This window comes from Phodopus roborovskii, unplaced genomic scaffold, assembly GCF_943737965.1.
Source record: "Phodopus roborovskii unplaced genomic scaffold, PHOROB, whole genome shotgun sequence".
Classification (NCBI taxonomy): domain Eukaryota; kingdom Metazoa; phylum Chordata; class Mammalia; order Rodentia; family Cricetidae; genus Phodopus; species Phodopus roborovskii.
The window spans coordinates 348,273-492,451 of NW_026125545.1; the positions used below are offsets into that span (position 1 = coordinate 348,273).

General features: G+C 41.1%; 1 protein-coding gene across 9 annotated transcripts; it reads right to left on the reverse strand.

Moving 5' to 3' along the window:
* Nucleotides 1–6,032: 6,032 nt before the first annotated feature.
* On the reverse strand, nucleotides 6,033–75,945 carry Ddhd1 (DDHD domain containing 1). 9 transcript variants are annotated; one of them, XR_007834021.1, is made up of 16 exons: nucleotides 75,022–75,945; nucleotides 43,771–43,944; nucleotides 43,015–43,035; nucleotides 37,023–37,124; nucleotides 35,670–35,798; nucleotides 33,778–33,925; nucleotides 31,079–31,185; nucleotides 27,935–28,041; nucleotides 23,522–23,784; nucleotides 21,665–21,740; nucleotides 17,524–17,673; nucleotides 15,448–15,700; nucleotides 14,396–14,587; nucleotides 12,251–12,334; nucleotides 7,820–8,445; nucleotides 6,033–6,507 (listed from the first exon to the last, which is right to left on the reverse strand). XR_007834021.1 is itself a non-coding variant. In XM_051177062.1 (15 exons), the coding sequence occupies exons 1-15, from the start codon at nucleotides 75,815–75,817 to the stop codon at nucleotides 8,264–8,266; spliced, it is 2,784 nt and encodes a 927-aa protein (XP_051033019.1). In that variant the 5' UTR covers nucleotides 75,818–75,945; the 3' UTR covers nucleotides 6,033–8,263. The 9 variants fall into 9 exon arrangements, 7 of the variants coding, with proteins under 7 accessions (XP_051033019.1, XP_051033020.1, XP_051033022.1 ...); XR_007834020.1 differs by having other exon boundaries at nucleotides 7,171–8,445; XM_051177062.1 differs by having other exon boundaries at nucleotides 6,033–8,445.
* Between the last annotated feature and the right edge of the window lie 68,234 nt (nucleotides 75,946–144,179).

The following is a 144,179-nucleotide window of genomic DNA, read 5'->3' on the forward strand; positions in this document are numbered from 1 at the left end:
CTTTTTGAAAACATGACTGTGTCTTTGAGTCTTGGGACTTGCCCTCTGTATTCTTAAATACTATATTACAAACCCAGCAAACCTTAGATATATTGAAATCTAAGTGTATTGAGCTTCTCAGAGAAAAGTAAAACATGATTTAAATAAAAAGAATTTTGGTTCTCTTCTCTACAGTTTTAAACATGTATGTCTGTGTTTGCATGTGTCCGCACATGTGACATGGAAGTCAGAGGACAACTTGCAGGAGTCAGTTCTCACCTTCATGTGGGTTCTGGGCAACATAACTCAGACAGGTTGGCAGCAAGAGCCTTTACCCATAGAGTCATCAAGCCTGCCAAGGTTCCTCTTGACAATATCTAATTGAAAATTTGTAGTCCTTATAGAGACTTCTGAAGCCTAAAGTATTAGTAAAGTACACGCTTGCACACAGGCATGCCATTATAAGTAGAAAATGCTAAGAGAACTGAAGGATCGAAGTTCTGGAAAAATTTTTATACTGAACACAGCTTAGGCTGAGCTGTTAATTTACGTAATTCCATTCAGATGCTGTGCACAGTGACAGGATCACAGAAGATGGGGGAGGAAGCATGTACTTAGAATCCAAGCCAAGCCAATGCAATTGCTGAACACACTGTCAACGTGGCTTCAAAAGCAGGGTTTCACTTAACCCAGTTCAACCAGAAGACACAGGCTTCAAGAGATACATCCTCAGCGACAATTTCCAGTAGGGATGTGTAGGTTGTTTTTGATGAGAGCAATGCTAATTTTAATCCTTCTGGAGCAAAGAGACAGCCTCACTTAAAAACAGGTGTTAAGTTTTATTAACAGGTCTCCATTCACTTGAGAATTAGGGCTAACAACTGTCAACAGGGACCTCATTTAAAAAAATATTTGCAGAGCAAAATAATTAATGGAGTGAAGAGGAAGCCCACAGAGTGGGAATCTTTGCCAGCTATGTACCTGACAGAAGCCTAATAATTAAGAACTTACAAAGAACTTGAAAACCAAAGTCAAGAAAACAAAAGTCTAAATTGAAAAGTGGGCTATGGATCTGAACAGTGAGTTCTCAAAAGAAATAAAATGGCTTTGGGTCCCCAGGAGCTTGACCATGCAGGCATCACTTTTGCATGGCAGATGGACATGATCTATCTTTGAAGGACTCTGGGTGCCACTGGATTATGTTTATTTGCTACAGCAGGTTATCTGCATTTTGGGGTGGCCAAATACAATTTCACAAAAACCTCTGTGCATCTATTCTGGGTCATGTGCTGGTCTCATGGCTCATCAGCATGGTTCACAGGGTTGGAAATGAAGTGTGACATGAGACATGAACTCTTTCCGAGGCCCTGGCACAGGCCTTGTTGATTGTGGCTATGATTTATGTGGGGTCCACACAGAGGAAACAATTTTAACCGGAGGTTGGGGTATGGAAGCTCCCTATGTTGTCCAAGCTGACTCAGAACCCATGCTGCTCCCTTTACTGTCCCAGCTTCTGAAATCTTGGAATTACAGGCATGTGCCACCACCCTGACACTTTTTTGGCTCCTGACAGAACTAAGAGTGGGCAGGGTTAGTGTAGAGTGTTGTATGGGAAGGGACCAAAAAGAGGCAGAAGCAGGATGCCAGGTGGACAGGAACAGTAGCTACCATAACAGGAATGGTTGTTTGGTTTGCTATGACAGAAATAGGCTAGCAATGACAGTCAGTGGAGAATGAGGCAGTGGTGAGGTTGGCTTGTTGGAGTTCTAAGTAATCAATTCACTCTCAGGTACAAGGTTGCTGGGGTCTTTTGCTATTCTCCTGGATCTTACTTACCCCCCTCCATTTCAAATCCAAAACATGGTGTAACTTTTACCCATTATTGAAAATCTGACTGAAAATAAGCTATACTTAAACAGCACATTTTAGTCACAATGGCACCGACCAGAGGGCCAGTGAGTATGAACATGGCAGTAGTTGGTACCAGTCTGCACAGGTTTTGGGGTTCTCAAACTGGAGAACTATTATCTTTGAACCTGCAGTCTGTAAGATTAGAAGGTGTTATATATAGACTTTATCATCTTTTGTCAAAGAGCATGGTGGCCTCAGTATCTAGTAGACTAGGATGTGGCCACCATAGATTATAAGTGGACTGATTCCACTGTCCTTCAATTTTCATAAATGTACTAACTAAATTCCCGTTGAGAAAAGGTAGAATTGCATAACAGCATAAATATCTTAACATTTTTGCCATCCAAGCTGATCACCATAAACAAATCATGGATGATTCAACAAAACTGAAGAATCTAAGAAAATTTGCCCACCTTTAACAGTGAGGAAACAACAGAAGCCCTCTTCAGAGTCTCACCATAGAGAAGGTCTACAGTGACAAGCCAAGGACCAAAATAGTATGGTTAGACTTATCTTTCATGAAGTTTTGCCAGTTCGTATTTTTAGAGGCCCTGATGATGAAAGAGGGTGTGGTCATCTTCAAGGGAAGTTCCTTGATATTCATAGATATCTTCAAGGGGGTAGCACTAAAGGCTGAGGCTTTTTATTCCCCATTATTTCTCAAATACAGCTATTTGCAAAGTATGTGCCTTGTATTATATATTCCAGGTAAACTAGGAGATGCTCAGTGTAAACTCTCTGACATGCTATTCATGACACCTGAAACTCTTCAGCAGTTGGTGCCTGCAGATGACCCTGAAACCAGTTCTGGCTGAGGATTACATCTGTTTTATCTTACCCCAACAGAATTCTGATCAGGCATAATCTTCCTAAAGGATATCTCTTGACATATCCTGAGAACTTCAGGGTGGGGAGGAAGTAAGCTACACTCTGTTACATATAAGTGAAAAACCACAAGGTGAGAGACAATGCTCAGCAGACCCACCCTTGTTCGAACAAAAGCAGAGGAAGAGTTCATGCTGACCACCTACCATGAGACTATTTTGGGGAGCACAGGCACCATCAGCAAAAATGTTCCTCCTGCTTATAGTAACTTTTACCGGATGCTTTAGAAACAACCTAGCTGTTGTCAAATTAAACAAGATGGGAAAAACTGAGGGGCAAACACCAATCTTGTTGTACTCACTTTCTTCCTTATCATGTTGGCATGTGTCATCAGAAAGGAAAACTAATGAATGTTTTCCAGGGTTTTTGTGTCCCCTGTCTCCGGGTATTGTGAGTCTTTGACATGCAAGGCAATCTGTTCAGTTATGTTCAGACTCTCTCATGAGGCCTGAAGGAATAATAGATCAACTCCAGATAAAAGTCATGGATGGTTCAGCTTATATCTTGTTGTAAGCAACGCTTAAGAGGCATGTGCATCCATCCCACAAAAACGAAGCCACTTCTACCCTGAGAATTTCCTAATAGCTTTTGAAACAGGCAGGCTGGTACAAAATAGGACAGGAGGCTCTGTTCCTTGTTGAACATACAACTTGAGCAGGGTAGACGCTTGCTTTTTAAGATGAAAGTGAAACTGCAGGATGAAGGAATTACCTGTAATCAGTTATTTCCCTAGCTACAGGAGCAAGTCATGTTAGCTAAGCTTGTGTGCCTCCCCCTACCAGCAGAACATGGCAGATGTGAAATGCACTAACACAGCAGACTCCTGGCAAACTCCTATAAAGACTCTTGTTATTTTTTGAGGCAGGCTCTCAGTGTGTAGCCCTGGCTGGCCTGAACTCTATGTAGACCGGGTTGGCTTTGAACTCAGAGAAATCTACCTGTTTCTGCTTTCCTAGAGCTGCCACCACCCTGCCCTGAATTAAGAAACTTCAATCTGCCACTGTCATTATTTTCTGACATGATATACTGACACTGGCAGCCCATACTTTGGGAAACTGGTCTTTGTGGCGGCTCTGGTTTTATCACCCCACTCATCTTTCCTTGGAAACCCCACTGCTACCCTCAGTCACTGCACGGTCTCCTGTCAAGCCTGCAGCCTCTTCTTTTCATGACCTTTGCTGCCACGTGAAACTAACAGATGACTCTAAAATCTATCTAATCTGGGAGTGGGATGGGGCTGGAGAGTTGGCAAAGTCGTTAAGAGCACTAGCTGCTCTTGCAGAGGACCTGGGTTTAGGTTCTAGCACTTACACAGTAGCTCATGGCCATCTGTAACTCCAGTTCCAGGGGATCCAGCACCCTCTTCTGATCTCTGCTGGCACCAGGCACACATGTAGTGGTTTTACACTTGTAGACATAAACTGAAATTTGAGGGTTCCAAGAAGGATATACGCACTCAGGTCACCATCATCATAATACTAAGGTTATTTCAGGGGTTGTGTTCATATAGCAGATGCTAGCACCATAGGGGTGATGAGCAACTTGAGTTTCATGGTTCAAATTCAGTCTGAGCATCACCAATTCCTGACAGAAGCCAGGGGGTCAGGATGGCAATAAAGTAGGGACATGAGATATGAAATAAGAATAAACAGATCACAAGTATTCCACACTCAGTTTAGTAGTTTTTTCCAGACACTATTGGTACATTATCCTTCTTTAGCTCTGCCTTGACTATTAACATCTCATCATTCTTTGGCCTGTTTCCATAAACAGTCTAAGATTCAAAGACATGTTAAAGATCTTTTGGTCAGTTTCTCAAATTTCAAAATGTCTTATTCATTAGAATCCAAAAAATAGTAAATGGATGAGAAGGAGGGCCAACTACTTATCTGCAATAGGTGTGCCAGTAAAACTTATTTGGTCTACAGCCAGGCCATGGTGGCACACACCTTTAATCCCAGCACTAGGGAAGCAGAGGCAGGTGGATCTCTGTCAGTTCAAGGCCAGCCTGGTCTATAGATCAAGAGTTCTAGGACAGGCTCCAAAGCTACAGAGAAAAATAAAATAAAAACAAAACAAAAAACCTTTTTGGTCTGATATACTTCAAGGGATTCAGGTGTCATTGCTGTATTATAGTGTTGCAGTTGCTGACATGGCACTCATTTTAAATATTGAAAGTGTGTATGCATGTGTGAGAGCATGTACATACTGTGACAATAGTGTGTGGAGGGCAGAGGGCAACCTACAGGAGTCAGGTCTCTACCCCATGGGTTCTGGGAATTGAACTCAGGCCATTAGGCTTGGCAACAAGTACCTTTAACTACTGAGCTATTTCACTGGCTCATGATTTCTTTCCCATGTCACTGGTTTGTGTATTACAGTAGCCCAGGCTTGCTTCAAGCTCACTATATAGCAGAGGACAACTAAATCAGCTCTTTCTTGCCTCTACGACCCTAGAGTTGGGATTACAGGTGTGCTCTGGGTTTGTGTGCTGACAGGGATTAAATCCAATACTTCATGCATGCCTGACAAACACTCTATTAGCTGAGTTACAATACTGTCCCACTTTAACCTACCCTTAGCCCAGGGTAACTTCAAACTCATGGCAATCCTTCTGCCTCAGCTTCTCATGTGTGAAGATTACAGATGCACATTACTATGCCCCATTTGGCTATGGTATTAAATGCTTTACAGAAGGGTTGTTCTGCCAATGAGGACACAGAACAGTGAAAGAGTCTGTTGAGAGGTTCTGGGTCTGAGGTGAAGAAAGCACAAAAGCTAACTTCCTTTTTTAATTAAAAATTATTTAATTTTATATGCATTGGTGTTTGTTTTTTTTTTTTTTTTTTTTTTTGCATGTACATCTGTGTGATGGTGTTGGATCTCCTGGAACTAGAGTAACAGACAGCTGTGAGCTGCCATGTGGTTGCTGGGAATTGGACCCAGGAACTCTGGAAGAGCAGCCAGTACTCTTAACTGCTGAGCCATCTCTCCAGCTGAAAAGCTGACACAGAGTAAAGCCTAAGACTCAAGGCATGGAAAGCCAGCATTATGTTGTAGTGTCTTGAAATGCAGTTAATATTGGATTATAAAGAAAAGTGTAATTACTGCTGAAAATAAAGTTAGGAATAAAAAGCCTTAGAAAGACCAATTTTTAAAGGAAAAGTAGGATTTAATGCCAAACATTCTCCTTCTCCAGCCTAACTGGGTTAAAATTGGTATGAACAATACTCAAGAGACTCAACATGAACACAAAGTAGAGAATAGTGTTTTAATTAGTATCAAAATCAGGACTTTTGGGGGCCAATTTAGTACTTGCTGGAATAAAATTGCAAACTTTGTTACTTGGTAACTGACTTGGTTTCTAAATCAAGTCAGAATTACATATACTCTGTGTATTACTTTAGTATATGCCAGCACATCCCATGAATACATGCAGAGATGGAGAGATGAGCTATAGAACCAAAATCACCATCAGCACTGATGAAATTATGAACCGGAAACCGCTGTCCACAGGTGCAGATCATCTACTTTTCACTGAAGGAGTGGTTTGAATGGTGTTCTTTCCAAGAGTTGACATAAACTCATGCAGTGAAATTCGACTGCCTTGCAGTGTGAGGAAAAGCAAGCAGACATACTCCTTTGCTTACCGAAGCAACTTTTCCTTTCAGTTGATATTCAACATATGCTCAGCCACCTTTAACGCCAGCCGTACAACATGGGTTAATTTTCCTGAGAATTAAATGAGAGCCACTAAATAAATAGGCAATGAAAATGACCCGAGTTCACAGGAATCTCCAAACTCAAACGGTGATGTTCAGCTCTGCTAAGATTCATGAAAAGCTTTTACATCAAGCCACGCACTCAGTCACACAGCCTTGGCTTAAACACTACAAACAAGTGCTATGTGTTGAGCAAATTCAATGGCAGCAAGGAGCCGACAGCACTGAGGGCAAGCACTAACACTCACAAAAAGCCATGGGCTCTGCCACCTTGCAAAGAAAAGGGATGTAGGCTGACTGGCTCTGCTCCCAGCAGCTGTGAAACCCCTTACACATGAGAAAGAAAGCACCATGAGTGGAACCTAGGGAAAGTCACCGGGAAGCGAGTGTTGGCCATGGCAAGGATAGCTACCATTGCCCTAAGTGAACCCACTTCTGCAGGAGTCCAGAATGTATCTGCAGGTAACGCTGGGCTTTGAGGCCACTCTTTTCCAGCTTATTAACATCTGCAGACTATTCAGGTTCACACATCAACAAAGTCATCAAGTAGCAAAGAAAAGAGATGGTCTGGCTTCAATCCAAACTCTCCATTTGCAGTGTAATCTAATGCAAGGCACTGCAAATATTGGTGCCTCAGTACATACATGAGGCATGGTAACACGAGTTCACTTACCTCAAGAAGCTGCTACAAGATCGATGAATGCACACTTCAGATGAACAGCACTGTGGAAACAATTACAGCCCAGAACCCCCGAGCTCCCTGGCTGTTTCCTGTCCCCAGTTGCCATGCTTTCTTTAGAGCTTTAAATAGCATTTGTGGGCGGCATGTGTTATTTACTTGGCACACAGGTGTTTATGTATTTCCAGTCATCAAACTCTCTAGTCCAAAGAAAGGTGTTTTCTACCTTTCTGTTATAGCTAATGAATGCAGTATACCCAATGTGGAGTCCCTGTGTTGAAAACTCAGCTTGCTCTGAGGTACATGGGACATCATAAAAAAAAAAAAAAAAAAAAAAAAAAAAAAAAAAATTGGACTGGTGCTGTGTGAAACCATGTTTTTAATGAAAAACAAAACAAAAAAGGAAAACAAAAAACCTGACTATGCCACAGCATCACCTGGTCGTCTGAAGGTACAAAGATGGATTTTTGGGAAAAAGAAACCTCAACATGATACAAAATAAATGTGGCTCAACAGAAACATTAAAAATGTAATGTTTCATACACTGAAATATCTTATAATAAATTATAAGTATAGTTGAAATATTGCTTTTTAGCATTAGTTTTTTTTTTTTAAACAAGTGAAATTTAGAACATTTTTATACTTGTTATATTCTTCTTTCAAAGGAACTGTGGACACGGAAGCCTGCACAGAATCAAAAACCATGATGCCACCTTGCAGTCGCCACATAGAAAGCACTGGGCTCTGACCACCTGAGAGTTAGAGTATCTTTAGATTAATACATTATATTAGACTCCTGTGGAGAACTGGACCATGATGGCCAGTTCTCCTAAGCCTGCCGCACGTTCACGCACGCCTGGTGATTCTCAGCAGGCGCTTTGCTAGACTCATAATCAAAATTACAGAAACAGTAAATAACTTAAGAACTGAAAATGTGTTTTTGTTCTCTTTTAAAAATAAAATAAAGTGCTTAGAAATTAAAGTATTTCTTGCCCTAAACAAAACTGGAATCTTGAAATCTCCGTATCTTGACACATTTTAACAGGGAAAAAAAAAAAGTTTTGGGCCAGTCATGTCCTTCCAGAGTTCAGATTGGATCTAGGTTGGGCTTTGCGTCTTCGTCATGCTCATGTTTGTACATGAATGTTAAAAGAAAAAGAGCGACATCCAAGGATGACCAGTAGGCAGTGTGCGATGTGACGGCTGACCAGTAGCGGCTCTCCACAAGGCCTTCTCGGAGTTCAAAGTCAATCCTATGCTCCAGCTCCACTGAAAAGACAGTGTTAAATGGAGATTATGGTGAGTCTGATGCAGGCAAAGACAGCTGGGTGAAAAATCTATGGAATGGAAATGACTTTTAAACTGTCACCCCCTTCACTCTAAATTTATGGGACAGTTAAAAAAGCCAAGGCTGTCAGGGTTCTGCTGGTGAGCTCTATTCCTACTCAAGTCAGCAAGAACAATAAGGAAAGCAAACAACAAACAAAAAAGTCCACTTGCTATCCTGACATATTGTTGGAGTTAGAAGACTCCTTTCCTTGAAGAATTTCCTGCATTCTCAGGGAATTGGTGAGGTCACTGGATGCCTCCTGAGTTGGGAGGCCCCATACAACACGAGCTTCTGTGGGGGAAATGTTCAATAACCATTCCTAAAAAAATTTAATTAATTATTATTATCTCATAGTTTAACAGTGTTCTTCCTCATTTGGATGCATTCTTTAGAGGCCGCTGCCTCTAAAGATTGCATTGATTTAGCAGGGTTGAGCCTGCCACATTCAAGTACTTAAAAGACCTCACTGTGTGGTGGGAAGAGTTAAACTGGGGGAATACCCTGCAGTAGGGAGGATTTTAACTGTAATTTTCGTGAATACAATTAAGCCTTTCCAGAACCCACAAACAGTCTTGGTGATACTGGAGAGAAATGAACAGATCAAGGCTTTTGTCAAATCCTAATGAGCTAATGTAATAGACCCTCAGAGACAACACACTTGGAAAAATGACATCACGAGGGGCTGGAGTGATGGCATAAGACTGGTAACCTAAGTTTGATTCCTGGAATCCACGTAAAGGTTAGACTAGAGAACCAACTCCGAAAGGTGTCCTCTGACCCACATATATACAACACACACACACACACACACACACACACACTGACAATTCTGGGTCTCTTTTAAAATTGCCATGATCCATACAATATTTTGAAAGATCTATCTCACAAACAAAAGCACTCAGGTCACTACCACTTATTAACATCTCTGCGTAGTGTGAAGGATGTCAAAAGGAAAAAGTGGTAAAAATAAAGGCGCCTAGAGGAAAAAAACCCAAAACAGCTAGGTTTTGCTTTATATTGGGAATGTGGTAGTCACACATAAGAAATCATACCACTCTAGAAAATAATTTTAAATAAATGTTATTGTTATTTTGTTGTTGTTTTTTGGGGGGCAGGGTCTCTTTGTGTAGCCCTGGCTGTCCTGGAACTAGCTCTACAGACCAGGCTGGCCTCAAACTCAGAACTCAGAGATCTGGCTGCCTCTGCCTCCTGGGTGACTGGATTAAAGGTGTGAGCTACCACTGCCAGCTGCTAATGCTAAACAGGTCTTGTTTTGTGGTAACAGCAATGTGAAATACAAACATAATTACCTTTCTGTTATGCTTTTCTGATTTCAATATTTATATATCTGCATAGGGAAGAGTTATACTTAAGAGGTGGAATGCTAACTAGGCTAAAAAAAAAAACTTGTATAAGTGCCAATGAACTTAAAATATAAACTTAAACTTGTAACTCTAAATTTTTCACTTAATTAAAATAAAACTAATCCACAATAAGGCAGAAATTGCTGAGATCCGTGTGGATTTAGGTAGGAATGGCCCAGTCCTTTATTTCTGTACTCCATGGGCCCTCACATGAGATTTGTAGGTACAGTCACCCACACCAGACAGAATACAAAGACAAGAAAACTGAATTCTCAGTCATGATATGTGGAATCAGGATGAGTAGGTTACAAAGGGAGAGAAGAGGCAAGTGTGAGATCAGGGAGGGTGTCATCTTACATGCTGCCGCATGTTCCTGTTTAGTACAAAACTCTTCGTTAGTTTTTAAAATTATGCTTTTAAAAAAGGGACATTTTCTCGCTATAGGAATTATCTGGCTCCACTTTGATTTTAAGGTCCTGAAATTAATTTTTGTTGTTATTGTTTTGGAGACAGGGTTTCTCTTTGTAACATCTCTGGCTGTCCTAGCACTGGCTTTGTACACTAGGCTGGCCTGGAATTCAAGAGATCCACCTGCTTCTGCCTTCTGAGTGCTGGGATTAAAGGCATGCACCATCACCCAGCCTGATGTTAATTCTTGATGTGGTACCAATGTCCTAAAATGCTGCTTTCATAAAGTAGTTACTCTACTTTTATTATGGGCCCTTGTCATTCTTGTCACCTCTGGGGATATCAGTTATGCTGTTACCTAGACTGGCTACATCTGTGCTTTCCATTCTTATCACTGGGCTTGGGCTAGGCAGCCAGCTTTCCCCACAAACCTGTTCTGGCCCCTCAACTTCTGTTGAGTCTGCAGCAGTTACTGCACATCTTGCTGGCTTTGTGGGAAGACCAGGGGTGAAATGAAGTGGGTTTGTGTTTCCATTCTTCCTGTTAAGTGGCTCACAAAACCTCCAAGGGAGAGAGGTTCTACAAGGCAGTACCACTTTGCAAACAGGTTCAGATGCAGAGGGGCCTGCTGTTTCAGGATTATCTTACTGAGATTTGTTAGAACAGACAACACAGGTGATGGACTCTCCTAGCTGTCTGGAGTTATGGGGAAAGAAGAAAGTAAAATTACCTTTTCTTCTTTTTCTATGCTTCCAGTATCTAAATGTAAAATCTGTTAAACAGAAATGTGTTCCTGAGGTGAAGAGCAAAAACTGAGAAAACAGCTGTGGCTGTAAACAGGGCCGAGCGGGCATCCAAGGCCGAACGACAACCGGGGAGCCATTCCCTAAGTGCTGCCCTTTTGTATGTGGTTCCTCAGGCAGTATCCCTTATTGGCTTGGAGCCTGTTAACGAGGCCAGGCTGGCCGTCCAGAGAGGCATTCAGGGATTCAGCCATCTCCACCCCCTCAGAAATGGGGTCACAAGCATGTACCACCGTGCCCAGCTTGATTAAAGAGTGGGTTCTGAGGCCTGAACTCAGCTTCTCTTGCAAGGTTCTTTTTTTTTTTCCTGACTGAGCTATTTCTCTAAGCCAATTAAGGTTTTTTGTTTTGAAATGTTTGGTAATAAGTATGTAATTTCTTGAGGGGAATCCACTGAGTTAGGTTAATATAAATCCTTGCTCTGGAAGCAAAAAAGGACCCAGCTTGTTATACTCAAACACTGTTTGGGAACTATATCAAGCATATGGTTTTTGATAATTGAAAAGATGTAAAAAAAAGTTAAAGGTGGCCAGAACAACCAAAGAAAACCCCAAACACATTTTTTAACACCAAAGATTCACTATTAGTAAGAAAAAGATGAAGAGAGGGAAAGTACAGAAGAAGGAATGAGAAATCATCCAGTAGAGGAATTTTAAGTTGTTAAGATTAGTCTGTAGTGACAGATTCAGAGTGTGCTAGCAAGGAAGACTGAGAGCAACCCTGTATCAGTATCACTGTGTTAAGAGTCCACCCTGTGTTTGTGCTGGAAGGAGCTGTCAGCTGTGGCAGACCCACAACCCAAACGCTAACGTCAGACATCAGGAACAACTAAAAGTAGCGCAGTTCTCTGTACCAGGGAACCTTTTCATACTTAAGTATAGACATCAAAAGAACAGCAGAAATGTCTGAGGCCTTGAGGGCAATAAAGAAGACAGATGGGGTTCTAATGCCTTCCTCCTGTCTCTGAAGTCCTCCTTTGTAGGAGTGCTGTATTTTTTAGCATCTCCACTGGTCGTGAATCTACCATTGAAGAGAGAAAATACACATATAGTCTGAAGTGGTAGCATTGAGGCTGCGCTTCCAGAGGCTCTCCCAGTTCTCACTGAGCCAATCTCTAAGCAGACCGCTTGCAGTCAGAGTGCTGAGTGCCACCCTGACATATACCATACCGAGGCTATCATCTTTACTCTGCATTACATTTTCCGGAAAAAGAAGTTGTGGGAGATAAAAGAACGATTCTTGAAGTCTGAAATCTGTGAAAAAAAACAAACAAGACGCTGTAAAGGCAAGGCTGACAGATAAAAATGGCCTTCAGTGTTGCAATGGCCAAAAAACATTAGTGCAACCTTCCAAATAAGCTGATAAGCCTAGCACACAGAGACGCACACTCCTAGCTTTCTGTGAAGAGCTGCTTCATAGAAAATGTAAATACAATCAGTTCTCAAGTGTAATGTCAGAATCTGCTGAGAGCTCAGTTCTCCTCAAACTTAGTGCTAATTCAGGTTGTAACCTAGAGGGTAACCAAACAAAAACAGAGACAAACAACCCCCCCCCAAAAGAAACAGGTCCTTTCCTTTCGAAACATGTTGCAAACACAGGGACACAAGCAATGAAGCCGTAACATGCTTTAAAATAAGCTGGTCTTTCCAGGAGACGTTAAGGCTAGGTACATAAGACGTGTTAACTTGAAAAAATAAAGGTCAACTGACAACACTTACTCTTCAAAGAGAAAACTGGGTCACGAATTCAGCCTGTGTCCTCCTTACCCTCAGATAATGAGACTTAGACAGTGGCGTCAGAACAGAGGTTATCCTGAAGAGCTGAGGCAATCAATGTGAGGAGGAGGAGGGAGGAAGGAAGCTCAGTCCCCTGATCACAACAGCCACATTCCAGAAAGATTCAAGGAAGAGAAGTTTCAGGATTTCAAGACAGCAATTGTGGCATACAAGTCAGGATTACACAGAAGTGTACACTACTGAGGCAAGTCAAAGAATTACTAAGAGAATCATAGTCATAGGTCTGATTGCAATAGTCCTTTCTCTATTGAGAGATGACTATAGGAAACAAAGACTCATGATTATCTCAGATACAGTTGAGACTAAGGTTAGGATTTAACATGCAGACTGCTAAAGCATTTACATGTAAGCATGACGAACATGGCTGGGGTATAGCTCAGCGGAACTGTAGGCAGCATGCAGAGCACACGCTAGGGCCTAGGTCCGAGGAAAGACATGGGAGTCTGTCCAGCTGGGTAGGAAGAACTGTTTCTCTGCTGCCATTTGAGACATGTTTGGTGGTAAGTTCACAGAAAGAGAACAGGTTCTGCATGTGTTCACACTCTTTTCTGGGGGTCCTCACTGTCACTGTGAGCATCTGTTTCTGGGTAAAGCTGAGTGAACAACAGTTTTAAGAACTCAGAGGAAAATGAGTTCTATACAGACTCAAAGTCGAAAAAGAATAGTCTACACATGGTCCCAAGATTCACAAATATACATTTTAGCACTCAAAAGGAATGGAAAATGCTGTTGGCTTAATTAGGAACATTCAGCCCTACTGCTAACCCACCCTGGAAGGGACTGAGTGTGGAGGCACAATGCAGCCTCTGCGGTGCCACCTTGATGTGTTCTGGTTGCTGGTCACTTCAAAATTCAAGGTGGCAGACACAGCAAGAACACAATGCCACCAGTAACTGCAATGGCGTCTACTTCTTCGTGCTCACTTCTGAAAGGGAGCAGCTACTTTAGAACTTGTCTGACTTATCACTGATGGGACTAATGTTCACTGGTGGACTAGCACTTCGCAGCTTTGTAAAATAAAAAAACATTTGAAGTCCACTGTAAAAAAAAAAGAAGTTCCACCTTAATGCTACGTGTACTGTCACAGAAATCAATACTATACACTAGGTAACCAGGGCAGGAAGAGAGGACATACAGAGGGATACAGTAAAATGCCTTGGCTTTGGGGGTCATAAAGCTGGAGGCCAGTGTGCTTAGCTACAGGGCAGAGCACTGGTTCAGAACTCTCAAGGCCAGATACAGTGACATCTATAGTGACAATGTGAAATTTGAACCTTGGTGACTGTTGTGAAAATATGCTTTGTAAAAGCTAGGGGCACTTACTCCACAGAGATGGTCTAGTGTTGGATAATTTAGACCTTTTGCTAAAGAGCCCTGGCTAAAATTAAAATGATCTAGTAAGTTGTCACTGCAGACACTAAAACTGCCCTTACTCTTTTCAGACCTGAACAGGGACCCCCAGTACTTCTGCCCTCCCACCCTCCATAAGCACATAAGCTAAGAACCATAGGAACTAACATGCAGAGTCAAGGAAGCCAGAGCTGCTGTGCGGCAGGGTTTGCGTTGCCACGGTGGTGGTAGAAGGAGAAGGGACAGGCTTCTTCTCCTCTTCCATTGTGTCTTTAGATGTCTCAGATGGCTGTGATGCTGAAGAGCGTCCAAATCTTGAGAACAACATTCCTCCAAGCCCCTTTCCAATGCTAGCAGCCCCTGCGTGTCACAGAACAGGCGGTTACTCTGCTGACTCATCTCAAGGCACACTGTAGGGCACCACCCATAATTACAGCCAACTGGCAAAGGAGCCAAGTCATACTCACTCTTTTCCAGGGAGGGGACCTAAAAAAAAAAAGCATCTAATTCCTATGTAGATTCCTAAATAAGAATGATGTTTAAAAGAAGGGAAGTTGTATAAATTCTAGGAGTATAGATACATGAATATACAACCAAGACGGTTTTTATCCAAATGTTCATTGTTACAGAAGTATTTGGCAAAATGAAAACTTCTAACAAAAGACCCATGCTGTTGACACAGGACATATAGCTACTATTAATAGGTATATGTCTTACTAAATTTATGGTATAAAAAGCCGTTAATGACCTTTGAGTATGAAGTCAAACAGCGATTAAGTTTGGTAGGTAAGGCCTACTTACAGTGCCATCTGGTGGCATTTACATTAAGGACACTCAACCAGAAACAAATTCAAGTGGTGTACTAATGAAATGCCCAACTTCTGTGCTGGCACAAGAAGTCACTCAAACAGAGATGAAATATCCCCATTGCTCTAAGAAGCAAAAACACTAACTGATGTGGTGGGGAGATTCTCCCAGAACGCAGAAGAGGAAGTGGAGCAATAAAAACAACAGCATTCTTAGGGTCCTCCAGCAAATCACAGGCCAGACTACAATGAGCAGAGCGCTGTTTCTTGTTCAATGTACCTGGAGGACATCAGAGCTTCTGCTTTAGTCAGCAAGGACGCCAATTCCAGGAGATTAACAGTTGGAAGTTTTCTAAAGCGTATTTCCAACCAGCCCCCAACTTCCATTCACAAATAAGAAATGAGAGAAATTACCCAATATGCTTGCTTTGCCTATGTTAGTTATGGACTCTCCATAGTGGCGCCGTGATAAGACTGGGGAGGTCACGGGGCTCGGGATATTGGCAATGCTTTCACTCTCTGAAGCTGAGGTAGGTTCTTTTGCTGGGTTGAGAAAGTTTGGCTTCATATGCTCATAAGGTAGAGGATTTGAAGTGTTGTACCAGTGGATCTGGACTGGCGAAATGTTGCTATAGTGCTTCAGAATCAACGGTTCTAATCTGTAGGCCTAGATATTCAAAAATGCAAGGAAATACAATATTAATATACAATGTCTAGATTTTAGTAAAATATTTACTCCTAAAGCTCTGTTGAATAAGTAAATCTTATAGCAATAATTTAAAAAATGGCTTAAAAATGTACTTCTATATTTTTCACTGTTAATATATGTGGTCGTCCAGTTACATATCCCTAAGGATCAGATTATAAAAACTGGAGTTAGTTTTGACTAACAGTGTCTATTAAGTCATTTATAGAGAAAAAGACTAAGCTTTACCACACTCTGATATGGTCTAACAAGATTTAATGTCAGACTCAAACAGCAAAGTGGTGGGTGACAGCCCAAGACATAGTCAATAAGGACAATCTCTAATATACAGATCTTTTACTATTCTTGATTTCAAACATGTGACTCCAATAGGAGCCTAACTTGAAAGTCAACAAAAGGCTGCTGTCTATAGCAATGAGTCAATCATCAGTTGTATGCATGGCATCAGAATCCTGTAGCACAGATTCTCATCTCCACCACTAATTGTCATTAACTATTTGCTACTTGCTAGGTCAAAATCTCAGGGCTGTCTCATAGGAGGAAAAAAGAATGTCTGCAAAACCTACCTACCAAAGGTCCACAGGAAGCATTAAAGAAAGTATTAGGAGACACAATGCAGCTTGGTGCATGCTTAGGACATGTGAAGGCCTGGGTTCAAATCCCAGAACCAAACACATAAAAGGCAAATTTGAGACATGCAAAGACGACAGAATTGGTGTGTGAAGAAAAACATCCGAACATACAGAAACGCTGGTCTCAGGGTGACTGCCGTGACTGTACTCTGTATTCCTCTAACAGACTTAGGCTGTCATCCTGGTGGAAGCTTATTTTCAGCTCCTCAGTTTCAATTGTAGCTTTCTCTTATACATGGCAGTTGTTAAGACATGGGACTTTCCAAAATTCAAATAGTCCGTCAGTGTTTATTTGGTGTTAGTTAGTGATCTTTCAAAAGACTTACATAGTTATACTAAAAACTAATTTCAGATAATGTGTGTGTGTTGTACTATTATCCCTAACAAGAATAAGGAGACATCTTCACTGTGTGGAGGTAATCCAACCAGGTTCCTTTTGTAAACTAAGCACTTTACTGCTGAGCTACACTCCAGCCTGAAGTATATGTCTTATCTAAAAATCTCTTCTGTCTCTCACTATTTACAACTAGATGCATGATCTTGCAGTGTTTACATTTAAAAACATTTAAAAGAACAAATATAGTAGAAAAATTTTAAAAATGAGTACTTTATACTTTGACTTTTTGTGTTTTTTATATTTACCTATTTACTTTTGTGGCTGTATACCATGCCATGCATAGGACAGAGGACAACTTGTGGGAGGTGCTTTCCTCCCCATCACATGGGCTGCAGGGAGTAAGCTCAGGCCATCAGGCATGAGTTCTCCTGCCAGCCTTCAAAACAGGACTTTTAAGACTTCCTGTTCCTAGGCCACTGGAGTTACTACTGGTTAAGATTTGAAACTCTAGTAGATTCTTGTCTCTTGTACTCTTTTTATAATTTTTAAAAAGATGTGCTGGGAGCCAAACCCAGGTGCCATGCATGAGTGGCAAGCGCTCTTAACAACTGAGACACCTCTCCAGTCCCTTGCTAAGGAGTTATGAGAGAAGACCCTCTCTAACATTTTATTTCATGAACTCTGAATGAACAACACATAGTGTTAAAATATAACCTTTCCAACCAGAAGATGACTTCTCTTGTTAGCTCATGGGCCCTGGCAAGGTTTCTCACAGAACAGCAGTTCCGCATCTAGGAAGCTCACAAGAAACTCACCACTGGGTCTGTAGGATGAAAAATATTTAGTAAGCGGTTACAGATTTCTCTAGGTAAAATGTGGTCTTGACTTCCAGTATTTCCTGGTCGGATGCCACGCAATGCCAAAAAAACTGCTAGTGGGGATCCCATACAGAAGAAATTCTCAACCTAAAATGAAAAAAAAAGGCAGCCTAAATTTAAAAAATGACAAAATGTTATTTTCAACAGAATTTGGAGATAACATGTTCTATAATAAAACACCAACAATAAAATTACCTCTAAGTATATGTTTTAAGTAAGCTTTGTGTACATTATTTGCCAATTACATACCAGCCATTAATGACTTCATAATAATTTACTTCCAGGAAGGTTTCCATTATTTTAAAGTAGCAGAAATTAAAACTGTTGTTTCTACTCACTAGTCAGGGGTGTTGAGGCAGGACATCGTGACTACATCAGTACACTAGGTCTTGTGATGGGTTGGGACCAGCAGGGTAGAGCCACTGTTCCCAGCTGACAGAGCTGTGTGGGCTTTACAGAGGGTGGGGCGTGCGCTGTGGCCAGTAGAGTAAGGATTCTACAGTAGAGACTGGGGTATCAGGGATGGGGGGAACGATGGATAAGACTGATACTCATGCACTAAAGTAGGGAGAGAAAGGTACTGCATGATTTTTGAGAAAAGACATAGGTAAGACTGAAAAGCTCTGTGTGTGTGTGTGTGTGTGTGTGTGTGTGAGAGAGAGAGAGAGAGAGAGACAGACAGACAGACAGACAGACTTGGGATGATAACATTCAGATATCTTTGACTATCAAGGAAGACAGGCAATAATTAATATAATTTATATTTTAGGCAATAAAGAACAGCACTTATTAACCCATCGTCTAGGAAGGTTAATCAGAAAATAGAGATGCTACTGATTTGGGGGGGGAGGGGAAGAAAGTCTCTTGAAATAAAAGAGGCAAGTGGGAACATTTGAGGGTAGAGTGCACATGCTTGGATGGAGATGATAAGGAATGGGTCAGAGACCAACAATGCAGTGCCACTGTCAGAGGAAACTGTCGCCAAATCTTATTTTTGTTCACAGTTAAGTCACAGTGGCTGCAGAACCAGAGCAGGGGATACAGAGCTGTGCCTCCTGCTATCCCCAACTATACCCACATCATCACTGTAGTCAAAGCATGTGAGGCCAAGAAAGCCAACCAGCTTGCTTAGGATGTGCTCAAAACATGGATAGCTGGGCACAGATCTACATTTAGTCAGCAGGAGGAAGGGGGGAAACTCTAGAAGGGAGAGTGAAAATGGCATCTGTCACCCTAACTATATTGTGGCAGGGTCTCAACCTCCAGTTTTATATACCTGTAACTCTTTCCAAAAAGATGACAGAATGACTTACTTTTTAGAGTGAAAAAATATACATGAATCTTAAACCTGGAGCCCTCCACACATGCTATCACCATGCTGCCCAGCCCAAGGAAAAGTACTGCAAATACAGGGACAGCTGATATAAACCAGTTCTTCTACAAAGTGACAGAAGGAGGTCTGAAAGAGATAGAGAATTAAGCTACACATGTGGCTCATGTCTGTAATCCCAGCACTTGGAAGACTGAGGCAGGACTGGGTGTGTGAGGCTAGCCTGGGCTACAGGGTAATTTTGAGATTAGCCTGGGATACTTGAGATTCTGTCTCAAAAAAACAAAAAACAAAGGTTGGGGGGAATGGCTCAGTGGGTAAGAGCACTTAGTCTTCAAGCACAATGGCCTATGTTCGAATCCCTAGCACTCATGTAAAGAAGCTGGGTGTGGTTATGCATTTCTGTCACCCCAGGATTGTGGGAAAAATAGGATTCTGGAACCCTGCAAGCCAGCCACCTAGTCAAAATGGAAAGCCTGGTCAGTGAGAGATTCTATCCCAAGGCAATACGGCAGAGTGACAGAGGAAAACATCCAGCTTTGTACTCTATCTCTGTGTATGTAGGGCAAACAGCTGCATATTCATGTGTGTACACCACACACACACACACACACACACACACACACACACACACACACACACACACACACGCATGCACACACTCATACCAGCCACCCAATATACAAAAAAAAAAAAAAAGGCATCAAGAGGAAGTTATGACATTCTGTACAAAATGCTTTCTGCATCGGCTCCATAAACATCTGCTAAGTTGTTTCTTCCATATTATTTTATGATGATTGCAGTCTGACACAGAGGTACTGTTCTCTCAGTCCGTTATGACTATCAAATAATTAAAAACATTAAAATACCATGTGTGTACACGTATGATGTGTATGTGGGGGTATGTGTTACCATGGTACACATGTGGAGGTCAGAGGACAATTGTGTGAAGTAGAGTCTCTCCTTATACCTTTATGTGAGCTGCAGGGACTGAACTCAGGTCGCCAGAATTGCATAGCAAGCACCTTTCCCTGCTGAGCCATCTCAACAGTCCCCATTCAAAGAATTTTGAAGACAAAAAGGAATTTTAGATTATTTAGTTAAGCATCCATGCTCAGAGACAAGTAAACAGCTGAGTTCAGAAATACTACATGACTTGGCTAATATTACTAATTAGACAGGACAAAAATCACAACCAAATCAAAGCTTCAATGTCCACACCACACACTGATGCTTGTCAATGCTCTTCTTTTCCTGATTTTGAGGGTCAAAGGTCAACCACAACAGGTTGACACCAGCTTCCTCAAGGTCAATCTAACTGCTGGCTATCCACATGGAAAAACTTCTGTCTTCCTCTGACCTCTTAAGTCCCAAATATAACTTACCAGGTTCTCAGATACCCGTCTTAAATTCTCAACTTCTATGTTTCCCTCTAAATAACAATGAGGAGTCTGACTGCATGACTTGCATCAGAAGAAACCAAATTATATGCTCAGGTTCAAGTCATGTGGAACTGAATGTAAGATTATAATATGCTTGATGTATTCTACCTAATTCTCATGTAAAAGTCTTTATCTACCGGATACATTTATACATTTAGTAATATTTATATATGATAGTGTAGACATTCAAATTCCAGATTAAGAGAACTCCAGAGACCATATTCTTGAAATGCATGATTCAACTTCAGCATCTCAACATGCTCCTTGCCCCCACACCCCACACATGCACAGTGCCTTGTGCACATTGGCCAAGTACTTTGCCACTGAGTTACAAGCCCAGTTCAACAATTTGTATGTATGGTTTAAGTTAAAAAAAAAAAAATCAGTCTGGGGAAGCCTAGTTACAGGAATCTGGCACCCTTTTAAGGCCTGTGCAGGTACCAGACACACATATAGTTTACATATATTCATACAGACATTCACCCATACTCAGAAAAATGAAAAATAAATACCAGTTAAAGAAGAACTGTGCAAGCCATAGAGTCAATACCATTTTTTCTCTGTCCCCCACACTTTAGCTTCACACTAAGCTCGGGTGTGAGAAGAGATGCGCCAGGAGCAGGCAATGTGGTTCTACACATGCAGACAGCAGGTGTTAGAGGCTCATGCCATCTTCTGTTTGCTATTGCAGCCAAGAATGATTCCAAGAGTGCTGCCGGTGCAGTCATCTCCTCTCCTTACGCTTTACTGAAGCAGTTTTAACTGGTCTAAAAACTAGTTCTGCTCTGCCCCTCTCAAGCAGATAGCAGTTCCTCTTCTCTCACAGCCCCTTCCTTGCCAAGTCCTGAAAGCTCCAGCCAAACCTACCCTGGGAGCCTTGTCTGGGGCTTTTGTTCTAGACTTGATGAACTGAAGCACCCCGCTTCCTACCCTGAATTCATCCCTGTCCTCTTCCTTTTATTTTCTTTTTGCTGTTGACCATACGTTTTGTTATTTTTAAACAGTAAACATTTCATACATCTGTCTCAATTTTTCCTCCCCTCACTTGCCAAGTGTTCATCCTTTCAGAGCTTTCCAGGCAGAAGGAAAGTCACCCTTCTCTAGTACATTACTGCTCTGCACACTGCTAAAGGGCACCAAGGTACTGACTGTTATATCCAGGGGCTGGAGAACCATCCTGCCCACTGTTCTCTGAGCACACAGTACATAACCACTCACGACTAAACTTTCCTTTGTTTCATGACACCATACTCAATCAAATGCTCAGAAAGTACCGAGACAGTGAGAAGCTGATCCCTTCCCTTACCTTAAATTTTAAGGCAGGTGTTTGTGTAATGGACGATGCCTTCAATCCATGCAGCCGTTCTTCTATTTCCCTTAGCCTAGGAGGCAACATGAGATCACACACACATATATATATATATATTTATAGTTTTATTACAATTCATCATTGTATTAGAGGCTTACAACTTTATGCAACAAATGCTGGCCCTCACACTAACTAACATATGTGATAATGTTCAATTAATGTTCCTGCTGTACTGCTTAAGGACTGCAAAGGTACTTCTTATGACACCTGTATATACATAATCATTATTTACCTACCTACCCACCCATGTCGCTTCAAAAATTATACTTTATTTAAATTAATCTTTATTTAAAGCTGTCTTTTTCTTTTCCATTATTTGTCCACCACATGAGAAACCACCTTCAACCCTTTTCTGCTAAGGGTTGAGTAGTCTATGTTAACAACACACTTCAGTTTTGCTCACCTCTAAAACATCTGCTTATTTTCTTTCTCAAGAAAGCTATACTTCACTTTCTGAGACAGACTCACTCACTTACATATCTATGTATTTCCTTAGTTTTCCTGAGACAGTCTCATGTGGCTTGGGCTGACTTTGAACTCCCAATCCTCCTGATTCTACCTCCCAAGTACTAGGATTACAGGCCTGTGCCATCATGATTACATTTTAAAAACAATTTTAAATGTTTTGGCTTTCATTTTTAGTCATGTGTGTGTACATGTGGACACATGTGAGTGCAATGCCTGCACAAGCCAGAAAAGAGTGTGGGGTCTCCTGGAGCTGGAGTACAGGTGATTGTGCTGTCTGACCAACATGCTGAGAATCAAATTCAGGCCCAGTGCTAAGATGACACTCTTGAGAAGGACTGTCAAACTTCTTTTCTTTTTTGTTTTTATGAGACAGGGTTGGTTTCTCTGTGTAACCCTGGATGTCCTGGAAATCACTCTACAAACCAGCCTGGCTTCAAACTCAGAAAGCCACCTGCCTCTGCTTCTTGAGTGCTGGGATTAAGCTAAATGCCATTTTCTTCCAAGACTAATAATTGCTTTGTTATTGTGGTATTTATGTATATGGCACCTAATTCCTGAGATGAATACTCTAAGAGTAAAACAAAGCCAATACTTCCTGAGTAAAGATTTATCCATTAACCTCAGCTGTTTTTATAAAATGCTAAACTATCACACATTAGCGTTTTTCATTGTAAATAAACTTGCATCAGTAAGAGGACAAAGAAGATGGAGAATTCAAGTATAAATTAAGATAATAATGTTGCAAAGAGTTAAAGGACATTAAGAAGGTCACGGATGGTTATATTATCATTAAATCTGTTTATAATTATATACTATATAATTGTTAATAAGGATAACATTTAAAATAATTTGCCAAGATTAATGAAGTTTAATACTATTTTCACAATAATAATAATAATAATAATAATAATAGTACAGACCAACCTCTATAACCAGCAAAACAAATGATTACACACTGAAAACACTGGGAACAAACTGTGACCAAGGATGGAAGGAGGCAAATCAAACTATTCTGTAGAAAAGTGCATGTAACAAAAGTATAAAAATTAATAACTTATAGCTTTGTTAGGTTGTTATCTAGTAATCTTTACCCTGAAGAAAGCATAAAGCTTTCTCTTTCTTTTTCACTTAACATTTTAATTTTAACTACATATGTGTGAATACAGAGAAGGGCACTAGATATCTTGGGAGCTGGAGTTACAGGGAGTTGTGAACAGCCTGACGTGGGTGCTGGGAATTGAACTCTGGTCCTCTGAAAGAGCAGCCACCTCTCCAGCAATTTTGTAAAGACAGTTTCAACTCCTTCAAAAATCTAGGATTGTTTACCGTCGTTTCGTTATATAGAGTTCGTCAAGAAGATGCCGCTCTTCATAGCTCATCCATCGTTCATCAGGCAGCTCTTCTTCCTTCTGTAGCAGCTGCTCATAGAGTCGAACTGGATTCCAGCCCGTCATGATGTCATAAGTAATTACACACCCCAAGGAATGGGACACTATTGAGACTTTACCCCCTTTTTCTTCAAAGTCTGGATTCCGAGAACAGAAAAGGGAATATAATCGGTTCAGCTCTTGCTGAAGGCCTTTAACTAGCTGTTCAAAATAAGAAAATATACTCATATTAGATTTTTCACCAAGGCTATAAACTTTTTATTTCTAAATGTAAGTGTATTAAGAAAAATAAGCATGACTGATGAAATATAAATAGGTTATAAGGTGCTTTAAAAAGGTACAGGGATGGAGGTACGTGTATATGCTACAAACCCTACCATCACCACAGAGTACAGAATAGGCAGATACTACCCATGAGGATCCTTTTGGAGTCTTTCAGTAAATTACCCTAGCCAGCTGTCCCACAGACAGAAAAAAGGAATTTCCTTTTAGATTCTAATAAGATCTCCAAAGACCCCTGGAAATTTCTACTTCATTGCAACTTACTGTATGTCAAGTCTAAATTTTCAGTGTGTGGGTTTTAGCCATGGTAACATTTTAAAAAAGAACATAAATTTATAATATATACTAAATATATATTATGTAGTTAAGAGAATATAGTAAGAGGCTACTGTATGGAAAAACCATCATGTTGGTGACAGAGAAAAATAAGAGATGATTTCTGTGACTGGGCTCAACTAATAAAACCACTGATGTGAAGTGGCTCAGTACTTTGTCTTTGTGAAGCTACAGAATAACTACTTTATCTCTCAAACCCACTCTACACCCTGATCTGAAGTTGAACACAGACCTGTCTCCCCTTACTATTTCTACTTTATTATAAATTGTCAGTTTTTATTCATTTTATCTCATTATCTTAACAAGCCAACTGTTGCTGATTTTTTATAGCTCTATTTTAAAATCATGTTGTATCAAGAGACAACCCAACTCCATCAGCTGTCACTGCACGTTCTTCACCTGATGGCATAACCTGGCATTCCCTCTTGTACTTCATGACTGGTAGGCTCAGTGTTGGCACACATGAAGCCTGACATCCTCTATTGACATCTTAGAGTTCAATAAAACACTGAGGCTAATTTGAGCTATTGAAGCTATGTGATGTCTGATGCAATATATTCTGGCAGTGAGACACAGAGAGGAAGAGTCCCTTGCTTTGGTGGCAATTGTTCTCCAAGTCTCTATGTATCAGGGTCATTTGGACAGACTGCTAAAAGCAGCCTGCTGGCTTGGAGTTCTTGACTCAGAGGCTCTGCAGAGCCTGGGAATTTGCATTTGTAACAAGTTCCTGGAAAATGTTGGTGCTGCTGGCCTGAGATCTCTACTTTAGGAACTAGTAGTTCAAGGAAAAATGAATATAAAGGCCTTTTAAGATTTGAGCCTAGGTAAAACCCAGGTCTAAGGAGTATGCAATGCGATGTCTCTATGTGTACTATTAACTGCATGAGTTGTAATTCTTTGGAGACCTTACAATACCAACAATCAGTAACATTAAAAAACTTCCTTCCTTATAATTCTCGCAGCAGGCACAGAGACAGAGCAAAGTGTTTTGTTAAGGATGGAATCCAGGGTGCTGTGTGCGCTCGGCACTGAGACACTGACACAGGTGTTTTGCTCGGGATTGCATCCAGGGCGTTGTGTGTGCTTGGGCAGAGAGACACTGACTCAGCTCTGCGTGATGATTTACTTCTGAAGGTCTTGATTCTAAAGTTTATACTAGGTGAACACAGAAGTACTTCAGTATAGGGCAAAAAGCACCTCATTTTCCTGTTTTTTTTTAGAAAGTGATTGGGAAGGACTAGCTGGCACATGGCCTTGTCCCTCTAACACTGGCTTATCTGTGACCATTAACACACTTAAGGTTTTTTCCTTGAGAAACTCAGAGTCAAGAGATCAAGGGGTGACCTATAACTGCTGTGGAGAGCGCCTTCTGTGGCACCACTGGCTGCTGATGGCTCAACATCCACCTGCTCCCTTATTTCCATGCTGAAGGGAGTGTGCATCATTCAAGGCAGCCTTGCTACTACAAAGGTCTTCACAATAAACACACATGCTCCTCCTATTCACTGATTATTTTACTCCCCATGTTAAGAGTAACATGAGGGATTACAACCTTTTCTGAGTACTTTTATGAATGGTTTGTCTGCATACATGTCTGTGCACTACAGATGCCTGCAGGATGTCAGAGAGGGGGTTAGGGTCCCCTGGAACTGGCGTCACAATGGTTGTAAATCACCATATGGGTGCTGGGAACTGAACCAGAGTTCAGTGCAGGAGTACACATGCTCTTAACTGCTGAGCCACATATCCAGCCCCACTATGAGGGATTTTACTTTACAGATTGTCCTTTTGTAAAGGAGCGAGTGAATGAGCGAGCAGAGCATACCTGTGCCCACCTATTCCAATGTACTCCTTTTGTTCTTCATAATGCTTTCAGAAGCACTACCCAGAATTCCCTGATGGTATCATTTAGGAGAACTGTCAATTTAAGATATAAACATAGGTTCCATTTCAGACCAAGTGAATCACAATCTCCAGGGATGGACCTAGAAAACTGTTTTTCCCCTTAAATATTTTGTTTCCTCAACTTTTTATTTGAAAACATAAAATGTTACAAAGAAAAATTAGAACAAATAAAATATGAAATGCCTGGGCTGGAGCTAGCTCAGAGTTATGAAAACACACTGCTCTCACAAAGACCCGAGCTCAGTTTTCAACATCCATGTAGGGTGGCTCACAACCACCTGCTAACTCCAGCTCCAGGGGAGCCAATGCCCTTTTTTGGACTCCATTGGTACCTGTACTCAATGTGCAGAATCACTTCTTAAAACTCACACACACACACACACACCACATTATCTTTTATTCAGATTCTCTTTTGTTAGCATTTATCACATTTGTGCTATTTATTCTCTCTACTTCTGTAAGTGTGCAAATGCACACCTTCCCAAATTTTCTGGTAATTACTTGAGGGATATACTACTATACACGTTGTCTTTTATCCCTGAATACTTCATTGTATATTCCCTAATACTAGGGGTATTTCTAGCATAATTATTCATGCCACACAGCACTATTTGGATATGTTGTATCTAATCTACCACCACAACCCGGTTCTGTTGACCATTCCAGCAGCTTCCTCATCCATTATAGGACATCAGAAGATGGGATGTAGTATTTATAAGATCTCTTCACCTCCTGTAATTGGGAATGGTTCCTGTAATTACTGTCTTTTATGACTCCTGTAATTACTAACTTTTATGACATTGACAGTTAAAAAGAATACAGCACCAGCACCATTACTTTTTTGTGTTTCCCAGGTATTTATTTCCTCAATATTATGATGCTGCACAGGGGATGTTGCATCCTCCACTGGGTATATATTCAAAGGCTCACAATGTTCAACTGCCCATTGGGGAAACCCAGGATAGATGTTGCTTGATTTCTCCTATGTGTAATTAGCAGTCTGTGGGAATGCAGTCAATTAGCCTGCTCCTAAACAAAACAATGCCCTCAATTTCATATTAACTGATGATTCATGCCCAGTCCTCCTTATACCCAACACTGCCACAACAGCTGCAAAATGACTTTCCAATGCCAGTCAGCTTTATTGTTCTACTAAAAACAAGGGACCTATCTGCTTTCCATTTAGTTTTTCCAATTATAATCAATACAATGAAAGATTTTAAAAAATGGTTTACAATTCTTTATTGCATTATCATTATTATATTCCACATTAAAGTACTACCAATTCCTGCAGTAACAGTGAACCACTTTGGTGCCCAAACAGTTTCAGATTTAGCCAACTGGAATGGTGCTCTAACTCCTATCCTTATGACCTGCCATTATTCTTTTGAACATTTCTTTAGCTTCTGTCACAAATTGCTTTGGCCTCCAAATCAGCTATATTCACAAGGAATTGTAATTTTTATTTATGGGGAATAACCATCTGGGTGGGTGTTAGTGTGCTCGGTGTGATAAAGGAGATCCTTGTTTCTTGCCTATTTTAGTATTCGTGGTTGGGAAACATATGCATGTATGTAAATACACATGCACACACATTTTGTATATGTGTGCATATATATGTATATATATAAAATACCTGTAAGCTTATTTTATAAATGAGTTCAGAATTATCCTTCATTTCTAGTCTCTATCTCCATGAGGCTTATATATATTTATTTATATATATTATTTACTTATATTACTTGTCTGAAGCTGATCAAATTCACTATTAACAAATTGCTGTTACTATACAGCACACCTAACAGGACAAGATGGTCATGGTACTTACCTCATCCCTATAAAGTGGACTGGTATAGTACATTATGTCCATAGCACTACTGTTCAGCATGTCCCTCAAGCCACGCACTTTGTCAGGAGTAATGGAATCAACAGTGTCTACAAGAAAAAACAACCAAACCAAACTTACAGAAGGTTCCAGGGGGGGAAAAAAAATCACATTTCCAAAGTAACTTAAAATTTAATTATTAAACATTAGTGGGGATTTTTCCTTCTTGCAAAATATCCAAAACAAAAGGTGAAAGACGATAAAAAGAAAAGGAACATTAAAGAATGAAGGCCAATATCAATTTTTTGGCTCTATTTGCCTTGGGCCTGACTATACCTATCTGGCACACCTGGGCACTGCTAACAACAAACCAGCAATAAAAAAGACTTCCTATGCTTCCTATCTATCTATCTATCTATCTATCTATCTATCTATCTATCTATCTATCTATCTCTGATGAACCAATGACCCTATGGGCATGTACTGTCAAATCACCAATAAACACAAAGGGAAACAAATTAGTGATGGGCTTCAGTTAATAGGACAAAGTTGGTGTAACCGTCTGAACAAAAGTCTTAGATAATAAAATTACTGGAGATGCAGAGAAGCATCTGCATTGCTTATTTAAGTGTGGAGAATGAACAGTGTTTTGTGAAAGCTCAGAGGGGCATAAGCCTTACAACCTCTTTCAAGGACAAGTGCCTTGACTCTGATTATTTAATTCACATTTATTTATTCTGTAACTTAGTACAATGTAACTTAGTACAATGACAAAGACTAGGCTCTCTCTACTCTGAATGTGTTTGTTCCTTCATGTCGAGCCTCTGGTCCAGCTGGTATATAAAGCAGACATCATTTTTAACCACTTCCCCCATAGGATAACTGGTTTTCAAGCATATTCAAAGTGCAACCCTTTCACCACTGGGCTGCAATAGATAATGCTTTGCTATGCTGCACCGGTTTATTGGCCCAGCTTTGTCCCAACATTAAAATGTTTGAACTACATAAGTTAAATCATTGCAGCAACCAAGGCAGACATAACTCCCCAATTCCATTCTTGGCTCATCAAGTTCTGTGAAAATGTACATATCAATTTGGGAGTTAACATCTCTAGAATACTCAACCATTTAATCTGAGAGATTCTTCTTTGTATTAAGTTTTCCTATATTTTAACAGTTCTTGTATTTTAAAATATAAAAATACATGTTTAAGTTATTTAAAGTTACATGTTTTTAAAATAAACTTGTATATTTAAGCCATTTCTTGGGGCCTTGCATTATTTGATGTTGCTTGTTTCTGGTCTACAGAGAAGCAATCATTTCTGCACAAAAATCATCTATGTTATGACTTTGATAAGCTGATCAGTTCTAATGATTTTTCCATCTAGTTTTGTGTTTTCTAAGCAGAAAGAATGGGACCTGGAACTGGTCTCTGCATTTCTTATTCTTGTCATTCCTTTTCATGTTTTATTGATTGCACTGTCAAGATAGTAAGTCCATGGACGTCTTTAGTTTCTTTTTATCTTTTCACTGCTAGTGAGTATCCTGATATTTGCTGCAGCATGCTTTAAGTCTGAAATTTACAGAATATAGCTGATTTTGAGTGTTAATACTTGCACAGTTTTGTGTAACAATGGCTGTGACTGGACACAGAACTGTCTTCTCTGACTTCAACATTTTGCCTCCCCTTCTTTAAGTTCTGGCTCTTTGTGACTGTAGTTTTGCTTTTGCCAGTTATATGGATGGAAGCATAAAGGTCTTCCTGGCTGGCCTCTTTCAGTTATCTTAATACCTTCAAAACTATCATCAGTAAGTGATGCACAGAGCCCCAGGGCTCAGGAGGCTAAGGCAGGAAGTCTAAGTTCAAGGCCATCTGGGCTACAAAGGGGAGACTGTTTCAAGAACAAACAAGGATCATGACAATGTGAACTTAGCCAGAAACAACAGGCTCAGGGGTTCAGTAAATGTTAATTCATCCTGTTGTCTACATTCCTGAAATTTACCTGGGTGAGCCAGAAAAGCCCACAGAAAAGCCTATAGGGCTAGTATACAGAACTTTACATATGTATCATTGCTTCTCTGGTCACTAGCATTTAATTACATTCTGGTGGTTTGAAAGAAAATGGCCCCAAAGGAGTGGCACTCTTAGGAGATGTGGTCTTGCTGGATTAATGTGGTCACTGGGGGTGGGCTTTGAGGTCTCATATATATGTCAAGGTACCAGTCAGTGTTAGAGATCACTTCTTGTTGCCTGCCACTTCTCCAGCACAATGTCTACCTGCATGCCACCATGTCCCACCATGATGATACTGGACTAAACCTTTGAAAATGTAAACCACCCCAAATAAATGTTTCCCTTTCTAAGAGTTGCCATGGTTATGGTGTCTCTTCAGTAATAGAAACCCTAGCTAAGACTGGCTTCTTTCTTAAAAGCACATTACACTTTTTTGGATGTTCTAGCTGACATTCCTAATTATGAGACAGTAACACAGACCTGGAAGACTACCTGGCTGAACCTAGGGCAGGTACCACTGTGATGAAGGTGAGTATTGTGTCACACAGACTTAGACCCCTTCCTCTACTTCCAAATCATAAAGGACACACACACACACACACACACACACACACACACACACACACACACACACACACAGACAGACATGCTACCTGTGAAGTCTACATGGCAGCCCAAAGACACAAGTCAATTTTGTTAATTTTAAAATCAGTGTTTTCCCTCAAATATGTTTTTGAATAATCTGGAACAAAAAGTAAATATACTCAAACTAAAAGGGTGTGTGTGTGTGTGTGTGTGTGTGTGTGTGTCCATCCAGCTGGTCTGGAACTTGCTATATCAACTAGTTTTTGAATAATCTGGAACAAAAAGTAAATATACTCAAACTAAAAGGGTGTGTGTGTGTGTGTGTGTGTGTGTCCATCCAGAACTTGCTATATCAATTAGGCTAGGCCTGAACTCACAGCAATCCTCTGGCCTTTATCACCCCACCCCTAAGTACTGGAATTAAAGGCATAAGCCACCACACATGACCAAGATTTTGTTCTTAATATAAAAATATTTCTAAAACTTCATATTTAATTTAGTAAAAGTTTGTCATTGGCTAAAATCATTTAATTTCAAAACAAAATATACCTCCATCAAGAGTAAGCTTTGATCGCCACTCAACAGGCAGAAACTCAACATGTGTTGCATGGTTGGAAAAATGCCTTTCTTCTATTTTTCTTGCAGCCTCTCTCATCCTAAAAAATAAATAAACATCATAAAAACTTTTGAGAATAACTTGACATATGACTTTACATGGTATAAGTCTCTCTCATTGTAACTCCTCCATTTCCTGGCAGCTGTGTCCAACTGTATCCCACTGAAGTGACACTAAGCTGGTTACACTAGCACAGCTTTGCCTCAGTTACTTTCCTATTTACTACTCAGGACCAGATGCCTCCACTGACATTACATCCCAAATGACACAGTTCTTCAGGGATTTAAGGGCATAAGGAACGCATCGGTGATTCCTCTCATCTCCACACATTATGTGTCCAGTCATGAATCATCCCATTTCACTTCCTTTAAAATGTTTATTTCCTTTGTTTTTTTGAAGTCAGGGTTTCTCTGTGTAGCTTTGGAGTATTTTTAATTAAATACATAATTGCATCATTTCCTTTCCCCCTTCCTTCTTCCCTCCAGCTCCTCTCAGATCCCTGTACTAGCCTCCTACTCCCTCTCAATTCATGGCCTCTTTTTCTCTAATTACTATTGTTACATACATACATACAAATGACAAAAATATATATGTAAATATAGACTGCTGACTCTGTTTAGCACTGCTTATATGTATGTAATTTCAGGTATGACCACATGGTACTGGGTAACCAGTTAGGGGGCTCATCCCCGTTACTAATTTTCTCTCTCTGAAGTAGTTAACTGCCTGAAGCTCTTCATCTAGTGATGTCCCCCTCCCCCCCGCCCCCTCCATGATTTTCCCTCATGCATGCAGGCACATCTAGTGGTAGTGCCACTGTTCAGGTCTTGTTTAGGCAGCCATACTGTTGATGTTCCATGGGTATAGCTTCCCTGTCATATCTAGAAGTCTAGAAGAAGACTTGCTAGTCCTCAGGCTCTTGCAATCTGTCTGCCTCTTTTATTTCTTTATAATGCAAATTTCAATTTTCTTTTACCTTGAAAACTAAGGTATCAATGAACTTACAGCTTTCCCTTTGCCAGCTATGTGAATTTTACCCCAGATAGGATTTGATCAGCACAATATAATGAATATCCTCAGAGGTTCCACTGTGGAAAGTTCTCTCATGCTGTCCCTTCAGCAGGCAGGCCTTCCTTTCACAGCTTAAAGCAAATCCCAAACACCACACTTTATTTCTTCATACCAACATTGAACCCAGGGTTCCAAACATTTGAGGCAATTGCTTTACCACTGAGTTACCCTTTGCTCTAACCCTGAGCGACATCTTATCTCCAAATAGTAACATCTATTCAATATTAAAGTATTACAATCAAGTAATTTTTAAAATTTTAGCAAATATGTAGTTCAATAGCCTCATTTTCCCGACTGATTATAAAAACTATTTCACAATAAACCATTTTATATTTATGTTCCAAATACTATAGTCCATACCTGAAGATGGTAGCTAGGTCTCCAGTGTCAATGTTAATTTATAGCCCGCCCCCCACCACTTTCCTACAGTCTGTTTACTAATTGCATCCATGTGATATTAGTCACATGGTCTTCTATTGCACAGCTCCTGTAAGGTGTGGTGACGTACGGAGGCTGGGCAGGTGACAGTGGGTTTGGAAAGACTCCACAGGCTTCTGTTTTACTAATGACCTCACAGAGGATGTGCCAGCAAGCCAATTCTCATGGTCCCTGATATTTAAACAGAGGATGCATCAGGACATAATTATCATGCCAAGTCATATATGATTCGTAAAACAAAACCAGAATTCGAGCTATGAGATGCCTATAAGAGAAGCAAAGGGCCTGAGAAGAATTAGGTAGCTTGCTGGGCTCCAACAACAATACAACTTGAGTTGCACTGCACTTTTACTTTAATTCCTCGGCAGGCATGATGATCTTACAGAGTGTAGCAAGCTCAACATCTGCACTAGTTCCTAGAGTCATCCATTGACTTCATGGATGGTGAATTTTGCTGACTGTGTTTTCCATAGTAACTGCCTAGTTCTCAACGCATCAGAAGCCTGTGCCTTATCAGCTCTGCTTTAGCGTGGCTGCTGGTAAACAGCCAAATCTAAGTGGACCCTTTACCCCCAACTTTGCTTTAACACGACACTTAACTTCTGAAACACACAACTCCCCCTATACACATCCCAATAAGCAACTAAAGAGGTTTTAGAATAAAGCTGAGTATTTATCAGTTAAGGAGATAAACAACCTGCCTTGTGTGGTAAATATCCATGGACTATTGTGTACAACCTAGAGTTGTTTCCTCTGGGAGCCATCAGTGGGCAGACTGGATTGAAAATTGTCAGTTTAAACAATTCTTAATCTTCTCAGAGATGGACAACTTTGAAGAGTCTGAAGCTCAGAGAGCAAGGAACAAATCTAAATCTAGCTCTTTTCCTGCTGTCAACCCTAAATTAATTATGTTAATTAAGGCTTTTTTTTTTTTTTTTTTTTTTTAAATCACTCCTCCTGCAATGGAGGGAAAAGTCATGTATCATAAAGATACAGTCAGTCTTTTGGTTTCATTCAGAAACATCACTGATATTAGAAGAGTTGACACCAGGAAGACATGGAGCTGAACCTGTGGCTCTGCTTATGCCTTAGGCAGAAATTGGTCTGTTTGCAAAGAACTCACATGGCTGTGTTCTTTATAATTCTTCCTTGGTCCATCTTCTGTCCAATGCCATGTACAACAAACACAATGTGAGAAGTCTGCGATGGCTTGTCTTCCAGCGTGGCTTCTTCTACATAACCTCTATGAAGCCTGGTCCCACTACTGGAGGCTGTGGGAAAATTATGGCCCTAAGTTTAGTACTTAGGAATCGGTACTTGCAAAACATGTCTAAAGAAAGGCAAAGTAGTAATGTATATAGAAATGTATATAGTAATGGATATAGAAAGGGCAAATAAAGTTTGTACTATAATATATATTGACTGATGGATATAAAATTACATGAATACAATATAAAAACCAAAAAACCATTAGGAAAACAAGAGGATAAATGGAATATAGAAAAATAAATAAAAACTTTTATATTAAAAAGTATATCAGGTATGGTGGCACACACCTTTAATCCTAGCATTAGGGAGGTAGAGGCAGTTTGATCTCTGGGTAAGGCCAGCCTGGAGTACACAGTATAGCATGACATACAGAGAGACTCTGTCTCAAAAAAAAAAAAAAAAAAAAAAAAAAAGTCAAAGAGCGCTTACCAGTCAAAAAGTACACACATTCAATTAATGTTTTGAGCTGAAGATATAAAAAGGTACGTATAAAATGAATACAAGTAATTATAAACATATAAAGTATTCAGGTACATTTATTTAGGTTTTTCAAGGCAGGTTTCTCTGTATTGTTTTGGAGAATTCAGGTACATTTACAGCAAATTAAAAGAATAACATAATAACACTTTATTAGAATGAATTTTCAATCTTATTGAGGATGCTCTATCTTCCCTAAACACCTTTAAAAAAGTTGTCTTTGCCTGTGTGCGTGTCAGAGACAGAGAGAGAGAGAGACAGACAGACAGACAGACAATATATGGGAAGCGTGGACAAGGTCAGGGGACAAGCCTTGGGTATGCACTGCTCACTTTCCACAAAGCAGTCTCTTGTAAGGCAGCTGGCTCTCAGCTTCCCAGTATTCAACTTGGGCCCTCTGCCCCTGAAGATGCACACTATGCATCTAGGACTGTAGATGCACATTATATGTTTCGATTTTATGTGACTTCTGAGATCTGAGAATCTGAACCTTTTCTCTTTTAGTAAAACTACTTTAGTAGTAGGGCGGCAGAAGCAAGTGGATCTCTGTGAGTTCAAGGCTAGTTTGGTCTGAGAGAGTTCTAGCACAGACAGGGTTGTTACATAGAGAAACCCTGTCTCAAAAACAAACAAACCAAAAACCCAAAAAACAAACCAAAAATCCAGCGCCCTCATCTCCCAAGGGAGAAAAAAAAAAAAAAACAAAACAAACAAAAAAAACAAAACAACAACAAAAAAAAAACCAACAACAAAAAAAAAAAAAACAAAAACAAAAAAAAAAAAAAAAAAAAAAAAAACAAAAACAAACCTACTTTAAACTGTCAAAGGCCAAGAAACAATTCCTTTAGCAAACCTTTACATTGAGTTGTTTTTCTCACAACCACCATTTCCCCCTCCCCTGAAACTGAATCCATGACAATATGGCTTCTGACCCAACAATTCCAGTCACAAATCCCACTGTCCCTGAAGATAACGGGGGGCATTTTCAGCTTCCTCTTCCTTTATGCGATGTAACCCTGCCATGTTCGTTTTCACTATCTCAAGGTAGGCCGCTGTCACACACAGGAGGGCATTTACTGTCCTTGTCCTAGCATTCTAATTCATAGCTGTGAGTTGATGAGTGAAGACATAGATCTGAATAAAAGTTTTGCTCAGCAGGGTTCTTTCACTGAGTTTAATTTCTACTTAAAATACATTAAAAACAGAATATGAATTATCTACTTTGGACTCCCAAAATTTTGACGAACCATAGTGATATGTCACGATTACCTTTAGAAAACCCCAGTTTTTGGGTAACAGTTCTGGCAATCTTGGATGTTGTTGCGTCACTGTAGAGATACACTTCATCCATGCTGTGCCAGTCCACATGATTCCGACTCAGTTTGAAACTGTGAACAGCTGTGGTACAAAGAAAGAGAAGCTTCAAGTTCTCCAAGGCAGACTTGCTTTGTGTAAAATATCCTAATACTCATGTTTGTAAATCACTATTACCTAAATCAGACATCGTGTATTTTAGTTCAGTAGAGAAAAACATTCATGTCACATAGGCAACGCATAGAATTTTATAAATGCTCAACAATGCTATGAGGAACAGCAGAGTGGCTGGCATGACTACATAGTATTAACCTTTTGCACAAGGGTGATTTGGTTTTTGATTATCAAGGAAGGGGCTGCATCCCCAGGGGTATGACTCTTTCTAAGTGGTATACACATATTTAAAAATTTTCAATAGCTCTGACACAGAAACTTAGCTTCTATTCCTTCTGTTGATTTTACTAAAACTATCACGATAAGTAAAAATTTCACTCAATTCCGGGACAAAAAAAGAGACTGATTTGCTCAAAAGCTAGTAATTGTCAGAGTGCCCCGTCCTACCCTAAGATGAGTTGTATATTACCCCAAATTAGGAGTACAGTTCTGTGTGTAAGATTGTATAGTTCTGGAAAGACTGTAAGATATGCTGAATGACATGCTGAGCTAGCCTGTTCCCCATGAGAAGAATGACACACTAAGAAAATCCACTTCTTACATTAGAAATAATGTTTTATGAAAACCAATTATATTTCACTTCCCTTTCAGGATAAGTTATTGGTGTGTGTGTGTGTGTGTGTGTGTGTGTGTGTGTGTGTGTGTGTGTGGTGTTGTTGTTATGAATGTACCTCTCGCAGGCCTAAGATTCAATTAACACAACACACACTAACAGCTTTAGTTCCACAGAAAGCAACCACAGGTTCAAACTTTTTAAAAACAGTTTTCATAAATTAAAAGGGTTTAGTAACTTTTGCAAGGGCTTAATAACCATTTACAAAACAAATAATTGCTAATATAGTTTAATGTTTAAAATACTGAACTAGATAAGCAAATATTTATAGAAAATATAAGTCTAGCCAAACTTTGTTCCTCTGAAAATCATTTATATATTGTCTTAAAGTGTAGCATCTTAATATTCAAACATCTTAATAAAATACAGTTTTCATATATACGTAGTATAAAAATGTATAACTAAGCCAAATAGCGCAACAGACACATTTTTTAGAAAAAACTAGTACTTCTATGCTTTAAGCACAACTGAACTACAGCTGGGTGTAAGCTACACAGAGAACAGAACTACGGTTACTGTACCTTGGGAACGCTTTCGTTTAAGACCTGTCGCATCTGTACTCTCCTTATATCCTCTCCATTTGAACAGAGAAGGGAGGGAGAAGGGAGGGAGGTGGTAGACAACTAAGAAAGCAAAAACACTGAGCTTCAAAGTAAATTTAAGCGAGTTTTTCTGTTTTGCCTTTTCCTTTTAGTCTTAACTTTTAAAATGATATTTGACAAACATTATTCTAAATGCTTTTTAAAATATAATTTCTAGTTAAAATCAGCAAACAAAAATTAGTTTAATGTCTGTCAAATATATGTTCTACTTTTATTGAAAGGAACAAAGGCAAATAATATCTACATTTATCAGTGACAGACAATTACATGATCATCATTTAATTCCTTTGCATCATACAAGAAATGCATGGCATTTTTGAATGCTAAGAGATTTATAAACTCTATGATACTCAGGCTATTTACTTCCAATTTGTGATGACATAGCAAAGAGACTATACATAATTTGAGAATACAACCATATTTTGAACAGCTAATTCAGCAGGCACAGCACACACTCCACTGAATGCTCTCTATGCTAAGGTATCAATTGTTTCAGAAGCAAGGCTTCCTTCCACACCCGAGAAAGTGGTTAAAAAGAATTGAAAGGGAAAAAACTTTTAAAGAAAATCACACTGGAGGCTCAACTTTCAACTCTCCCTTTTGGAAAGATTAATAATAAAAATAACCTCATTAGAAAAACATATGCTATGATAGGCATTAAGCAGACAACATGGAAAAGACAGGCATAGACTTGATATTTGACAAATCCGCATATAACCTTAAAGCCAGCATGCTCCTCGTTGAATTTAGCTAGCTATATATTATCTATAACATTCCTTATGTTTTTTAAAATAAATTTTATGTGCACTGGTGTGAAGTGCTGGGATTATGTGCTATGTGGGTGCTGGGATTTGAACCCAGGTCCTCAGGAAGACCAGTTGGTGCTCTTAACTGCTGAGCTTTCTCTCCTGCCCCCAACATTCCTTATATTTAAGTATTTATATACTTGAAACTGAATCTTATAAATCAGTTTACTACTTCAGCTAATTACCAAATTTTTATGATTTAGCTAAAATTTATATTTTAATATATCAAATTTTCACTATCATTGGCTTCTACATGATTTTGACATTCAAAGGTTAAATACTTCTCAAATTTAAAAAAAACATTAATTTCTGTTGTATATACAATTAAAGTATATGCAAATATTTATGCAATAAGGTTTTTTTAGGGAAATTTTTACTAGGCATTAACAACTACATCTACACATTAAATTACTACATCTATATGCAATTAGATGGCTTTAAGACTATAAACTATGGCTAAAATCTGGGTGACAGCCTCTGAGTACTAGAAAAGGGCATGGAAGCAGGCTTCTGTTCCTTGGTCTTTCACAGGCCTTCTGGTCAGTCATTCTGGAGCAGAGTTATACTTAGGCCAGCTAAGACGTTAAACCAAATAAACTAGGAAAAACCTGCTAAGGGTCAGACCCTTACTACACAAAGAAACAAGGGCTAGATCCTGTAGGTCCACTGGTAACCTGAAACTGAAGCAAATCCGGTATCTATAAAAAAGAGCTCTTGGGACACATATGGGTCACATGACATTATAAAACTATGTAAGCACTTTCAGAAAGCTGGTCAGACACAATAATGAATTCTCACCTTTAAAAAAAATAGCTTAACTCTATGAAGACAAACAAATACCATTACAAAGTTGTTACTCCCAAGAGAAAACTGCACTATTTAAAACATTTTTATAAAATTAAATGGTTATGGTTCTTTACCTTTGCATCTTATTTTCACTTGAAATCATCTGCTAGGGAGCTTGATTCTTTTAACCCCAAACACAGAATTACATGTATTACTTTTAACAAGACAACCTTTGCAGACAATAATCTAGAGATCATTCACAGGGAAAGGAGGTTTAGGTTCTAGAAAGTTCTATTTCCTTTTGTTAAAATAATTAATTTTGTTAAACAAAGTTTAGTAGTTTCTATGTACTATTACAAAAGTATACACACATTCACAGTACAACTGAAGGTGTAGGGTATTAGCTGGTAACATTTAATAAGACTTTTACATGTTGAAGTCTTGCTTGGTAATGAAAAAAAGACAATTATTAAATTATTAGAATCATTTCCTTACTAACCTCTCAAAGAAACTATTTTCACCATATAACTTCTGACTATAGTCAAGTGTATAAAAAAATGAATAGGATAATAATCGCTATAAAAGAGAAACATAGCAACTTTTCCTTTTATGAAAGTTAATTGTCTGGAAAATTAGTATTTACTCCTTTTACAGTGGTTGGGCCAGTCTGCCTCAAGTGATCCTGTGCTGAGTTTCCTTCCCAAGCAATCAGAGTTCAGGCATGTGCCATGATGCCTAGCAATGATCTGGAAAATTCTTTTCCTCGGGGAAAGCAGGTGGTTTGTGCATCTCAAACTTTCTTACTACAACTAAACTGTAGCACTCTTCCTTGAACCCCAGGTAAATTAAGTTGAACAAATTGATAAAAAAAAATTAAATCATAAAATCATAACCCCAAACTAGAATATGGGATCCTTAGTCACCAAAGACAGAGGAGAAAGCTGGTTAAGGGGCCAGAATGTCTCCCCTTCATCTCTGTCCCCACCCCCTTTTCGGAGATAGGGCCTCATTATGTAACCCTGGCCATCCTCAAACTCATGGATTTTCTGCTCTAGGACCCCATTCAGCATACCAGTTTACACTGTGCTGCTGGGTCTGCTCCTGCCTGTGATGAAGTCTGAACCAAGCAGGAACACCTTGGGTATTATGTGGTAAAACAGCCCTCACTTTTAGATTGTCTTATGTTTTTCCACTATAAAACTGAGGTCGTGTATATTGTGGCACGTGATGCACAATATTAATGCATGCAGGTCAAGCATATATGTTTGCGTAAACTGTAAGAGAATGAAACAACAATCCAGTACTAAACGTGTTTACAGAATGTTTTTCTCCAGACACAGTAGCCTGTCTCAGTAGTTTCTTTGTGTAGCTCTGGAACTTGCTCTGCAGACCAGGCTGGTCTTGAATTCACAAAGATCCACCTACTGAATGCTGAGACTGATGGTGTGTGCCACCACCACCTGGTAAAAATTATTTATTTGAAGCCACAATTTTATTTATATTAGTCATCTTTAGTGAATGCATAAGCTGAGACTAGTCACTGTATTAGATAAATTTTTCCTAGCCTAGGGGTTGGAGAGAAGGCTCAGTGGTTAAGAGTGTTTACTGCTCTTGCAAAGAACCTGGGTTTGTTCCCAGCACCCAAATGGCAGTCTTTTCTGACCTCTTTGGGCTTCTGCACATAGATAGAACACATGTATGCTCAGGCACACATGTACAGATAATTTTTTCCTTCTGGCTATTAGATGTGGTAGGATAGCATTTTCATTTTAGTTCCCAGAGAATGAAGTTCAAGGATCTAAGTCACAAAGTGGGTTACCTTTATTTGGATAGTTATATACCAGACGTCCATCTGTCTAGTTCAAGGCTCATTTTGAGATTAGTAAGAAAAATATAAAGGAGGTAAAAAGTTAAATATATCCAATTCATTTGTAGCAACACTTACTACACTGAACAGATATGCTCAGAAGAGTGAGAAGTAGGACCTTATTTTAATGTTCTTAAGGTACAAACTTAATTTCTTTGGACTTCCCTAAAATATGAGTTCCTGCTCCTAGTATTTGTAAACATTCGTATTTATTGGGTGAAACTCTACAGACAGCCTGCTAATAACTCCATGGCACTTTGTTCCAAACTGCCTAGAATGACTGCTCGCTGTGCCATCCTGCACTCAGTCTGGTGACTGCCCTGAAAACTCCAGGAGCAGATAGATGTCTTTATACTCCTCCACAAAAGGGCCTGGCAGGACTAGGAGGCATTAACAATCCTGACAAAGGAAGATATTTAGGTGGGAAAGGTATTTTTCACCCAAAAAGAGGGAAATAAAAAATTTCAGAAGTTATGAAAGACAAAATAATCAAGAATATATGTTTTTTGTTAAATATTTTAAGTGTAAGCTATTTTCCCCTAAATGGTGGCTTTTTGGAGGGTAAATAATATTTCTAAAATACCAGCTGTAAAATACACTACCAAATTTCCTATGATCTTCAAAGTTAAGTGTCATACCTTAACCTCTGAGTATGTATTTATCATAATACTAAATAATAGATGAAAAGACTGAAAATGATTGAGGTAACAATATGATAAACCTTTACCTATATACCAGAATAGAGCAAACATTCTCATCACAAGCTGAGGGCCGAGGGTGGTGGTGTATGCTCGTAATCTTAGCACTTGGGTGGTAGAAGTAAGTGGTTGTCACCCTCAACTACATACAGAAGTCAAGGCCCACTGGGACTACATGACACTGTCTCAAACAAACAAAAAAAAAATCAACAAAAATAAAAACTTCAAGGGGCAGTGGCTATATAGCTAGTTCTAGGACAACTAAGGCTACCAAAAAAAAAAACCCTGCCTCAAACAAACAAATCAACCTGTAGCCAGGTGGTAGTGGTGCATGCCTTTAATCCCAGCATTTGGGAAGCAGAGCCAGATAGATCTCTGTGAGATCAAGGCCAGCCTCATCTAAAAAGTAAGTTCCAGGATATCTAGGGGTGGGTGGATGTGTGTGTGTGTATGTGTGTGTGTGTGTGTGTGTGTGTGTTCTCCCCCTTACGCCCACCCCACAAAGGGTTTCTTTGTGTAGACCAGGCTGACCTCGAATTCAAAGAAATCCGCCTGCCTCTGCCCTTTGAGAGTTGAGATTAAAGGTGTGTGTCACCACCGCCCAGCATAAACTGTGTACTTACGCATATTAAGTTTGGGCACCTTGTTACAGTTAATATTTAGAAAGAGAGCAGAGTGTAGAGTTCACATGAAAATTAATTTTATTGTAAATATAATACTAAACAGTAAGATGTAGAGATGACACCTGCTGACTAACTCCACAGGCTGCATCAGTGGAGGAGAACAGTATGAAGAGGGGACAACTTCTTTCTAATTTGCATATTCTCCTTCTTTTCTACAAGCCTGGGGGCTCTCACACACTAACAGTAAGGAACTGGGGTGACAAAAACTATGTTTGCTACATGAATTGCTATTTTTGAGGTAGAAGACTTAAGGAAGAAAAAAAATTCCCAAATTCCATGTCCTCTAATAACAATACGACAAAAGTCCTGTCATTCAGTCACTGCCAGGGGGAAGCAGGTTTGTGGTGATTTCGGTAGTGGTGGTGAGAGATTTTATTCCTTAACTCCAAAACACAGATGAATTCTCAATTCTTGCTGCACAAGAGTGCAATGCAAGTTCTCTAGTTATTAAAGCACTACCTGCAGGCATCAGCAGCCACTGCTCTTCCGGAGAACTGTTTGTCTACATTGAGATCAAAACCTTCAGCCTAAATCTGTCAGCAAAATAAGGACATACTTGACTCTACAGGTTAATAAAATGAAATAAGGTATTTAAAACTCAGAGTATGGTCACTGCAAATTGTAGAGTATTATATAAATGATGAATTTCATTGGTAATTTATGCGGAAATCACAAGTTTCCTCATTTATCCAGACTTAGCTGAGTAAGACACAAGAGCTAAGTAAGGTAGTGTTAGAGTTCCTTTTCTTATGACCAATGTATGTATCTCTATGTGTGTTCAGTGAGGTGACAGGCAATAAAGAACAGAAGCAGAGAGGGTAAAAATTGACCAAAAGAGAAGAAAGTGCATATAAGGCCTGAAGACAGTGAAGAGCTATGTCTTATGAATTACTGGATCAATGCTGGGCTTCTTGGCTCTAGCCAAGAAGGTTCTATGGGGAAAGAAAATGATTACTCTTCAATTCACTAGGTTCAGCAGGGCTTGCCAAAAGCCTCACAAATAAAGGCAAGCAAGGATGAAGAAGCACTTGGAGTATCTACATATTCTAAGCTCCTATGCGTTATACTCACCAGAATAGTTGATCCCACTGCCTGCATTAAATGGAATAATAGAAGGATTTTTAACTTTACCACATATTTTGAGGTTTATTCTAGATTTAGACACATACTGAAAACATGGCAATCTTGGCTATTATATAACATTCTAACTGTTGAAACATTTACTTGCTTAGCAAGGAAATGTAAGGAGAATACTGTTTTAAATTTAAAACTGCCATTTATCATCCAGAGATAATTAAAACACCCACAAAAGCAATTGACTTTGAAAATTCAGGAAAAGAATCAACATTAAAATACTAATAAAAATGCTTTTTCATATAGCAGCAAGGATTTTTTAAATAAGTTTTATTTTCAGTGATAACTCAAATTGCCCCAAATGACTAACTCAGAGTGTAATATAAACATTTTGTACCAATATTATAAATTTTGTTAGTATCATGCAATAAAACATTTGTACTAAGTAAAATAATCCAAAAATTCACAATAACTTTAAATTCTAGAATAGTAAAATAATTTAAAAAAACAAACAAACAAAAAAAAAAAACAAAAACAAAAAAAACAACAAATTTTAGAGCTGGGGAATACCGTTCAAGGAAAAAACACTTGCCTAGTATGCATAAGGCCTGATCTCTCAGCGCCTCAAAAAAATGTCAAATTTAATAAATTTTAATCCCTCCTCAGCTACTATTACCAAACTTACCGACTACTCTAAGAATTATCAATTACTTACTTTCACAGAATATATAAAGCATTAACTGGTCATCTTACCGTCTTTTCCGTCTATGGATTTTGATACTTCAATATCAAAGTTTTCTTGCATCTGCTGACCTCTAAAACAGCTGAGATGTTCTTGCTCAATTAAATTACTTTCTTCTTCTTCTAGAGGCTGCCAAGTCCCATCAATAAACCACTGTCCACGCATTACTGGTATTTTATCAGCTTCTGAAAAGAGACATCACAAGACCAACCTCTCAAAAGGGGACAGCTACAGTTTCACATTTTACTATTGTTATTCTCCAAACAGACTTTAATGACCCAATGTTATCACTTAAGGTAGAAATAAATCCAGATTTCAAACCAGGGTTAACTTTCCTGTTTGTTCCAGTCAGAGCCTTACTCTGGAGCCTTGGCTGGCCTGGAACTCAACTGGTAAATCAGGCTGACTTCATGCTTGCAGTTTCTCTCTGGCCTGTGCCTCTTGAGTGTTGGGTTGGTAAGTGCGAAACACCACACTTGGCTAGGTTTTTTTTTTTAAACAGATATCAAGACTAAATTATACTAGACATTACATATAAGATGCTTTACCATTCAGCAGATAAGCAACTATCTATATATTTGAGACCATAAATAACCCAAGTTTGGAGGTTAAAGGCTTTACTGTAAGACTTTGTTGGTAGTGTAAAAGCCGCTGTGGTAGTCTGAATGTAATTGACCTCCATAGTCTCATAGGGAGTGGCACTATTAGGAGGTGTGGGTATGGCTTTATTGAAGTGAGTATGGCCTTGTTGGAGAAGTATGTCACTTTGGGGGCAGGCTTTGAGGTTTTCTATGTTCAGGGTCCCACCTAGTGACTCAGTCAACTTCCTGCTGCCTATGTATCAACATGTAGCCAGCACCAGGTCTGCCTGCATGGCACCATGCTCCTCATGATGATGATGATAATGGACTAAACTTCTGAAACTTGTAAGCCATGCCAATTAAATGCTTTCTTTATAAGAGCTGCAAAGGTCATAGAGACTCTAACTAACGTGATAATCCCAGATGCGTGTTTAGAAACTGCATGCGATGCTGAGCTTCTTAAGGCCATGCTGGAATAAATGCGTTTCCAGGTAGAACAGGAAAAATAATCAAGCCATTATAGTAAATTTCTCATCCACTTTAGGAAAACATTATTGGATAATATTTTTCCAATTACATACTGTTACCAGAGGCTTAAGACCTTTGTTTATTTTAAATAAAGCACACTAATAGTTATCCTGAATCCTAAAAATGCATACCAAACAAATAAAAACAGGGCTGCAGGCACTACAATAGCAGAGTACTTGCAGAACACACATCCTGAGTTCAACTTTAAGCACCACTACAATTAGCACTACTAACAAAGTAAAAATCAGAATAACTGTCCCCCCAAAACAACAAAATCAACCAGAATGAAAGTAATACACACATGGAAATAATCTATGGGCAAAACAAAAGTAACATTAAACTGTAAGTGGAGGTTTCTCTGTCCCACCCCATTCTGTAGCCATTTCTACATAATCACCCAGAGGCTTAATATTAATTACAGAATGCTTGGCCCATAGTTCAGCCTTACTACTAACTAGGTCTTACATTTTAATTAACCCATTTCTATTAATCTATGTATTGCCACATAGCTGTGGTTTTTACCGGCCTGCTGGCATCTTGCATCTTGGTGACTGGCTCGCATCTCCCCCAGACTCCACCCTTCTGTGCTCTGCATTTTCAGTTTGGCTTTCCAGCCTGGCCTTATTCTGCCTTGTTGTAGGCCAAAAGCAGCTTCTTTATTAAGCAATGAGAGGAATACATATCCACAGGGTACAGAAGGCTTATCCCACAGCATTAAACTTTCTGCAATAGTCACAATTTTAGATACAACAATGCAGCTAATCTGATATTGTAGGCTTAGATTAATGTATTGGCTTTGTCAATATCATTATTGTATAAAGTGATGACATGAACACTCTGTGGTGTGGTAAGGTCTTATTGTGCATAAAAGAGAAAATACCCATGAGAAAGAAAGAAGAGTCCAGCGTAAGAAAGAGAACGTGGGTAGTCAGGGCTGTCTGTAAGGCAGGGAGAACAGCAGGGGAAGAGGATGGAGAAGGCACAGAGACTAGCATAGCTGGGAATGGTGAGAATGGTGGGCTATAAGAAGGGTGAGCAGCTGGGCTGGGGCAGGAGGCTGGTGTGGGAGCTTTAACATGTATGACTTGCACTTGTGAGTAGAGACTGAGGGAGCCTGGAGGCTGCCACTGACCTTGATACCCTGACAGGCACCACAGCTATGTTAATTGGACCCTGATATGCTGACAGGGCCACAGATATGTTAATTGGAGAGCTGCCAAGGGTAAGGGAAATGCTGCTTTGGCAGATGAGAGCTGACTTGACTAGTTCCTGAGGAATGCTGGCTTTATCTCACCACCAGAGAGCCTTCCATAGTCCAGGCTGAGATTTGGGACTTAGAACTTTGGCATAGAAGGGATAGACACAAAAAGAAAACAAACAAACAAACAACCCCTCTGTAATTAAGGAATATCAACATGAACCAATGATGTCTTTTCTCAAAAAAAAAAAAAAAAAAAAAAAGCATGAATCACTTAGTGCATGTGAGTAAACTCTAACAATGAGTGAGCTGAGTTGATCCCAGAGTTCAAGGCAACTTGTTAGTATTCAGGCATCTGTACTGGCCTGCCCTTGGGGCTCTGACAGGATGTGTCCTTAGCTGCAGCCACTAAAAGCACAACCTGTGCATATTCTCTGTTTCCTTTTAAAAGGGCCCTGCCCCCCCCCCATTTCTCTTCCACTCCCACCACTCTTGTCCCTAGGGACCGGGTCTCTGCCCCCGTTTTTGTCCCCCTCTGCACAGAACTCTCCTGTTCCAATAAACCTCCAACGTGAGCCCTGTTGAATGGTGTGACTCCTTCCTGCTGTTTCTTTTTTAAATTACAGCAAACTGAACAAAATGGCTGATTCTGGGCTTGGGCAGGAAATATGTCAGATGATCTTAAGTATTTCATTCTATGGGACTTGTACTATGATGTATTTGTATGTATTTGTTTTGTGGTTTTTTTTTTTTGTGTGTGTAGCCCTGGCTGGCAAAGGATGGCCTTCACTTGAAGTATTGGAACCCACCACTCTGGCTCCTATATGTGCTTTCTTCCAATGCTCTACAGAGGTTCCATGCACTTCGATACTTGCTGTGTTAGGAGCACACATTGAAAAGAGAGCTTCCCAAGCTATGGCTTTCACTCTGTGTGCACACTGCCATGCTTATTGGGGAGGGTGGGAGGCTTGAGTTTTACTTTTGCTATTGCTGCTGAAGCCAGATTTCTTCTCTCCATTAGGCAGTGAAGGCTGCACATCCGTTTTGTATTGCTGTACTCTAAATATGCCTCAAATACAGCATAGAACTGGGTTTTGCAGAAAAAGCCATGTGAAGTTTGCTTTTGAATAAGACAATGCTTACTGATATGATTATCTGAACTCAACTCTGTTCTTTTGTAATTATCATCTTTACTCTTCAAACTTCCCCTGTGTAGCATTTCTGCTCTCTGTATTAGGAAGACTAGGAAAGTGTCACACTCAAGTACTTATCTGTGCGTGTTACTGTAAATCTTTTTTGCTTACCTAAAATTTTTTACCATTGGCCAGTCTATTTTAAATGGTATTTATGACTCCCCCCTTACTATATTCGCAATAGGTTACTACTATTTTCTCTTTGTGTTTCCAAACACTGTTGGATATACATTAAAATCTACGTTTTTGGATCTACATTAAAATATAGCTGTTTGTGGTATGCATCTTCTAAATTCCTGTATGTCTGTTCTGTTCCCCTGATACTGGAAGGGCAGGTTAGCCAGTTTAAGTTCTAAAGTGCTGCTGTATCGCAGCCTTCCTTGAACACAACTCTAACTTTGTAAGTAATGTGACCTCTGTTCCCCGTTCAGGCCCAGAAAGAAACACTGATCTTTAAAGTCTAATATCACCAAGCTGACTCACAGCAGTTCTCACTATTCCACGGTGGCCGGACCTGTTCACGTCACAGTTGAAGATTCTGTCCTGTCATCTTGGGAGACCCCAGTGACAGGTATGTTGGTGTCCCAGCCTGGACCACACCAGCTACTTTCTAAGTTCCCCTTCCTTGCTTTTGCATCCTACTTTCATACTCTTGGTTATTTTCCTTTGCGCCAATGGCTCTTATTAGATTTTGAATTTACTTTCCCTTGGACAGCTCGCACTTAATGCATTACCTTTCCTTAAACTTTGTCTTAAGGTTTCTATGCTGTGCTAAACATTATGGTTAGAAGCAACTTGGGGAAGAAATGGTTTATTTCATCTTACAGCTTACAGTTCATTGTGAAGGGAACTCTGGGCAGGAATTCAAGGCAGGACCGGAAACAAAACCATGGAGTGACAGTGCTTATTGCCTTGCTCTCCATGGCTTGCTCAGCTTGCTTTCTTAAACAACCCAGGGCACCTACTAAGTGGGCTAGGCCTAACCACAACAATCATTAATAAAGAAAATGCTTTAGCTACTTGTTTACAGCCTAAACAGATGTAGGCATTTTTCTCAGTTAAAGTCCCCCTCTCCCAGATATGTGTAAGTTTGTTCAAGTTGACAAAAACCAATCAGCACAGACTTCTTCCCAAAGATCAATCAAATCGTGCTGCATTTCTTCCCGTGTCTGTTTTGTCTTAGCTGTAGAATGTCTACCTTAAATGCCTCTTTCCTCCCCCCCTTCTACCTCCCCACCCCACAGCCACCTGCTTCTCTTCATTCTTTACTAATCCCAGGCCTGCACTGGTATTCAGCATCTGGGACTGGGGCATTTTCTCTATTGGCTAATTTTCTTTGATGCTTTAAGTAGTCAAATTCATTTTCATTTATATTATTAGCTGGCATTTTCATGTGAGTACTATATTTTCATTTCAGCCACATCCTCTCCCTGTTCAACTCCTCTCAAATTTATGACCTGTTTATCATTGTTTTACACACACACATACATACACACACAATTTGCTGAGTTCATTTAGCACTGTTTATATGTACAGATGTTTATGGCTGATCACTTGGGATTAGATAACCTATCAGGGGTCTGGCTGAAGATGGATTCAATCCTTCTAGCAGCCAGTAACTACCTGTAGCTTTCCATTTAGAGGTGAGGCCATCTGAGGTTTCCCCATCTACACTGGATTTGTGCATAGTCTATCTGCTTTGTGCTAATCCCCACTCCTTTCTTCGATCTCTCAGGCCTCTGTGTGTCCACTCTGTGCGCTCACAGGTTGTACCAGTAATTACTGTAATTTGCTTCCTTGATAGAAAAGCAATTAAAGATTCATACAACTATCTACCTTGCCCAAGGTGTGAGCTGTGTGTGTATCTCTTCCTGGCAATTTAGGTTTAGAGAGCTGTTACTACCTTCCAGAACAAGCAGCTTACCTCATTTAATCTTAACTGTAAATTAATTGTTTCTCCTGCTTCCAAAGTACAACTGGGTCTTAGAGAAAACACATCACCTGTCCCAATTCACACAGCTGGTAATGTGAGATCCAAGATTCCCACAGAAGTCTGTCTACCCTATGTTCACTTGAGCTATTTCCAACTACACAATGCAGTTTTCCAGAGAGGAAAGGTACCTGCTTGGCCCTCTCTCCCCAAAACATAGGTTCTTGAGTTGTGCTGAGTTATGAAATAACCACCTAACACGCTGACTTCCAGGAACAAACAAACAAAACACAATACCACACAAATATTTTTCTTCTATCTGTGTTGCTCAGCACAGTGAATGGAGCATCAACTTTGGGTGGGTTACCCAAAGCAGAAACCTTGGAGTCACCCAAGATGCCGCTTCCTAAATGCTTTTTTACAACTACAGTGAAATGTACTGTTAATGTATCTCAAAAATCACACTCAAGCTGGGCTGAGGAGAAGGCTCCATGAACAGCCGTTTACTATGGCAAGCACCCATGTAAAAGTCAGGTGTGGTTTGCAGGGCTATGGGTGGGGACAGGCATACTCCAGGAGCTGTGGGTCTGCTACTCATCTCAAAGGGACAGGATGGAAAGTGACAGGGCCCCTTCCAGCCTCTGGGTGTGTGCACATGGGTATGTACCCACTCAGCCACCACCAATGACCATAACAACAAAAAACCCAGCTGACTTTTCAAATCACCTCCTTACTCATTAGGATGCCTTGGTTCTCGACTGCGTAGCTTCAGAAACCTGGAATGGCTAGTGTCAAGTTTGTTAACAGTCTCACCACCTCTACTAATGCTTAGTTATCAGCATGCACTTGTCTAAGTACACATATTGGTGTACACATGAACTCCCCCAGCTACTCCTTTCTCTTCAGAAACCTAATCCATCTTTTATAGTTGCCAAAAACTGTTTTATTCCAACACTCAAATTCTCTTAGGGCTCTGTAGGTTTTCCAGGTAAGTTCCCACACTTTCCCTTTGACTGCCTTTTCATATACTTTATGAATATTTCATTATGTATTCATACAACCTCTGGGTATCTACCATCAAGCAAGCACCAAGGTAGGCTTTGGGTGCAGAGGAAAGCGCCGATGTTCCCTGTACTTTCCACTACACCAGGGCACTTCCGTGTGTGTGTGTGTGTGTGTGTGTGTGTGTGTGTGTGTGTGTGTGTGTGTGTAGGAGAAGGGGGAGTGTATATGAGTATAATCTATGCAGTTGTTCCTGGGATGTCACATATGTACATATGATGTTCTTAATTCTTCATCTAGTTAACGTCTAGCGTTACCTCTTCATGAGTCTTCCCTTCTCTACGGCTCTACTGGATTACTGCTATACACACCTGTCAGCGTTTATCTTGACTATATTCTTTTAAATTAATATTTTGAAGCCAGGCATGGTGGCACATACCATTAATCCCAGCACTTGGGAGGCAAGACAGGTGGATCTCTGAGAGTCTGAGACCAGCCTGGTCTACAGAGTGAGTCAGGGCAGCCAGGACTACACAGAGAAAACCTGTCTTAGAAAAAAAAAATTAGAGATGAAAAAAAAATTAGGTTAAAAACTACTCACAAAGTAAAAGTTTTCTTTATGACATTTCATATATACTTAGATATTGTTCTGATAATTTTTATTTATTTTTAAAATGACTATTTGGGAGGTGGCTTTTTGAGACAGGGGCCTCCAGGACACTAGGCTGGTCTTAAACTCATTATGCAGCAGAGAATGCCCTAAACTTTTCATAGCCCTGTCTCCGCCTTTCAAGCGCTGGGTTAGGGCCTGTGCCAGCATGCCCGTCTTATCTTGTACATTGTCTGTCTTAGACTTCCTTGTTTCTCTGGGCTATCGGGATACCAGTGCTCTGCCCACCTGCATCTCAGATACTTGAAAGAGGAACTACCACAAAGCACTACTTCAGCAGTACATATTAAACACTGCTGAGGGTGGTGTTAGCATTGCCCTAGTGGCTGACTGGGTTTCTCTCAGCTCAGAGTCTGCCTGTCCCTCTGATCAGCTCATGTGTGCTGCAATGCAATTAATCACACTAGTGTCTGATATTCATTCTTGGACTCAGAAAAGAAACAAACAAAACCCAAACACCTGTCTGCCTACTAAGGATAAGAATGGTAGGATTTTAAAGAGTGGCTTCTCATTGAAGAATAACAAGCATCCAGAAAAATACACTATCACATGCACAACTATTTACAAGTGTTTACAAGCAGGTTCCCTGCTACCACACAGGTATAAGCCTTCATTAACCACTGAAGGAAACACACCCTAATTTATGCACTCTAGACCAGTGTAGCCGTAAAAACAAAAACAGAAACAAATTGTGTGTGTGTGTGTGTGTCTTTGTCTCTCTAGCCAAGCAAGATGACCAAAGGAAACAGGGCCAAGGGGAAGAAGGTGGCCCTGGCCCGGTCACTGTCATGAAGAAAACAGGAGGCCCAAAAGGTGAATCCTCTGAGAAAAAGCCTGACAACTTTGGCATTGGGCAGGACATCCAGCCCAAGAGAGTTCTCATACGCTTTGCTTCCTCAAGTGGCCCCGTTACATCAGGCTGCAGCAGCAAAGGGCTATCCTCTATAAGTACCTCCTGCCATTAAGTAGTTCTCCCAGGCCCTGGGCCAGCAAACAGCTACCCAGGAACAGGCCAGAGACAAAGCAGGAGGAGAAAGGCAAGGAGGACATCCCAACTAGAGGCCACCTGTCCTTGGAGCAGTCACCACCTTAGTGGAGAACAAAAAAGGCTCAGTTGGTGGTGACTGTCCACAACATAGATCCCATTGAGCTGGTGATCTTCCTGCCTGCCCTGTGCCAAAAGACAGAGGTCCCCTACTGCACTGTGGTAGTCAGAATGTAATTGGCCCCCATAATCTCATAGGCAGTGGCACTACTAGGAGGTGTGGCTTTATTGAAGTGGGTATGGGTTTGTTGGAAGAAGTGTGTTACTGTGGGGCTGGACTTTGAGGTTTCCTATGCTCAGGATACTACCCGTGTCTCAGTTCACTTCCTGTTACCTTTAAATCAAGATGTAGTATTCTCCAGCATCATGTCTGCCTGCATGTCCCACCATGGTGATAATGTACTGAACCTCTGAATTGTAAGCAGCCACCCCAATTAAATGTTTTCCTTTATAAGAGTGGTTGTGATCATGGTGCCTCAGCAATAGAAACCCTAATTAAGACATGCATTATCAAGGGAAAAGCCAGGCTGAGGTGGCTGGTCCACAGAAAGACATGCACCACAGTTGCCTTCACACAGGTTAACCTGGAAGACACGGGTGCTATAGCTAAGCTGGTGGAAGCTATTAGGATCAATTACAATAACAGATATGATGAGACCCGCTGCCACTGGGGAGACAATGACCTGGCTCCTATGGTTCTCATTGCCAAGCTGGAAAAGGCAAAGGCCAAAGAACTCACCACTAAACTGGATTAAATGCACACTGCTAAGTTTTCTGTACATAAATACAATTATAAAATTTTAAAAATTACATATATTATACTATAGTTTGTATTTTTTTTTTAACCAGATAAGCAAATAACCAGCCACAAATAGAACTTTTTTAATGGTTAAAGTACTTGTCAGGATTTATCAAACACTAGATAGCCATTCTTGAGCTACTTATTTCTACCACTAAACTGAGTCTAAATAATGTAGACACATTAGACAGTTACTCTCTAATCACATGCTATGAGTTACCAAGTGAGGAATGGATCTTCAGAGAACTTGGAATGGTTATATGTTTTCCAAGGGTTCATTTGGTTCTGCTGACTGGAATTTAGTGGGTGGAGCCAAAAATGCTTGCAAAGATACAACCCAGCTCCTTCCTTTCATTCCCATCAATAAAGTAGTACTGGGCTCAAAATGTCAACAGTACAGATAACTAAACTCTTTTTTTCTTTTCAAAGACAGGGTCTTATACAGTCTACCAAGACGGCCTCAAACTTGCTATCTAGCTGAAGATAGGTGGCTCTGAACTCCTGATTTCCCTGCATCCCTCTCCCAAGTACTGGGATTACATATAGGTGTGTACCACCATATCTGGCTCAGGTATTATTGCTCAAAGACTAAAATATTAGTAAACTTCATAGATCAACTATACTTCTAGAATGCACTTACAGGAATGGGTTAACTAACTGTCCAGAGACAATACCAAGGTATTTACTGTTATATTAGAAAGGAAAGCATAACAAAACACAGCCTACACTATCAAGAAAACAAACATATACTAGAAAGGATACATGGATAGGAACCCTTACCACAGTGGGAGTATAAATTAGTTCAGCCATTATGGAAATCAGTGTGGAGGTTTTCAAAAACTAAAAATAGAAGTGCTGTGTGATCCAGCTATACCACTCCTGGCATATAGCAAAAGGACTTTATGCCCTATCACAGATACTTGCATGGCTCTATTTACTGGTGTTCTATTCATAATAGCAAGGAAATTTAATCACCCTAGATGTCCATCAACAGATAAATGGATAATGAAATTGTGGTACATACACACAACATAATTTTATCCAGCTATAAAGCAAAACGAAACTATGAAATTGACAGGTAAACGGATGGAACTGGGAAATATATCAAGTAAGGTAAAGCAGGCTAAGAAAGGCAAATGCTACATGTTCTCTCACACATGGTCCTAACTCCTGGAATGAGCATGACAGAGAGCAGGAGTCTAGAAATGGGCCCATGAATATAGGGAAAAGGTTTAGAGGGAGGGTGGCAGGAAGATAGTAAAACACATGTGCTATTAAAGTGGAAAGCAAAATACCAGGAGTGTAAGCACATACATGGGGATGCAGGGGCTGAGGAGATGGAGATGAGTAAGTGAAGTAGGGAATGGCTAACCCAAACTAAGTATGTATGAAAATGCTTCTGAGAAATCAGGTACTTTGTGTGTTGATTAACAAATAAAAAATAAACAAAAAAGGACAGGGCCTATCAACAAAGAACTGGATAAATACCTGGGATGGCTAGACAGCCTAGTGGACAGGGGTACTTACTGCTGAATCTGTAAGAGACCCGACTCCTACACACTCGCTACGATACATATTTCATAGCACTCCCTTGTGCTTCCTCTGTATAAGAAAGTACCTCCACTCCTGATCACAAAGTAACTGCCACATCACTGACTTCAGAGAGACACACACACACACACTTGTGTTTAAGTCACTACTACTGTGGCTTTCAAAACTAGGTACTACATCATCCGAGGTAGACAGACACATCCTGTGTGTGCTGCTTGAAAATGTCCCCCCACTTTGAAGTTACAGTGGCAAACCGGGACATATCTGTTGCACGATGGACTTGTAAAAGGAGACCAAAGAGCAGTAGGTTAGTGGATGTTAAAGCATGCATTTGAACTAGATTAACACTGCTTGTCTGTGACAACACCCGTGGAAAGTCACTTTAAAATTCATAAAGACTAAAACTTATCATTGCTAAACAAGTCATTATTTGAAATGTAACACTTGCCCAAATCAGAGGCAGTAGTTCTCAACCTTCCTAATGTTGTCACCCTTTAATACAGTTCTTCATGTTGTGGTGACCCCCAACAATAAAATTATTTTCATTGCTATTTCATAACTGTAATTTTGTTACTGTTATAAATTGTAATACAAATATCTGATATTTCTGGTGGTTTTAGGTGACTCATGTGAAAGGGTCATTTGACCCTCAAAGGGGTCACAACCTACAGCTTGAGAACCACTGGTTTAGAGAGAAGCCCTGGCCGTGTAACAAACAGAAGTGTGTGAGTTCTTCTTGATTGGAAAATCATTTCAAGGTCCGTATTCTGCTATAAATATTCTATTCATGCAAATGCATGAGTGACTCTCATGTGTCGGTGTGGAAATCTGAAAGAAACCTGGTAGAACATGAAAACGTGAAGAAAAGGTATATTCTTTTGTGGTTGGGTAAAATGTCCATTTGATTCATAAGGCCTGTTAGCTCCAGCACTTCTGTTTAGTTGTTGGGATGACCTTTCTATTGGAGAGAGTAGGGTAATGAAAGTCTCTCACTAGCAATGTGTGAGGATCAATGTGTGTTTTAAGGTTTAGTAATGTTTCTTTTACAAACATGGTGCCCTTACATTTGGGGCATGGATGTTAAGAATTGAAACATCATCTTGATGGATTTTTCCTTTGATGGGTATAAATGTTCTTCCCCATTTCTTTTGTTTGAAGTTTGTTTTGCTAGATAACTAGAATGGCTATAATGTTTGCTTCTTGAGTCCATTTGCTTGGAAAATCTTTTTCTAACCCTTTATTCCAATACAATGTCTATCTCTGACTTTGAGGTGCCTGGTGTTTCTTGAATGCAGTAGAAGGATGGATCCTGTTCACATCCATTGTTAATCTGCATCTTGGTTAGGGTTTTCTATTGCTGCAATGAAACACTAACAAAAGAGCAAGCTGGGAAGGAAAGGGTTTATTTGGCTTACACTTCCTGATCATAGTCCTTCATTGAAGATGTCAGGACAGGAACTCAAGCAAGGCTGGAACCTGAAGTCAGGAGCTGATGCAGAGGCCATGCAGGGTGCTGCTTACTGGCTTGCTTCTTTTCATTATAAATCCTCATTAGAGTTACCTTTAGTAACCATGGCAGAGTCTATACTAGCTGTTTGGAGATTTCCCCTGCCAATGGAATTAATCCAAATCTCTTCACTTTAGCTGCAAGCAGACTCTTAGGACAAGAGCAAAAAGCAGCCACATTCTTCACCAAAATCACAAGAACAATCTCTAGGCCACAACATTAAGTCTCCTCTAGAAGCTCTTGGTTCAGGCATCCACAGTTCAAATCACACTCAGCACCACTGTCTTTCATTTTCCTACTAGGATGGCCCATTGTGTATTAACTGCTTTTCTAATCCACAGTTGCTTGGTTCATAGTCCTTCAAGCAAAAGCATGGTTAGGCCTATTACAGCAATACCCCAGTTCCTGGTAGCAACTTCTTAGGATTTCTATTGCTGTAAAGAGACACCATGATCATGGCAACCACAGGAAAAACATTTAATTGGGATGGCTCAGTGCAAATAGACACAGAACTGGAAAAGTGGTAGAGTGTCCTACTCACAGGAAGTGGTCTGAGACATGATGCAGCTTGAGCATATATGAGACCTCAAAGTTCAGAAGAGAGGAAGAGAGAGTGAAAGTGTGCTACATTAACCATAAGTCAGAGGAAAACAACTTTAGGATTCCTACAGGTGTATTTCTGAGGGCAGTTTATATCCCTGTCATACTGTGTATGTGTGAGGCAGGTAGAGATCTGAAAGACTTTTCCCATGAATAACATTATGCTCTTACAGTTTTCTTAGGCCCAATGTACACAGGCTCTCATTGTGTAGCTCTAGATGGCCTTGAGCTCAAGAAATCAGCTGATTTCCATCTCCTGATGGCTGTAATTCACTTCTATAGAAACTTCCAGGGCAAATCTGCCCACAAAGGGAGGAAAGAAGTCACTGTACGAGGGGAAACAGGAGTGGTAGATTATTGTTACCTAAGGGAAGAAGAAACCAGCAAGGATTAGAAGTGAAAAAAGACACAAGGCCAGGCCTTGATGGCACACATCTTTAATCCCAGCACTCGGGAGGATCTCTGTGAGTTTGAGACAAGCCAGCCTGATCTAAAAGAGCTAGTTCCAGAACAGGCTCCAAAACTACAGAGAAATGCTGTCTCAAAAAAACAAAGCAAAGCAAAACAAAACGAAACAAAACAAAAAAAAAAACCCCAAAAAGACACAGAAGTAAATATAAAAGACCGAGGACAGAAAAACAAGGTATAAAGTTGAGAAAGCAGTCTTTTATTTTGAACACATTGTAAATGTACATCTAGGCGCTCTGACTACATCTTTCGCAGACTCACTGCTTTGAAAGATGGCCAGACTGTTCCCACAGATGCCTCCTCCAGCCATTACATGTGTACTAATTAATGTACCATTTCCATAAAATTGTCTTTTTTAATGTTGCACTTGGGCTGGTGAGGTGGCTCAGTGTGAGTGCTAAGCCCGAGGACCTAAATTTGGTCCCTAGAAAGTTGTCTTCTAACTTCCATTACATGCTATGACTGATAGATGACAAGACACAGACACAAAGTAACAAGCAGAAAGGGGAATCCTAAGCTACAATTTAGGCCTCCAAATACATTGATATAGAAAGGAATATTTTACATTGGCATGGATTTTGGCCAATAGAGGCAGGAAGATAGGCGGGGTTAGGAGATGAAGAGGATGGTTGGGGAGGAGGGGAGAGAGACTGCAAGGAGACACCATGTAGCTCCCAAAGGAGTAACAGGCATTCTCCAATAAGTCAAGACCACGTGAAAATACAAATTAATAGTTTGGGGTTAATAAATAAAAGAGAAGTAGCCAGTAAGAAGCCTAAGCCATCAGCCAACAGTTTTATAATTAATATGTCTCTGTGTGCTTATATGGGGCTGAAGGGCAGCAGGACCTGGTGAGACAGAAACCTCCATTTTCAATACATATTTCTCCATCATGGCAGAATGAACTTTATATTTTCCAGCTAATATTTATTATGAAAAGAAGGCAGTTGTGGTCCATATCGATGCTTAGAGGGAAGTAGAATGGATGTGTCGGTCCTTGTCTAAGTCACCGCTCTCAGCTTTGAGACAAGCAAAAGAAGTTACCTTGGTCCATTTGTCTTAAATGAAGTTGTATGAAACCCATTGCTCCATTGAGGTTCCTGAAGAAAGTTTTTGCTCAGTTGACTTTCTTCCCAAAGCTACGGCCACCTTCCACGGTGATTGTGCTTTTCACATGTTATCAATACTAATGACAGCCAGCACATTTCATCTGCTGTTCTACTGATAAATTTAGCTGCCAAACTGCTTACTACCAACATCTGACAACTCCTGATCTCTGACTTTATGTGTATAGTAACTGGACAGTCACCTTCCTTGTTATCACAGGAAAGTGGAGGTCCTTCACACCTACCATTAAGTGTACTGAACTTGGGCAATACAACTGTGTGCTATCTGTGGCACCAGGAATCATGAAGGTACTTGAACATAATGGTAAGCTAGTGTTACCTGACAAAGAAATATGTAAAATTTAAATTAATCCTTGCTGAATTAAAAAACAAGTAAAAAAAAATAATTTAAGATCAGGAGGACTTTGAATTCATCTGACCATTCTATTTGCGTTTTGAAGAGTACATTCTTTAAATAGAAAATATAAGTCAATTAAAAAAATATAGGCAGAGGATGGGGCTGGTGAGAGGGCCAGTGTGTAAACACTTGCTGTGCAAGCCTGGCAACCTGAGTTTTATCCTCAAAATCCACAGTGAAAGACAGAACTGAGTCCTGAGAGCTGGCCTGATTTCCACATGTGCCGACACAGATGTGACAGACACACAGACAGACAGACACCACACACACACACACACACACACACACACACACACCAGATTAAATAAAAATGGATTTACCTATACAAAATGTGACAAGAGATGGGGAAGGGGTTCTCCTGCCTCCAGGGTGCTCTCTCTGTTCAGCTCAAGGACTGCACCTTTCCATTTTCAACAGAGGCCAAGATACTGACAAAATGTCACCTTCCTTAGGGAAGCTTCCCTAGCATCACATCCCCCCCCCCCCCCAAGACCATTTTGTGTGATTTATTCAGCACACCCTGGGAGGCTTACAGTGATGTCCACCAGGGGGTCAATTTCCAGCATTCCTTAAAGGGACAGCTTCAGTGGCTTACTGCCTGTTTCAATTAGGTCTCAATCTTTACCTTCTCAGGAAGGGTCTTGCTCAATCCCATTGTTAAGTGGCTACTACCTGTACCTTCTACGTCTGTATTCCTTATACAGTTATCTTTGCTTTACTAATTCATCTATTAATATTCATGTATCCTTCCTGTTACAACTAGAGAAGAATTTCTGGCTTTTCACTGGATTTTCTACAGTGGTAATCAGAGATGGGCAGTGTTCCCTTGGAATCTCCAGCTCACTCCTGCATGATCTGGAAAGCCCCAGTCCTGTCTCTCTAAAGCTTGTACTCAGAGAATCTCTGAACAAAGGGAAGTCACCAAGAAGCCCAGTTCTACATTCTTAGCTCCTCCCCTGAGGATGCCAGCTACCAAGCATTCCAGCTTTTTTGTTTTTGTTTTTTTTTTTTTTTGGCTTTTTGAGACAGGGTTTCCCCCAGCTGTTCTGGAACTCACTCTGTTGATCAGGCTGGCTTCAAACTCACAGAGATCTTCTGCCTCTGCCTCCCAAGTGCTAGGATTAAAGGCATGTGCTACTGCCACCACCACCTGAGTTCTATCTTTTGACCATACTTGGACACAATATGTCACCTACAAGGTATAAAAGCTCCCTACTTTAGTTTGGGTGTGTGACTTCAATATCTGGGGCCGGAGAACTCACTGGGGAGTTGCTTTGCTCAAATAAACCTGTTTTTGTTTGTTTTTTTCTTTTTCAATTTGGTTTGATCTGGCTTACTGTATCGGTGGACAAACCTATTATGGTACAGAAAACTAATTAGACTTGCCACAGCTCCAATTCTGGCACAGGTGGCAAGGGGTACATATAAAGATGTGTGCTGCAGCAATGCTGACAGCCCCCAACCATGAACAACGTAAATGCCAAGGAGCCTCAAGGGCCATACCCATACGGTGCAAATGTGGAGTTCCGTGGACGCGCACGGGTAAGTCTCAACAACTTATCACGGAACCAAAAAGCAAGCTGCAGAAGGAAACAAATAGAATGGCCCTTTACAGACAGAGCTACAATAAGCCCCAAATGCCAACAGGGGTTAGTAACCTAAACAATGCAAGTGAATATAGAATGGGGCTGTCTCTAGAATGAAGAACAGTGACTGCAGAGGTTAGAGAAGATTTTGATTTATTTGTGGTGTTTAATGTTTAAACTAATTAAAGAGGACACTATTGGTTATGCGTCTTTCTTCACATGTTTGAAGTATATAATTAAAATAGACTATTTAGGTGAATGATAAAATGTAAAGTTAACAAATTCTCAACTAATAAATGGAATTAAAGAGAGTAAATTAGGGACCAAGTTTCCAAAGTTGCCATACATCAAGATTCTTGGAAATCTTGTTCCATTTGGAACTTGTTCCACAGTTCATTAACTAGAATCTGTGATTTGGAGGGAAATAGGATGATGAGAGCAATCAAATGATTATCCTAAAGGAGTCGTTCACTTACACTGCAGTGCTACAACTTATCTTACAAAAACAGAGCTCCAAATATACCTTGGGTTATACTGGAAAGTAACAATCACACAAAGAACACTAAGCCATGCTTAAATTAATGCCATTACTACGTACCACTAGCCAGCCATGTTTAGGCAAACTTAAAAATTTCATGGAGGTAGGAAATACTGGATGTTGTTAAACACTCAACACCAACTGCTCTGGTTCCATTAAGGGTTTGAAAGCCCACCTGTCTGTTGTTCAGCAGTGTGGCTACAAAGCTAATAGGCTAAAAAGCTAACTGCCTCACTATCAACCAGTGTGCCAGAGCTGCCTTACCAAATACAACAGGTCTAGAGATGCACAACAGTGGAAATGTGTTCTATTGTAACTGGAGTCTAGGTGCCCCAAATACAGGTGTTAGTTAGCATCTGGAGATCCTATGAAGCCTCAGGCACTCACAGGCCTCTCTGATTGTCTAGTGGGTGCCCACTGTTCTCACTATCCACACATAGTCTTTCCTTTTATGTGTCCAGATTTCTTCCTCTCACTCAGTTACGACTGACTGGGGCCGATTAGGGTTTTCCATATCAGCTTGACTCTAACTTCACCAGTCTCACCTAGACTCATATTCTGAGGGTTGGAGGATGGGGTTGTACAAAGACACATTAAACTCATAATAATCCCCTAAAGTTTCTACTACATGATCTTTTCAGGCATTCATATTGCACTCACAGTACCTCACATTTTAATTAGTAGATGGCAGATATTACATGTTCTTAGCATCTCTTTCCCTCGACTATGGAGAATAGACTTTATATTCTAAGTCACTATATAATAAACCTTCCAAGTTTGTTGTTTTGGTAGATTTATGTATGCAGAATTTTACATGCTTAAGGAAAATTCCATATCCAAGCACTTGGATAACATAAAAATAAGTTTGATATAATATATACAGATGTAGAAGAAAAAACAATGTGCTAAAAGATGGAGTAAAAAGTCACCTGAGCTTTCAGTGTAAAATTAAAAGTTGTGGAGATCATCAATTCAGTACTGACAACATCTGCTCTATTCACAGCACAGCCATTGTATATACAGCCACAATGCTGACTTAAATAAAAAGTATGCATTACCATAGCTGCAATTTTTTGAATGAAGTGTCATTTGGACACACTTTCTCTTTCTATTCAACATATGTTCTGTAATTTTAACCAGTGGTTTCCAAACCTGTCCAAAGTATCAGAAGTCACTTGAGTTGGAACTAAAAGACAGGCTTTTCAGTACGCTTGCTAAACAACCACCTCTGGAGACAGCATCAAGCAATGTGTGTCTTTAATGAAGAGCTCGGGTTATAGGGCATGCAAGAAAATGCTCAAAAGAAACCACTGCCTCACAACAACTTGAAACCAGACATTTCCACATCTGGTCACTCATACATACTCTCATACATATATATTTACAAATTGTGCATGTATACTAGTGTTATGATTTATTAATTATAGAGTATAAAAATTGGAAGGACAAAATAGAAATTAAATAAAATCCAAATATATCCATTTAACACTCCCAAAAGCAGTGTTGTTAACATACTCCATTTTAGAGGCCACCAGCTTATACTCTCTTTGCATCCTGAGTCCCAGCATGCTCTTCTCCTGAATTCTAGACCTATGTACTCTCTATTATCATGGGTATTTCAGCCCAGCTGAAGCGGGCTCCTTTTCTGTCACTGCAGGCTGGGGCTGGGTCGGAGTGTTTTTCTTACTCACAGTTTAATCAAGTGAAAACATCACAGAGCCCGGGCTGGTCCACACACCCTCTGACATGTGAGGAACTCATTCTGTACAGTCTATCACCCTCATACCCCAGTCCCAACTATCCAGAGTGCCATCTCAGGGTCCTGTCTCACAGCACTGCACGAACTCCCTTAGGGGTTCTTCATTCTGAGCTCCCTTCCCAGATTTACGCTTTCCTTTCACACTGCTGCCCAAGTGGCAATCTAAAATGCAAGTTTCAGCTTCTCCATTTTACATCTGCCAAATGTTTCATTTTCATAAGATTACAAAAAACAAAAAACAAAAAAAAAACAAACAAAAAAAAAAAAACAAAAACAAACAAAGAAAAAAAAAAAAAAAAACAGCATGAAAAAGCTCATCCCAATCTAACCCCTGCAGCCCTTTCTATTTCTCTTCTTGCCACAATCTCTGAAAGCATCACCATCCTCATGACTCCGGGTTTTAGTCATTCCTGCATGAGGCCAGGCATTTCTCTCCAGAGTTATTTGTCAGAGAGGGGTAATGAGCTCCTCCTTTTATCTGGAGACAACAGATAAATATGCGTTTAATCACAGGAATTCAAGCTTTTAGAAACCGTGGAAAGAAAACCCCTCATGAAGGATAAACCATTCTTAGGAGAATGGCAACAAATGCCACTGTTAAACTGTAACCGAGATGCAAAGGAATCTTAATGAGCTGTGAGGTGAATAGAAATCAAAAGAGAAGCTAGTGTTTTTAAAAGAGGAGCAGAAGAGGGAAAAAGGAAAGAGGGGTTTTTATGGCCCAGATCCAGGATGCTGATCTGCAAAAGCTCACAGTGCACAGAAAGCTGGACACTGAGACACTTGGCAAGACTGAAATCAGGCACTGCCTTGCAACAGAGTGGCAATGTATCATACAAGTCACTTTGCTTCACTCCAGACCCCATGCTACATCACTGCATTGCTTTGACTCAGAGGCTACCTTTTGAAGTGTTTAAAGCCATAAGGAGTAGTTAACCGACTGTATCCTCCTGGAGTGGTCAGCCATCTGGCAAAATTAAATCCCCATTTTTCAATCATCTCAAAATTCCAAATGAATACCTCCTGCCAGGACAAGTGTAGAAGGCGGCCCAGGGAACACAAAGTCTGCTATGACTTGAAGATGAGATTGTGTAGTCATACTGGGACTGGTGAGTTAATCTAGCATCCTGGAATACTTCCTGCCTTTGTTATAAAGAACTTGTAAGAAACAGACAAAGAAAGGTGGAGTGAGTAGTGTAGCTGTCTCAGTCATCTGGATCACTACAGTGGAATGCCATCAACTGGGCAGCTCACACACAGCAGTATCCTTCAGTTCTGGAGACTGGGAAGTTGACAGCAAAGACACTGGCAGACTCAAGTGTCTGGTGAGGTCCTACTTTCTGCCTCACAGATAGATACAGCCTGCTGTATCCACACACTGCAGATGGACTGAAGCTCTCTCTGGCCTCTTTTATACAAGCATTGATCTCACAGAGGAGGACTTTCAATCTCATGACCTTATCACCTCCTCATTCCTCACCCCCATTTCCTAATACCACCACCCTGGAAGTTAAAATTCCAGTATATGAATTCTCAGGGTGCTATAAACACTTAGTCCACCGGAGGGCACAGGAAATTAAATGCTACAACTGATTAAATTAGCTAACAGTGTACAATTTTGATATAAAAAGTTAGCAAGCATTTATGCCTGTAGCTCCCCCAAAAGGCTAGAGACATCTCTCAATGTGGCAAACACTTGGACTGTCCCCCACTTAATGGGGAACTGTTGTTCATTCTACACCCCACCACCAAAAGACATGAATATTTAAGAGTACTCTGTCCTGTCTCATAAATGCAGAAATATACGAAGAATTTAAAACATGGAAAAAGCAGGTGCCTATAAAGTGGTCAATAGGTAAAGGTGACTGCTACAATTTCTGACTGCCTGATTCAATTCCTGGGGACCACATGGTAGCAGCAGAGAACTGGCTTCCTCAAACTGTCCTCTGGCCTCCATATGCACACCACTAGACAAACATACATAAAATGATAATTAAGTGAAACAAAATTTAAAAACAAAGCTGGACATGGTGGCAGCACTTGAAAGGCAAAGACAGGTAGACTTCTGAGTTTTAGACCAGCCTGCTCTACAGAGATAGTGCCAGGAAACCCAGGGCTAGACAAAGAAACCCTCTCTCAGAAACAAATGTAAAATGAAATGAAATTTTAAAATTAAGCACAAAGGCCAAAACAGTTTGCTAATCTGGAAGAACAGACCTCTGCTTCTAACAATAAGGGAGGAGGACTGCGGGAAGAGGGCAGCAAAGTGGGACAAGTGCTAACCACTGTCCATTGCTGGCTCTGCCAGGACTTTCCAGGTTGTGATGTAGGGAAGTTAACCCCCCAAAGCCCTAGCAAGTTTTCTGAGTTGCAGTTAGAATCTAAAGGATAAAACACTGGGCATAGAGGGCTACAAAGAAAAGCAGTGCTAGAGATTTTAAGACACGTTGGCTAAGTACTGATTTATGCACATATGGGAGAAAGAAAGAAAGGAAAAAAAAACCTAGAAAATGAGTAAGTGTGACAATTCCCATAGCTCATATAAGGATGTGAGTGCCTTGTGTTCCAAAAAGCTATAAGGACCTAATTGTTTAAAGAGGTTTTTATTTTTTAATTTTAGTGTATGGGTATTTTGCCTTCACCTATGTTTGTGCACCATTTATGTCTTCAATGCTGAGGTTAGAAAAAGGCTGGGGCTACAGGTGGGTGTGAGCTGCCATGTGGGTGCTAGGAACTGAATCTGGTCCTCTGGAAGAGCAGCTGGTGTTCTTAACCACTGAGCCACCTCTCCAGCCTTGCTTTGATGCTTGTGAAGGTGAGCTTTGTAGCCAAGATCTAGGTCAGAGTGTGAGCCCCACAGACATCTTAGGCATGGGGAATGTATATCATAAGACATGATGGCAATGGGTCAGAAGGAATTTTAAGTGCAAAGGTCCTGGTGCTTGGCCTTATACACTCTAGGATCAGTAAGAGTCTGTTGTAGCTGGAGAGCAGTGCTGGCAGGAGAGAAACAAACTGGAGCTGGAGATGGACTCAGAGATGTAAGAAGTTGGGACAGTGTGCTAAGTGTTCTTAATTGCTGAGCCAACCCTCCAGCCCCAAATCCAAGGGATCTTGACAAATGTCCTCACAAGCATTGCTTCAGTAATGGGGACAAATTACTCTTACATTACAAACTGCTCTGACCCTAAAAAAAGGTTGAAGGAAAGCCCTAGAAGGTCAACCTAACTGTGTAGTAACTTATCTGTGTGTTGGAGCAAAGCTGATGAGGTACAACCGAGCTCTACAGAGCCCTATAGAATCCTAAGAATCCTAGAGTCTTACAGAGTCCTACAGAGCCCTACAGAATCCTAAGAATCCTAGAGTCCTAAGAACACCTAGTGGGTACTCTAAGCTCAAACACACCCAGGAGAAGATAGCCAGCAGACAGTTCCCACACCCCCACACAACACAGATGGTAAGAACAAGATGTTAAAACAGTCATTACATATACTTGATGCAAGAAGGCAAAGGAAAATATGAACACAACAAAGCAGGAAACTAGGTACACCTAAACAACTTGTAAGAGTGAAAAATACATTACACATGAAAAACATAAAATGAAATCAATAGCTGATTAGAGATTACAGAAAACCAGTGAAATTATTCACACTCAAAATAGTAATGTGCTAATAGATAGTAATTATAGGAACTTTCTAGAATGAAACACAAGGAAAAGTGCTGAAAAGAAAAAAAGAATCATAGAGCTTGTGAGGTAAATCAAAATGCAGAGTTGTGGCAACACAATGAATACACTAGATTCCAAGCCAAGCAACTATAACTACATTCAAATAAATTTAGAGAAACAACAACAAATGTTTTACTGGCTAGATTAAGACTACAAACCCAGCTGGGCAGTGGTGGCGCACGCCTTTAGTCCCAGCACTCGGGAGGCAGAGGCATTCGGATCTCTGTGAGTTCAAGACCAGCCTGGTCTACAAGAGCTAGTTCCAGGACAGCCTGCAAAGCCACAAAGAAACCCTGTCTCGAAACCCCCCCCCCCAAAAAAAAGACTACAAACCCAGTCAGCCAGAATCTCAACAAATCCTACGCAAATGAATTTGAAGAAAAACACATCAAGGTACAATATAATCAGTTTGAGGAAGATGAAAGATGACTGACTGATGAACAATGCTAATAATAACTGCCAACTACTAGCTTAGCATAAGATGCCATTCTGGAGACAGAGCCCAACATGCTCACTGCAGACTCAAGTCTTCCATTGTCTTCATTTCATCTGGTTATAGAAAAGCCCTTGATGTGTGATACTTCAGTGAGATTCCTCCAACTTTCTGGTGATGAGAACAAGTGGCTATATGGAAATATGTTTGTGGTATGTGTTCACAAATTGGTGAATGTCATCAAGTTTAAGCCAAAGTGGCTTTTGAAGAGCTGCAGTTTTACACACCTGTTTCTCACAAAGAAAACAGGCCTATCACATCACTTTTAATTTCCAGGAGAGGAGGCTTCCAGATCAGAAATAAGTTATACTAGCTTGGCTTAGCTATAACAATTAACACTCAGCCATGTAAGAACTCTACATACATGTCAACTGAATCTTTTGACACAGGAATGATCCCCATTTACAAAGAAACTAGGTCACAGGTCATTACTTGTCCAAAGTCATGCAACTACAGTAAATTGAGGATTTAACTAAAGAAATCTGACAATGACGATCTACTCTCTGAGCCTGCCCAGTTTTTACTGCCAATGCTGGTAAGAAGCGGCTCTCTTGAACCTGTTATTAGGGGTAAATTCAAGGTTATTTCAAATTAGTCTACTACTAGATGCCAGAACCTGCTGGCTTGGCTAGAGGACAACTAAAGGAACCCTGCGAAGTTTCCAGGCCGAGGTCTCCTTTTTTCTTTGCCAACATGGCAGAACACCAGAGGCACTACTGGTTCTACCTCAGCCAAACACTGGGCAGACTTTTGAACGTTTTCTTTTTTTTTCAAAATTATTTTACACATCGATCCCAGTTCCCTCTCCCTCCCTCTCATGCCCCCCCCCACAGGTAGGGTGATGTCTTCCAGGAGGGGTCAACAAAATCTGTCACATCATTTGGAGTAGGAACTAGGCCCTCCCTCCTGTCTTAGGCTAAGGGAGTACCCCTCCATGGGAAATGTGCTCCCAAAGTCCTTTTGTGCACCAGGGATACATCCTGGTTCCACTGTCAGAGGTCCCATAGACTGTCCAGGCTCCTGAGACCCATGTTCAGGGGGGTCTGAGTTGATCCTATGCTGGATTCCCAGCTATCAGTCTGGGGGCCCATTAGTTCCTCCTTGTTCAGGTCAGCTGTCTGTGGGTTTCTGTAGCTTGGTCTTGTCCTCTATTGTATCAAATTCCCAGAAGGGAAGGTGGTAGAGATGGCCTGGATGAGCTTTGGGGGCGGAGTCCTCTCTCCAAAGCAGAGGCTCAAGGTTTTGGAGTGTTTCTATGGGAAAGGGCTCCCTCCCCACCAGACACACTGATGCAACAAGAGAAAGGCTGAAGCCCTTCACCAGGGATCTGCCTACCTGAGGGGTGATTACCAAACAACAGGCCAAGAAAATGTCACATCAGGAAAGAGACTCCGAAATGAGAGCCAAAAATGTCAAGCAGTGCACAAATTTAGAGGGAGAGAATGCAGGAAGCTGGGGGATTTTCACTTGTCCATACAGTGCTAAAAGGTGGTAACAGTGTCCACAGTCTCTGGGAGAAGCAAAGGCATAGATAAGCCAAGTTACCTCAGTCACACAGACACATGCACAATGCTGCCTCTCTAGAAAGGCCAGTCAGAACTGAGGTAGAGATAGCAGAAGTGAAGCTGAAGAGTCGCAGTACAATGATTGGTGATTTGAAAACCAATGCTTTAAACTAGGTTCACTAGATAATGTGAACCTATTATCTTCCCGGATGGGCAGGAGGTCTGTCTTTATGACAGAATCCTGTCAGGTGACCAGAATTCCAAACAAGCGCATCCCGTATTACAATGTTGGGCATTCACAATACACAAGGAGGGTCACACACCAATAAAGTTCAATAGACAATGTGGTCTGCTACTTTATTTACTTAGTTTACATGTATCTTTGTGTAGAGTCAGGCAGATCCCTGGGGCCCACTTGGCCAGCTAGCTCAGCTCCATGTCCTACTGAGAGATCCTGTCTCCAAAAACTGGTGGATAGTGCTTGAGAAATGATACTAGTCCTCTAGTCTCCACATGTATGAACACATACGTGCATACACATGAATGAATTAACACACACACACACCTGTGACTGAATCAAAAAAGATACTCTAAAGCTTGTTAACAGGGGGCTTGCTTGGCATGTATGAGGCCCTGGATTTAATTCCCAGTAACATCAATAATAACAGCAGTATGTTTCAATTTTCTTCCTAGTAAAAGGCAAAGAGAAAAACATAAGTAACTTATACCAATCTTAAATAAGAAAATGTATCAGTGGTTGGACATGAAACAAGAATGTCAAGGAAAGGCAAGTTATCTGTTCATAGATTTATTAAGGCTTATTATTTTCTGCATGAGTGTTTCATCTGTATGCATATATATACAAGCACTATGTGCATGGCTGGTGCTCACAGAAACCAAAAGATTCCCTGGAAATGGAGTTATAGATGGTTATGAGCTGCTATGTGTATGCTAGCAATTGAAACTGGGTCCTTTGCAAAAGCAGTATAAATGCTTTTAATTGCTGAGCCATTTCTTTGGCCTGTTCATTAATTTGGGGACATTACGTTGGTCTTTCAGCAATGGACAACCAACTGTCCAGGAGTCTAGTAGGTGCTACTAAACATGCTTGAACAATCACACTTACTGACTTTAGTGAGTACCCAACACTGGTTTAGTTTGAAGCAGACACTTTCCAAGGATTATATTTGAATCAAAGCAAAGGCTTTGTTTTCCAAATCATAAACAAATTTAGAAGAAGGTTACATATATTGCGTATTAAAATGTAGGTTTTGGGGGGGCAGGAGACAGCTTAGTTGGTAAAATGCTGGCCTGAGTGCAAACACAAGCATCTGAGTTAAGATCCCTGTAAGCACATACAAAGTGGGACACAGTAGCATATGCCTATCATCCCAGCACTGGAGCTTACTGTCTAGCTGGGAAGTACTGGAAAAGTGAGAAGCCCTGTCTCAAAAAATGAGGGAAAGTAATAGACAGCTGCTAGGGAGTGCAAGGGTGAATCTGCATCAATGTTTAAAATAATGGTCCATGGAATAGCCAAACGGAGAAGCAGAAATACAGATTTCTACTCACACAGTAGTAAAAATTACATCAAGCACACAAAAGCTTAGCTTATAAGTATTCAGAAATGCCATACATCACTCAGATGCAATTTGTATTATTTCTCTGGAATTCTCAGGTAGCTCTGGTTATGGGATAAAGAAGTATCAATGACAATATAATTTCCAAAGGCTGGTCTGGCCCCTGTAGTTACCTAATAGTTAATCTGAACATGCAAGAATAACAATGATAAAAGCTATCTTAACAAAGCTTAAGGCTACAGGATAAACATTAATGAATATGCAGTTTATTCTTCTTGGCAATCTGGTAAAAATGGAAAGTAGTACATAAAAGATAAAATTGCTGCTGCCATTATATTGTTTCTTCTGTTTGTCTACAGTTCTCTGACATAGTCAATACCAGCTTTTTATTAGCTTACATTCCACTTGTCTCCTAATGTTGCCATATCAGAAATATCTATATATGTTCTTCATCTCAATATACCATTCATTTATCAGTGATTTAACTTTTTTCTATGGGCACACCTTCTCTTTAAAGATACACAACTAGAAGAGAAGTGTGTAGGGCTGGGGGTGGGGTTGGAACGATGGCTCAGGAATTAAGAGCACCCACATAGTGGTTTGCAACCATCTCTAACTCCAGTGCTAGAGGGAATCTGATGCCGCCTTCTGACTTCTACGGACACCAAGCATAGACATGATACAGAGACAGAAATGAAGGCAGAATACTCACACTATACACACACACACACACACACACAAGGAGGGAGAGAGAGAGAGAGAGAAGAATTACATTCTGTCCACCGCCCCCCTTTTTTCCTGCCTTTTTAGGAATGTACCATGACACAAAAAGTCAGGACTGTCTGACTCTGTACCTTTTATCAGTGTTGTTGTTCTTTGAAGACATGTTTAAATGCTGTCCTGCTCATGGAAAGATAAAGGCCTTAGATCCAATTCCCCAATTCCAGGGTTTTTAGCACTACTGTCAACCTCTTCTGCCAGCAATCTCCACCTCAGGATTCCTGTGAAGTCTTAGCTCCCTGCTGCCATGCCTCCCTTTCCCCTCCCCTTAGAGTCTATGACTTTTTGAAGATGCCTTGGCCAGCACATCCAGTCTTTTCTTGTTCTCTACAGAAAGGGATCAGCTGTAGGGTTCCAGACATAAAAAGCCCCAACCAAACACAAAACACAGGCATTGATGGAGAAATAAAAGATCCAGGAAATAAATTCTGGAAGAGGAAGGAACACAAAGTATCTTTTATAATAATACAGTACATGAAGAAAGAGGAGGGACTTGGCAGAGGAGAGAGATCCATCCTGAACATTTACATAAAGCATTTGTATAGCATGCACGATTACATTCAAGCCGTAAAGAAACAAGGTGAATACAATAAATGAAATGTATGATAAGATTTTTTAAACTAACAGCCAAGATCAACAGTAACAGCCAAGATCAACAGAAGTCGTGAATGGACTGTAATTGGGGAGTGCCAGGTCCTGCCTTCTGTGTATGTGGCAGCTAACCACATCCTGTGCTGCTTCAGTGACTTACAAAGCACTCAAAGCAGACTTGGGCCTGGGATGATGGGTCTGTAAATGTGTGTCCATGCCGCTTTCTAATCTGAACTACTGGGGAAGGACAATCTGGGAAAACTCTACAGCACTTTCTCAGAGATAGGCATATTAATAATAGTATTAATAATTAGAATGTTACTATTTTAAGTGGTCTCTAAACCCCTACAATCCTGTTTTGGAGACAAACTGATCAAGAAGAAGTGCCTAAGACCCCCTTGGACCCTGTTACATTCCCTCATGATACCTACTGTACCACATAAAGGATTACTATTCACACTTGAATAAGTTACATTTATGCTAAATTAATAAATATATATTTGAGGGGAACCTCCAGTTTTTAAAACCTTGTTCTGTCAGGAATATAATGTCCCTTTTCATTTTAACATCCACGAAGTTAACAGTCTGACTTCTAAACAGTCTGACAGCGTAAATGGCTGAGAACTATAACAATATGACTAGAGCCAGAAGGAGATTAGAGACCTGTGGCTAGTAGCTGCTTCTGGAAACTACCCATTCCCAGAAAACATGTGCTCAATTAAGTAATTTGCTCAGTGAATAAAAATTATACACTCTCCAGTGTACGCTGTACACATCAAGGTCACAAAATAGCAGCGACACTATTTTAAGCTCACGAAACAGCTCTAGTTCCAGATGTCTTCTCATCAGCCTGTGACTATATTCTTTGGCCACTTTCTTGTCAATATTCTTTACAAATATTTTGTCACCTCTGATAACAAGGCCAGCAACACGCTTGGAGCACCCAATTTTGCAGTGACCACCCTATTAATCTTCGTTGGGTGCAGGGCTTTTTGAGACCCATATACAGTTGGCAGTTACCTACCTAGTCCTGTGTGCCCAAACCCCATACTAACATGTCACAGATGATAATTCTCAAAACAAGTAGCTTAGAAGGAACTGTGGGAACAAGGGAGTTCACCTAGCTTTTACTCAGCAATGATCAGCTTTTATCTACAATGTCCACATGCAGTCATGAGAATATCTAAATAGATGACAAACAGAAACAAATGTCCTACAGCTAGGTTTCCCCCCTCCCCTGCCACCCATCTATAAAAACTTCCTATCTGTAGAAGACAAATGCTATCCCCTGCCTGACAGATGCCTAAATGGTTCAAATATTGTCTGTGAATAAAGTTCGGAAGAAAGGATAAATTAATACCTTTTGTTTCTTGGACAGAGCTAGCTCATTCTCCCTAATACCAAGAAACAGTGGGTTAAATTAGGCCACAAAAATCTAAGTGGCCAAAGAACAGACATTACTACCATACTAAGGAGGTCCTTGTTGAAGGTTTTTTTTTTTTTCCTTTTTGGTTAAAAATATTCCATTACCACCATGCAGTTTCCCAAAGGATAAAGAAGAAAACATACAATTGGAAGGTAGAGAGCTGGACAGTATTGATAAGCCCCGCTATTTGGGGAAAGGGTGAGATGACCATACTGGGAATGAACTCTCCCGCAAAGGTGTGAAAACTACACAATACATAGAAACTTGGGAAACCAATTCAAATAAAGTTACACAGGGCATTGTGAGATGTGGAAACTTAATGGGACAGCAGAAAGACTGATTCTGTGTTCTCTCTCTACATTATAAGATGAATACCCACAGGGTTGGCTATATCATAGAGAAAGGATCACAAAATACTAAAATGAAAACAAAGTGGCTGTTTTTCTATACTAATTAACAAGTAATTTATGTGCCATAATTGGCCAAATGATTGCTGGAAAACTGGAAAGGCTTAAGTCCACATGACCTTCAGGTTTTATTGTGTTGGTCTTTACCACAAACCAACTGATTTGTAACATAAGGTGTTCTGTTTTCTCTTCTCCAACTGACACTCATCACACCTACCTGGTGCATAGGCACTAATACACCTGCCTGGTGCATAGACACTAACATACCTAACCGATACAGCACCTTTGGTTCACTGTGACTCAAAGGAGAAAGTTCAAAGCTCAGCACTGCACTGGGCAGTGTTCTCCCCAGTGTGCCGCACACCAGCCCTCGCACACCTCATTCTTCCAGGGTGGTCAAGTCCAAACCCATATTGGATGTGTGAACCTCAGAGCTGTGGCCTTCATTTCTTAACTGCTCTGCAGTTTCAGGCCTGTGTGTCCTTGGATGTGCTGGCCCCTTTCCCTAACACCCCTACTTCCTCTATCTGACTACAGCCAACCTCTGGACTCAGTCTTCCATCCTTGGCAGCCTCCCCACTGTGGGTGAAAATTTTCAGACATGGCCTTGTGTTCCCTCTCTGATTAAAGAGATGCTTGCTGCATCACTTTCTAGCTAAGTGACCTTGGTCAAGCTCATTAATTGCACTGGGCTACTTCCTCATCTGCTGAAAGTCAACATCCACTTGCTGCCACAGTGAAATGACTGTCAAAATTACTTTGTGTGAACAGTAAATCATTAAAACGTGTAAAAATCACCCAGGCACTCTAAGTCTGGGCTAACGGTGAGATGGTTTCCAGTTCCCTTCTCCAGGATGCTCTGCATTCTCATCCTTCTGAGTCCACTAAGTTCTGTGCTTCTATCTACAGGAAAGACCCACGGTGATGTTTGGCTCATTAAGGGGAGGGGGCGCCTCTGAAAGGTAACAATTTTCCCAATAATGTACACTGGAGCACCATGCTTGCAGTCTCAATCACTAAGTAAATATACAATGAATGCAAGGGCTCCTGGTGAGCTTACAATCAAAGGGTGACATAGAGAGACAGAGTCCTCATGAATCTCATCTTTAAAAAAAAAAAAAAGGTAACAAATGTCTTGATGGTCATCAAGAGTAGCAAGAAATTTCTGCTGTGCTAATATTACCAAGTTTGGCATTAGTAACTTGCACTTAATGTATGCATGCTTTGACATTATCAGAATTACTGCTGCAATCCAATGCCAAGTCACTGAATACCTATTACTCTAGGTTTTATGAATACAGAGATAAAGGTGGTGGACTCTGCCCAGAAGTCACTAAATACACTGAAAGGAAGCTAAGCCATCAATACACATTAATATGTCAAAATAAATTAAGACATATGAAGGGTCTAAAGATCAGGAAGGACATCTGAGTTAGGGGACTGAACCCTGTAAAGTTAATACTGTGCGTTACAAATTATTATATATCACATATGATTATATGATTATACTATTATATGTCACATTAATCATGCTAAGACTGGATTGCCTTTCTCCTTACTTTGATTTAAAACCTACTCGTGTTGTCTATGCACTGTTAAGACCTTTACGACAGTCCCATTTAACAGATGAGAAAACCGAGGTGTAGGTATTGCAGTTTTTCCAGGTTAAGAAGCAAAAGTAAAAATATGTAAACAGAACTTAAGAGATACACAAGCATGATACACGGAGGCTACAAAACCACTTCCCAGAGTCTTTTCCTGCTGTTCTTTTCTCTTCTGCCAACACACCCCGGGAAATAACACACCTTAGCTCTCCTTGCCCGCCAGGGCTTTTCTCTTCCTGGGTCTCTAACTAAACTGTTGATTCTCAAGCAGACACTCCCAAACCTTGCCACTCACTCCAGGGCGTGTTGTTTAAATCAACAGCGCTTCAGGAGACATGAGACCGTATTAGATACCCATGTGGACACCGGTAGGGTCAAGAAACTAAAGCTACTGGATTGGGGATCCGCTCCTGGATCCCCTCCAGGGGATGGCAGCAGCACTAGGCTCACCCAGGAGGCGCCATCCCCGGTGGAATCCACCTCTCTTGACCACCCCCACCCCTTGGCAGCTTGGGTGCTGCCATCTGCTCTTTTACCCTTCACCTGACGACGCATCCCGCAAAATCTGCATCCTCACCCGACCAGCAGTAGGCAGGAATCGCGGAGCAACCGAGCCCCTAACCCAGTCTAGCGTGTGCTGTACCCGGCCCACCCCTAGCCAGCCACTTACGATTCCAGTACACCGGGTAGCACTCTCCTTGAGTGACGTCCACCTCGTAGAGGCCGCCGCGCACGCACACCGGCTCGATGGTCACCAGCTCCTCCATCTCGGGCTCGGGCCCGGCTGAGCGCGGACAGAAGCCGCAGGCGCGATCCTCATCGTCTTCCTCCCCGGAGCTGGAGGCCGGGCCGCAGACCGGGTCTCCATCGCGCCCCCCCGCCCGGGCACGGGCACCCGTGGTCTGCAGCAGGGTCCGGAAGGCGAGCTCGATGCGCAGAGAGTCGTAGCCGATGAAGGGCTTCCAGGTCTTCTTGTCCTCCTTGTAGAACCAGCGCACCTCCTCAGGGCCCAGCTCCGTCACCACCTCGTAGCGGTGCCGGGCTGCCGAGCTGCCCGGCCGAGCGCGCTTCCTCTCCCCGGGGACCCCTCCCGCCGCCCCGCCGCCCCCCGAGTTCGGGGTGACCAGCGGCGGCGGAGGCGAAGAGGAGCTGCCGCCGCCCGCGCTCTCGCCCTCGCTGTAGTAGCGCAGCGACGAGCCCGACTCGGCCGAGCTGAAGTCGTAGTTCTCGTCGCTGAGGCACGAGTCCAGAGCAAGGTGGCTCAGGTCGTCGGTGCCCGGCGCCAGGTGCAGCGGCTCGGCGCGCAGGAGCGCCAGCGGCAGGCCGTCTCCCGGCTGGTGCTCGAAGCAGCAGCCGCCGCCGCCGCCGCCGAACGTTCCCGCCGCGTCCGAACCCAGCTCCCAGGCGCCTCCGCCGCGGCCGTTACGCTCGGGGCTCCGCGGGGCGCCGCGGCCGGGGTAGTTCATGCCGCCGGCGCTTCCGCCACACGCGCATCCGAAGCCGCCGCCCTCTCTGCCCGGACTTTATAATCTTTCAAATCCCGAGCTGGGCAGCAGCTGCGGCCCAGGCGACTCCGCCTCCCCGCAGGCTCCCCCCCCCCCCCCCCGGCCGCCGCAGCGCCGTTCCGAGGGAGGTCCGCCCCATTGTTACGCACCCCTGCGTGGGCAGGGCCCGAGCGATGCCCCGCCCCCAGGCCGCGCGCGCCTCCCCGGAAGGCCCGGAGCCGCTGGTTCAGCGGGTGCTCGGCTGCACTTAGTGTCTCCGCCTGAAGAGGGGGTCGGGTGGGGTCACCGCCGTCTCGGCCTCAGTGCAGCTCCCTCCTCCTGGCGCGCTCTCTGCGCCGTGGTTTCTCCCCCTCGCTCCCACGCCCACGGATGCCAGCTGGAATGAGGCTTTCTCCCACTCATCTTTACACATTGGGGTCATGAGCCCAGAGGCTGAATCAGCTGTATGCCCAGAGGGGCCCTGGAAGTTGCTTGCTCACGTTCCAGGCTTTAGGCCTGCTTGCAGGCTCCGCAGGACCTGCTCGGTCACCTAGCCTGGCCCTTCCCTAACCTTCAGCCCACACAGAAGAAGGCACCCCACCCTATGCCTGCTGCTCACCTGGGCAACACTACTTCCACTTTGAAAAAGAAGTCCCAGCCACTTCCTGTTTGTTCTTAAATTTCCTATTCTTTCCTTATTGCAGTAAGGCCTTGGATGCCTTGGATGGAAACCAAGCCCCTATGTCTCAGTCTGTTCCCACAGTCGGTACACATTCGATGTTCCTCTGTTATTACAAAGCCAGGCATGTGTGTGTGTGTGTGTGTGTGTGTGTGTGTGTGTGTGTGTGTGTGTGTGTGTGTGTGTGTTCGCTTATTAGATTGAAAAAGCAAACAAAAACAAACCAGAGGTTCTAGGCTCAGCTTTGCCACCTCTAGCAAGTCACTTTATCTTGATCTGCTTAGCTTATTTGTCAGTATAATCAGGAGATTATTGAATGCCTAGCAGTGATTCTCTGATCTTTAAGCCTTCCCCGGGGTTGGTTTTGTTTTTATTTGTTTTTAGTGCACCTCTGATTCTGTAACTGGGATCAGGAAATACTGAGGCTCCCCTCTTAGATTTCTGAGGCAGTTTGCAGAGACAAAGCAGAAAGAGACCAGAATCTTAGCACCTACAGGGAAGGACAGACACTCTCCTGAGGGCAAGGGTATCTTGAAAGGGGGAAGGTAAGCTGGGGGCCTTTTACAGAGGAAGAAAGAAGTCCTTGCAGCGGCTGTGTGTGGGTCTGTGATCTGTCTTCCTTGGAATTGTCTGTTTCAGGCAATAGGTTGTCCCAGAAGACATTTTCTGGATTGTGGCTGATGGATGAGGTTGTTCAAGATCACTGTTATGTAACCTCATAGGAACCCTGTTTTATAGCCCAGGCAGGCACTCTATCACCTCAAACAGTTCTTTTAATTGAAAAGTGTTTATTAGGCCATCCTATGTCGAGAATCCCTGTAAAACAATCTCCAGCCTTGTTCTTAGTTCAAGAATAGACAGTCTTCTCTGTTACATTTACTTTGTGGAATCAGGTCAGTAGGGCACGTTGTCTTGCTCTTAGGATGTCACCTGTCAGATAATTCGAAGTCATTATTTAAATCAGGATCATCTCTGTTGTACACCGTGCCTCTGTGGGGGATCTGTAAGAAGGCCCAGCTTTCTATGGGCACATGCAGAGTGACACTGTGGCTCATGGTAAAACGGGAACATGGGAAGGATTTTCTATCATAATTTGTGCATTTGGCTGGATAATCTTGCCTGATGAATAGTCTGTTCCTACTGGTAGTATGCATAATAAGAAATTGGGTATGCACTTTATGCACTTTGATCTATTTGCTAGTCACAGAAGCATTAATTCCACATTGCTCTGATAGTACAGGCACCTCTGTGTTAGCTTTTGATGGTGGTGCATTCCTTTGATCCCAGCACTCAGAAGACAGAGGCAAGTGGATCTCTGTGAGTTTGAGGCCAGCCTGATCTATAGAACAAGGTTCAAGACAGCCAGACTACACAGAGAAACCCTATCTCACTCCCCCCCCCCAAGGAACCTATAGCTTAGAATGTAATTAAAAGTAGTAGACATCATGGCATTTAAAATACCTTCCTCTTGACAGGATGTAGCCCAAGTATTTATAAGTAAATGCTCATATTTATTTATTTATAGCACTTTCATTTCTGAAGGATGACAACATTTATATCAGTGAACATCGTCTATTGTTTCTTTTTGTTTTGTTTTTTGAGATGGGGGTTTCTCTGTGCAGCCATGGCTGTCCTGGAACTTGCTTTATGGTCCAGGCTGGCCTCAAACTTAGAGATCTGCCTGCCTCTGTCCCCCGAGGGCTAGGATCAAAGGCCACCACATCCGTTCTCATCTGTTTTTAAAAAGAACTCTTTGTCTTGGACTGAATGAATGTCTTTATTCCTTGTGTGCTAATTCAGGCCACACAGCTAGGTAGCAATAATCTTTCTTGAAGTAGGTGTTGATTTTCTCATTGCCATCCACGTAGAACGAAAAAGGTATTTTATGCTCTCTCCTGAATTCAGAGTACTTTGATGAGATGAGATGTCAGTTCATATTTGTGGGTACTGAGCTCGCTGCTTCCCATTGGACTAGGACAGCTTGTACTGGGCAAGAGGCTGACAGTGAGCAAAAGACATTTGAAGATAGCAAATTGCATGTGTCTGCATGTGTTTGAGAAGAAGCATCTCTTCTCAACTTTCTTTTCTGCTTTAATAGGTCATTCCTTATCTGAGACTTCCTACCAGAATCTTTTTGCTTCCTAGAGCATGTTTTTCAGGTTCTATGCCCCTCTTAGGTGAGTAATGGGTCTGACATGCCTCCCATTGCTCACCAGTAAGAAGAGGAGTCAAGTAGTTCCTCAGCCCTGCACATCATTAATAGGCTAATGGACATGGCACTCTCTGACCTGCCAAGGCATTATGCCACACATCCTATTGCATTTTAATAATTACCTAACCAGGCCTCCTTCATATAAGGAAATTAGACATGATTGATACAAACATCTGGCATTTGTGGTTCTGTGCTACTGTAAGAGCCAGATGGATTTAGAACCACACCCAAGGGAGCCTCAACATGGGAAGGAAAAATAACTTTCTTTATACTATGATTCTTTCCGGGCATCCAAGATGTCAAAGCGAGAACATGGTGGGTCCTCCAGAGAAAAATTCTGGGTCTTCCAGTAGGAGCTGTGATCAACTGTGCTGACAATACAGGTGCCAAAAATTTGTACATCATCTCTGTGAAGGGCATCAAGGGATGACTGAATCAACTTCCTGCTACTGCATTGGTGACATGGTGATGGCCACAGTTAAGAAAGGCAAACCAGAACTAAGGAAAAAGGTCCATCCAGCAGTAGTAATTCGACAACAAAAATTGTATCGAAGAAAAGATGGGGTGTTTATTTTGAAGACAATTCAGGGGTCATAGTAAACAATAAAGGAGAGATGAAAGGTTCTGCTATCACAGGTCCAGTTGCAAAGGAATGAGCAGACTTGTGGCCCAGGACTGCATCCAATGCAGGCAGCATTGCATGATTCTCCTGTGTATGTATAAAATATATTCATTAAAACATCAAAACAAAAACAGTGTATCGAATCTGTTCATCCTACCATCTCCCTTCCTATAATGCACCTTGCAAGGGTTGTCTGGCAAGAAAGACCACCTTCCTCTTCTGCCTCTTGGAAGTTACATGGCTCCATTTCTTGTCAATCTTTCTTCTCATTTTCATTTTAATCTGCTTCTATCTGTAGAAAATGCAAGGCTAGTCTGATGCTGTATCATTTATTTTGAGCTATTACCCTACACTCATGCTTGAAATGGCTTCATTCAAACGCTTGCTGGAATGTGTTTACAATGAAACCCAAGGGATCTACTGTATCTCCTGCTTAATAAGCTGTCTACATTTGAACTTTACTGTTTAATTTTAGGACTGGCATTTTTTTTCATTTCTTAAAGTGAGGGTATAGTTTAGGACACTGACTAAATTCAACCACATTCTAGACTTAGATAACAGTCATAGACACATCAGGTGTCCCCCACGCTTTCTGCTAGGTTCTATAGCAGTAGTTCACAACCCATGGGTTGCTACTCCTTTGGGGGATTAAATGACTCTTTCACAGGGGCCACATATCATATCCTACATTATCAGATATTTACATTACAATTCATAATAGTAATAAAGTTACAATTATGAAGTAGCAACAAAAATAATTTTATGGTTGGGGTTCACAACAACATGAACTGTATTAAAGGATCATAACATTAGGTATTTCCCAATAAAAACATAATAGTAGGACTGGAGAGATGGCTCAACCATTAGGAGCATTTGCTGCTCTTTCAGAGGACTGAAGTTTCATTCCCAGCATCCATTTTGGGTGGCTCACACCCATCTGTAACTCCAACTCCGGGGAATCTTATGCTGTCTTCTGTCTTCTGTGTGCACATGCACACAGAGACACACATAAATAAAAATAAAATAATTCTTAAAAATTCTCAATGTAAAAAACAAAACAAGATATAGTGACAACTTCTTAATTCCTCAGAGGAATGTGACTATAGGGTGAGGAGAGTGGTACCACACACACACAGCCGTTCTAAAGACAGATCACCAAAGGAACCCAAACTGCAGCCAAAGTCACATGGGAATGTACAATGAAAAGTCATTCATGCTTCCGGCTAGTCATTCAACAAATATCTGTCTAATATTTTTATAAATATGTTGCTTCTGAGTTGAAAAGATAATAGAACTGAAATAAATGCAGAATTTTTAAATGAACTTGCTTACATTTGTTAAAGGGCTATTCATAAAGCTATGAACTCCACAAAAATACTTCAAACCCCATAAAACAAAACAAAACAAAACGTTCTTTCTGCAAATAAAGGCTGATTATATTGATGATGTATTTTAATTATAGAAGTAAAAATTAATATAATATTTGCATATTATGTATATATCTCATGGGGCACCCACAAAATACTCATTGGCTTTCTTTTTTGGTACAGAAAAGGGATATTTCAGTATTAAAATATGATTTAGGCCACAGCGATGATTTGCTATGAGGCTGTAGATGTGCTTGATAACATCTGTGCTCTGGGGTTGTCGTCATCTTCTTTTCTTCCTCTCCTGCTTCTTCTCCATGTTCCTCTTCCTTCTCCTCCTACCTCTTCCTCTTCCTCCTTCCTCCTCCTCATTCTTTCTATCTCACCCCAGAGGTAAATTAATAAAGTGTATAGTATGTGACTCATGAGCCTTTGACAAAAACCACTGGCAATTAATATTGTGCCAAGAGAGATTGTACCTGTGTATTTTACTCTGGTTTTTCAATAAAAAGTGAGTTCTGTATTCCAATGGGATGTCTAGCAGGGACACCCTGAGTTATTTTTATATTGCAGAACACAATTGCTGTTTTTATAATTGCTGCCTGAGGAAGTATGTCAACATTTAAAATCGTAAGTTTCCAACCTGAATGAAATAATCTAGACTCATAGTCATATAAAGTTATATTTTTCCTATTGTTTTCTGAACAGTACTATGTAGACACAAGGAGATAGGTTATAGAAGTATAAGAGGAGATAGGAATGTCGAGTACTTTAAAAATTTAAAGGTTCAACAACCTGTATTTTATATTTTTGGTTGTGAGCCTAGCCTTTAACAGCTGAGCCATCTCTCTAGCCCAACAACCTGTATTTTAAATATAAGAAATGGGAGATAGTGGCCCTATATTTGAAACTCACTCCATCTTCATTATTTAGGGCTAGAATTTCAGATTCAAACTAATTATTTTTTAAATAATTTTTTTTATTGAATCCTTGGGAATTTCACACCATGCACCCTAATCCCATTCATTTCCCAGTCCTTCCATGTCCACCTGCTACCCTTGTAGCCTCCCCCTCAAAATAATTTTTTTTAAAAAATTAGAAAACAAACAGCAAAACAACCCCAAAACAAAAATAAAAAAGCCATCTCATGGATCCCTCCAGGCAATGACCTGCTCTCTATCAACTGCAGCCTTCTGTGCATAAGCCATTGTTTCTCCATCTTTCCTGCCTTTCCATCACATGTCCATTGGGAGCTGTCATGCAATGTAGCCTTGTGCCCAAACAGCTTTATTTGTGAATGTTCCTTGCAATGAGTCGTTGGTCTGGTTCAAGGTCTCTGGCTCTCTGGCTGCTGTTACACCATCAATCCTGGACTCTCATAGAAACTCCTATAGGATATCCTGTTGTCATGGAGGACCTTCAGCTAAGGCTCCACAGGACCAGCCCCTTCACATGCTGATTCAGCAGGTCATAGGTTGTAGCAAGTCTTTCTCTGTCCCACCAGCCAGCTCCCAAATAACCACATGGAGGAAGCTTGGTCAATAGCTTAGGCTTGTTTCTAACTAGCTTGTATAACTTAAATCAGTCCATTTTTATTAATTCAATTACAGCCACTTGCCTCATGGCTTGCTACCTCATACCTTACATGTCTTGCTTCCTCCATGTCTGGCTGCCAACTCTGCCTTCAGCTTCCCAGCGCCCTCTCTGCCCCAAAAATCCTACCCAACCGTTGGCTATTTAGCTTTTTATTAAACCAGTCACAGTGACATATTTTCACACAGTCTAGAGGAATGTTCCACAACAATAGGGTGGTCCAATTCAAAGTCCTGGATCTGAGCCTGGGTGGTAGCAGAGTTGGTCAGACATCCATGCCTTTGGAGCCGATTCTCCCTCTGGCCAGGTGCCAGGTGGGGCCAGCTTTCCTATGTTCTTGTTATTGCTGGTGCCACTATGCTGTGGCTGGTGAGTGGCAGAGCCAGCTCAGCTCTACCCTGAGAGATTAACGTGGCTTCAGGCTGCAGTACAGACCATGGCTATTGTCATAGCCTTTTGTGGTAACTCAGGCCACAGACATCAAGACAGACCCTGCTGCAGTAGGACCATGGACGCAGACAGATGTCCTGTCTCCAGTTCTGCCTCTCTTCAGAGCGGACAAACTGTCTCATTTGTCTTTTCTCTTCCATTTCTCCACTACATACTTGTTTGCTTTAGGCGTGGCCAGTGTCTAAATTAACCATCAGTCAATTACAGTCCTCCAAGTGATTAAGAATGTCATTCTCCCCATGTTAGGAATTGCAAACTTGAATCACTCATACTTCTACTTAGCCATCTTCATCATTTCCATTTGTATAACAGTGTCTAATACTAAATAATTTACAAAGAAAGAAGCTTATTTTGACTCAGACCTCTAAAAAGGAGGAAGTATAGCAGTGTGGTAACAGCATGTGCTTGGCTTCTGGTGCAGACCTCAGATCAGGGAAAGGGAAGCAAGCCCTTCATAAAGGACCATGTGTCTAGGAGAGGTCTAGAGGAGGGGCCAGGCTCTCTCTCTCTCTCTCTCTCTCTCTCTCTCTCTCTCTCTCTCTCTCTCTCTCTCGCTCTCTCTCTCTCTCTCTCTCTGGGTTAATGGTAAGCTGGGAACCAAGTCAGTAATTCATGAGGGTGGAGCCTCCTTGACCTCTTAAAGGTCCCACTGCCTGTCTCCTCCTGAGGAATTAAGGCCCTGCACTGGAGAAAACACACACACACACACACACACACACACACACACACACACAATTTGAAGGATGGTGTGGACAGTTTTCCCATGTGGGGGACTGATACAGGAAATTCTGGAAGACTGCCTGAAATATCGGCTTACACCCTCATGGTTCCAGGGGCTTGAAATCCAAAATGAAGGCTCCATCAGTGTTGGTCCTTCATGGAAACTGTTCTGTGTCTTGTCTAGCTTCTGGTGGTTGCAACACTACATGTATAGTGTGTGTTGATTGGCTTGTGGCTGTGTTATTCCAGTCTCTGCCTCTGTTGTCACATGGCCCTGATCTATTCTGTTCATTAAAAACTTTAAACTCTATTTTTTATGTGTATGTGGAGGTGGGACATGGATGTACCACAGCATGTGTGTAGGTCACAGCACAGCCCAAGGGAGTTGGTTTTCTCTGTCTACCATGTGGGTGGGTCCTGAGGCTGGAAGTCTGGACAAAAGGTTGGTAGCAACCTTGAAGACTCTGTCTTCTCACAAGGACGCAGTCATTGGGTTCAGGACTAACTCTAATACATCATCTTAATCCATTACATATACAAGACTGTTTCCAAATAAAGTAACATGTTGAGGTTCCAGGTGGATTTTTTGGGGGGGGTAGGGGAGGGAAGGGAAACATTTAACCAATTATAAGCAGTGGATGTACATTTGTAAGAGCTAGTGTTTAAACCAACTTGTTGAACAGAATAGTTACATAGGTGAGTTTTTGCTTTGGGAATGTTTATATAGTTAAATGAGTACAGTGCAATAGAAATATCCTAAACATAGATGTAGAAGTCAATATTTTAACTATAGAGCAGATTAAAATAGAAAGGAAATTTCATATAGGCCAGATTTTCACTACATGGCAGGTAGCAAATCTCCCAAAACAAAGATGACCGTTGCTATAGCAGTTCAGAAAAGGTGTCTTCCTTGTCCGGTGGTCTGTTCATCTTACCTATCCAGAAGAGATTTAATGTGATTTATAAACATGTATTCAAAGCAACAAATTGAAGAATTTTGGAGAAAGGAAGGGATACACATATCCTGAATGAAGTTCTATATATTCACAAACAGACATCAGCTACAGTTTGGCTCTGAGTTTCCAAGTATATTAATTATATGAATTATAAACTCCATAAAATGAAATAATGGTTTACAAGTAGTTTTTAATGTGTTAGCAAAGAAACACAGGGAATTACAAAGAAGCAAATGGAATTAACACTTATGTTATCTTTGAAATTTTAGATAACTGCTTTCATACTTTGTTTTGGATATTCTTATTTGTAATTTCTCAGAGTAATCACATACTTTTCAGTCAACCTCTGGGGAGGGAGAGAGAGGGAGAGAGAGACTCCTTCCTAAGTCATAGTAATAGAGACATAGGTTCTACACAACATTACTCAAAGTGGCTTGTCTGTTTTGAAAGCATAACCAAAAGAAATAGAAAAACATACTCTAATAAGAATGTAGTAAAATACAATGTATCAAGGTAAATATCTTGACATAAGAATGAAAAATTGGGGCCTGGAGAGATGGCTCATTGGTTAAGAGCACTGGCTGCTCTTCCAGAGGACCCAGGCTCAATTCCCAGCATCCACATGATAGCTCATAGCTGTCTGTAACTCTTGTTTTAGAGGATCTGATGTCCTCATACAGATATACATGCAAGCAGAACACCAATACAACTAAAATAAAAATAAACAAATTATATAAAAAAAGAAAAATAGAACACCCGAATGACCTATTATATACCTACCCATAAATGAATGTTTTAAAAGGGTAGACTCACTGGCCCAGAGACAAGTGAAGACAAGTTGGGAATGGCAAGCTATAGAACAGTAATCTATCATTTTATTTTTATACTAAACAAATGCACAATGCATATGTAAATTTATATACATATATACTGAAGCATATTTCTACACATTTATTTTCATAGATGCATATATTTACATGGAGATCATAGATCATCATATAAAATTGTGAAAGAATAATCACATTCTTTTTTTTTTTTTTTTTTTTTTTTTTGAGACAGGGATTCTCTGTGTATCATTGGAGGCTGTCCTGGCACTTCCTCTGTAGGCCAAGCTGGTCTGGAACTCTCAGAGATCGCCTGCCTCTGCCTCCTGAATGCTGGGATTAACGGCATGCTCGACCACCAGGATATTGAGGAGTAAGTCAAGGTATATTTCAGGTTTAATATGATTTGGACTTTATATGAGAAACATACACTTATATGGTATTTGTATCATTAATATAGCCTTTAAAATAAGTAAAACTGAATGGAAAAATAATTAGATTTTAGCATATGGCTTAAGCTTTCTCATGGCTTAAGCATATGGCTAAGATTTCTTTTCTTGAAGTCTTCTTGTATGGCCATGCCAACAGAGAAAACAAGCATTGCACATGACCTGAGTTCCATTCTCAAGTCCTTCAAAGAGTGGCCACACAACCTGTGAGCTTGGCTTCATCATCCAGTACATGGGAATAATAATGCTTGCCTTTCTCTGTAGAGGTGGGTTTATTTAGTGCAACATGAGATAATGTATATGAAAGCTTTGGTAGTGACTCCTGTGACTGTCATCTGCCATAGTTGGTAGCAGGCATGTTGTGATGGGAAGACTTTCCTAGGTTGCAAAATGTTCCCTTTATTGCCCTTGGTTTCTCTTTGTAAAATTTGCAAAGTAGATCCAATAGTCCTCAGCATCTAAAGTACCTTGTTTGTTTGCCTTCCACTCTAGCCTTGTGATTTCTTAGTTGCATAACCTTCTTCTTCTTCTTGGAACTCTTGGCCAATTCACACAGAGGTCAGGGGAAGGAACACAACCTCACCACACAGAAAGGGCCTGCAAATGTTCATTTTTTCTTTTTCTAGAGCTGTTCACAAATTCATTTTGGTTTCTGCTTTTTTGGAGAGTCCCAGGATGTGAATTTCAGGTCACAGGGAGTTCTGTCGCAACTCTACACTCTTCCTTATTAAAATCTGTACGGGCATCCCTGCCTGTGGGATTTTCTGAGCTTAACTTGAGCACACTCTTCAGGGTACCTAGGAATATTCCTTAGGGGACCTAGGCATTCTTTGGCATCTTAATAAGGTAAATCAAAATTTTTTTGAGTTTTTTTTTGATTTGATAACTTAGTAAGTCTAAGTCAGAGTCTAAGTCAGAAATTATAACACTCATTATAGTTATTAGGAAGGGTAAATATGCAAAGAGAGTGTCCTAGTTAAGGTTACTATTGCTGTGATGAAACATCATTAGCAAAAGCAACTTGGGGAGGGAAGAGTTTATGCGACTTAACATTAGCTTATGTCAAATTGACGTCAATCAAAGTGCCAGCACAATTGACCCCTTGTCAACTTGGCACACAAACACATCACTATTACTATACAACCTTTCCTTTCTTGTTCATCCTGAAGATTGCACATCAATATAGACATCACAATATAAAACAATTTACAAACTTAAAAAGTCCCACCATCTCTACAAATTCATATGTGTTAAAATTCAATCTCTTTAAAAATCCAAAATCTCTTTAAAAGTTCAAGTTTTTCAACTGTGTACTCCTGTAAGAAAATAAATTAAATGCTTCCTAACTTCAAGAGGGGGTAGCCAGGACACATTTACAATCTGAACAAAGCAAAACCAAACTCCAAAACTCTAAATAACTCAGTGTCCAATGTCTGGGATTCATTCACAATCTTCTAGGCTTCTCCAAAGGGGTTTGGTCACTTATCCAGCTCTACCCTCTGAAGCATGCTCAGATCTCTTCCTAAGCTCAGGCTGGCTGTTTTTCATAGTTCCTGCTGTTCTTGGTGGTCATCCCATGGTACTGCCATTTCATAAATCCTGGGTTCTCTCATTGTAACTGGCCTGCGCCTTCACCAATGGCCTCTCCTTTCCAATGGTCTCTCTTCACAGTCCCAAGCCTCAGCTACTTTCTGAGTTCCCTTCATGCCTTCAAAACCAGTACCCTCTGAGTGACTCTTATTACTAAATTCGGCTGAAACACAGCTAGCTTCTCTGTGCTCTGAGGAAACACTTCCCAGAAGATTTTACCCCAACAATGCTGGTCTCTTCTTAATCACAGCTAACTTCTCAGCTCCAGCTGACCAGCATTTATTATCTTAGCAAAGCAAAGGTTTCACTTTGGTAGTTCTGGTAGCTTGTTAACCACAGCCAATTCTTCAGCCTCAGTTAGCCAGAACCATAAACCACAGATTCTTGACTCAAACTATGCAATGGCCCCACCCCAATAGAGTCTTTGAATCTTTGAATGACATGTAAACTTCCCCTGGAACTTCACAAACCTGGCTGGCATCTTCCTTCTTTCCTTCCTTCTTCCTTCCTCTTCCTTCCTTCCTTTCTTCCTACCTTCCCTCCCTCCCTTCTCCTCCCCTCCTCCTCTCTTTCCCTCTCTCTCTCTCTTTTTGAGGCAGGGGTTTTCTGTGTTATCCTGGCTGTCCTGGAACTAACTCTGTAAAGCAGGCTGGCCTCAAACTCACAGAAGTTTACCTGCCTCTACCTGCCAAGTGTTGGGATTAAAAGTGTTCACTACCACTGCTTAGGTTGCATTTTTCTTAATTATCTTACCTTCCAAGTTCCCACAGAACTTGTCCCACCAAGTATTGACTACTCAATGACTTTTCTGGCCTAAAGTTCCAAAGTCCTTCCATAATCCTCCCCAAAACAGCATGGTAAGGGCTGTAAAAGAAATACCCCACTCCTGGTGCCAACTTTTGTTCTGGTTAGGGTTACTGTTGCTGTAATAAAACATCATTCCTAAAAACAATTTGGGAGGAAAGTGGCTAACACTTCCATATCACTGTTCATCACTGAAGGAAGTGAGGGCAGGAACTCAAATACGGCATAAATATGGAGGCAGGTGCTGATGCAGAGGCCATGGAGAGGTGCTGTTTACTGGTTTGCTTCTCATGGCTTGCTAAGCCTGCTTTCTTATAGAACCCAAGACTACCAACCCAGAGAAGGTATCATCTACCATAGGCTGGCCTCTCCCCCATCAATTGCTAATTAAGAAAATGTCCTACAGGCTTGCCTATAGCCCGACCTTATAGAGGTATTTTCTCAATTGAGGCTCCTTCCTCTTTGATAACTCCTGATGTGTCAAGTTGACATAAAGCTAGCCAACACATAGAACTTTATTCTCCCTGGTATCTTTCAGTTACTACAATGATAATACTTTGTGATTATAAACTGAGGGACAATTGAAATGACTTCACTCTTAACAGTTATTAGCTATTAGGAAGACTTTATTAACTTGAAGGAACAAACATATTGCATGCCTATTATAGGTAGGCTAAATATGTTACTAGGGACAATGACAACTAGATTCTTACAGAATTTATAGTTTCATGGAGAAAGGTGGACAACTAAATATAAATTGTATCATGTAAAAGAAGCCATGAGCAAGGCCCTGAAGGGTATGTTTATAGCATTAGAGGGATGCCCACACTATCTGTAGGAGACATATGAAGTCATTAGACCATAGAACCCTTCCCAGAAAAAGAGATGTCTAAATGTGGTGGTTTGAATGAGTATGGCCCCCATACACTCATCAACTTGAATATTTGGTCCACAATTAGTAGAAGTGTTTGGGAAGGGTTATGAGGTATGGCCTTGTTGGAGGAGGTGTGTCACTGGGGACAGGCTTTGAGGTTTCAAAAGGCTTGTGCCATTCCCCCTTTCTCTTTCTCTCTGTCTTCTTTCTCATATCTGCACACATATCTCATGATGTGAGCTCTCAGTTACTGTTCTTCTATTATGCTTGCCTGCTGCCATGTTCCCTGATGGTCATGGACTCTACCCCTCTGAAATTAGGAACTCCAAATCAACTCTTTTAAGTTGCCTCTGTCATGGTATCTTACCACAGCAATTAAACGTAACTAAGGGCAGATGTAGATCTTTAGAAAAGGCAAGCAATGGAAAATAAAGTACCAATCCTATAAAAGCTGCAGTGCCTAATGTGCTTTGCACAACCTGTAAAGTTATTTTATATTCACTATATTGAGATGATTATGTCACATGTATTTAAATAGTGGGACTAGATAGTCTACAGCATTAATCAGAGATAGAACCTTTCTTAAACCCATTCTACAGGAAGCACTTTGATAGCTCCTGTCACATCCAAACAGGACTGTGACACTTGATCTCACCCTCCAAATCACCAAATCTGTGTATTTGTAATTATATTGTCATCATTCTCATTGGTTCCAGCAAAGGCTTTTCCTACGTAAGTAATTGTATTAGTCAGGGTTCTCTAGAGGAACAAAACTTACAGAACGAATCTCTGTCTATATTTATTTATTTATAAAGGAGATATAGTAGATGGCTTACAGGCTGTAGTCCAACCAGTTCAACGACTATCAATGGAAAGTCCAAGATTCCTGTAGTTTCTCAGTCCATGAAGCTGGATGTCTTATATAGTCTTCAATGTAAATCAAAATCCTGAAGAACTAGGCTCTAATGCCAGTGAAGGAATGGGTGTGCTAGTGAAAATGAGAGAAAGCAGGCAAAGAGCAAAAGCTTCCTTCATCCATGTCCTTTATATATAGGCCTCCCCCAAGAAGATGTGGACCAGAGTAAAGGTGGATTTCCCATCTCAAAAGATTTGGATAAAATGTGTATCATCCTATTTTAATCCAGAAGATCTGGATTAAAAGTGGATCTTTCCACTTCAAATCATTTAATTAAGAAAATAAAAAATAAATCCCTCTAAGATATACCCAGCCACTTGGGTTTTAGTTAATTTCTGATGTAGTCAAGTTGACAACAAAGAATAGTCGTTACAGTAGTTATTTTGACTTTAAAGAGATAGTACCATCAAGTTAAATGTATCTTAAAATATTTCTTCTTTAGTCCTCTTACATCCTTTTTTTAGCTTAACATATATCATAACAGTGGTTGGTAGGAACATCATCCTCAGATGTATATCCTTACATGTATACACGTATACAACTGGGATGCTCAGTTTTACTAAGCAAAAACGAGATCATATAGATCTCATGAGATCATAGAAGAACTCTGTTCTTCTAATTTATGACTTGAGCTCCCACTGACTTGATTGCAAGTCATGCATTTCCCAGGAGAAAAGCCAGCATTTGCTTACAACCTAATCTGCTCTCTACAATTTTCTTCTGAGACTATCATGTCTCTTTCTTGCTGGCTTTGCAACATCATGTCCACTTGAATGTCTATCATGGCTATATGCATTTTCATTTCATCAGTTTCATATTTCTAAGAACCCTGACTAATACAGTGCTCTTCCTGGCTACCATTGAGGATCTCTAGTCCCCAGGAGCAACTCTGCTTTCCTTTCTTTCCCTTATAGTTTATTTTGCTTGCATTTTTTGATTGCCCCAATGTGTGGCAGTCCTCTGCAAGTATCATGGATGTCAGCAAAATGATCCACAAAGAGGCAAGAAGGAAAGTTTGGTTCAGCTTGACTTAGTCAGCCAGGCTGGACCAAACTTCTAGAGTCTGGTGCCAGACAGTTTATTGTCAGCATATTTAAAAACAGTATAATTTGGGAAACAGTTTCTTGGTGCAAAAGGAGACCTAATTACATCAAAACTGCACTCAAAGTACACGCCATTTCTTCCAAAGAGATGAGTTCTAGACATAGGGCATATGTATTAGCTTAAGAGCCTTGGGAAGAACCTGGAATAGTCTCGGTCATACAGATAGTATAGAGGTCATTTGGCCTCTTAGCCACCTCTGGCCCTGGTTGTGGGAGATTGATATGGCCTGGCCCTTCAGATAACTCAGATCACCAGGCTATTAGTCACCTCCAAGTCCCAGCCTTCTGGGTGGAAGAACAGGTTATACATCTTTTCTTTTGAAAATATAACCTTGTATACTTAACTTCTGTTTCCCAAGTGATCTGTGGGCTCAAGGACATTTATGCTTCCCAACATCTGCCTACAAAAAACAAAAAAACAAAAACACCCCAAAATACCCAACACAGAATAACTTGATGATAAAGCATGGGCCCAGGGAGCACCAAGAAATATGATAGTATCAGCACAACTAACACCTGTCATCAAGCTTTAAAAGACTAGAGATACCTGTACACTATAGACTAGTCAGTGTCAATATAAGCTTTCTATGTCTGTTGTATCCATTGATACTATCATTGATAGTAAGTGGAAAAACAATTGCTTGGTACTAAATAAAGACTATATTCCTTGTCCTTATCCATTAAACAACATAGTGTAGCAACAATTTACATAAATTTATACTGTACTTAGCATGGTGAGTATTGACTAATCCAGAGATAATTTAATACTTACTGATGGACGTAGGCTATAAGTAAAGGCACCTCTTAGTATACATGGAGGATTGATTCCAAGGTTTCTCCACCTTGCATTACAAAACTCAACACCCCAATATAATAAGGTATAGTATTTGCATGTAACCTAACCATAGCTTCCTATATTCCTATTATAATGTAAATGCAATACTGATAGTTGTATTATTTAGAAAATAATGATGAGAAAACACTATATATGTTCAGTGTAGACACAGTTTTGTTTTTCCAATTATTTAGATCCAAGGTTGGTTGAATTTATAGATATAGAGGGTCATCTATACTTTGCCATTTCATATAAGGGTTTTGAGCACCCATGGATTTGGGTATCCTTGAGAAGTTCTAGAACACACTTCCTGTAGGCACAGAGGGGTGACTGACTTACTGTCCTTGAAAGAGAAAATGCTGGGTAGGTTCATGTGAATCAGGTAGGAAATAAAAAAAGACAGAAAGTGAGAATTTTTGAAGAGTTTTTTAAACTTTATAATTACTGAGAGGGGGGTGGAGGAAGGGCAGGGAGGCAAGTCTGAAGATCAGAGGACGGCATTCAGGAGTTGATTTTTCAGGGTTCTGGCAACCAAACTCCAGTTTTTTGTGGCAAGTGTTTTCCCCAGAATTCTTCTTTAAAGATGATTTTTACTCGTATTCACTTATTCATTTAGTGTGTGTTTGTACTGAGTGTGCACATACATGCATTGCAGCATGCATTTGGAGGTCAGAGGACAACTTTAGGGAGCTGGTTCTTCCCCCCCTTTTTTTTAACCACATGGGTTCTGAGGGTTGAATGAAGGTCATCAGGTTCTGAGGCAAGTGCCTGTCTGTGCCTACTGAGTCATCTCTCTAGTCCCTCAAGAGAGTTGTGACATGAGTTGTGTGGAAGACAAACTTTTGCTGTGTACTTTTGACTTCCTGAAATTTTTCATAAGATAGTATTACCAACAAACCCTTAAGATAACTGTTACAAGATTATAAATTTAAACAAATAATAATTACATTTCCACTAGAAAACTAGACAAAGTTAAGAACAGAAACTTAGCAAGAGAAGAAATGAAAGCTAGAAAATTATTAAAAGAGTGGATCAAAAAAGTTCATCTGGCATGTTACCCAATAACAGAATAAATGAAGCACAATTTACTCATTCTCTATCACAGAGAACTGGGAACACCATATTCAACTCAACAACAGAGAGCTGGGAACGCCATATTAAAGAGAAGATAGTTTACTCTTATAGATTATGAAGACATGGAAATGTGTTTAGAAGGACAGTAACATTAACTCAAGGATTGCACTTTTTTTTCTTTCATTGTGTGTGTGTGTTTGCACATGTATGTGTATGTGCACACACGTGTGTGTTTACATGTGCGCGTGTGCATGTGAGCATATGTTTGCACATGTATGGGTGTGTACGCATGTGTGTGTGTTTGCACATGTATGGTATGTGTGTGTTTGCACATGTATGGGGGTGTGTGTGTATGTGTTTGTTTGCACATGTATGGGTGTGCATGCATGTGAATACCACTTGCTCTTCCACCTGATTCAGTGAGGCAGAGTCTCTTAATCAAACCCCAAACTCCAAGATATATCTACTCTAGCCAGCCTGCTGTGGGCACCCATTGTCCTGAGGCTGGAATTAAAGGCAGGCCGGCTATCATGACCCCCTGACATTTTACATGGGTTCTGAATGAATTCCAGTCAGCTACTCTTTCCCACTGAACCATCTCCCTGCCTTTTCTTTTTCTTTCTTTTTTTCCTCCTTTAACCTTTTTTTTTAAAAAAGGCAAAATCAGCTTTTGGGGGTAGAGAATGGATTAAAGCAGATGAGATTGCTGAGTGAATCATGAAGGGGAAGGAAATCTTCCAGAAATGGCTAGTGTAGACATGCTGTTAATGACCCCTTCCATCCACTGCCCTGCCTGTTACTAGAGCTTGTTGACTGGCAAGAAGTGCTTGTCTTCCATGCTATTATATAAGAGGGTGTCCCATGGGCGCATCAATTGCTCAGGTTTTACACTGACTAGAAACATCGTCTTAAAAGAAGATGGTCTGAAGAGATGTCCCAGTGGTCAAGAGCTCTTGCGGCTTTTTGAGAGGACCCCAGTTTGGGTCCCATCACTCAGTCAAGTCACGCACCTGTAACTCCAGCTCTCCAGAATCCTATGCCCTCTTTTACAAACACATAGACATAAATAAAAACAAAAATAAATGTCTAAAAAAAGAAATTCACCCTCCCACAACTACTAAGTCATCAGCATCAAGAAGTCATAAACTTTACTATTTTTAAAAAGTGGTCTTTCCCCCTTTTCATCAGCCATGAAATGCAAGGAATAATTTTACCAGCCCCTTTAGAATGGCCATGTCATATTAAAAAATTTTTTTTCCTTGTTGCTTGAAAAAAATGATGCTTTCTTATGTCTGGAGTTTGGCTTTACTCCAAGGACAAGCGTTTTCTTATATTTTTGGTTGTGAGCCTAGCCTTTAACAGCTGAGCCATCTTTCCAGCCCACAAGAGTTTTCTGATACAGCATCTTTCCCAGAAGATGCCTTTACGTAAGTGAACAATAATGTTTCCCCCTTTTCAAAGAAATAACTAGATGGTAATTGTGTCTAATCACCAAGGACTTAAGCAAAATTCCGTTTTTCCTGCACATATTTCTCCTGTTTACATCCATGTTTCAGCCATGCTTGCAGCGCTCACTCAAGACACAGTGATGGCTCCCTTCCCCCCAGCTAAGTTCACTGCCCATGCTCTGGTGATGAATCAATTACTTAAAAAATAATAATTAAACACATTTGAATGAAAAAAAAAAAAGAAATAAAAAAGGAAAGGACACAACTGCTCATAGGTAGATAAAAGGGAGAGGTAAGTCAGAAGTAGGGACATGTCCCCGAGCCAGGCCATGTGAGGAAAGGGACCAGGGGAAGGGAGAGGGGAGAGAGAGGAACCAAGTGCAGTGGCCAGGAGGCCCAAAGAGACAACCAAAATGTCTGGGTTATATAGGGAAGGGCAGCTGGAGTTTAGGGTAGGGTGCAGGGAATGCCAGCCAGGAGGACACTGTAAGAGATGGGGGGCAGGGATTCTGGGAGAATCTGGCAGCCAGGTCCACTTTAATTATGTCCCAGGTTGTCCCAGTTTGAAACCAAACAACAAACACTCTCACTGCTTTTGTATGAACGTATAGAGCAAAGCACCAAATACAGACAACAAGGGTTTGGGTGACAGTTATTTAGTCTTTCTTACTGTAGAGAGTTTCGCTGAGACTTACTGACTGCCACTGTCCTTAGCAATGACCTTCATTTTTAGCAAAATGGAAGGAAGAAGACTGGTGTTGTTGAAGGCGATTGGGGAAAGTATGTGTTTCAAAGTGTGTAGCTAACAGCACCATGCAGCAGTTGGAGTGGAATAAGCAGGAGGCAGGAAATTGGGATTTCTAGACTGAGTTTTTTAGTGATTTTGCTGTTAACTGGCTCACACAGTGATTGTTCTCATCTGTAATCTGAGGAAATTGAGCTAATGTCATGTTAACTGTGGCTTTTTAGTAATTTAGTAATTCGCATTCCGGATTTCAACATTCATGATCATGGAAGCATTTTGGCACTTTTGCAAAATGGGGGTGTCCAGCATGCTACAATTAACACCAGCCAGTTAGAGAGAGGAAACGAGCTGTTGAAATGGCAGGGGAAGGGTCCTGGAGGAGACAGAGAGGCTGTAGCATAAAACCGGTCTACATGAGTCTACATATTAGCTCTCTGCTTGATATTTCTCTAATTTTTCCACTGTTCTCTTTAGTGTTTTCTATTATCTGACTAAACTCTTCCAGCCAGAGCCCTTTCTTTTCTTTATAGTGTTCAGACTGCAGGGTTTCAGCCAAGGAATTTTCAGAATTTGTGTTTGAAAGAAATGTATTGTAATGCTTGCTAACTGGAATATAATCCCAGCTAATTTGCCTCTGGAGCAGGGTGGGTGGGTGGCTCTGCTCAGGCAGTAGAGCCCCAGGGACAAGGATTCTTACTCAGCCACACTCTGTGTAAGGCACCCTCACTTTGCTGCTGTGTATGCCTCAAGCCCCAACTTATTTTTTCTTAAAAATATATTCTGTCTGGTGAACTTGCAAAGTGTTTTGTTAATCAGTGTAGTGGCTGACAAATATAATTATATGAGAGAAACATGCCTCCTCCTTCTCCAGTGACCATGGTCATTGGTTAAAGATTTATCTTAGGGTCCTGTGTGGAGGGATCAGGATGGAGGTGGAAATTTGGGAGCATCTGTTTACATCATCATCATCTCTCCATCCTGTAGCACCTGCCATGATGGTCAGCACCCGGTCTGATTGTGAGTGATCAGTGAGTCACTGCTACATCTTGTTTTTCATATCTCAGAGTCTTTCTGAGCCTGCCAGTCCTAACTCCAGCAGATTTGGAACCTTCTCTGGGTGCCACAGGGGCATAGAAAAAACTCTGTGAGATAACTTGGGCCTCCTAAGCAATAGGAAGCATCTTGTAGCTATTTCTGCTTCTCCTGCACCTGGCTGAGCTGGGGACAGAGGTGGTAGTGACAGATAGAGGACTAAAGCACCTAGCAGGTTCCCCAAGCTCTACCTTTGGACAGTGTATAGAGAATGTCCTGGCCTTCAGGTTCAGAGCAGGGTCAAGTGGTACTACCAGGTTATGACTAAGGGAAGGGGAGGAACCCTGGAGTAATGTCTTAAGTAAGACTCCCTAACACCAATATTAGTGAACAGTTTAGTCACCTATTGGGCATAAGACAAACAAACTAACAAACTTGGACTTTGTCATTCTGAAGATGTAGTTATGGTAGGATAATATTTTCAAAAGTCCAATATTGTGCACGTTATCATCAAAATTAGGAAAAGGTAATGTTGTCTAATGCTTCTATATTTCCTTTTTGTTTCTGTTTTTCTTCAGCAAAACTTCATTATCTTGTTCTCTTTTGCCATGGGGAAGAAATTCAATCCTAATAAATTTTATTGTCTTATAAGGTATTAAAAAATACAGTATTGATAAGTCTGAAAAATTTAAAAAGACGAGGAATGGGTTACTGCAAATGAAATTTATGATAATTGAGTGGAGAGTTTTTTTTTTTATCTTTTTCTCCATTGGAGTGACCATCACATAGGCATATTTTCCTTTTCTTGAAGTGCTGAACAAATCAGTTAAGAGAAGGATAACTCCAAGAGGAAGCAACCCTGAGTTCAGAAATCAGATTGACAAGGCCACCAGAAGCTAAGTGGTAGGATAGCATTGAGAAGGGCACCTCTGCTGGTACACCTGAGTGTTCTTAGTTCAACTAAGAGGGGACTGAGGGTTTCCTGTGGCTAGGATTAAAATTGGGGAATGGAAAAGGGCATTTCCAGTTTATATGTATGCTTGGTACAAACCATGGGCTTAAAGATGCTGGAGAGATGACTCACGGGTAAAGTGCTTTCCTTGCTAGCATCAGGATCTGACTTGGAGCTTCAGAATCCATAAAGAGAAAAAAAAGCCCAGTGTGTTGGTCCATACTTGTAATCCCACTGTAGGGGAGGCAGAGATAGGCAGATCCCAGGGGCTCACTGGCTGGCCAGCTAGCCCAACTTACTTGGTGAATCTCAGGTATGTGGCAGATATAAGACAGATGAAAGACACATAGATACGCACACACAAACACACACACACACACACACACACACACAGAGAGAGAGAGAGAGAGAGAGAGAGAGAGAGAGAGAGAGAGAGAGAGAACCAAAACCAGAATAGCTAGCAGTTCCTGGAGACATGAAGAAGAAGAAGTTTCTGTATTATTCTTGCAAAATCCCTCTCATATGTGTAGGTTATTTTTTCCTTTTTAAAAGATTTATTTACTGCTTATATTTCTATGTATGTGCATGAAGTTGCATGAGTTTATGTCCACATGTGTACATGTGCTCAAGGAGGCCAGAGGGTGTCAGGTCCCTTGGAACTAGAGTTACAATTGTGAGCTGCCTGGTCTGGATGTGTTGGGAACTGTCAGGAGTGGTCTTTGTGGGGCTGCAATGGGAGCAGTCCCAAGTGTGGATGAGGGAAAGGCTAGCTATAGACAATAAAGAAAGACAGAGAGACAGAATAAAGGTCAGAAGGGCAGATCAGTCAATACTGAAATACCAGGAGTTTGTTTTTCACCACTCTTATATACCTTATCCAAAAAGGGGAACACAGTATCATGTATATGGAACAGACTTTTCTTCCTCACTCATTCTAAGGGTTCAGTAACCACACCTTAGCTCTAACTTCTTGTTCCCTAGCTTTGAGGTCAGGAGTAGCCATACCTCAGATTCAGGTCTATTGTTATTTAGGCTAAGATAGCCAAAACATCCTTCTGTAGCCGCACCTTTGACCTTTAGGTCTTATAACTTGCTGACAGCTTTGAACTCTCTGCCCTTGTGCCAAGATGGAGTGTTGCCATCTTTACGGGCACCCACAGGGAACTAAACCGCAGTCTCCATTTTTCTAACTCCAGTATGCATGTTCTTGGAATGTGAGGTTATCTCAGCTCCTACTGTCCTGCCTGGACTATGCATAAAACTTGGGTAGTGTTTCCACAGGCTTTAGTGAGTCTCCTTATATCTGTATCTCGGGTTGGAGAACTTGGTGTCCCTGGACTTGGGCACAAATCTTATAGATTCCTGTTTTGTTTTTGTTGTTTTTTTTTTTTTAATCTCAGCTAGATATTTAGTTATGAGTACCAACCTTTAGGATTCCTCTTGGATTATCCAGTTGTAGAGCAATTATTAGGACTAACTAGGGTGATGGCAGTCAAGAGAATCTAACAAAAATGTTAACACTGTATTTTAATATTTGATAAAAGATTCCAATACTATGCTGGGTCACACACTCCTTTAATCCCAGCACTTGGGAGGCAGAGCCAGGCAGATCTCAGTGAGTTCAAGGCCAGCCTGATCAACAGTGTAAGTTCCAGGATAGCCAGGGCTGTTACACAGAGAAACCCTGTCTTAAACAAAACAGACAAACAAACAAACAGACAAAAAACCCAAACCAAGACAACAACACCCCCCCCCCCAAAAAAAAAGCCAAACCAAAACAATCCTCCCAAAAACCTAATACTATTATTTTGGTTACTAAATGTAACCACAAAAAACTTCTAAATTTGCCCATAGTCCTTTTGTCACTGATGGCTGGCTAAATGAAAGAACACACCTTCCAGTTTTGGTGGCAAACGCACCTTCACTTGTTATTAGCCAGGGATTGTTGGCTGATGATTGCCAAAGCTTGCTTGAGAGACTTTTCTGAGGTGAAATGAAGGTTGAGGTGGGCCAGTTTTAGACAAGAGGAAAACGGATGATCTGAAATAAACACACACAGTCAGGGCCTTGGGTTTTGGAAGAATGACAGAAAATGACAAACCAGTCAAAGAATTTAGTAATTCTAATGGGGTGGGCCTTCCTGGGTAAAACCCATAATTAAATTTAATTAGAAAGATTTGCCTCACAAGCACCCTCTGTCTTGCAGAGAGATGCAGGAAGGGACAGACTGGCACACTGACCACCAGCTGCCAGCACAAGCTGGAGAGGCAGCCGGATGTGATCTGGAATCCTAGCTGCTGTATGGGTGGATAGGCTGTGTGTTCTTGCACAAATAACCAAGCATTCTCAGTTTAGGTCTCTTTAGCTATATGATGCAGAATATTGTAGGAAGTTATTACAATGATTTAAGATAATGCATCTGTGGGTTGGAGACATAGCTCAGTTTGTAAAGTGTTTACTTTGTGAGCATGTGGGCCTGAATTTGATTCCCAGAACTTGTGTTTAAAAAAAAAAAAAAAAAACAAACAAAAAACAAAAACTGTAGATGTGGTGGCACATGTTTGTCACCCCAGCCCTGAGGAGGCAGATCCCTGAGGGGCTGAACAGGAGGCCTACCCTAGACAGCAAGCCACAGATCACAATGAAACTCTTGCTTTAAAAAAACATATGGAAGCTGGAGAGGTGGCTTAGTGCTTAAGAACACTTGCTGCTTGCCCAAGGATCCAGGCTTGATTCTCATCCCATCACTCATGACAGTTTGTAATTCCAGATCCAAGGGAACTGATACCTTCTTCTGGCCTCTATTGACATGTGGTGCATGGACAAACATGTGAACAAAACACATATGCATATGAAATAAAATTTAAAAAAACAAAAATGTGTATGGTTCCAAGAATTAACACTAGAAGTTGTCCTTTGGCCCCTCATAAGCCTGTGCATATCTGTACACACACACACACACACACACACACACACACACACACACACACACACAGCGAACATGCATTGGCAGAGGAGGTCAAGGTCAAATTCTGGCGATCTCCAGTTGGCTGCTGCTCTTCTAGTGATAACCAACATTAATAGTTGCCAACCTTGATTTGGAGGAAGAGTTCAGGATGGTTTGTGGTTGCACAGCCTGTTTTTAGATTGTATTATTTTAGCCAAGCAGAGGTAAGTGCTGATTGAAACTGTCACTTGTCATTCCCAGCAGCCAGGCATCTCCTAATCTGTCTAAGATCTTCAAGCAGCATTGTCAGACAAGGCTGATCAAGAGTCAGACAAGGGACTGCAATCTTGGCATCCTTCCTTTGCTCACTCCAAGGAGCAGGACTCTCAGAGCTGGCTTGGAGGATCGTACCGGATGAGCTCATTTAGTTTAAAGACATTAAAAAGTCCTTTGGGGGTCTGTTTGAAATAAAAGGCTTTATGCTTGTGCAGTAGACATTACCTACAGTTTCAGGGGGGTTAGGCTCAGAACTGTTTAAGGCATAATGCTGCAACGTACATGGGATGGGGGTTTTGAAACAGTGTTCTGCATGCTTCAAGGTCATCTCTGTGGGATTTGTAAAACTTCTTGGTATTATTGCTGAGATGGATTCTCATCTCCTTAACACCCAGGTTCACATTTCCTTAAGGTTCAAATCACTTCAGAATAATAGTTTTCATTTGCTTACTGACCAGAATGATGTTCAGTTCCATGTGTCTTCCACTATCTTTTAGTCAGTCATGTACATTCGAATAGCTTGTTCAGTTAGGGTCTTGATAGATGGTCAAGAGACAAAGAATATTTGAATAACTGTTATCTAGTCATTACCATCATCAAGTAATCTATATTATAAATTCAGCAATGTATGACACTAAATGAAGGAAAAGAAATAGGATAATTATTTGTCCATTGACAAAGACTAGGTCTACGGACAATTTTGCAGAGACTTGCAAACCTCTATGCAAATCCCTTTATGAAACATTGGTAAAATGTTGGTGGTGAAGACACATTACATAGACAAAGGGGATGGAGAGTTGTTGATATTCTAAAAATTGTTAATTACCACTTATGCATATCATCTTCTCTTAAAGCATAGTGGGAGAGCACAGTGATTTCTAGCTATTTGTATTTATGAGTCAGTTAAATTAGAAAACTAAAACCTGAGTGACTGATGTTAGATGGCCGTGTTTTAATTCTATCAAGTAAACAAATTAAAAAATATATGTCTATTAAACCGGTGAGGTGACTCAAGGGGTAAATGTGCCTGCTGCCAAGCCTGACTGTCTATCCTGGAGGACCCATATGATGAAAAAATAAAAAAGAACAAACTCTTGCAAGTTGTACTCTGTATATACATACAGTATATACAGTATATACATACATATACACAGAAATAAATAATAAATGAAAAAGAAATATAAATGTATTTAACTAAGTGTATTTTAAACTTGTGACTATCTTGTGAGGACATTTGAGTAGTAAGAGTGCATTCAATTCCAAAATAAAGAGGGGTCTTCAAATTGAATGACAATTGCTACCACTTATAGAACTCACTATAATCAAGGAACTGTTCTAAGCTGTCTGAATGTACTATATTACAACCTTGTGAGGCAGGTATTATTGTTCCCATTTTATAGGTGAGGACATCAAGGTGCAAAGAGATAATATGTTCAAAGTTACAAAGAAATGTAAGAATTTGGATACATATCTTCAGTGTTCATGGTTTTAGAAATTATACAATAACCACCAATGATGATACACACACACACACACACACACACACACACACACACACACACACACACACACACAGAGAGAGAGAGAGAGAGAGAGAGAGAGAGAGAGAGAGAGAGAGAGAGAGAGAGAGAGAGAGATTCACTAAAAACGTAATTACTGGTTTAGTCTGTTCAGGTTGCTACAACAAATAGGCTTAGTGGCCTATAGATAGAAAGTTGCTTCATTTCCTGGTACACAGTCATGGGTTCTCGTTTTATTCCCATTTGGTGGAAGGAGTAAGCAGTCTCTTTCCACCCTCTTTGAAAGATACTAAGGCCATACCTGAGGGCTCTGTCCTACTGGCATCCCCCTCTTCCCCCTAGGCACCACACACAAAGGTGTACAAACAGACCATGGGACTTACATACAACAGGGGCTGTATAGAGGAAGAGGCAAGAGGAGGGTGTTTCGTGAGGGAGGCCAGAGCAGGCTCAGCTCTCAGTTTCAGAAGGAGACTCCAATGTTTATGTCCCACACTCTGGTCTGTGTCTAGAAACCATTTGGTTTAACAGACAAAGTAAGTCTTACACTAAACTTCTTATACACCATTATCACACATGCCAGACAAAGCACACCCTGAAGCAAAGAAAACATCATAATTATCTTGGAAAGATAGCATCTTACAGACCTTGAAACTGTTCTGCGAGGAAGGCAATGCTTATTCCCCACTGCTCATCATTCTAGAGTGTGGACTGCTACCCCCACTTCCTTAAAAGAAAGGCATGCCAGGACTCATCCTGGTCCTGCTCCAGGGAGATGAGGACTTTCTGATTGGCAGAGTGGCTTGGCTTGGTGCTTTCTGGATTTATCTTTCTGACTCCATCTATCCTCAAGAACCTCCTATATTTCCTACTGCAGAAGCCCTGAGTGCAGGCAGAGGCAAACTCAGTTTGGGGAGGGGAACAGTAAGTCTTGCTGGCCTCATATCAAAAGCCACATTACCCTACTAGTTTTGTTGATTATAATGTTAATATTTTAATATTTGCTTTTTTGTCTTCCCTCTCTCTTGCTTTTTTAACCTCCTAATTTGTTTCAAATTTTGGAATGCAGGAAGTGAGCTATTATTTACTTAATATCTAAATCTCAAAGCTATATGCCTTCATACATTTGTGAGATAGACTTTGGAAGGAACCTTTAAAAGTCACCTGGAACCTCATCTAATTTTCAAACTCTTCACAATAATCTCACTTTAGAGTTTTCCTAGCTCTTAATTTAGATTGATATGGAAAGTCAATCCTTTTGCATGAATTATCTCATTTTTTTTCTTAATACCAGTCCTATAAGCGAGGTCTTATTTTATTTTATTTTTTTGGAACAGGGTTCCACTATATAGCCCGAGCTGACTTGGACCTTGACATATCCCAGGTTGGCCTTGAATTCACAGAGGTCTGTGTACTTCTGTGTCCTAAGTTCAAAGATTAAAGGTGTGTGCCACTACGCCTGGGTGGTTAGTTCTATTTATATCACCCACTAATTAGAAATTTGCAGTTTGGAAAGTTTGAACAATATGCCTGAAAATGTAGAATGATTTATTTGGTAGCCCCACTGAGGAGTGAGCAAGGCAGAGCCAATTCCATTCCTGGATGGAGAGGAAAGACATTAAACACCCAAATCAATAATTGATGGTGGCTGTGAAGAGTGCTCTGCTCAGCGCAAAGAAGACGCACACTCTCCAGCTTGAAGGGTCAAGGCAAGTGGTCTTCCATGCTGAAGGACATAGCACCCTGGAATCCCACAGAATGTAGGAGTGGCAAGTTGAAGGGATGTGGGTGGGATGAGAGAGCAAGGATGAGGGACAGCCATATTCCCGGAAGAGGGACACTGCTGCTGGGCGGGTTGCAAGTGAAAGCTGGCAGCCTGTGGAAGTGAAAGGCTAGCAGGAAGTCTTTAAGAATGGTGAGAGAGGGGTCAGTGTTAGCTGAGGCTGGAGAGCCAGGCTGGGTTGTGCTAAAGGCAGGGTAGGCTATGCTAGAGATTTTTGGATCTGGTCTTAGGAACATTGCAAAGTCATTGACAGATTTAATGAAGAAGTAACAGTTGTACCCATTTGACTCTGTAATCCACCTCTCCTCTGACCTTTGATTTCTTAATATATTACAGAAAATTACTATTAAGGGGCATAGTGGTGTATGCTTTTAATCCCAGCATTCAGGAGGTAAAGACAGGCACATCTCTGTGAGTTCAAGGCCAGCCTGGTCGACATAATGAGTACCAGGACAGTCAGGGCTACATAGTGAGACTGTGTCTCAAAAAACAAACAAAAAGGTGGTTATCTCTCTTCAACACCTTGTAGCTTTTAATGAACCACTAACCTCCCTTTAATAAGGAGTGTGGTATTCAATATTTCTCAGTCTTGTCTGCGTCTTAGAATCAACTGGAAAACTGAACCAATGATGCAGTGCCACACTCAAGGCCATTAAATTAGAGTTGTCAGGAGTGGGAACCAAGCGTTTTTATCTTTTAGACACAGTAGCCTCTGCAATTCAATTTAACAAGCATTTATTGAACTCTGTTGATCCTAAGTCTGCACATAAAAGGTAAGTGTGAACAGCTGTTAGCAGCTATTAACTATTTAGATGTTGTGACTGCTGCAGCTACTCAGTAAGACAAGCGAGGATCAGGCAGTCCCAGGAATCAGTGGGCAATGAAAGGAACCCCTGAAGTCAAAAGCAACGAAAATATTAAATCATCTGTTTGCATATCTCCAGGCCTTATGTGGTCTATTCACTAAGTCACTTCCTGGATAGAAAGCCCAGAAATCAAGTAAGTCAAGAATTGTGGATTTTGGAGAGCTATGACTCCTCTGAGTCAGTCAGACAAAAGATCCCACATCTGTGTCAAGTGATTCCTTTTAAAATTAAGTATGTGTGCTGTTGTTGTTGTGTATATGTTATGGGGCATATATGGAGGTCTCGGGCATTGGTCCTTACCTTCTACATTGTTTGATACAGAATTTGCCAGGCTAACCAGCCCTTTAACTCCTGTCTGTCTCTCATCTCACCATAAAAGTGCTGGGATTGTGGACATGTGCTACTACTTCCCACTTTACATGGGTTCTGAGGTTCAAACTCAGGTTTTCACATTTGTGTAATGAGCCCTTTATCCATTGAATCATCTTTCCATTTTTAAACATTTCTACTTGACTATGTGAGATAACACAAGAGAAAATAAGTTGTTAGCATAGAGAATCGTAAGGATCAGGCAGAGGAGAAATCTATGAGGCTATCCAGGGTGATGTGCAGAACTTGTTTGAAATCCACCTGCTCCACCTCTGATGGGGAAGTCTCCCTCAGTGCCGTCTAGGCAAGTGGAATTGGTATACATAAATGCTTTTAAATTAATGAATCAATTTAATATGTATGGGTGTTTTGTCTTCATGTATGTTTGTGTACCAGCAGAAGAGGGTGTTGGTTCTCCTGGGATTGGAGTTATAGGTGGTTGTAAGCCACTATGTGGGTGCTGGGAATTGAACCCAGATCCTCTAGAAGAGCAGCCAGTACTCTTAACCACTTTCAAATGATTTTGAACCCATGTTTCTAACCAGCTGGTGTATGCAGGTGGGTTGCAAAGAATATTCACATTTCTTCAACTCACTTTGCCCACAATTTATTGAATCAGTATAAATATGCCTTCTTGATACTTTAAAAGGCTGATTCCCTGGGCGTATAACTCAGCAGCAGAACTACTGTCTGCAATACTCAAGGCCCAGTGTTCCACTCCACAACTAGACAGAGGGAAAGGCTGATTGGGACATAAAAGTAAATACTCAAGTTGTTTGTAGGGAGGGAAATCCACTGATGGGTCAGGGAAAATTCTGTCTCTTCAACCATGAAACCATAACCTTCATGGCTGCCTATTTAGGCTATAGATTTCAAAACATTGTCATGAATAGCAATGCTTGTTTTCACTTGTTCTGAATGTTTTCTGTTATTTTGTCAGACACAAAAGTACACTCAACAAATGCTACTGATTAGATTGAGTGATTATCAAAGCTAGAAAGGATACCTTGTTCCTTGGAAAAGCTCTTGTAAAAAGACATTTTAGTAAAGTTTTGCAAGATTTAAAAGCCTATAGAATAAAGTTTTGTTTTGAAAGTTTTTGGGGGGTGATCTAAGCTTGTGACGACCCTTGGGTGCTTAAAATTCTAAGATTTCAACCAGAGTGTGAGAAATAGTTGTCCATGATCAATAACTATCCACATTTCCATTTAAGTGGTTAAGCACTTCTACTTAGTGGTACAAGGAACTGGGGAGAGAATAACAGATTCTCTAGTACAGAGAATCTTAAGTGTTAGAGAGAAGAGAAATCTAGAAGACCATTTGGTGTTATGTGCGGAAGTTGTTAGAAATTCTCCTGCCAAATCCACACATCTATAGACACTTGGTTTTTGACCAAAAAAAAAAAAAAAAAAAAGTCAAAATTATACAATGGAAAGAGTCCCTTCAAGAAATTGTGCTAGTGCAGCTAGATGTTGGCACATAGAAAAATGCAAATAGACACATATCCATCACCCTGCACAAAACTGAATCCAAGCGGATCAAAGACTTCAACATAGAACCAGATACACTGAACCTGATAGAAGAGAAAGTGGAGAATAGCCTTGAACTGTGCATTGGCACAGGAGACAACTTCCTGAACCAGACACCAGTAGCACAGGCACTAAGATCACAATTAATAAATGGGATCTCGTGAAACTGAAAAGCTTCTCTGTAAGGCAAACGATAACATCAATAGGACAAAATGGTAGCCTACAGAATGGGAAAAGATCTTCACCAACCCCACACCTGACAGGGGGCTAATATTCAAGTTATATAAAGAACTCAAGAAACCAGACATCAACAAACCAAATAATCCAATTAAAAAACGGGATACAGATCTAAATAGAAAATTCTCAACAGAGGAATCTCAAATGGCCGAGAAACAAAGAAATGCTGTCAAGGAAATGCGAATTGAAAAGATACTGAGATACCATTTTACACCTGTCAGAATGGCTGGATCAAAGACACAAGTGACAGCTCATACTGGTGAGGATGCAGAGCAAGGAAACACTCCTCCATTGCTGGTGGGAGTGCAAATGTGTACAGCCACTTAGGAAATTAATTTGGCAGTTTCTCAGAAAATTGGGAATCGATTTACCTCAAAACCCAGCTATACCACTCCTGGGCATATATCCAAAGGACACTCCATCATACCACAAAAACACTTGCTCAGGTATGTTTATAGCAGCTTTATTTGTAATAGCCAGAAATTGGAAACAACCTAGATGTCTCTCAAGCAAAGAATGGATAAAGAAATTGCAGTGATTTTATACAATGGAGTATTACTCAGCTGTTAAAAACTTGACATCATGAAAATTTCAGGCAAATGGATGGAACTAGAAAAGAAATCTAAGGGAGGAAACCTAGACCCAGATAGACAAACATGGTATGCACTCATAAGTGGACTTTAGCTGTAAAGTAAAGGGTAACTATGCTATGATCCACAGACCTAGAGAAACTAAGATACAAGGAGGGCTCAAGGGGGAATGTATGTATCTCTCTTGGAAGAGAGAATAGAATAGATGAGGAAGAGGGGGAGGGACGAAGTTAGAAGGGAGCTCTGCTTCACTCTGTTGAGCACGCAGTCATGCATCTATCCCTTTAAGGTTTCCTCTCCATTAATGCCATACTTCTGTCTTACACAGCTCTCTCTCTTTATTCTTAGAGAGACAATGCCATACTGTTGATGCTTTATGAATAATTCACAGCCATGAAAAGTATTAACGACCAAGTATTAAAGTGCAAATCCTTGAGGGGAGAAAATCCACAGCACAAAATTCTCCATGATTCCTTCCTGAAGCTGTCACCCTGGCTGGACTCTCAGAGAACTTAATTCTCATCCTCAGAGTGCCACAGGCCACCTTCTTCTGTGAATAACAGTCAATTAATTTAGAGGTCTGCATTTCCCATGGCTCCTGCTGTGGCAGTTCATATGACATAGGTGCTCTAGGAGTGTGGGAGACCACACTTCTAAGATTAACCTCAGCAGGGGGTCACTCTTAATGGAGATGGTGCACTAAGTATTACATAAAGCCTGAGACATCTGCTTATTGAAGTGCCCTTCTCTGGGCACACTATAGCTTCATGTCATGAGAGATGCCTAATGACTGAGGGAGGTTTGTAAGAACACCTCCCAACTTCTCTGGGGAAGCTGGAACTGTAAAAGGTAATAAGCATTGCAGACACACAGATCCTTTGTTTTCTTTTTTCTTTTTTTTTATTTTCGAGACAGGGTTTCCTATAGCTTTGGAGCCTGTTCTAGAACTCACTCTGTAGACCAGGTTGGACTCCAACTCACAGAGATCCTCCTGCCTCTGCCTCCGGAGTGCTGGGATTAGATGTGTGTACCACCACTACTGGGCCACAGGTGCGTTCGTTACCTGTAGTTTCCTACACAGTCCAGTTCCACTCCCCTGGCTTTGAGCATCAGCTCAAGTTTCCCTAGTTCCAAGGTTCTCTAAGTCGAACCCTGACTCCATAACTGAGGCTCATGTGCTGTGGGCACTAGTTAGAAATATGGTGACATTTGGGTCTGTCTGAGCATCAGTCAAGATGCCCTTAACCGCTTGATTTTAATAAGTCCTCATGTGTCTGCTGCAGGCGAGTGTGAGAACCAGAGCTGTCCTCTGCTCTCTGCCTCACGTAAGTAGCTCAGCTCACCTAGAATATTCCCTTGGCTCTTAGGCTCTTGGACAGTGGAGAAAATGAATGTTTGTGGGAAGGTAATCAAACCCACTTTCTTTTTCCTATCAAAACATTAAATACTCTGAAGGTCTCCACTAAAAGTCACCCTCATTATTGATATCTACCTTGATAGGGATTTGCTGGCCAGCCAAGAACCGAAGGCACTTAGCTGGACGGTGTAACTTGATCTGGGATGCACTGGTCTGTGAGACCCCAGTTGAGATTTATCTTCTGTCATGGCCCTGAACAAGGAGTTTAGTAAGATAATCAATAGTGTATAAGTGATTTTAAGAAGTTTAATTTATATAAGAGAAAGTGTCAGTTGCATGAGGCCTTGGGACCTGTGATAGTTTTTCTGATCTCATTTTACACAGGCCTCACAGCTTGTGAATAATAATAATCAGAAACCCGCTATCACCATTCACAAAGGGCTGTCTTTTCTGGAGATTCTTCTAACTCTGGACAATTCCACCACTTGATATTTACATTTTCTTTTAAGGAAATAGATGGTGAATATAAATTCTGGTGAAAAAAAAAATGATCAAGGTGGCATCTTTCCTTCAGGAATAGAGCTGAGGGTTCACAACCATCTTCATATTCACGCAAGTTCCAATTGGAAATATAATTATACTCATCTATTGTTTTGTTAAATGATCCCAGGAAAGTCTCTGAAAAAACTACTGTGTTGGGGCTGGAGAGCTGGCTCAGCAATTAAGAGCACTGGGTGTTTTTTCAGAGGACTTGGGTTCAATTCTCAGTAACCACATGAACTTACAGCCCTCTGCTCCTTCAGGTGTAGAACAGGTGTCCTCTTCTGGCCTCTGAGGACACAGGCATGTGTGGTAGCAAAACAGATACGTTTAAGATTTTAAGAAAAAAATAAAAGTCTCATCAGCAGGAACTGGGGTATGGAACATTATAAAGAGCCCAGGTGGTTATCTAATACCAAATCAAATGGTCAGCCCTGAAAACATTCACACAAATGACATTATACTGACTGGGAAGGTTGTATTTATATATTTAGGAACCCCCGCCCAAACACATTTAAAGAAAAAAAAAAAAAAAAAAAAAAAAAAAAAAAAAAAGGGCCATGAGTTTGAAAGAGAGCAAGGGGTAGGGTTATGTAGATAAGTTGGAGAGAGGAAAGGGAAAGGGGGGGAATGATGCAATTAAAATCTCAAAAAAGTTATAGATAAAATAGAGCCTGAGAAGCCATTTCCAAGTTTCGCCTTTAAGAGTGTAACTAGAATCTCAAAGAATGAAACCCCCAGGAAATCCCACGTTGGTGATGAGAATAGCCTACAGCCTTGACAGCAGAGGCTGGGAGCATATTTTTATGGCTGTAGATTCTTTTCTGGTTTTAGAAATAGAAATTCTGCTGCAGAAAAGGCAAAAGAAGCCCTTTTCTCTCCCACGTTTTGGAACCAACTGAAGCCCCTCCCCCTCTCCCAGCTCCTCCCTGAGGATGGGGCCAGGGCAGACCTTCACCCAAACCCCTCCCCTTCTCCCAGCTCCTCCCTGGAGAATAGCAGTTGTCCCCCATCGTCTCTGCTATTGGTGGCTGTTTGGATAGACTCAGGAGGAGTGACCTTGGTGGATGTCACTAGAGAGGGCTTTGAGGTTTCTGAAGATTAAGGGCATTTTGAGACCCCCCCCCCCCGCGCTCCCCTCCTACTTTCAGTCTGAGACATGAGCTCTCAGCTGTTCCTGCCACCATGTCTTCTTGTGTTTGCTGGTCCTCCTGACCTTTGGTGATAGGCACTTATCCCTCGGAAATCATAAGCCCCAAATTTGCCCTTTCTTTTACAAACTGCAGGTTCATGGTGTTCTTTCACAGCAATAGAAAAGTAATGGGCACAGCATATTTTCCTGTTTCACCAGAAGTATGGTTCTTAAAAAAAAAAAAAAAAAAAAAAGCCACAGTATACAGAAATATCCACTAAAGCATTAGTCTCCTTTTTAAAGTTAAAAGTCAATAGCTTTGTTTTTTTGTTTTTTTTGAGATACATTTCTCCAATTCACGTATCACGAAGTTCACTCAGCAAATGAAAGTTTTCCGTCTTCAAAAGTACTTTTCACCATTCATGATTTGGGAATTCAAATACATTATAAAACTCACTTGTAAGTCCCAACTCAGTACACACAGCCTGCTCCTGGTCACTCACTGATGCCTGAGGAGTCATGGCAATTGGAGTGATCTCATAGGCAGACAGTTTCCCAGATGAACTCAGACAAGATGATGCGCTTGCTGCCTCCTAGCATCTCGTGTTAGTCTCTTCCGGGCTGTTTAAGAGGGTCTGTGTTTTCATGCTTTTCTGTCTGTTGGCGACTCCACTGCTTAAAGTGGTCTTCAGCGTGGTTAAGTGTGCCAACCTTTCTCTCCAGGAAATGTTTTAAGTCTTTGATACCCTTGGCAGCTTTTTTTCTTTCCTAGAACTCACTGTGGGATTTTCAGGGCCTTAGGAAGTCCAAAGACACACATTAGACCTATACGCACATAAATGTATCATCAATGTATATTCCAAAGTTGTGTGAAATTTCTACCAATCTGATGTTACATACGTGCTGCTAGTCATAATTGTAAATTTTATATTCATTTATTTAATTTAATTTTTATCCATTTAAAACAGATTCAAAGTATTTATTTTTATTTTATGTGTATGAGTCCTTGCCTGCATGTATGTATACTATGTGTATGTGTAATGCCAGAAGAGGTCAGAAAGGGTGTGGGGTCCCCTGGAACTGGATTTACAGGTGGCTGTGAGGTACCATGTGGGTTCTAGAACCCAAACTAAGGTCCTCTGTAAGGGCAGCAAATCCTTTAAACTATGGAGCTGTCTTTCCAGGCCCAATTAAGCACAAGTTACTGATTTAAAGCTGCAGGACATGGGTAGTGGGACAATTTTCTCTTGCTATTTCCTTGACTGATTGAGTACTGCCACAGAAAAGTTGTGAGTGGTCATCTAGTGAGAACCGTGCATGTGTGAGACTTCGAAGAGGAGAGTGATTTTAAAGATCCAGGAATACTTAAAGGTCCAGGAATACTTAAAGATCCAGGGGCCATAGTCCACTTTTATTCTGATTGGGTGAGAAGTATAGACAGTTTGTCTCATTCAATACAAAATAAGGAAGGGAGAGCATAATGAAACCTTGGTCATTTCCTCTGACTTCCTGCCCAGTGACCCCTTATGATAACTGCTCAAAGAACAGGGCCTTATAGCCTTATGAGAGAAAAGGAGGGAGCATGCACTCTTCTTTGTAACATTTACAGCCCAAAAGGTGCATATGCATTGTCTTAGGGTTTCTATTGCTGTGAAGATACACCATGACCATAGCAACACTTTTTACTTATTTTTTACATATCAGTCATCTCCTTCCCTCTCCTCCTCATCCTCCTATACCTTCTACCAATCCCCCCCCCAACCCACCCCTCACCCAATCCCCAAGGACGGTGAGGCCTTCCATTGGGGATCATCAAAGTCTGTCACATCATTTGAGGGAGGGCCTAGGCCCTCCTCCATGTATCTGGGCTGAAACAGTATCTCTCCATAGGGAAGGAGCCCCTGAAGTCTTTTTGTGCATAAGGGATAAATACTGGTTCCACTGTTAGAGGTCCCATAGACTGCCCAGGCCTCCTAACTGGTACCCACAATAAGAAGGCTTGTTTTGGTCCAATGCTGTTTCCCCAGCTTTACGACTGGGGTCCATGCACTCTAACTAGGTCAGGTCAGCTGGTTCTATAGGTTTTTCCAGCATGATCTTTACTGCTTTGCTCATCCCTCCTCCCTCTCTACAACTGGATTTCAGAAGTATGGCTCAGTACTTAGCAGGACTACAGCAACTCTTATAAATGAAAACATTTAATTGGGGTGGCCCACTTACAGTTTCAGAGGTTCAGTCCATTGTTGTCATGGCAGGGAGCATGCAGGCAGAAGTGGTGCTGGAGCCGAGAGTGCAACTTCTTTTGGACAATAGGAAATAGATGGACTGTCACACTGAGGGAAGCTTGAGCAAAAGAGACCTCAAAGCCCACCCCCACAGTGACACACTTCCTCCAACGAGACTACACCTCCAAATCATGCCACTCCCTTTGTGGGCCATTTTCTTTCAAACCACCACAAGCATCAAGGTCCCCTTGTCCTTACTAGCTTAGTCTTTATCAGTGGCTCTTGTCAGGAGTGCACTTGGACAGAGAATGAAGGGGAAGGAGGAGCTGGTGGGCTTCTGGTTCGACAGGATATTCCTGCTGTGTCCATTCAGCCACATTGTTAGATATTTATAGAGGAGAGATTGGACTCAATTAGAGATGATAAATCATATAAGAAGGATAAATAAATAAATAAATAAATAAATAAATAAATAAGAGGGAGTTCACATATCAATGAGAATTATTAGAGGCACCCCCAGTGGGAAGATCGTCAACAATGGAGCCATCCATCCATTGATTGTAGTGGTTGTATGTTTGGTAATTGTGGTCTAATCCAATAAGTCTTTTCTGGGAGAGGAAAGGAGAGAGAGGGAACTGGAACTGGAATCAATATGTAAAATAAGAAAAAAAACATAAAAAATAAGTCCTTTCTGTTCTGTTGGACATTTTCTGATTTACTTACATAAAAGCTGTAATGATCAATATGAGAGTTTCTGACAACCACTCTGATCAAGCCAATTAAACATTTTAAGTCCTTTTTATTGATGGCCAGACCAAGAGTGGGCTGGAGTCCTCAATAAGTCTCTTGGTGCCTAAATTCAGGGATACAGCATTTTAAAATGCAAAACCCACAAGATACATCAGAATTAGACGGAGGACAGAGTAACCTTGAAATGTTCACTCCTGCCAGAGTAGAGTAGTTAACTTGCCAATTATTTTGGTTAAAGCATCTGGACCACGGTCGAGGCCATGGAAATCACAATTAAACACGTTGCCAAAACAGACTTGACTGTAGAGGGGCTGAAAACTGTCTAAGCCAGTGGTCCTCAACCTTCCTAATGCTACAACCCTTTAATACAGTTCCTCATGTTGTGGTGACCCCTCCCCAACCATAAAATTATTTTTGTCAATACTTCATAACTGTCATTTTGCTACTATTATGAATTGTATAAATATTTGTGCTTTCTGATGGTCTTAGGTGATGTTGGGACCCACAGGTTGAGAATCACTGGTCTAAACAAACACAAAACGGAGTCAGAACAGGATGGCATTACCTTAGTCATTTCAGTCCCTGTTTCTATAGTTACTTTCAAGTCTTGGGTCTTGGCTAAGAGGTATGTAAATACTGGGTCCTGAGAATCATTAGCCAGTCAGAGGCAAGTCTTTATCTGATGAACTTTAATGGCAATTCACTTCATTGGAATGAGGAGTGGGGCAACTCTCCTGTAGAGCTGGTGGGGCAGCACAAAGGGGAATAAGAGGTGTGTCCCCTCTGGTCCTTTATAAGCAAACACTTGGACATTAAACTGGGTTATTACACAGATGTTCAGAGGTCAAACAGCAGGGGAGACCTGTGGAACAGGCAGACAAAGTTCCTGTGGAAGTGGAGTATGTTTCTGAGTTTTGAGTAACTGTGAGACTAGCATTACAAGAGGCAGAAAGGGAGGTACATAATCAAACAGACATCTTCTTTGGAGACAGTCTTAGCCTGGGTGGATCTGGTGCACATGAAACAGTCCATTCCGGTCCTAGTTTGGAACAGGCTTGGCAAGGAAGAGGTGAACCCAGGTAGATATCTGGTCAACCTTGATCTCAGTTGGTGTTAGGATGACAGAGGTCCTTTCTAGGCAGGTGTCAATCCTTTTTTCTGAAATTTCTTAATATACACTTGGTCCCTGGGTCAGAATGAGTAACCAGGTACTGAGGTGGAGGGGGGACCAGAAAAGGCATCTGGAACCCTACAATGGACTGTAGTCTAGACCTGTTGGAGAGACTGTAAAGTTCCAAACCTGGAACAAATGGCTGAGGCACCTACTTAACATATCAAAGCAGACCCAGCCACCAGGTCCTCCCAGCATTCCCCAGTCCCTACTGGTTATAGAGTATGACTGGCACATCCCACCTCTTAGCCTGAACTCTCCAGCCCAGGGCTAGGCCCCCTTTTCCCAGGGGCTCTTCACTATAAAATCCAGACATTTTGACTTCTCACTCCATTTTGAACCTTGTCCTCGTGGCTGTCGCATCTGGTTCCCCTCTCTCTCCCCTCCCTTCCCTCCCCCCACATGGTCCAGCTCAGTCGGGTTATGTCCACTCTGGACTTTCCTAGATGTCCCTGCTTCTGACTATGCTCTCCCACATATCTACAATAAACTTTCTCCTCCACCATACCTAGGAGTAGTCATGTCATTTCCTTTCCTCTTCCTTCCTTCCTTCCTCTTTTTTTTTTTTTTTTTTAATTCAGAGATCAGTTGGTAATCTCCTCAATGACAGGGTCCTTTTTCATTGTGTGTGTGTGTGTGTGTGTGTGTGTGTGTGTGTGTGTGTGTGTGTGTGTTTTAAACAATTTTCTTTTCTTCAGCAGTCAATAGACTTTAAGCATGGGAGTGTCCTAGAGGTCTGGCCAGTTGGTCTGAGATATGTCCAGTAAGCCCTCGCGGTCATGGCAGGCCACCTCAGGGTTGTTATTAGATATTAATGTCACAGAGTTGAGGCTGTACAGCAACAAAAGTAGGATGGGACTAATCAAGCGACAGACTCCTCATCAAGTGATGAGCATTTGACATCCACCAGCTGTGATGGTTTGAGTGATTAGTCATCATTATTAGACTACTTGGGAGAGATTAGGAGGTGTGGCCTTGTTGGAGGAGGTGTGTCACTGGGAGTGGACTTTGAAGTTTTAAAATCTGCACTAGGACCAGTATCTTTCTGTCTCTGACCCCCTTCCCCCCCCCCCCACCTCTGCCTGTCTGCCTGTGGATTAGGATGTAGACCTCAGCTACTGCTCCAGCTCCATGCCTGCAGTGGCCATCATGCTCCTACCATGATAATAGGCCAACCCTCTGAAACTATAAGTATTCCCAATGAAATGCTTCCTTTTATGAGTTACCTTGGTCATGGTGTCTTGTCACAACAATAGAATAGTGACTAAGCCATTGGTCCTCTTAGGAGGACTTCCACAGCATGGGGAGCTGTTAAAGTCAGGTTCCTGCGTGGGATGGGGGGTGAGGAAGAGGGGGTATTGAGCTTGTCAGCTTCCCTTACTTGTATAGTGGTTGTAGCAGCTATTAGATGCAAACAGGATGCTAACCGGCAGCCACCATGTCCAGACCATTGAACAGATATGTTACAGGCCTTGGCTAGGATCTGAGACAAAAAGGTGTGGTGTGGGGCAAGGACAGTGTTCAGAGGTGTATAGAATGGGGTAGGAGGACAGTTAGAGGTGACTGAGGTTGAGGGGCGAGGAGGGGGTGGGGATGAATCTAGAAGAGTTAGGGGAGGTGGGGGTTGGGAAAACAGGTTGTAGACAGGAAAGGACTAAAGGTCCTTAACTCCAAAGGCATCAGGAGGCCGGTGACAGGACTCTACAGCAGTAGAGTTCCCGCTGGTGGTGCAATCGCCAGCTGCCAGCCTCCCAGAACCTGGAAGTGCCAAGTCCAGAGCTGAAAGCAGCACCCCTCCCCCGCCCTCACTAGCTCCCTAGTTAAGACAGGTCCTCTGTCCTCCAGGCAGGAGCTGGACCCAGGACGGGGCTGGGCCAGAGCCTGTGACTAGCATAGCCTACCCAGTCCTTGCCAGGCGAACTCCCTACTGCGAAGCCCTGGACCAGAGGTGTGTGGTTCCAGGACCGGATGGATTTGACTAGAAATGACCCATTCTGGAGAGAAAAGGAGACATTCTTTGCAAACAAAAAAAAGACAAAACAGATAGAAACGGCAGAGGTTGCCACCTACTGGCAGAATCCGGAAAACCAGCAGAATTTCAATCTATCAATCAGAGTCAGCTCCCTTTTGTGGGGGGACAAACCAAACAGAAGCACCAGCAGCAAAAACAAGAAATCAATTAAATAATTCACTGAATCAAACTTGCCCGACACACATTCAATCATTCACACACGAATAAATTGCGAGCCATTCGTTTAAGCCAAAAGGAAATATCCATCAAGAGAGGCAAACCCAGGATCCCCTACTTTTGGCATCTCAACTTAGTGTAGAGGGCCGGGGATAAATTCTCGCCAAAAATCTTCTTCCCAAACCAAGAAAAGGGCCTTGACTACCGATCTCTTCTATCCAGAAGAAGGAGAAGAGACTCCCCTTTTGGGGAATACCCCACTTATCCAGAAGGCTCCCAGTGGGGCTCGTCCTCTTCAACCAGAACCATAACTGAATTCAGCATACAGACTTACCTTATAGGAATGTCAGAAGAACTCTGTTTTGGTGCTTGGAACACAGCAGTTATCCCAGACCTTTCTGGACTCTGAGAGGAGCTGGGCCCTGGAACATTTGTAGGGGCGCCTCCCCTGTAACCTCTCTCCCTGGCAGATGGGAATCAGGTTGAGTTCATAAAGCGTGGAGGGTCTCTGTGGGACCTCCAATATAATGATCCACTCAAGAAAGTAACTGACAACCACACTGACTAAAATAATTTTGGTAAGTTTTAAGTCCTTTTTAATGATGGCCAGACCTAGAGAGGGTTTGAGCATTTGGAAAGTCTCTTGGTGTCTAAATTCAGGGATACGGAGTATTGAAGGCAAAACCCACTAAAATGCACCAGAATTAGGTGAAGGTCAAAGTTACCTTGAAATGTTCATTCCTGGCAAAGGATAGTAGTTAATTTAGATACAACTTGCCAATAATTTTGCTTAACATGTGTGGATCATGGTCAATGCCATGGAAATGTTAAACATGTTGCCAAAGCAGATGTAACTGCTGTGGGGAGGGCTGTAGAGGGACTGAGAACTGTCTAAGCAAACACAAAATCAAACCAGAAAAGGATGACGTCACCTTAGTCATTTCAAAACTACCCTGTTCCTTCTAGTAGAGGCAAGAGCCTCCTTCCCAGGGTTTCCCCCCACTTCACTGGGTCACCGGCTTTGCAAAATTTGCTGCTTTGGAAACACATTGTTTCATTTCTCCCTGCAAATGCTGAATCATAATTTGAACCTATGTTCCCACTGATTGTCCTTATTGACTAACCTGATAGTTGCAGTTGGGATTAGCCTCAGGAAATGCTGTTGCTCCATCAGAAAATTGGGTTAATGACTTGTTGATCTGCCTACACTTGTGCGGCACCCTGGATATGGGATTTCTCATCTGCACTTCAGCAGTATGGAAATATGGCTGAGAAGTCCTAAAAAGTCAGAATAACATAGCAAAATCCCTTTAAGAACTCCGAAGACCAATATTTCTATAGCATATCTCAAATCTATCACTGAAAAGCGGACAGGTGCCAGATGTGGTAGCAACGCCTGTAACTACCACCCTCAAGAGCCTGAGGTAGGAGGATTAGGATGAGATTGTGGCCAGTTGCCACTTCCTCGTGAAGGGGGTGCCTTCTCTTTCCAGGGAGCAACAGGTAGAAAAAGGCATAAGCAGAAGGGGTACTGGAGGGGAGAGGTGATTGGCAGAAGGTTTCTTGGAGCATCTTAGTTAGGATTTCTATTGTTGTGGTAAAACATCATGACCAAAATCAGTTTTTGGAGGAAAGGGTTTATTTCATCGTATAAACTTCTGGTCTATCATCCTGGGAAGTCAAGACAGGAATGTGGAGGCAGGATCTGGGGCAGATACCATGGAGGAGCACTGCCTCCTGGCATGCTCCTCACAGCTTTCTCAGCTGGTTATAGCACTCAGGACCACCAGCCCAGGGGCGGCACTGCCCACAGTGAGCAGGGCCCTCCCAAATCAGTGAGGTTTATTTTCAGTCAAGAAAATGCACCATGGCTATGGCCACAGGCCAATCTGATGGAGGCATTTTTTTTTTCATGAGGTTCCCTTTTCTAAAAGGACTTTGGCTCCTGTCAAATTATCACAAAACTTGTCAGAATGTGGTGCTTAGGATACAGGATGGGGCAGGTGTCTTCTCAGGATGGGGCAAAAAGCCTGGATTTGAGCTATTTTTCCAATTCTGCAGAACCCCCAGGCAGTTTCTTATCATCTGGGCCTTAGAAATCTCTCATTTATCTCTTTGTTCCATGAACATCTGGAAGTATGGGACCTTGGACCCTTTCCCCTGTCTAGTTGTATAATAACATAGTTTATGTTTTCCCGTTTTAGCTAAAATTTCCATATTCCAGTTTGTGTCAGGCCACGTTTCTGCACAACAGGGGATGAAGGACTTTTTCTGAAATGAATCTGCAGAAAGTTTTACTCCTGGGTTTGAGTATGTATCTCAAAAGGATGGGAGAGACAGACAGTTCCCAGGGACTGGGGTGGAGAGAACAGTGATGTGTAACCCCAGAGGTCCAGAGAAGCCAGGGGCTTGTTGCTGACGTGTCTTGGAGCTTTCCAAATAGGGAAGGGGTTGGAGTTAGGGTCCTGACACCCAAGCCTGCACTTCCAGATCCTGGATCAGGCTCACAGTCTCATCTCTGGCAGAGGCTATTACAGGGCCAGAGTATAATACCTGTATAGAATACCTCTATATCCCTGAGCAGCCCCAACATGGAGCTTAGAGAAGACAACCCCTCTGTCTTTTCAGAATTGGTGCCTTGGAGTACAATCAATTCCTTCTCACCAAATTTTGCCTCCTAAATATTGGCTGTTAAACATTAGGTAATTTGAATTCTCTTGTAACATATAGAGGTATACTTAACTATTCTAGAATGTATAGGTTCATATCACTTGGAGGACCAAGGGTTTTTTTTTTTTTTTTTTTTTTTTTTTTTTTTTTTTTTGAGATAATAGTGTAGCTGGCCTGAAACTTGCTGTGTAGACCAGGCTGACTTTGATTTCCCAGAGATCTTCTTGCCTCTGCCTCCTTAGTGCTGGAATTAAAGGTGTACACCATCACACCTGACCTATACAGACTTTTTAAAAGTCAACATACTTTTTGAATTAAAAGAATTAAAATTCTTGTTATTTAAATGAAAGTGTTAAAATCCAGAAAAGCTATTGATATATTCAAAACACATCACCACACATTTCTTCCCTTCTTGCTAGAACTGGTCTCTGTCTCTCAGAAACTTGAAACTCTTAGTGTGAGACAGTGTAACTGATCATCTGAGCGCTTCCTTTTTAGTGTTTCAGTCTGTGTCTTTCTCTTACCAGTTTTAGGTTGGCTAGCCAGAGAGCTTCTGTGAGCTGCTTGTCTCCATCCCTAACTCTGGGGTTATTGCAGCACAGTTATGCTAAGCCTTTAATGGGGATTTGTACTCTTGCCTTCTGATTTTCACAGCAAGGGTTCTTATCTTTTGAGATGTCTTTCAAGTCCCAAGTCAGATTTCTTTATTGCAGCTTTGTTTTCCTCTTGTCATCATTTTAAAAATCAGTTTGCTCTCCAGGATTTACCTGTTGAAACCAGGACAGGGGAAGGAAAAGGATTGCTCCTCAACACTTAATTGTAGGCAACTTTGAACTGGTAGGTGGCTCTTGTTTTAGTAGGCTTAACTAAGGACAATCCTAAATGAATCTCATCTCTTCTTGATATAAATATATTTACATTTTCTTAAGAATGAGTTGTGTGTCTTCAGAATTCCTATGCTGAAGGCCTAATTCACAGTATCCCAGAATGTGGTTGCATTTGGAGGTAGGGCTTCAGAGAGATAAGTTAAAAATGAGGTCTTTAGGTCAGTTTTTCCAGACCTACTATCATGCACTGCAAAATGACACACACACACACACACACACACACACACACACACACACACACACACTTATTACATAAATACTATCAAATGCACAATCTTCTTTGATTAAGCCATTATAAATATTACAAATGTTCCTTTTGGAACACTTGTAGCACATGTGATAAGGCTCTGTAACTTGCTTGGTGGAAACCAATGTTTCTACCTTGCTGAAAGGCAGGTCTTGCTCCAGTTCAGGTTTTCATAACTACGGCTGACATCTGCTGTTGGTGGTGCACAACCTTGGTAACTGTACTAGACTCTCAGAAGGGAAGAATGAATGTTCTTTGCTGACTTCACCCAGGAAAGACCAGGGTGCTAATCTGGCTTTTGTTGACTGCTTGAGTCTCATCTAATTAGCCTCAATGTGGGAACAATGCTTTCAAAGGTACACACAAACTATTCAATATTCCTTTGAGAAACTTCCAGTAACCCAAAATGTCACCAGTTTTGAGAGACTTTTAATCATTTGGATGACACTTGATCTATTTGTGGTGTTTCCTCAAAACTTATAGGAAACAGTTGTAGGCATAAGTCACCATGATTTAAGAGAAGAAGTCAAGTTAGTCGATGGCTTCTACACAAGCAGTACACACCTGGGGCTTATGTGCTGGTTCCAGAAGGAAAATGCACTCAACTGTGAAGGTCCCCTAGGTAGAGTTTATGCCAGGCAGGGAGTGCAGGCCAATGATTCCTACATGTCAACTCCTGACAGCTAGCAGGCAAAAGGTTCCCAGTTCATTTCTGGTTTGTTTGTCTGTCTGTCTGTCTGTTTATTTTGGGTTCCGAGACTGATCCAGGAGCCTTGTGCTTGCTGGCAAGTGCTCAACCACAGAATTAAACTACCAACTCCAGGTTACCTGTTGAACTGTATAAGGAAAATCAATCTTATTTGTTCTATTTGTGTCCATGCTATCAGGCAGCATTTGTCTGACCCACAAAATGGCTAAGGAAAATGTGGTGACAGCAGTAGAGATATGGCTGCATTTTGCAGGGGAGGTGCCGGAGCTGATGTAACCCTCTGCTATTCCTGGACCAGGTTAAGGGAGCTACTAGTCAAATCCTGGTTGAAGCTGTCTGGTGGGGGATAACAGAGCCAGTAGTGGGTTAAATTTAAGGTTCTTGGAAACATTTCTAACCCAGGTCTTTGCCTAACTGTAGTGAGATCACTTCCTTCCTTCCTTCCTTCCTTCCTTCCTTCCTTCCTTCCTTTCTTTCTTTCTTTTCTCTCTCTCTCTCTTTTTTTTTGAGAGAATCCAGGTGGTTGAATGAGGATAGACAGGCATGTCCCTCAGTTGGTTTGCCTCTTAACGGAAGCACAGACCAACCCAACCTAGAACTGTCATCAGGGGAAGAAATAAGGACACCAAGAATAGTCAAGGCAGAACCCTAGATTTTCAAAAGATTTATATAAACTTACCCCCCCTCTCTCATTCTGATAATTATCCAGAAGAAATCAAAAGAGATAGAAATTTACTTATCAGGATGAAAGAGAAAAGGGTTTTATATAGAGCTTTTGAAAATAGTCCAAGACAAAATGCAAATAAAGCTATGTTTTAATCCAACTCTATTTATATTCTAATCCAACTCTACTCTATTTATATAAATGGCCAGTAAACTGAACATACCTCAAGGATCATGGTTTGCCTGCCTCCTGCTGAGTTCATGTTTATTTTTACATCCTCGTTGAGAAAGACTTCTTGCTTCTTACATGTGTATTTGTGCTATAACCTACCCTGTGTCCCTATGTTGTTATGTTGTTAAATGCATAATTTCACCAATGATAATTACTAAGAGAACCTTTTCTATTTTATTTATTTATTAAAAATTGTGTGTGTGCGCGCACACACACACACACACACACACTTTCCAGAACAAGGCATCACATTCTTTGGAGCTGGAGTTATAGGCAGTTGTGAGCTGCCTGACATGGGGGCTGGGAACTGAACTTGGATCATCAGGAAGGCCAACAGGTGCTCTTAACCACAGAGCCATCTTTCCAGCCCAAAGATTTATTCTTATTTTTGAATTATGTGTACGCTTATGTGTCTGTGTGTATGTGCATGTGAGTACAAGTGCCTGTGGAGATTTGAAGAGGGTGTTGTGTCCCTCAGAGCTAGAGTAACAGACAGCTGTGAGCTGCCTGTGGGTACTGGGAAATGGACCAGCATGGAATTGGTTGTTGGACAAAGTACCTTAGGATGAGGAGACTATGAGATAAAAAACAAATCCATTGCTTTGTCCACATCTGTTTGTTAGGATGAAGAAGTACAAAACATTCAGATTTCAAAATTGCTTGCTGATAGGCTCACTTGGCTAAAGCAGAAAACAAAAATAAAAAAAAAATTAAAACCAATGTTCTTAAATAACAATGTAGCCTAATGACCTATCATCCTACTAGCCCTAATTCTGTTTTCTACTGTGTGGCCTGACCATCTTCCTTCCCCACCAACCTCCAAATGTTGATTGAGGCTTTGTAGGATGGACAGAGCAAAATTCCATAGGCTCAGTGGGGTTTTTGAACAACAGAAATATATTTCTTATTCTTATGAAAGCTGAGAGAACCAAGACGGAGATGCCAACAGACTCGGTGTTGGGTAAGAGTTCATTGTCTTATTCTTGTTGGGTCCTTACCAAGTATTAGAAGAAAGCAATTATTTTGGACTTACTATTTATAAGGGCTTTAATCTCAATCATAAGAGCAAAGCTACCCAAATGCCTCACCTTCTCAAATTATCACTTTGATGATGAGGATTCAGCATGTACATTTAGGCTGTAGGATGTCAGTTAAGTTTCTAGTGGGTACAATGATTATACGTGTGCTTCATTTTATTCCTTGGTCTTAGTCACCATTATAAGATGTTATAGTTCGAATATGTAGAGGTCATATATTAGAGGAAACCTTAGTTAGAAAATAATTGATAAAAACTGTCTTAGTTTCTTCAGGCTGCTGTAATAAAATGCTGTAGAAGGAGTGGTGCACAGTACGATTTTTTTCACAGGTCTAGAGGATAAGACATTTAAGACCCAGGTTCTGAAAAATTCAATATATGGTAAGGGTTTATTGATGGTACCATGTGGCCTCAGATATTGAACAGATGGTTGTTCTTTCCCTGATCTCTTTTATAAAGGCACAGATCTTATTAATAAAGGGTAGCCCTGATGATCTAGCCACCTAACAAATGCTCCAGTTCCTGGTACAATCACATTGGTACATTCCAACATATGAACTCTTTAGGAATATTCAACTTATAAGAAGAAGGTAGATTGGAAGAACCCAAGTCACATAGAAGATCTTAACTGCACAGGAAGTGAAAGGGTTTTAGAAAAGCTTGAGGTGTTAACAGCTTTTAGTTAAGAGGGCTTGCCACCAGCTGCAACACTTGGGAGTTCAGGCCCTGCACCTCACCTAGGCAATACAATAGAGCCAATCTTGTTGGTGGAGGTGTAGGTGAGCCAGCTGGAAGTTGTGAGCACGAGAGAGCTGTCCCCATTAATCATATGTCATGTGGCAGCATGAGAAGGGGGAGAGATGCCCCCTTCTTCCTCAACTCCTGAGGCGAGTGGAAGAGCTGGCCTTGAGGTCAGAAGAGTGGCAGAGCTGTTCCTGCCTCTCTCATCAGCTGCAGTTCTCTGGAGAGTAGGCCCTGAACCGTGCCTTCAGAGCTGGCTCTGAAGGTGTAGGTGTGGGAGAACTGACCCTGAAGATGTGAAAGCAGGGGAACTGGCCCTGCCCCTTGATCATCACTGCAAGGGGTGAACTAGCCAGGGCAGTGCTGGAGAGCTCACCCTGGTGGTGAAGGCAGGGGAGAGCAGGCAGGCTGACCATCCCTGCAACTTCCGGGGCCCAGAACCAGGTTATGTGTTGGCCAAGCCCAACATCCACCCCATCTGTGATCTGCTAGAATATTGAAAGGGACCAGTCCTGCAGACCCCAAACTGCAGGGTCTCCATGACACAGGGCAACAACAGGATAAGCAAGAGGAGTCCCAGGGAGGGCCAAGCATCAATAGTATAGCGGAAACCAGAGGCCTCAAACTAGACCAATGACTCCTTGCAACGAACACTTGCAAGTAAAGATACATGGATAAAGGGTTTACTGTGTGACTTACTGTGTCACACTACCGCTTCTATGATAAGACTGAATTTTCTTTCTTATTTTTTCTCTTAAATTTTATTTTTTTATTTTATTTTGGGTGGGGGTTACAAAGGCAGTCAGTACATATGAAGGGACAGGGAAATGAATCAGATGGAGATGCATGATGTGAAAGACACACGAATAAATAAAAAAGGAAGTGAAAAAAATTAGGAGGATTTGTTACTTTTCCTGTGCAATCAGACCATGCTCCATTCCAGTCCCTTAAGCAAAGACAGCCTGAGTCCAATTAGAGACACCAGAGACCAACTTTAACACTTTCAGTGACACAAGGTGAGACTGAGCCCATGAGGTCCCATTTTTTACACTTTTAAAGAATAACTTTAAAGCCAAAAAGTTGAGGGTTTAATAAGCAGGCCAGGAGCAAAACAAGAAGCATCCTTGTTCTAGATCTCTGACACACTGCTGAGCATGCAGAAAGAGTACAAACAGATAAAGACTCAGGCTATATGGATGGTTTTCAACAGAACAGTAAAATGCTCCTATTCCACTCATTTAACTGCTGAGAGGTACTCTTTCAACAAAGACACTTAGAGTGTCTATAAACAGAAAAGACATTGAAGAAACAATTTTCCAAGTTAAGAAAGTGAAGTGAGTGGTTAGTGATGGTAAAATGAACAAATTAATTTTCTGTTTCACCTTTCATCTCACAAGGAGAACTAAATCTAGGCATTACAATATCAGTCATGACTGCTACTCAACCATCTATACTACCACTGTCCCCGAGGCCAACAAGCTTCAGATAGTATGCTTCTCTGGAAATTCTCAGACATTCCCTAGGAATGGCTCCCATGGGTTCATATATTTGAATGCTTAGTCACCAGGAGTTGAAACTATTTGAAAGGATTAGAAGAATTAGGAGGAGATGTGTCACTGGGAGTGGGCTTTGAGGTTTCAAAAGCCCATTCCAGGCCCAGTTTCTCTGTCTCTTCCTATAGATCAGGATGTAGAATTCTTAGCTACTTCTCCAATACCATGTCTGCCTGCCTGCTGCCATTTTCCATCATGATAATAATGGACTAACCTCTGAAATCACAAGCCAGCCCACAATTAAATGATTTCTTTGAAAAGACTTGCCTTGGTTATGGTATCTCTTCACAGCAATAGGACTCTGAGTAAGACACTATCCTTACCTATCATTCTTCATCAAGAATATCCTCTCTCCTTTGGGACACTCTATCCACTAAATTACTCACAAGGATTATTGAACTGAGGCTGTGGTCTACTTTATATTCTGTAAAACTGTGGGGTTCACAAGCAGCATTGGCTCCATTTTGAGGAGGAAGGACAACTGGAGCCCAGCAGTGGACCCAGAAACTGCAGCATCTGTCAGGTACCACTGTGTCAGTTTGCTCTTCCATTGTTGTGTCTGACCAGAAGAGTTTGTTTGGATTATACTTCCAGGTCATAATCTATCACTGAGGGAAGTCAGGATGGAAAACGGAGGCAGAAACCAAGGATGAATGGTGCTTCACTCTGTCTTCCTCTCTGCTGGCTTTCTTATACAGCCCAGGCCACCTGCTTAGGGATGGTGTTGCCTATGGTGGGCTGGGTACTCCCTTATCCCTTATCGATCAAGACAGCTCCTTACAGTCATGGTCACAGGCTAATCTGATGGAGGCATTTCTTCAGTTGAGGTTGTCTCTTGCCAGGAGGCTCTAGTTTGCATCAAGTAAAAACTCTAAAATAAAAACTAACTAGGACAGCACTCATCCAGAACAGACTGGTAAATGAAAATGACTTGTACTTGGGGATAGAGAAGGAGCCACTCTACAAGTTTACTGGTTTGTGTCTCAAGGACTGGCAAGAAGAATTGTCTTAGTCACTGTTCTATTGCTGTGAAGAGATACTATCACCACAGCAACTCTTTTTTTTTAAATATTTATTTAATGTTTTGCTTTTACATCCCAGCCACAGTTTCCCCTCCCTAACCTCTTCCCAATTCCTCTCCCACCTCCTCTTTACCTCCCTCTCATCCATCCCTCCTCCACTGTTTCTCTTGATACAGCTGGGCCTCCTATGGATATCAGTTAGCCAAGGTATATCAAGTTGAAGTGAGACTAGGCTCCTCTTCTGTTAAGGCTGGGTGAGTTCCTTATACTAACGGGTGTCAGAGTCAGAGACAGTCCCTGCTCTCACTGTTAGAAGTCTCACAAGAAGGCCATATTACACAACTGTAACATATGTGAAGAGGTCAGTCCCATACAGGCTCCATGCAGGTTGTGAGTTCAGTCTCTGTGAGCCTCTATGAGCCCAGTTTCCTTGGTTCTCTGGTGTCCTTGACTCCTCTGACTCCTGGGGTCCTCCCTGTCTTCCACTGTATCCTCCATGCTCTGCCTAATGTTTGGCTGTGAGTTTCTGCATCTGTTCCCATCAGTTACTGGGAGTAGCCTCTCTGATGACAGTTGGGCTAGACACCCATCTACGAGTATAGCAGATTAGGAATATTTTCATTGATTTTTTTTTCTTTTGCCAGAAGTGTTTGGCTCCATCCTAGGTCTCTGGGTCCTGACCTTTGGGAATGAGCTCCCTCTCAGGGTATGGGCTGAGCCTGTCATTGGTTGGTCACTCCCACAGTTCTGTGCCATTTTTATCCCAGCACATCTTGTAGGAAGAACAAATTGTAGGTCAATAGATTTGTGGTTGGGTTGGTGTCCCAATCCCTCTACTGGAAGTCTTTCCTGGTTACAGGAGATACCCAATTCAGGCTCTGTATTCCCCATTGCTAGGAGTCTTAGCTAGGGTCACCTTCATAGATTCCTGGGAACTTCTATTGCTCTAGGTTTCTAGCTCATCCCAGAGATGCCTCCAGATTCCAGTTGTCTCTTCCAGTCTCTCTCTCTCTCTTTCTCTCTCCTCTCTCCCCACTCCCCATGGCAACTCTTTTAAAGGGAAACATTTAATTGGGTCTTGATTATAGCTTCAGAGGCTTAGTTCACTGTCATCATGGCAGAGAGCATGGTGGCACACAGATAGACATGATGCTGGAAAAGGAGCTGAGAGCTCTACATCTTGATCTGCAGGTACCAGGAGGAGTCTGTATCTGTATTGGGTATGCTTGTACACAGGAGACCTCAAAGCTTACCTCTGCACTTCCTCCAACAAGGCCACATCTCCTAATCTTTTCAAATAGTGCCACTCTTCAATGACCAAGTATTCAAATCGATGAGTCTATAAATTGAAACTACTACTCCCTGACTGTCCCTGGAGCTTCTGCTCTGCTTGGTACCCTATTGTTTATGTGCCCTGCTTGTCTGGACCTGAACCTGCTATCTCCTGCTTTCTGACCCCTGTTTCAGCATTCACTTCACAGCAGAACCCTGCAGCTTAGAGCTAAAACCCTGACTCCAGCAGTGCCAGCAGCCCATCCCCTGCCCCCAGCCCTTGTTGTCTGGTTTCTTATCACATCAGATGCTCTCAGCCCACTTTGGAAATCTCTTGAATTTTGCTGCAATCTCTTTAATTTGTATTTATTTTGTAACCCAAGTATGTGCACATAGATAGATAAATGTATTTACTGTGTGATATAATATTTGAGATTTGAATAAGAGAACCAAGGTAGGTGGGATTATATGACAAACTGCTGTCATTGAAGCTGCTGACCCTTGTGAATTTTTTGTTAGTCTGTAAATTCCTGACCCTATGGAAACATACAAATATATTTGTTTATGCTACCGTTATATTACACCCACAAGAGGATTTATTATGCAAATAAAATGGACAGATTGCACATTTCTTCTTCCTTGAAATATGTAGGGAATCCTCTACTAACAATGAATCATAAATCATTTCAACACTGAATTTTAGGTATCTTCAGTCTTAGTGAAGCCCAAATTGAGTAATTCAATACTTCCAACAAGTAAGTTATACTGATAGGAGGGCTGGTTGTTAGGATAGAACCATGGAAGTTAAAGTTGACCTGTCTAAATCTCCAGTTAAACTTGCATAGCACTCTCTAAAGTCAGAAGCTAAAGAGTGGTTAAATTAAAAAGTTAGGTGCTTAATAAAGACTCATTGTATTTTGTGCCATTAAAAAAAAATCCTACCTTTTTAGTTGAGAACTTTCGGGAATCAGAGCTATCTATACATTTGTCTAGCATCCAGGACCATAGATAAAGATAGCTATTCTTGATTAAACTATAATTGTGATGGTAACTGTTATGCTGCAATACAATTAAACTATGACTCAGTTGGCATCAGATTCCACATGTTAAAGGTGCAATCTTCAACATTGCCCTACTTTAGACACCAGCTGCCAGTGATGTTTCCAAGTCATATGTTTCTAAACAACTGGGTACAAATTCAAAGGGTTTTCACAACCTCCTCACTTTTTTTGTTTTGTTTTGTTTTAAAGCATGGATCACAGAATTAAGGGCAATATTATACTCACTTTGATTATCAAGGACACCAACCAAGACCAGCCAAATGAAAAGCTATATGAGTTCAGGCTTGGGAGGGCCCCAAACACAAAGCTCTCAAGTGAAATCAGGTGTGTCACCCTCCCAGCAGCTTGATATGTTCTCTAGCTAGGACCTGCCCCTGAGCCCTCATAGCTAAAGATAGTTACTGGGGTTCAGCCATTGACCCTGTTAATAAATTTGCTCTCCACCCTCCCACACAAGAGAGATCAAGCCCACTCAAATCTCTAACCATTAATCACATGGTTGATTTTTCTGGTGAGTGACTGGCTCTCATCCTGAGTCATTGCATGTCTTCCCATAAAATGTAGTGTGATTCAAGAGGTTCATTAATAATAGAAAAATTCCTATTGCTCAGGAAATTCTAAGGATTTAGATGACTTCTGGGAACAGAGATAAATGCCAGTGGCATTCTTTACTATATACAACAAGTCACCCATTGTTTTTGTGTGGGGCAGAGATAGAGAAGGCATTGGAGAATTTGAGTTAAATTTCCCAATATACTTGTCCATCAATATCAATCATAATCACTCACCTCACCTTACCTATTATACCAATATCCGGTACAGAATGTATAACCTGAAAAACAAAAGTCAAATGATACTGGCTCATTAGACTTCCATTCAGACATTAGTAATCAATATAGCGTCATATCACATGAACAACATGTGTCCCAGAGCAAGCCATCTAAGGTTCTCAAGCTTCCATTCAGGCAGATCAAGTTTCAAAAGCAGGAATGATCTTACTATTCTGTGGCTTCTCCTCAGGCATCTGGTGGAAATGAGGTAAGATGTAACTCTGTGGCTTGCTGATTGTGGCTTGCCCCGAAACTCTTTCGAAGTATTAATGTAATATTGAATTTTCCTCATTGTACAGTCCCTTTATTTATCCTGTTACCCTCAGTCATGACTCTGCCTGCTTGGAGATGTTAGGTTGACCAGTGTGCTGACCTAGAGTGTAGGCAACACTATTAATTCAGCAACTACCTCCCATCAGCTGACCGGCATTCATTAGGATTTGTTGGCACTTTCTAGCATTAGGCAGGGGATACAGTTGGATTTATGGCCAGTCAGATTATTATTTTGTGATGCTTGTCATAGCAAATTCAAACCCAATTTCATCTTGGTGCCACTAAGATTTTATTACTTATTGACTATTATATTATCTGAGGAGAAATAACAGTACTTACATTATTTTACAATTGTAGATCTGCTTCTTTTGCTTAGCATCCCTTTTAGATTCAAAATAGTCAATGCTTATTTGCCGTCTGAGAAAATCGATAACATACTTGATTGGTTAGGCCAGGACTTTATTGGGAAACTCTTTTACAGCTCATGAGTCTCAGCAAAGACTTATGGCTCTGTTCTTATGCAGCACATAGATGACTATCACTTTGTCATTTTCTAAAGGTGAGTTCTAAAACAAACCATTCTATCATTTTACTGCTTTAGTTGAGAAAGGCACATTATTTCCAAACAGAGGTTGTAATTTTACTTTGGGGTAGGACCTAGTTTTTTTCAAAGGTGGCCTTGTTTTTGACAGTATAAACTATTTTAAAACTTTACAAATCTAACAATAAGAAATAAATAGAAAATTTGTGGGCCTCACTGCTACCATATATAATGTATTTCTATTTTTTCTGAAATTTCTCTGCCACCACATGATCTAATAAGGTTGTGGGAAACCAAACCACTTTCCTACTATCCTAAACATTAACTAGTCTAGGCTTGCCTGCTCATCTTAAGAACACTTGTGTTTTTGTTTTTCATTTAAGAGATCTAGACAGATCCTTAATGCCTAAATTCCATTTCTTAAGATTTATCAAACAACAATTGATCATAGATAGCTACGTTGGTTTAGTTGGTCTGGCTATTGCTTGGAGTGGTGGTGCATGCTTGCAGCTCCAGCCCAGGGATAAAGGCAGATGGACCCTCAAGGCTAGCTGCTTAGCTATGCTAGCCTAATGGGTGAGTTCCAGTTCAATGAGAGACCTTGTTTGAAAAAACAAGGTGGACAACTTCTAAAGAAGGACACCCAAGGCTGACCTAAATATCCCATTTAAGGCTGAACACTCAGTAGTCACTGATGACTTGGCAACCTGACCAATTATGAGCCTATAGCATCGACTGCTGCTGACAGCAAAGAGAAGCCTCTCTCACCAAGGTTGAGAGCAGCACTAGTCTATGTTTACATCCTCATGGGTACCCTACATTTTCCTCTAGTACAGTGGTTCTCAGCCTTCCTACCCTGGGACCCTTTAATAGGATTCCTCATCTTGTAGTGACCCCCAACCATAAAGTTATTTTTGTTGCATCGTAACTGTCATTTTGCTAATTGTAATGTAAATACTGCCCTCCTTTCCCAAGTCTGGTGCTAGAGCCTTTAGGGTCATAACCCACAGGTTGAGAGACACTGCTCTAGTATTTCAGTTTTAGGTCTTATGGTGAGGCCCTTGATTCATTTGGAGTTGACTTTTGTGTAGGGTGCATCTAGTTTTGTTCTGAGTGTAGATATCCCATCTCCCCAGCACCCTTTGCTGAAGATGCTGGCTTTTCTCCAGGGTGTGTTTTTGGCATCTTTGCCAACATCAGGTGGCTGCAGTTTCCTGGCTTTGTATCTGGGTGCAAATGCATGTGTTTTTGTGTCTATGTGTGTGTGTGTGTATATGCATGTATGTGTGTGAATGTGTTTATGTGCATGCACATGTATGTATGTACATATGTGTGCTTGTATGTGCGTCTACTTCCTAATCACATTTTTAATCCTGCTTTCTAAATTCCTCACTTTGATGAGATTTCCTGCCTCCTCTGCTGAAGAAACTGCTCTGCAATTTGTTCTGTGTTGCAGTACTTTCTTACCTTTTATTTTTCATTAGGTTTGTAGTACTTTTGGAATGCAGAAGTTAAATACATATATTCAGATTCCTCAGCTTTTTTCTTTATTTTTCTACATTCAAGACCATATCTGAGAGTCTTTTGTACCTAAGCATTTTATAAAAGCCCAGATCATACTCACTTTCTTAGTTTCATCATTCCTTTCTAGATCTTTGGCACTTGAAAGCTGATTTGATGTCACCCTTGCCAGAGTGATCTGGCTTTCATCTTTTGCTCTATTCACTCAGCATGGAGTATGCTGGGATGGCAGCTTACTAGGCTAGAATCTTTAATGATATTCCCCAAGTCTGTGCTAGTGAGGTTAAATCCCACCTTAAGGGTGGCCTTTAGTAACTCATTCTGTCCATTGTTTTCTGCAAATGCAGTCTGCATTTGGTGAGATAAAAAAAAAAAAAAAGCTCTGCTGAGAGAGGCTGGAGCAGACTGCAGCTGCCTTCACACTGCAGCAGAGTGGTAGGACTCACACAGAAGTGGATGGCTCTTGGTTTTAAAATGTGACTTTTTGGGTGGGAAACATGAAGCCTCTCTCTTCCTCCACCTCACCTCATGGTATAGTTAGAAGCTGTGGTGAACTCTTTTGTATGAGAAAAGTGGAAGGAAATTGAAGGTCAGGGTTTGGTAAGGTAAGGTAGGACTGGGAAGGGAAGAGAAGTAGAGGGGTGGGTAATAGGGAGAGGGAGAGATCTTAGGGAAGATGGCAAGCAGCAAGGGAGAACAGTTTGTTTACTACTGACAATGGATGGTGGTCTTTGATATGCTGAATATAAATTCTACTATAACTTGTTATATTTTCCTCATATTTTGTGTTTTGAGAATTTTGAATAGTATATTTCAATCATATCCACCCCTCTTTCCCTCAATTCCTCCTAGCAGTTATCAATGGCTACAGCTGGGATTTCATCTACCTCCCTTCTCTAGGCTGGGATTTTGTCTGGTTTGAGCTTGTTCATATTGTCACAACTGTTGTATGAGTTCTGTCAGGAGAAGTGGAAAAGCCACCAGTCAGTCATCTCCTCTCTCTTAAGTTAGTTCCTCAGTCCAAAAGGGCTTGAGATCCTCTCTCAGCCCTACCTTACTACTTCCTGTCTCCTATCTGTTCTCAGTTCTCCAAAGCCTCTATGATTAATTTTTGTCAGCTAGTGGCTAGCTCTGCCCTCTGGCTCAAAGCAAATTTTATTGTCAGAATGTGATCAGAACATCACACAACACCCATACCTGGCACTACTAAGAGAACCAAGAACCTGTGGGTAAATAGGTCATATGCTGTAGGGGAGAATCTACTACCACCATTCTGCTAAATGTTATTTACTTTTCATTATGTTGTGACCTCTCTCTGAGAACTTTTATCCCCTAGGAAAGCCTGTGATACCCCCCTCTCCACAGGTTGTTATTGATTTTCCACCAAGGCAAAGAAAGGGTAGAGCTAGTAGGATATAGTCCACTGTGGAGCAGTGGACTGCATGCTGGACTGGCAGAGGAACCTGTTCACAAATGCAGAGTGTAAAACTCATCGGGAAAGGGCTTATGTTTATCTGGCTTTCATGCCTTGTCTCCAGTGCCTTGAGTCAAGTTTGACACACAGTAGTTCTCAATGAAAAGTTGTTGGAACATGTTAATGGAAGCCCTATTAGGGGTTATGATCTGCCCACAGTGCTTGACATGTGGGTTTGAGCCAGGTCAATGGAATGTCAGGATAAAACACAACCTCACAGGGCTGGAGATGTGAGAGTTTGGCTTTCTTCTGTCTACCTGGAATACTGTCAGCTTTAGCTGTGATATTCTGTGTGAGATTCCCATGTGTGATGCCTGTGTGTTTGAATTTACTCTCTGTGGATAAGCAATATGTATCATTACCATGATAGAAAGGTCTTCTTTTTTTCATGGTTTTTGAGACAGAGTTTCTCTGTGTAACAGCCCTCCCTGGTTTGCTGGAACTTGCTCTGTAGACCAGGCTGGCAATGAATCCTCCTGCCTTTGCCTCCCAATTTTTAAAAAATAATTTACTTTTATTTTATGTGCATTGGTGTTTTGCCTACAAGCATGTTTGTGTGAGGATGTCACATCTTGGAGTTACAGACAGTTGTGAGCTGCCATGTTGGTGCTGGGAATTGAATCCAGAGCCTCTGGAAAAGCATCCAGTGCTCTCAACTTCTGAGCCATCTCTCTAACCCTAGAAAAGTCTCGAGAATCTTTAATTATTTCCTTAATGGGATCCCAGTGGTAAATGGATCTGTGATTGTTTGTTATCATATTTCCTGTGTAACTCTATTAACTGAGTGCAACTGAGGTGTTACACCTACAGCAAGTATGGGTTGGGGGTGTTTGAAAGCATTTTTAATTGGAAGTCTATGCTTCCATATGAGTCAATTAGCTTGAGGGGAATGAGGAGATGCAGGAAAGGAGGGCTTTGGTTCAGAAATGACCATGGTGAGAAAGAGTGTCAGTCCTGGGATGGAATGGCCTTCAGACAGTTGAAGATTGAAGCTTTGATGGTATCGTCTTATGGAATCGTGGTTGCTGCCATCACAGCAATGCTTCAGGTGATTCTCAGCAAAAAGAAAGCTATGACTATCCTACCCCAGACCAAGTGTGGAAAGTGTCCCTCAAAGTGTCTACTAAGGTTAAGGTATTTTGTCAATCTTGGTGGGGTTGGAATGGGAGGTTCTATTCTGAGACAGCAAAAATATGCTGAAGATAATCATATGGCTTCACAGAGAAGATAAAGGGATTCTGGGGGCTGGAGAGATGGCTCAGAAGTTAGAGAGCACTGACTGCTCTTCCAGAGGACCCGAGTTCAAGTCCCAGCACCCACATGGTGGCTCAAAACAATCAGTGATGAGATCTGGTGCCCTCTTCTGGCTTTCAGGCATACCTGCAGGTGAATACAGCTTTAAAAAAAAAAGTATTTTTTTTTTTTTTTAAAGGTGTTCTGGTCTTCTGTTTTCTAAATTTAATTTTATTCTTTTAATTGCCATAATAAAACAGCACACCCAACATCAACCTGGGGAGGAAAGAGTTATATTTGGCTTAATACTTCTTAATCACAGGCCATTATGAAGGAAGGATTGGACAGGAACTCCAAGCAGGAATCTGGAAGCAGGAAATGATGCAGAAGCTATGGAGGAGTGCTGCTTACAGGTTTGCTCACTGATGGCTTGTTCAGTCTGTTTCTTATACAACTCAGAAACTAGGCTCTCTCACATCAATTAATAATTAAGAAAATGCCTCACAGATTTGGCTACAGGCCAATCTGGTAGAGACAGTTCCCAGGTGAGATCCCCTCTTGCCTGATATTTTCAGGTTTGTGTCAAATTAACAAAAACTAGCAAGTGGATAAGATTGCACATCTCTAGATCCCTTGAGCATTTACAAGGACAGAAATAAGACAGTGACAACACCTGCTCTGCCAGATATATATTGCTGGGACTCATCTCTAAATGCCCAGCTGAGCAATAGCTTCACAATTAACACTGAATAATAGCAGCCTTTAGAAACCTATCTGCTTATGAACAACTGTACAAGGACACAGTTCTAGAAAGAAAGAATGAAGAGCCCGAGGGAGGACATATTATGAACACATTAACACAAAGCACACAATTGACACTTCTCTTTTATAGCAGCAGCAAGATGTAGGCATTCATACCTTCTTTAAAGTTACAACAGGCTCAGAATGGGGGCATGACCCCATTGTTCAGTTGTCTGAAACTTGAAAGTGTAGTAGCTACTGAGGTTCATTATGGTTTGAATGACTCCTGGTTTTGAAGATGTGATCCCCAACTGGTGGTGCTACTTTGGAGATTATAGAACTTTTGGGACAGCAGTTTAGCTAACTGATGAAGGCTGGCAGGGGTGGATTGTGAAGGTGCGATCTGCTTCTCATTCAGGCTGGGTGCTTTGTTTCCTGTGTGCTGACATGAAGTAAGTTGTGGAATTCCCAGCTATGGAGTAAAAGAAAGCTCTCCTTTGCTCCATTGCTCCCATCACTGCAATGGATAAATGACATCAAAGAGCCTCCTGAAGCAAAGGAAATGACAGTGCATATAATGAAAGGTAACACTGAGTAATTTAGTGTATTTACTCTGTATCTGGCCCCATCCAAAGCATCTCTTGGCATTTTCTCCCATCCCGAGTCCCCATCCCATTTCAGGAAGTAGTAGATGAGCTGCATCAAGGAATTTCATTTTTATCTTGTTCAACCTAATGAGATTTGGATTATTGGTTCAGTTAGCCATGACCTTTGTGTGATTTCATTGAGTTATTTATCATTATTGTTCTTGCCTATCTCCAAATTGGCTGAAAATTTGATCATTGAGCCACAAATGCCTTCAATCAAACTGACAGTAAGGACTTGGACTAGTTAGGGACAAGGGCATGCCTCTTCTGAATGCAGAGAGGTTTTTAAGAAATCATTCTCTGTCTTTGACCCCCATTGCCGGGCCTCTGTTGGAGGTGAGTCTGGGAACAGTTCAGGTCGAATTCCCCCCACACACACACACACCCTTCCCTGGGTTAGCCCCGAATCTCACTCCCCCCCTCCATATCCTGTCCCCACAGAGAATATTCCTAGTACTCTGACCCACGAACCACTCTACCCAGAACCTGCCCTCCCCCTACCCTGTGCCCTACTGAGCTCACTGTTCCACTGCTCTGGTTGAGCACTGGGCCAGAGGGTGGGTCCAACATTCCCTCACCTCCAGGGAACTTCCTGGATCTGCTCTGAGCGCATTAGACTTGCCTATTCACAAGTGACCACCCTGAGTCCCTGCCTGCCTGATCTTTGACCCCCATTGCCAGGCTCCTGCTGAGGAGAGATCTCCTAGAGAGCTTGGACCACCCAGAGCTACAGTCATCAAAAACCTGACCCACCTATGCCCACAGAGAGAGTAGTGTAGAGACTCTACTTGCACCCACTGGAAGAAGCAACAGGAAAGTGGCAATACAAGAAAACACTGAACAATAGAAAGACAAGCATGACACCACCATAATCTAGGGATTCTACACCAACTAGACTTTAACACACCAAAGCAGATGAAGCAGAAGAGAATGACTTAAAAATATCTTCATAAAAATGATAGAGGCCCTTAGAGATGATATGAGAAAATCCCTTAAGAAATGGAAGAAAAAACAAAACAAAACAAAAAAATTGGAATAAAGAAAACACAAACTGAGGGAATTCTGAAAATAGAAAAACTGGGCAAAAGATCAGGAACTACAGATACAAGCATAACCAACAGAATACAAGAGATGGAAGAGAGAATTTCGGGTGCTGAAGATAAATTAGAGGAAATAGATTCATCAACCAAAGAAAATCTTAAATCCAACAAATCCTTAACACAAAACATCCAGGAAATGTGGGACACTGAAAAGGTCAAACCTAAGAATAATAGGCATAGAAGAAGGTGAAGAAGCCCAGCTCAAAGGTGCAGAAAACATATTCAACAAAATCACTGAAGAAAACTTTCCCAATCTGAAGGAGGATATGCCCATGAAAGTACAAGAAGCATATCAAACACCAAATAGACTGGACCAAAGAAAAAAGACCCCTTGACACATAATAATCAAAACACCTAACATACAGAATAAAGAAAGAATATTAAGAGCAGCAAAGGAAAAAGGCCAGGTAACATATAAAAGCAGACCTATCAAAATTAATCCTGACTTCTCCATGGAAACTTTCAAGGCCAGAATGTTCTGGACAGATGTTCTACAAGTACTAAGAGTCCACAAATGCTAGCCCAGACTACTATACCCAGCAAAACTCTCAATCATTATAGACAGAGAAAACAAGATATTCAATGACAAAGCCAGATTTTCACAATAATTATCTACAAATCCAGTCCTATGGAAAGTTCTGGAAGGAAAACTCCAACCCAAGGAAGTTAACTACACTCACAAAGACACAGGCAATACATAATCCCACTTCACCAGAGCCCAAAGGATAAAGCAGGGCAAATATATTCACAATACCACAGCCAACAACATATCTAAAACAAACAAGCATTAACAATCAATGGTCCTTACTTTCCCTCAACATTAATGGTCTTAACTCACCTATAAAAAGACACAGGCTAACAGAATGGATATGAAAATAGAATCCATCCTTCTGCTGCATACAAGAAACATATCTAAGCTTCAAAGACAGACATTACCTCAGGGTAAAGGGTTGGGAAAAAAAATCTTCCAATCACATGGACTCAAGAAACAAGCAGGTGTAACTATCCTAATATCTAACAAGTTAGACTTCAAACCAAAATCAATCAAAAGAGATGAAGACGGTCATTTCGAACTCATCACAGGAGAAATCCATCAGCACAAAGTCTGAATTCTGAACACCTATGCCTCAAATACAAAGGCACCCACATTAGTAAAAGAAATGCTACTAAAACTCAAAGCTCACATAAAACTTCACACATGCATAATGGGAGAATTCAATATCCCACTCTCACCACTAGACAGGACCACCAGACAGAAACTTAACAAAGAAACAAAGGAACTAACAGAAGTTATGTCTCAATTGGGTTTAACAGACATCTATAGAACATTTCACCCAAACACAAAAGAATACACCTTCTTCTCTGCTCCACATGGAACCTTCTCTAAAATCGACCACATACTAGGCAACATAACAAACCTCAGCAGATACAAAAACAACTGGAATAGTTCCCTGTATCTTATCAGACCACCATGCTTTAAAGTTGGATTTCAACACCGGCACAAATTGCAGAAGCCCTACAAACTCATGGAAACTGAACAATGTGCAATTGCACCATACCTGGGTCAAAGAAGAAATAGAGAAAGAAATTAAAAACTTCCTAGAATTCAACGAGAATGAGGACATGACATACCCGAACTTATGGAACACCCTGAAAGCAGTGCTATGAGGGAAGTTCATTGCACTAAGTGCCCATATGAAGAAAATGGGGGATAGTCACATTGGAGAATTAACAGCACAACTGAAAGCCTTAGAACAAAAGAAGCAAACTCACCCTGGAGGAGGAGACACCAGGAAATAATCAATTTGAGGGCTGAAATTAATAAAGTAGAAACCAGGAAAACAATACAAAAAAATCAATGCAACAAAGAGTTGGTTTTTTGAGAAAATCAAAAAGATAGACAAACCTTTAGCCAAACTAACCAAAAAGCAGAGAGAAAACATGCATATTAACAAAATTAGAAATGAAAAGGGGGACATAACAATGAACACTGAGGATATCCAGACAATTTTCAGGTCGTACTTTGAAAACCTGTACTCCACAAAATTTGAAAATTCAAAGGAAATGTGCAAATTTCTGGAAAACTGTCACTTACCAAAATCAAATGAAGAACAGATAAACAAATAGGCCTATAACCCCTAATGAAATAGAAACAGTCATCAAAAGCCTCCCAAAAAAAAAAAAAAAAAAAAAAAAAAAAAACCAAAAAAGCCAAGGGCCAGATGGCTTCAGTGCAGAATTCACCTTGTACCCAAGCCACACAAAGACACAACTATGAAAGAAAACTACAGATCAATATCCCTCATGAACATTGATGCAAAAATACTCAATAAAATACTGGCAAATCGAATCCAAGAACACATCAGAGAAATCATCTACCATGACCAAGTAGGCTTCATCCCTGGGTTGCAGGGATGTTTCAACATACGAAAATCTATCAACGTGATCCACCATATAAACAAACTGAAAAAGAAAACCACATGATCATCTCACTAGATGTTGAAAAATCCTTTGACAAAATTCAACACCCTTTCATGATAAAGGTCTTGGAGAGATCAGGGATAACAGGAACATACCTAAACATAATAAAAGCAATATACAGTAAACCAACAGCCAACATCAAACTGAATGGAGAGAAGCTTAAGGCGATTCCTCTAAAATCAGGAACAAGACAAGGCTGCCTCTCTCTCCATATCTCTTCATTATTGTATTTGAAGTTCTAGCTAAAGCAATAAGAAAACAAAAGGAGATCAAGGGGATACAAATTGGAAAGGAAGAACTCAAACTCTCACTATTTGCAGATGATATGATAGTTTTCATAAGCAACCCAAAACACTCTACCAGGAAACTCCTACAGCTGATAAACACCTTCAGCAAACTAGAAGGATACAAGATAATCTCAAAAAAAAAATCAGTAGCCCTATTATATACAGACAACAAAGGGGTGGAGAAAGAAATCAGAGAAACATCACCCTATTGCAATAGCTACAAACAACATAAAGTATCTTGGGGGTAACATATACCAAACAAGTGAAAGACTTATATAGCAAGAACTTTGTGTCTTGAAAGAAAGAAATGAAAGAAGATAGCAGAAAATGGAAAGATCTCCCATGCTCTTGGATAGGTAGGATAAACATACTAAAAATGGCAATCTTGCCTAAAGCAATCTACAGATTCAATGCAATCCCCATCAAAATCCCAGCACAATTCTTTACTGACCTTGAAAGGATAATAATCAACTTTATATGGAAAAACAAAAGACCCAGGATAGACAAAACAACCCTGTACAATAAAGGAACTTCAGGAGGCATCACCATCCCCGACTTCAGGCACTATTATAGAGCTTTAGTCCTGAAAACAGCTTGGTATTGGCACAAAAAAAGACAGGTAAACAAATGGAATTGAATAGAAAATCATGTTGTTAACCACACATCTACGAACACCTGATTTTCGACAAAACAGCTAAAAATATACAATGGGAGGAGGAAAGTATCTTCAACAAATGGTGCTGGCACAATTGGATGAGGGTGTGTACAAGACTGCAGATAGACCCATGTCTATTGCCATGCACAAAACTCAAGTCCAAATGGATGAAAGACCTGAACATAAATCCAGCCACACTGAACACCTCTTCGAAGAGAAAGTGGAAGGTACCCTTGAACAAATTGGTACAGGAGACTGCTTCCTGAACATAACTCCAGTAGCACAGACACTGAGATCGACAATTAATAAATGGGACCTCCTCAAACTGAGAAGCTTCTATAAGGCAAAGGACACACTTGACAACACCAAACAGCAACCCACAGACTGGGGAAAGATCCTCACCAATCTCCAAAATATACAAAGAACTCAAGAAACTAGTCACAAAACACCAAATAACCCTATTAAGAAATGAGGTACAGAGCTGAAGAGAGAATTCTCAATAGAGGAAATCCAAAAAGGCTGAAAGACACTTAAGAAAGTGCTCAACATCCTTAGCTATCAGGGAAATGCAAATCAAAACAACTCTGAGATACCATCTTACTCCTGCCAGAATGGCTAAAATTAGAAACACCAATGACAACTTATCCTTGAGAGGAAAGGGGGAACATAGAACACTCCTCCACTGCTGGTGGGAGTGCAAACTTGTAGCGCCCATGCTACTATCTCTTCCATGAATAAAGACAAGACAGCGGGTGGGTCATTCGTTCAATGGCAATGTCGGAACGCCAAATGCCGAATACCGTTTATTGAGGGGATGGAACGGGCTTAAATACCAACTTACAGTACAGTGGAAAATTACAGGAATTTTTAGGCTTAGCTCCTCCCTACTAGGTGTGTGTTGTCACCAGGTGTATGTTGTCACAGGAAGAGTACCAACAAAAGCCTTGGAGCAAAGAGTTCTGGCCAACAGCTTCAGGCTAGCTCAAGGCGCCTCAGGGGCCCATGAAGGGCCCTGCACAAACTTGTACAGCCATTTTGGAGATCAGCATGGCAGTTCCTCAGGAAAATGGGAATCAGTCTACCATAGGACCCGGCAATCCCACTCTTAGGCATATACCCAAATGGTCCACGTCCATGCAACAAAGATATCTGTTCAACTATGTTCGTAGTGTAAGGATGGAAAAATACAGCCTAACTCTCCAATGACCCCTGGAAGCTAGAAGTTTAGACCTTAAATTCCAGACCCTGCCCTCAGCCAGTAAATAGGCAAAAGGTAACATTCTTTGCTGTTTACCACAGGACCTGTGAGTACATGAGCTTTGTCCCCCTACCAGGAGCCTGCGCAAATGCAGACATCCGGGACTATAGAAAACTGATTGGTCTATAAAGCGCGGGCTTGGACAGTTTAAATTGATTGGTCCGCACCATCTGGGTTCTGGATGCCATGAGATGATTGGTTTATGATGTGCGGGCTTTGTTGTAACCCTATAAAAGCTGTCTCAATTCTGCATTCAGGGTCCTCAGTCCTCTACCCCTACGTGGCTGTGGACCCTAGTGCACTTGGAATATAAAAGACCTCATGCTTTTACATCTCGTGAGTTATTTGGGGTGTCGCCTTTCCTGAGTGGGAACGTGAAGGTCCATCTCTGCGGGTTTTTCATGCTAAGGATAAACCTTTACTTATTTTAAAGTGTTTAGCTCAGGTATTTTGCATCAGTAATAGGAAGCTGATTATCACAGGCTCTGCCTACATCTGAGAACATTCTCCATTTATCTGTCTTCCACACCACATATCCACATGAGGCGTCATGGTTCTTTGGATGCAGATTTATATTAATAGCAACCAGTGATTCCCACCTCATCATTAACCTTAGAAAAAGGTAATTTTCATGTTTATAATCCCTACCATACCACTAATGTTAGAAAACTATTTTAAAAAAATATCCTTGAATTTAGGGAAACTTTTTCTATGATCACATTTCCCTCCTCTCTAAGTGCTAATTATACTCTAAACAATCCATCTAGACTCCCCCTGAAGTCCACAGTGGTCTGACCCGCCACTCACTTTAGTTCGTGCAGTTCTTGCCTTTTTTGAAAATTTGGGGCAGATTGAAATGGTCTTCGGGTCTGACACATCTGCTTTCTGTGGGACATTGTTGATGATCTTGACAAAATTTAGAAAAGGGAGAAAACCCGGAAAACAGATTTCAATGTTTTGGATTTATAGATCATAGCTACCAAATTATTTCTCTTTAATATATACAAAACCTCCTCCTCTGTATTTAACAATAAGAGTGGACTTCTAATCCATTAAGACATGTATGCATGTGCAGCCCCTTGCTTACTGCTGGCAACTCCTCCCTCTTGTTTGATGTGTATTCATGAAAGCACAATTTATCGAACTTGGCACCATTCATATGTTCTCTTCCATGCAAGTCATGGGACTTTCAGTACCTCTTTCATGGTTGCAATTGCCTAGAAATTTAAGATTATCTGAAAATAAATATGAGTGCTCAGCAGATAAAGATCTCCAACTGTTAGTCTTCTAAAGCTTTTCATTTCGATCCTTTATTATTTTAGAAACCAGAAGGCTCAGGGGAGACTTAATTCCTCACTCAGCTTTCGTTCTGCTAAGTACATCCAGGAGCTGCTTATTGTCCCGAGAATTGGCAGCATCGACACTAGGACTGCAGGGTTGGCCAAGACCTCTGTCTCCTACTGTATATGATGCTTTAATTTACATCCTGCTAAGGAGAGAGGTCCTGTTGTTCAGAGTCCAGGAGTCAGAGGTCAGGAAAGGACCATGCAGCCTATTTGAGCAGCTGTGCTAGAGAGCTGCCTTCAGGTTCTGTCCATTTTCACACAAGGAGAGGGACTTGAGTACTTGAAGTGGAAAAAGTAGTAGGGGGTACTGTTTTCCAGGCCTGGTTCTTGAGCCATCAGCATTAGCATCAATATCAGCATCAGCATAATCAGCATCAGCATTAGCTTCAGTCTCAACATCAGTATCAACATCATCAGCATCAATATCAGCATCAGCATAAACATCACCATCATCTGCATCAGTATCATCAGAATCATCATCATGGAAACTTGTTTAAAATGCCAATTTGGGGCCCATTCTAGACTTAATGAATCAACCTCCAAAGATAGGAACTAGCCACAGGGTTTTTTTTTTTTTTTTTTTTTTTTTTTTTTTTCCAAGCATGTCCTGGGATTGTGATATATACTCACTTAAGAACACCAATTGTGAACATTTTCTATATAAAGAAGATAGGAAATGGAATTGCAGGCCATTGGAAAAGTGTGAAGCTTACTTGTAGCATTTGTGGGGATCATCAATTCCTAAACACTGTGCAGATTCTACTAGCATATTCTAAATAGTTTGGTCTGATCCATGTTCCTTTACTGTTTCAGGAACATGATCCTTTCTTTGTTTGGGTCATTTGGTCCATAATCATATTGAAAGAGAAAACTTTGGTTTGGGTGGCATGGTATGTTTGTTTGCTTGTTTGCTTGAAATACATTTTGCAGTTGTCTGAGAACTTTTTATTTCTATAATAGTATAATTGTAATTGTAAAATTTCGGTACAATGTGTGGCAAGTCATTTGCTTTTAAAGGAGCCTTCTTTGAATTGTCTTTATCAATGAAAATGTACAGAATCTATAACCTTGTTGGATAGGATGGAACTAAGATCAGCTAAAGAGATCATGTCTAAGCAGTGATTTTAATAATGTCAGGT

Bases quoted from the DNA above. Each gene is read 5' to 3' on its own strand.
- Ddhd1 (XM_051177062.1), bottom strand. From the start codon at position 75,817: ATGAACTACCCCGGCCGCGGCGCCCCGCGGAGCCCCGAGCGTAACGGC. The intron at 33,926-35,669 runs GTAATCGTGACA...ATTTTCCCACAG, and splicing joins AAAACTGGGGTTTTCTAAAG to CCTCCAGTAGTGGGACCAGG. The intron at 31,186-33,777 runs GTGAGTTCTTTG...TTTATTTTTTAG, and splicing joins ATTATAAAGAACACAGCCAT to GATGAGAGAGGCTGCAAGAA.